Source organism: Setaria viridis, chromosome 1 (assembly GCF_005286985.2).
Source record: "Setaria viridis chromosome 1, Setaria_viridis_v4.0, whole genome shotgun sequence".
NCBI classification, from domain to species: domain Eukaryota; kingdom Viridiplantae; phylum Streptophyta; class Magnoliopsida; order Poales; family Poaceae; genus Setaria; species Setaria viridis.
Window position 1 is genome coordinate 37,227,901 of NC_048263.2, and position 136,334 is coordinate 37,364,234.

Genomic DNA, 136,334 nt, shown 5'->3' on the forward strand with positions numbered 1-136,334 from the left:
AACATTTCTGTTTGTAGGGTGTATCCTTTAGAGCGCTTATTACTTAACCATATGTGAAATTTGTCATTTCTTTTAATATTCTTTGCTATGTTACAACTAAGTTAATTCAATATAGTGAGAATTCGTGTGCTAACCCCTCTATGGAGGCTATGTTACCTACAAAATACAGGTCTATGATACTTAGGTTTTTTGAAAAAGTCAATGATGAAGGTCATGACAGAATCACGTCTATATTAACCTATTTTAAAGGTCTAGGTTTTCTGAAAGGATCAGGACGATCAAAGGGCTCAACCTCGGCATCATCCGCTACATCGGCTCGAGGAGCTCCACCTCGGCATCACCCTCGACTTTGCCTTTGCTACATCGGCTCGAGGGGCTCATCCTTGGCATCGCCGTCACCTTCGGCATCACCATCTACCTCGCCATCACTACGTTGCCTCGAGGGGCTCGCCATCAACTTCAACGTCATCACCGACTACGCGTACGATTCGACATCGGCCACCGCTATTATATCTACTACATCGACTACTTCGACTACTTCCATCACATGCGGAGCTTCTCTCACGAACACCAGCCAATAGGGGCTGGGGGTGTACTGGAGGACTAGTCCATCCTAGTTGCCTAGTACTCGTGAGAGAAGCCTTGAAGATGTTGGAGCTACCTTCGCCTACGACTACATCATCTCTTGAAGCGAGGCTCGCTGATTGAGGCTTAGGAGTAAAGCCGCATGTAGATTGAAGATTGAAGCTCATCGTTCCAGGCACTTGGAGGCGTAGTGTCTAGAGTTGGCACAGGTAAACCTAAGAGTGTGCATGCTCTTTTCTCCATGCCCTTTTTTTCCATTGGGTTTTTGGATGGAGTTTTTAGCGAGGTGCACACGGGTAAGTTGCAAGGGGCATTCCTTGCAACCGGAGTCTGAGTCGTTGGCCTCTTTTAACAGGAGCAACTATTAGGTCTTGTTGTGCCGGCCAAGACCAAATAGTTGAGAGGCTACTGTTGGGGGTGCGCCTTAGGAAGCCTAAGGCTAGGGACCTACCTTAGGAAGCCTAAGGCTAGGCATCCCATTGTGTGTAAAAGAGGTTTGAAATGGGGTCTAAGGGTTTGTTTGTGAGGGTTAAGGACTCAGTTGTAATATCCAGGGTTCTCTTTGTAAAGTCTAGAGACCTATCTGTAATATTCGACCCCACCAATAAAATTAATATAAACAGCCACCTCCTCCTCCCTATAAATAGAGCCCTAGGTTTTGGAGGAGAGGACTTTTGGCCATTTGTTCATTTGATTCACTTGGTTTGTTCTCTCCATTCTCCTTCTCTCTATAACCTGTGGGATTCCTAATCCCAACAAAGACTATCATCTTAAGAATACAAACAACAAAGCTGTTGTGATAAGAATATTTCAATAAGGTCGTATCGTCTCATAGTGATATTACAGAAACGAAAAAGGGATTTGTTTCTGGTGATCTATCTGAACATTATATATGATGATGAGCTTGACAAACTGTTTGAATTTGAAGGTCATGGATTGAAACTATGGCCTTAGCAGATCGGTGAAACTCCACTAAAATGTACCATGGATAATGAGAAGCAATCAGTTTGCTCATACTTTAGAACCAAATAATAGTACATGGAAATATTTTTCTCTATGATGCATATGTGTATCATATAATGATATGAGAAAGAGTGACCTCTCTGAACAAAGCATTGGCTTCCAGCACTTGGCAGATTTCCATATTAAAAGCGGTTTCAGTGATTCAGGATTTCAATCTGCAGGCAAAGCGTTGGCAAGTTTCCATATGAAAATGGGAGGAATCCAAACGATGAAAAGAAGTACATAATCAAGTCTCGGTTTCAGTGATTCAGGATCTAATAAAATATTTAATTAAATCAGACAAAACCAGATTTTATCAGATAAGACCAGAGTATTTAAGTTTTAGTCCTGGTGTGCCAAACATTAGTACGACTCGTAGTCGTACACCCCTGCTCTTATCCTCCGAAAGGTTCTCTCGACTCTAGTATAATGAGAACCGTCGGTTGCTGATAGCTAGCGCGTGATAGCAGCAAGGAGTACCGAGTACATAACAGTACGTACTGCTTTTAGCTTAGCTGTGACGGAGGACACTGATAGTGTAGTGTTCAGTGCTGAAAGTGACCGGTAGGTGGATGCTGCTTTTGTGGGCTTGTGGCTCTATACTGCCCATTCTTGTCGAGATGTTCTGGCACCATCACTCGTGAGAATTCTTGCCTTGGCATGCATGCTTGCAGAGGTCGGTAGGATGTGATCGATGAGCCCAGGAATCACCGAATCTGCACCCAGAAATTAAATCTCGTAGCCCAGTGATCATTGTCAAATGCAGCTAGCTTTTGCGTGAATCCTATCCCAGGCTTTAGGAACATTACACGTAAAGAATGAAGTAGCTAGAGCTAACAATTGCGAACAACTTATCCGAAGAACCTGCAGCCTACGGTCGACAGGGCTGCACGTTGCCATCCGGCCCGGTCGCGCCGTCTTCCAGCCCGCGCCCGAACTCCGCCGTGCGGCCGCGGACTCGGAATAGTGATCGGGCGCGTGAGAGAGACGGCGCGCGCACCGGAGCTTGGAGCAGCTAGCGGCGAGCGAGAGCGCGAGAGGAGGGTGGACGCACGGTCGCCGTCATGGATGGTAGCATTAGCACCTCTCGACCGGCAGACAGCAAGTCGATCAAGATGTGTTCTTGAACCGGGGGATTCAATGCACCGCATAGATAGCTCATAGCTCTATCTTCTCCGGGATTGAAGGGCACACATGGGGGGAGGAGGGCTGTTTATGATTTGATTTGCTTGCATTTTCGGTCGATTGGCAGAGATCGATTTTGTTTATTAAAAAAGGGTTTGGTCTATCTGTCTATGATGCTCGCGTCGTGGCCTTACTGGTATAGCTCATGCTTGTAACTGTGAGTCTGTGAGTGCGAGTGCTGTGGACTTTGCTGTGGGGGCAGAACCTGATAGTGTTCGTAACCTAAAAAGGGTAACATGCATTGCCCAAAAACAACGGAGTGGCAGCATCCCTTGTTATGGCCTCTGTACCGTCCTACGCAAGCCATATTTGCAATCTAAGGTTCACGTATGACTTGTACTGATTCTATTTTTAGAAGAAAGCAGGGACACTTCTCAATCGTGTACTCCCTCCATTACAAATTATAAGTCATTCCAAGAATCTTGAAGAGTCAAAGCATCTCAAGTTTGACTAAAATTATAGAGAAAATTATAAAGATTTAGAAAATTATAAAGCATCTTATAATTTGGGATGAGTAGAATTTTAGAAGATCTGTATTACAAATTAATGATCAAAGGAAACTCAGGTGTGAAAGCTACCGCGTAACACAGCTTCATAAATAGAAAGAAATAGACAAAAGATCGAAACATTGTGTTTTGTGCTTATTCTCCCACGAAAAATCTCTCACGCACACCAACCTTAAGGTACTCCGTACAAAAGAAGTGAATTTTTTTTTTGAAAAGACACGCGAACCACGAAGAGAAAGCGACCGATCGAACAAAATGATTTCACATGCCGCCCGCTGAAGCCAAAGCCTTTTCCGTCGCTCTCTATTCAGCCTTCATCAGGGCTGCACCCTCGCCTCTCCCGGAGAGCCACTCGTCCTCAGCTCCCCGCCACACCAGCAAAGGCGCCAAAAATAAACGCCACGCCATATCGCCCGCTTCCTAGCTTCCTCGCGACGACGATGGAGGTTGCCGAGGCGGCCGCGCCGGCGCCCGACGAGGGCGGGCTGGACGAGCGCGGCGCGGCGCTGCACCTCCCCAGGCTGCTGGCCGGCGTCGTCTCCGGCGCCCTCACCGGCCTCTTCGCTCTCGGTACGTAGTACGTACTCGCGCTTGCACCACCTGCCTCATTCATTCTCTCTCGCGCTCGGCGCTCTGTTAGTTGCCCTGTCCTGTCCTGAGGTCGGTGTGCCCTTTTCTTTCCTGCGCGCGGCGCGGCGTGTGAAGCTGGAGCCTTGACCGGAGCCGTCACGGGCGCGGTGGCGGGGAGAGCTTCGGACAGCGGCGTCCTGCGGGGAGCAGGACTGGGAGCGTTCGCCGGAGCTGTCCTCTCCATTGAGGTTCTTGAGGCTTCCCGAGCTTACTGGTGCTCGGACCGGCTGGGCTCGCACGGTGCATCCTCCATGGTCAGTAACAGTAAAACACTAAAATTTCTTACACGCCCCCTGTCGGTGTCTAACATTCTTTTTTTTTTCGGTTAGCTTCTGATGATGCATCTGCTCAGACTTTCAGCTTGGATAATATTTTTCCTAATAACACGCATCACACTTATTCGTCAACTGAAAACTACTCTATTTAAATTATGATGCTTGCTTGCGCATCAGGTGTGAATGATGTCTGCGTTAGCAGTGAACATATCATCTATCTGCTAGAGAAAGCGAATAAGCGATGTCTCCGTCTCCGTTCCTGTGAGACGGTGACATCGCTTGCACCTGTGCAAAATTGCAAATTGCAACCCCGAAAATATCTCACTTACAATACTGCTAGTTCGTATGAGGTTTAGATCCCAAATGTGATTTTACAACGGTAACGGTTTGGTAATTCTTCTAGATGTGCTCTATCATGAAAATTCATGGTTTGGTGTGCAGGCCGATTTCATTGAGCAGCTCATTCAGGCTCGTTTTGCGCAAGAGCAATATACATCTTCAGGATATACATCTTCCCGCTGGCAGGTCAGTACTAAGTAGAACTAAATTTTGATTTTGATACAGCAAAAAACTAAGAAAATACGGTAATATGAATTCTCATAGTTATGTTTGACGCAGAATGGAGGTCTAAATTTTGATTTTGATACAGCACAAAACTAAGAAAATACGGCAATATGAATTGTCATAGTTATGTTTGACGCGGAATGGAGAGATCATAGTGTTCTAGTGACCTTTTTGCCGATTCTTCCTTTGAGTCAGTATATCTGTGTGGTGTTGTTATAGAAATCGAGTGCTAAACTGCTAATGCTGCAAAATTGAGAGACAGTTAGTTGGTTGGCTGTGTGTTTCTACTTTCTACTAAGTTTTAGACATTTTTCTTTTTTTTTTCATTAACAGGTCAGCATATCAGATTTTGGCCATGATGACCTATATGACATCTTTGGAGACATTTCATCTAAAGGGCTCTCACTAGAGTCATTGAAGAAACTACCACATTATGTGGTCACTGACCAAATGCGGGACTCCTTTGGGGAAATCCTGTCTTGCCCTATCTGTCTACAGGTATAATTTATGGAGCACAATAATTGTCTAAGAAAACTTCTTGTACAATATGCTCTTTGTTCTTGTTAAAAGTAGGATTTGGAAAGGAGGCCAACCATTGTGATCATTAATGTTTTGGAACTTGATATGCCCTCTCTTTTTTTCTGTAGGGCGGATTAGGATTTGGAAAAAAACCATATTTATAAATTTTGGCTAACAATTAGTCAAATTATATGCATACCTAGTGTATAAATAGACTCTTATTTCATAAATATTCTAATACAAATATTGAATTTGTAGCAATTGATGATATAATGTAAAGAAAAGATCAATGGTCAAAGTATACTTAGAAAGACTTTCTGAAATCCTAAAACGCCTTAAAAAAGACAGGGGATACTGGGATACTCATTATTAGGTGGTTGCTACATGCTTCTAGCCTGTTATTAGTAGCGTGATTTGTTTACCAGCGGATGTTAATTTTTTTCCTGATGATTTTATTCTTATCTTCTTCAAAGAATATTACGGAGTTTATATTGTTTCTTGCACAATATAAGACTTTGACCGCAATCATTCAATACAAGTTAGCACATAGACCACCAATAATTTATCCTGGGAACAACAACTCACTGCTAACCAATGATTTTCCATACCATTTTATTCGAAATAATTTCTGAGCATTATATTGTTCAACCAGAAACTTGGGCTCATCCTGATCCTGATAATGAGCTCATGAATGCGATAATCAGATAGTTGAATGCACGGTGCGAATGATACACTGATAGGAAATGTAGTGGGATGCAACAACCTCAATGGGGCAACTGATGCAATTAGCAATTTTCATACCAAGATTTGTTTGCTACTAAATGCAATGTGGTTGGCATCTGCTCTGCGCAGTTCTTCTCATCAACGCCGACCTGATAGCGTCCTTGTTGCAGGACCTTGTAGCCGGTGAGACAGCGAGGAGGTTACCAAATTGCTCTCACACTTTCCACCAGCCTTGCGTGGACAAATGGCTCGTCGACCATGGCTCATGCCCCGTGTGCAGGCAACAGGTGTAAGATAGGTAACCGGCTTAAATTAGATGAAGAAATTAGTTGGGTGAAGTGAAGTGTTTGCTCCCACACTTCGTATAGAGATACTCCGTCCTGCTGCATACGGTGATGTAAATTACTAGTAGAATCTGCCTGTTTTACTACCAGCGAAAGCGCCTCTGTAGAATCTGACTTTGTTTCTTGCACCCGGTGCCAATTTGAAATGAAATAAGATTGCTGCTGTCGCAGCAGTTTCTATTCCTGTAGTGTGTCTGTTTCGCGTTCTGCACTACCGCTGCGTACTAGAATTTTTTTTTTTTTTTTGAGAAGCCTCTGCGTACTAGAAAGCTCCAGCCGTGTCAGCGTGCAATATGCTCGCTGCCCTCGATCTTGCATATGCAGATCCTGTGTTAGGCATCGTCGTTGCACATCATGTGGTGTCTATCTGCATCTGCCTGCCGGGTTTGATAGAACATCAGCATCCCGATAGAGTAGACTAGATGACAGTTTCCCTGCTACCCTGCTGTGCTGGATGCCTGGATCGTGATCAATCGTTGCTCGACATTTTGCTGTCTGACAGAATCTGTAGTCAGAGTCAGCCAGTCAGGGTTGTGCCCATCAGCAAATTTGCCGCTCGTGCTCCTCCGCGCCTAGGATCCGGAGCACCAGTCCTGAGTCCTGACCAAGACAAACTTTGCTGCTGGCTCGGCTGGGCAGCCCGTTTCGCCCATGCGACGGCCTAGTAATGCTGCCATCTCGAGACACTTATGGCAACCCTTGGCCAACAGCAGAGATGAAACCTCGCGGCTCCCGCGCTTGATCTGGGTGCGTCGTGCGTGGGGATGATCGATGATGTGCTCGCGACGGCCGTGGTGGCTTTGTGGTACGGACATTAGCAGCGGCAAGTTGACCATGGTCAACCCAAAGGCGGATTTGCTCCACGGGCTGACCGTGTTCAGAAACATCTGCACATGCCCCCTTGTTTGAATTTCTACTAGCAATTGCAATCTAAATATTTATATAAAACGCCCTTCCGCGTGGGGGGTCTTGGACGCGAGGAGGAATGGAGCATAGCTGCATAGGGCATCAGCAGCAGCGACCGCGGACCTCGGCTAAGTGTAGCAAGGCGAATAAAAAAAGCAAATAGAAGTGATAGCTCACAACTGTCACATGACAAAATAAGACTCTTTCCAGTAATTAGAACACTATTGATTTTAATCGTCAATAGTGGCAGCCTATATACCTGAAGCTAGTAGCACCTTCTGATCGATCTCGTTTAGGAGTGAAACCAGCCTAAAAACTTAATGGTGGCATAGCACGCGCACATCAGAGTAAAAAAAACCACTGTAAAGGTCGACATCCTTCTGCAGACGGCGCACACTTATCGCTAGTTCCGATCGCATCGCAGCCTCTTCCAGCATGTTCTTCGCCGCGGTGCCTTGCAAGAAGGCATGGTGAGAGCTTGCGCTGCCGGAGGGGTCGCAACCGGTGACGTTCCACGATCGAGGTGGCATCGTCTGCCCTGCACGACAACAACAACAGCGGGGGATCCGGGGCTGGGAGGCTGCCTGAGCCTGATTAACACGTTAAGTTGTGAACCGCAAACATATGGATTATCGTAGCTTTTTTCTTAGAGTATTTCATCCAAGGTTTATCAATCCGTAGATCGGCAGCGAACTGATTAGGGTTCTCTATCTAGCTAAACGGATCTAATCCTATCATCAAACATGAATTGTATATAAAGGTAAACCCAATCGAGAGATAAGTATTATAGATAAGTTAAACAGATCACGTATAAAGTAGCACAACCAAAGATAGCATGAGCGTCTTCTTTGTTGTAGTTCCAGCTAAAGTGGTAACCAATCTATGTAGCACCTTGATAAAGAGTTATCTCTCAGAAAAGCGGCTCGCAAGCGGCCTACTTTCTTATGGTCGCCACTGCAAGGTGCGTGTTATTGCCTCCGATTTCCCAAATCTTTACCATAAACGACTCCCACAATACTCGCCATCGATCCTACTCAACATTACGCAATCGTTCGGTCTTTTTCCTCCCACATGCTGTCACCACGCAAGGGTAATCACACTGACTTCCTACGCACTACTAAGATGTATCCGCAAGATATAGACTAATCACCACGATTACATCTATTCACACTAAGAACATATGCTAGCTAAACATATGAGAAAAAGCATGCATCATAGTATATCAAAGTAAGCACAAGATTAGATTGATATCACCATCATGTGTACATAAGCCTTGATGATCACAAGGCTCGGCTCCAGAACTCCACCATGGCTTCGCTGCGCGAGGACGATGAAAGGATCTTGATGTCACCTAGAGGGGGGTGAATAGGTGAGTTGACAACTTCTAATTTCAACCCACTCAAATAGTACTGCCAGGGCTGACCCGTCAGATCGGTCTACCAGATCGGTCAAACCGGTCAAGTGCTGTGTGGCACACCAAATGCTGTTAGAGTCCCTCTTCAACTTCTAGCACCAACCAAACTTGGAGGGTAACTTCTGTAGATAATTTCCGGCAGGACAAAGCAATACCTACACACAAGAAAGGCACACCCAAGTAGATCGAAGCGGAAAGCACAAATATTATGCTAGAAATTAATGAATGAGGCAAACAAAAAAGAGACACGAGGATTTGTTTCTTCAAAGTTTAGATTCACCCCTGTAAATCCTACATCTCCGTTGAGGACCTTATTAGAATACGAGTCTATTTCAACTCCTTTCCAACAAGTCGGATCTCTTTCTACCACTTTCCTCGTTTCCACTAGTTAATTTTTTTCCTTGCGGAGGCAAGATCACAGCCCTCACAAACTTGCTGCTGCTCACCACACCTTGGGAGCTAACAGGCGACGGCTAGCCGTCCAGGAGGCACACCTCCAAGAGTAATAAATGCTTCAATGCTTTCTTTACGTCAACCACAAGTGCTCAAAGCTATGGATTGCTCTTCTTAGCTCACAATTGCTCTCAATTGGCTTCTCTCTACCACCCAACTCACAAGATCTATCAAGGATCACACAACTTCACAAAGAAGGGTTGGGGAGAGCTTTTTCATGGCTTAGAATGGGCAAGAAACACTTTAGGAACTTCCAGAACAACAACCTCCAGCTGAGGAGGTCGTGGGGTATAAATACCCCACTGCTCAAAAACTAGCCGTTAGGAACACTAGCTAGACCGGTCAGACCGGTTGCTCAGACAGGTCAGACCGGTCTAGTTTGAAAAACTAGCCGTTGGGTCAAGGTTCTGGAATTTTTCGCAATTTTCTTTGGAAAATTTCGCAACTTCCGGAATATTCTGAAAAATCTTCCGGAATAATCCAGAGCCCTTAAGTTAGCACCACCCAAAACACCCTGACCGGTCAGACAAGTCTGGCTGAGTCAATCCCAAATCTCTCAAAACTCACATAGGTCAACTAAGAGCACTTTCGGATATTGTCAATTACCTAATGTTACATCCCTCTTGATAGTACGGCATACCTATTGTTGGCGCTAGAAATCGGTCAACCGAATCCCAACGTCCGACACACGACCCGGGAGAATCTGCTTAACTCCTGTTCGGGTAATTGCCCTGGTGCGGTTCGCGCGGCATGCCAGCCAATCTGACCTGTTGATTGGCAAGGAAGAATACGTGTCAGGTCCAGAAAGCATGATCGGCTAAGTTTCCGATCTCGAGAGAGCTTATCAGCGAATCGGCCGATTTGCCGTAATAAAGAAATCGGCTATAAGGCAGCCGATCACTGTAGCCTTGTAGACAGAAAACTACTAGAGTAATCGATACAACGCTATGATAACAACACTAGGAATAGATCTAATCGGTAATAGATGAATTTAAAAGCAGAACGTGAAGAAAACCGAAACTACCGATTCCTAGCTGGATAACTGGTGATAGAACTAGAAAGACAGGTAAAACCTATAAATCTAGCAAATATCGATAACTAGTGAATAAATCTAAACGAAACAACAGCGATACGCCTGAAGTTAAAGCTTAGATATTACTCGATAAGCGGAACTTACAGAATCGGCCGGAGATCAAACTGATGCAGCCCTGCCAACCCGCACGAACTCGTGAAAAAGAGAAAAGTAATGACGAAGTCGTCTGCTTGAAAGTAAGTACGAGGAAAAAGTAGTATGTTGTATTGATTTGTTGATGATTACAGATTTACAAAGGTAGCTATTTATAGCCCCGTACAGATGACTTCTTAACCGACTAGAATTCTATCCCTAATTCAAACAGAAAACGAATATTTACAAGCACGATTCGTGCTAGGTTGGTTACTCCATGCTTCATGGGCTGATCTCCCCCTTATCCTTTTATGCCTTTCCAAGCCCATACAGGCCCAATTAAACCAACCTCCAAATCGGCCGATTCCTTATCGGCAAAAGGCAACCGATTGGGACCCCGGCACGTTCAGCCCGAAGCGAGACAAAAGTCATCAGCCGATCTCGCACTATAGCACCATTCGACCGATTCCCAACTGTGCTTCTCCGATTCCCTCTCTTCTTGGCGCCGATTTTACTAGTGACGAAATCTGGCGTCAACACATGCCCCCCAGTTTTGGAGTAAAACATAGTCTTTTACTTCGAAATTCTTTATAACCTCCCCTCCGAAACAGCCGCAATGAAAATATCCTTCCGTTTCGCGGTCTTCCAGCTGATGATTACAATCTTTTCGAAACGGGCACCCACGACAACCACTACTCCCGAAAAACTCGAAATGCCGGCGTGGTAAAAATTCCATTTTTATCCTCCTTCAGGCACCCTTTAAATAGCGGTTCATCCCGCACTTCATCTTCAAGCTCACGTCTCTCTTTCTCAGCGCGCGCGCCCTCTTCTTTCCTTAGCACCTTTCCCTTGCCGCCGAAGCTTTCTAGCGCCAACCTCCCGTTACTTTTCCCCTTCTCCTCCAATGGAGGCTCCTTCCGGCAGCTCTCCAGCGCACGACGTTCCAGAGGTAGCACCTCCGGCGGTAGTGGCAACGGCCGTTGCTCCATCCACAGAAGAAGGAGCTTCATCGGAGATCCCAATGGCGATCCCCATCGCGGCCTCATCGTCCGCATCTGCACCGGCGACTGCGCCGACTACACGGACCTTCATCCCAGAGGTAATTTACCGAATCCTTCTTCTATCGGCAATGTATTTACCTTAGATCTGTTTCTTACCTTTTTACACCCCCCTTTCCTTTTTTAGGCGGTTAGGCATCGCATTACCATCCATCTCACAGGAAATCCCGACCTTATTTGTCTCGGACCTATGGGGAACCCAGATCCAATAGAGCTTATCAATTTAGAAACCCACAGGATACCCTTCAAACTGTCCGACATGGACTTAGATCAGTGGTTGGGCACTTTTTAGGTCCTGGCCGAATGAAACCCCAGGTTGGAGGGAGTGGTACCAACGGGTGGCCGCGTCGAAGAGCGTCTCATGGGAGGAGCTCAAAATCGGCCAGTGCATCAACCTATCTTTGTCCCAGATGGAGAAAAATGAGCCGTTGGTAATGGCGGCTTCTTACTTTTGGTCTGATGCACTCAATGCTTTCTTATTTGGGCACGGACCTATGACCCCAACACTGGCCGATGTGGTCCTGCTGACCGGCCTTGACATTTCTTCCCCGGACACACCTTTCCACCTTTTAGCCGCAACATCGCATCGGCTGGACACAAGGGGAATCGGCGGGTGGAAGGGTTTCATCAGAAGTAATAAAAGAACCGGGTCTGTTGAGAATAGGGAGCATACGGCCTTTTTAATGATGTGGTTAGAAAAACACTTCTTTTGTGGAAGGGCCGCCGGTCCATCAACCAACACTCAGGCCTTAGCAGAAGCACTGTCCAGAGGAAACCGTGTCCCCCTTGGGAAACACTTGCTAGGGGCGGCGTATCACATGCTCCACCAAATCGGCATCAGATTATCCAAAGGAGAGCCGATCGGAAACCCAGGCGGGCCCTGGTGGTTCATCAACCTATGGCTGAACCTTTATATGAGCGAAATCACTCAGCAGAGGGTGGACCGTATGATGTTCCCCAACATTGAATCGGCAGAAGATCCTACCGAACGTCGCCGATGCATGTCTTTCGGTGAAGCGGCATCGGCCTTTCCAGGTTGCACATATTCTGCTACAAAGGTAGCCGAGTACTTCCGATGCTTCTATAACGGCTTTAATGAAGACGCAACCGTTTGGTTTCCTTATCAGCGGGATGACCCAATCTTTGAACTCCCCACCTGCTTTGATTCAATCACTGGCCGATTCAACGAAGAGCTCAATGACGAGTTAATCAAGCCAGGAATCTTGCCAGCCAACTTCTTCTCGGGGAAAGATGCCCCCACGTATGAGTTCTACAACCCTTCCGTTGCAGCACGTCAGTTCGGCATGGGTCAGCTGCCGATTCAAGTGTATTTTGCTGGCCGAGTCAAGTTCAGAGATGAGCTCACATCCGGCCTGGATTACAGTCGGGTACGTGACCGGATTCCGGACTCCAGCACCATTGACCTGAACAACTAGATAGTAGCTCCCTTTGCTGTCCAGCCGTTCAAACTCTGGTAGGCCGATTGGAAGCAATTTCTCTTCTGTAATTCAGCATCGGCATACTGCAACCTCCTAGATCCAACCAACATTGACCCGAACGCCGAGGTATTTTCTTTAGCCGATTTTTATTCCTCTTAACGTGATTGAGCACTAATGGCTTTACTTATTTCTTCAGGCCGAGAATCGTACGCCTCCAACACACAGCCGGAGTGGTCGGATAATAGAGAGTCATCATCCATACATCACTTATCCTCTCATCGGCTATGATGCTCCGTCTGTAGACGTGATTACTGGCCGATCGAAACAAGTTCAGAAGAGGATCACCAAGAAGACCAGTCGCCGAGTCCGAGCTCGTATAGAATCGGCGGATCCTCCTATGCTCGTATCAGTAGAGACTCCGGCCGCACCACCCTCTCAGGCCATCAAAGATGCCGACACCCAAGCTGTCGCACAAGCTGGGGCAGCCGCTCCTCAACCACCAGTCTTTTCTCAGGGAGTTGGTCCAAGCACCGCACCGATCGTTGTGGAGTCTTCCTCTTCTGACGAACCAATGGCGCAAGCCCCTGAGCAAGGCGTGACGGCTTCCCAAATGCAACATGAAGAGATTCGCTTCAAAGTGGTAAGTTATATTCCGTTTTTACTCAGCCGATTTGCTTTTACTCCCAGCTGACTCATTTTTCCTTTTTATTATCTTCAGGAACAAGACACCCCCGACAACAGCCTCTTCTCTTTTGCGGTTGCCCTCTCCGATGATGAAGAAGTCGCTTCCCGCCAAGTCGCCTTGAGCTCCATTCCTGACGACGTCCGAGCCAAACTTGCTAGTATCCGATCCCTTCTCCAAGGGGACATCGGCCGATTAGTAGAAGATGCTTCACCGATTCGGCAGCTCTTCGGCGACGTCAGCGGACGAGTACCAGAAGAGACGGAGGAAGCCTTGGTGCCGGCGGCATTCATCGAGTCTATGAGGATCCCGGTCTTCAGAGCCCTTCGTCACATGGCCGATCGCGCCAAGCTGGCCAAGACTCGTGAAGAGGAGGACGCGTTCAAGCGTCAAGCTCAAGAGGCGCACCGGCGTATCCATTTTCTGGAGGACTCCCGCCCGGGGATCATCGGTGAGATAGACCGCCTCAAACGTCGAAGGGCAGAGCTCGCCAAGGAGATGGAGCAAGTGACCAAGGCAATCAGTGCCGAAGAGAAAAGGCTCCAGGAACTCCCTTCTGTCATTGCCGATTTGACACGGGAGAGGCAGCGCTTTGCCCACGAGGCCCTAAAACTCCACCGCAGTGCATCAGAAGTCCCCGGATCGGCGGATGAAGACCAACGGGTCCTGAACTCTGCCGATCAGATCCGGCGTCGGGCAATCGCGGCTATCGATACCCTTCTGGGTAATCTGTAAAACACTGACTATTTTGTACGAACATTTACTATCTGCTTTAACCGTCCTTCGCGACGCCCTTCCTATTTATTGCCTTTCTTATTTCCGATGGGACGTATCCTTACCAAATTTCCACGCCTCTTTTTCTTATAAGTACCGGCCTAGGCACTTCCTTCCGAAAGTACCAGTTTGGCTTTCAGTCTTATTCTCTTACTCCTCTCGTCGGCGCGGCTTCCCGTCATGTCTTCGTCGGCTTCCTCCTCCTCTGTCAACCAGGTGAAACCTTGGCCTTGACTCCCCTTTCTCCTTTTAGATCTTAGGAAGAGGATGCCCCTTTTTAATCCTTCTTTGTTTCAGCCCCAACGTCTTAGCCCTAAGCTCGTACGCGCCATTGAGCTCATACACTCTGAGGACCCATTGTCGTCAGAGGATATGGAGCTGATCAAGGCTCATCATGACGAACTTCGAGACCACGTCACCGCGGAGGCCCGTGTGGTCTTGGATTTTGTGGAGAGCAATGGTAGCCGGCGATCTCCAACCGACAGGAGCCATCCGCTTCCTCCGCGAGTCGTTCTTGAAGACGCGGCGGCAGGAACGTCGCGCCCGGCCATGGATCGGAGCCATCCTCTCCCTCGTCAAGTTGAAGCGGAGACTTCAATGAAAGAAATAGAAGAAGAATACCTCCGTCTCATGAACGAGTTGGATCGGACTGAGAGGACGCGCAAGAAGAAGAATAATTAGTTATTTGTATTTTTTGTTCTAAGGGCAACTCGTGTTTTGTCGGCCGTGTAACCCATCGCCCGTACCGAATGAATACATCGGCCGTTTTGGACGACTATGTGCTTGAACCGTTTTGTATCGGCTGTGTGTGAACGGTTAATCCCTCATGCTCCGACCCATATACTGGGGTAGTATCTTTTTAAGTACCTTCCGTTCAAAGCTCTAGTAAATTCTTCTCCCTCTATTGTTTCCAAAATGTAAGCATTCCCTGGAGCACATCTGCCGATTTTATACGGCCCTTCCCATGTAGGGGACCATTTTCCGAATTTAGGATCTTTCGACCCAATCGGCAATACTAACTTCCATACTAAGTCCCCAGGGGAGAATTGTTTGACTTTGACCTTCTTATCGTACCACCTGGCTACTTTCTTTTTGTTTTCTTCAATGCTTATCAGAGCCCTCAATCGTTGGCCAGCCAAATCATCAAGTTCCCTTTTCATAAGTGACGAGTAGTCATCGGCCGTTAACTGGTCCTGGAGCGAGATGCGCCTCGATCCCGCCCTTGATTCCCACGGTAACACTGCATCGTGACCGTACACCAACTGATAGGGAGATAGCTTGGTGGCCCCATGACAAGCCATCCTGTACGCCCATAAGGCTTCAGTCAAACATAGATGCCACTTCTTTGGTTGTTCTTCGATTTTCCTTTTGATTAACTTGATTATCCCTTTGTTGGAGGATTCGGCCTGACCATTGGCTTGGGCGTAATACGGAGAAGAATTCAACAATTTGATCCCCATATCGGTTGTAAATTCCTCGAATTCCCCTGATGTGAACATTGTTCCTTGATCGGTCGTTATAGTCTGAGGAATGCCGAATCGGTAGACGATGTGATCCCTTACGAAGTCGGCCATGATAACCGATGTCACGGCTCTTAATGGAATTGCCTCCACCCACTTAGTAAAGTAATCGGTAGCTACCAGAATAAACTTGTGCCCTTTACTTGATGGAGGGTAAATTTGGCCGATAAGGTCTATTCCCCATCCCCTGAACGGCCATGGCTTGATGATAGGATTCATGGCCGATGCGGGTGCACGTTGGACATTTCCGAACTTTTGGCAATCCTGACAACCCTTATAATATTTGAAACAGTCTTCAAGGATCGTTGGCCAGTAGTACCCATTATTCCTGATCATCCATTTCATCTTATGGGCCGATTGGTGTGCTCCACATACCCCTTCATGTATTTCTCCCATTAGAGTCTTGGCCTCCTCTGTCCCAAGGCATTTGAGTAGAACACCGTCGATCGTTCGGTAGAATAGGTCGTCTTCGAGCAGTACGTATTTAGTAGCATGAAAACGTACTCGTCGTTCCACCTTTTTAGACGGATCTTTCAGGTAGTCGGCAATTTCTTTTCGCCAGTCATCGGCCGCGAGTTCTAGAGCCATAGCGCCTAGAATTGGCCGATATCCAGATGCGTGCTGGGCGAGTTTGTTGGCACCCTCGTTGTGGTCCCTTGGGATGTGCTCGATTACTGCCGATCTAAATTCTTTTAAGAGCTGTAGGCAATCTTCGTAATAAATTCTTAATACGTCGTCTTTGCATTCGGACCTTCCGGTCAGTTGATCCACAATGAGCATGGAATCTCCGAAGATTTCAACAGAATCGGCCTTGACTTCCCTTAAAAGTTGTAGGCCCTTCAACACAGCTCAGTACTCCGCTTGATTGTTAGTAGCGGCGGCTTCTATCGGTAGAGAAAAATCATAGCTTGCCCCCCGAGGCGATATGAGCACGATGCCGATTCCTGATCCGACCCCACATGATGACCCATCAAAATATAATGTCCAAGGTGTTGGCTCTACGAGGGCGATCTCCGGTCCGCAGTGGTGAGCGACGAAATCGGCCCTGACCTGACCCTTGACAGCTTTTGCCGATTCATACCGCAGGTCGAACTCTGACAGTGCTAAGATCCATTTGCCGATTCGTCCCTTCAGGATCGGCAGCGATAGCATGTATTTTACTACGTCGTCTTTGCATACGACCACGCATTCTGCCGATAGTAGATAGTGCCTGAGTTTGGTGCATGAGTAGTAAAGACATAGGCACAAACGCTCCACCGGAGGGTATCTTGTTTCAGCGTCCAGAAGTCTTCTACTGACATAATAAATTACTCGTTCCTTGCCTTCGAACTCCTGGACTAGAGCCGACCCAATAGCTTTTTCATCAACTGATAAGTATAGCTTAAAAGGCTTACCAGTTTGAGGAGGAACCAACACTGGTGGTGAGACCAAATATTGCTTGATATCTTCCAGTGCTTTGCGCTGCTCCTCTCCCCATATAAATTCCTGGTCAGGCTTTAACTTCAACAGTGGTGTGAACGTCTGAATCCGCCCAGATAGATTAGATATGAATCTTCTGATGAAATTCACCTTGCCGATTAAAGACTGCAGTTCGGTTTTGTTCTGCGGGGCCACGACTTTGTTGATGGCCGCTATGGTCTTCCGATTGATCTCTATCCCTCGTTCGTGTACCATGAATCCTAAGAACTGTCCGGCGGATACGCCGAAAGCACATTTATTGGGATTCATCTTAAGACCGTGTTTTTTGGTACACTCTAGCACTCTTCGTAAATCGGCCAGATGCTCTTCGTGACCTTTGGACTTGACTACGACATCATCGATGTAGATCTCTACCAGAATGCCAATGAGTTTGTGAAATATGTAATTCATGGCTCTCTGATATGTAGCGCCAGCGTTCTTCAAGCCAAAAGTCATTACCACCCACTCGAACAAGCCAAGGTGACCTGGGCATCTGAAGGCCGTTTTGGATATGTCTTCTTCGGCCATAAGTATTTGATTGTATCCAGCGTTTCCGTCCATGAAGCTAATAATCTTGTGCCCCGCGGCAGCGTCGATCAGTACATCGGCCGTCGACATGGGGTAACCATCCATTGGTGTGGCCTGATTAAGATTCCTGAAATCAACGCAAACGCGTAGCTTTCCATTCTTTTTGTACACTGGTACAATGTTAGAGATCCACTCGGCATAACGGCATTGTCGAATAAATTTGGCTTCGATTAGCCGAGTTATTTCAGCTTTTATATCTGGTAGAATCTTAGGATTGCAGCGCCGTGCAGGCTGTTGGTACGGCCGATACCCTGGTTTTATGGGTAGCCGATGTTCAACAATAGATCGATCTAAACCGGGCATCTCATGATACTCCCAAGCAAAACAATCCGTAAACTCTTTTAACAAATTTGTCAATTTACACTTGTATTCTGGGTCTAAATTTGCACTAATATAAGTCGGCCTTGGTTTGGTACCATCGCCTAAGTCTATCATCTCTAATGAATCGGCCGACGTGAACCCGTGCCCTAGCTTCCCATCTTCTCGGGCGAACTGATCCATCTATTCTGAGTCTTCGGAGCCGACTGCTCGGATCGGCTGTAGGCCAAAATCGGTGACCTTCAGGAAATCGGTCTCCCATACTCTGCCGGATATGCACCTGACAGTTTCGCAGCTCCACTGCTGCGTGTCGGCTGCCGCGATGCTGTATGCGGAATCGGCGTTGACTACCTCGATGTTGTCGCCGACCCATTGTACGAGACATTGATGCATTGTTGACGGGATACAGCAATTTGCGTGTATCCAGTCCCGGCCGAGTAGCATGTTGTAGGATCCCTTGCCATTAATAATAAAGAAGGTGGTAGGAAGGGTTTTACTGTCGATGGTGAGGTCGACGCAGAGAGCGCCGCGAGCGTTTGACACGTTACCCTCGAAGTCCTTGAGCATCATGTCCGTCTTGATCAAATCATCATCGCTTTTTCCAAGCTTCCGGAGCACGGCGTATGGCATGATGTTGACTGCAGCTCCTCCGTCTACCATCAGTCTAGTGAGGGGGCGGCCGTCAACATGCCCTTTAAGGAACAGCGCCTTCATGTGTTGTCGTTCGCTATCTTCGGGCTTCTCGAATGTGGCCATCATTGGCTCCAAAGCCAACTGTGCCGTCTGGTCTTCAATCGCCGATATATCCTGTTGATCGGTGGGAGTCATGAATTCTATCGGCAGTATGAAAACCATGCCGATCTCGGCTGCCGATTCGTCACCCGCCGATTCGTCATCTCCTTTATCGTTTCTTTTGGGGCGCCACACCCGAGGCCTTCCTTCCTTCTTGTCCGTCGTGCTCTGTTGTTCCTCTTCTTGCCGTTCCCATTGGCGGAGACGTTGGATTCTTCGTTTCTGAGACTTGGTCAATCCATCGGGACACCACCTGAGGTTTATTGGTCTTCCTCCTGTCTTGGCGCGTTCTCACTCCGGTTCGCGTCCTAACGGGTTTTCGTCTGTCACCCGAGCATCGGCCATCTCTTCGAGCCGGCTGTGAACGTTGGCTTTGTTTTCTGACCGGTCATGCCGATCAGTCATGCCCCCCTGCCTGTCATGGCGTCTATCTTCCGACCGATCATATCGGTCACTTCTGCCCCCCAGCCGATCACGCACGGGAGGGCGCTGGTCATCTTGGTTGCGCCAATTCCTGCTGATCGGTTCTAGCCTTCCGTCTCTAGAGCGAGACCTGTTGAACGGCCGATTGCCACGATATGGACCGTTGCATTCTGGGCAATTATCGGCCGAAGGTAGCCTGAGGTTGTTTTCCTAACAGTGGATGAAGAACGGGCACCTCCAGTGATCTTCGTGCCGTCGCATTGCTTCTTCCCGGGACCTTGAACGTTCATGCTGACGTTGGTACTTCTGGAGCAGGAACTGGGAAGTAATGCGTGGCTCTTCTGATTCGCCATCGTCATCCTCCATCCGCCGCTTCCCTTTGACATCTTCAGGCGTAGCTTGATTTCTGGGGTCGATGGTGCCACTCTTTTTAGCCGATTCGGACGTCAGCACTTTTGTTTGGAGTGAATTCTTTCCCGTATCAACCATGTTGGTGGGGAAGGGATGCTGGTCGATCTTCATTGGCTTGGCCGATTTTGTCGGCACTTCGAATTTAAGTCTGCCCTGCTCAATGGCCGACTGTATCTGCTGCCTGAAGATTTTGCACTCATTAGTATCATGGGATGTGGCGTTGTGCCACTTGCAGTACTTCATCTTTTTTAGTTGTTCGGCAGAAGGTATTGTATGATATGGCGAGAGTTTAATCTGTCCTTCTTGGAGGAGAAGGTCGAAGATTTTATCGGCCTTAGTCGTGTCAAAACCGAACACCTCCGGCTCCTTTTTGCCGAATGGGCATGAAATCGGTTTCTTCCCCTTGATCCACTCCGCAAGTCCGACTTCAACATCTTCCTCGTCCTCTAACTCTTCCAGGAACGCCACTTTCTTCTGGAAATTCCTCCGTGGATCGAAGGAACGTACCTCCTGTCCAGACAATCGGTGGACAATCTGGCTCAAACTCTCGAACTCCTGTGAGGCGTATCTTTCTTTGATGTGGGGCAGAAGGCCTTGAAAAGCTATATCGGCCAACTGCGCGTCGTTTAGAGCCAGGGAGTAGCACTTGTTCCTGATTTCCCGAAACCTCTGTATATACGAGGATATCGGCTCGTCACTCCTTTGCCTGAGGCTGGTCAAATCGGACAGCTTCATCTCATGCACCCCGGCGTAGAAGTATTTGTGGAACTGTCTTTCTAAATCGGCCCATGTGATAATTGAGTTTGGCGGCAATGTCGTGAACCATTGAAAGGCCGAACCAGACAAAGATGATGAGAACAACCGTACCCGTAGGGCATCCTGCGTGACTGCCTCTCCGCATTGGATGATGAATCTGTTCACGTGCTCTACGGTCGAAGTGTCATCCATCCCCGAAAATTTAGTGAAGTCAGGAACTTTATACCGATGGGGGAACGGCAATAGGTCATATGTAGACGGGTATGGTGTTCTGTAGGTATAAGTTTGTACTTTCGGCTTCAAGCCGAATTGTTCTTGCATCACTTCCGCAATACGTGCAGACCAATCTAGCTGTTGCTGGTGAACCGTTGGCTAAGGTATGGGCACGTGCTGGTAAACCGGAGGCGGAATAAACGGAGGCTGAGTGAAAGCAGGTGGCATCTGAGTGAAAGCCAGCTGCGTAGTAAAGGTCGGCTGTTTGAATGAGCCACTCGTTTCATCATATAGCATGAGCTCTGCTGTCTTGTTAACCTCCGGAGCGACGGGCTGGTATGGCGGCACGGTCGGCCGAGTGGCCGCCTAGAAAGATGCCTGGAATGGCAGGCTACCTTGACTGGCCGATTGATTCTGACCGGCCGTGGCTGAAGGTGCCCCCCAGGGTGATGGGCTAACTGGAGGGAACGGTGCAGAAGACAGTTGGATGGAGTTATACCCCATAGGAGCTGACGATGAGGAAGCACCTGAACCCCCAACAGAAAATTGGATCGGCTGTGAAACCGAATTTGAATAATTCTGGTTTGGTGGAATCGGCTGAAAATATGCCGGTCCCCTGTATCCTTGAGGTATCCCACCAGCGAAGGAGTTGACAACAGCGTTGTGCACCATATTTGAAAGTACCGGGGACTGATCAACGAAAGCGTGATAAATAGACTGTTGAATCATATCGGACATTTTGTCCGAATCCTCAGAAATTGTGATCTGGCGGGGAGCAGGGAACGGAGTCTTGTTGATAGTCTCCCCGCTTCTGGAGCGACTGAAAGACTTTAGGCAAGCTTTCCGGAACTGTGCCGTATACTTATCCAGTTCTTCCTTCTGGTCGTCCTTCAGATCTGCTTCCGTCACCTCGATGACGTTTTCTTCGGAGACTTCAGCAGCTTTCGACATGGTGGTTGTACTTGTCCCACCGGGCGTGCCAAAAGTGTGTTGGCGCTAGAAATCGGTCAACCGAATCCCAACGTCCGACACACGACCCGGGAGAATCTGCTTAACTCCTGTTCGGGTAATTGCCCTGGTGCGGTTCGCGCGGCGTGCCAGCCAATCTGACCTGTTGATTGGCAAGGAAGAATACGTGTCAGGTCCAGAAAGCACGATCGGCTAAGTTTCCGATCTCGAGAGAGCTTATCAGCGAATCGGCCGATTTGCCGTAATAAAGAAATCGGCTATAAGGCAGCCGATCACTGTAGCCTTGTAGACAGAAAACTACTAGAGTAATCGATACAACGCTATGATAACAACACTAGGAATAGATCTAATCGGCAATAGATGAATTTAAAAGCAGAACGTGAAGAAAACCGAAACTACCGATTCCTACCTGGATAACTGGTGATAGAACTAGAAAGACAGGTAAAACCTATAAATCTAGCAAATATCGATAACTAGTGAATAAATCTAAACGAAACAACAGCGATACGCCGGAAGTTAAAGCTTAGATATTACTCGATAAGCGGAACTTACAGAATCGGCCGGAGATCAAACTGATGCAACCCTGCCAACCCGTACGAACTCGTGAAAAAGAGAAAAGTAATGACGAAGTCGTCTGCTTGAAAGTAAGTACGAGGAAAAAGTAGTATGTTGTATTGATTTGTTGATGATTACAGATTTACAAAGGTAGCTATTTATAGCCCCGTACAGATGACTTCTTAACCGACTAGAATTCTATCCCTAATTCAAACAGAAAACGAATATTTACAAGCACGATTCGTGCTAGGTTGGTTACTCCACGCTTCATGGGCTGATCTCCCCCTTATCCTTTTATGCCTTTCCAAGCCCATACAGGCCCAATTAAACCAACCTCCAAATCGGCCGATTCCTTATCGGCAAAAGGCAACCGATTGGGACCCCGGCACGTTCAGCCCGAAGCGAGACAAAAGTCATCGGCCGATCTCGCACTGTAGCACCATTCGACCGATTCCCAACTGTGCTTCTCCGATTCCCTCTCTTCTTGGCACCGATTTTACTAGTGACGAAATCTGGCGTCAACACCTATACTCAAGAATAAATATAAACACTATATCATCCACTTGAGCTTGTAAATCTTCATTCACACCGTACTTTAATCAATAGTCACTTGAGGGCTTCAACATAGCTATCCTTTTAAGCACATCCATCTTGAGCTAGTGACTTAGGATTTTCCCTTATTTATGATAAGATGTACTTAAATCCTTAAGCCACTCCATTTTACCAATCACAATAGATTAGATGCATTGCATTACTTCTCTCAGTAAGACTTGACTTGATACCTCGAAATCCTCAAAAGATGGCCACTTCACCTTAGCAAAGTTCATGGCTCAAGTCACCACTTTAGCAAATCTTGCTTAGTACCTCGTTGCAAATCTCTTGCTTGATTTATTCATCCATTCATACCATTTTGAGTTTAGCTTTGCTTTTGACATCAACAATGATATCCCATTTGAATTCCTCTTCAAATTCTTGTTCTTGATTGATAAAGAATCTCTTATAAGTTGTAATTTTCCAACAACAAGATCAATAAGTAATCCAAAGGCTCATGTCCTTTTATTATATGCACATGAAGTCTTGCAACTATCCATTTATGAATATTACTATTCTTTTCTTGATGATCCCTTTACTTTGTCGAACGAGCTATCATATGATTTGGAGATTTATAGATCAACCATAATAGACCATATTCCCAAGTTTCACTTTACCCTTACTTGTCATTGATTTTTTATTTATATCATGAGATCACACACTTGCTTGTTATCTTCATTGTGAGCCATATGATACTCATTCACCACATGAGTCAATATCACAACATTAGTATAAGAGTAGAACCCTACTCACAATCTTAGGCAAACAAGTTAGTACTTTAATCATTTTATCATTCAACTCACCAAAATCCACTTAGGGGCCTAGATGCACTTTCAGATGACCATAGCGGCTGCGGTCTAGCCCAAGCCATCTTCTAGACAACCTCGAAGACCTGCAGCGGCCCTCAGCTCCTTCTGGTGTGTGTTCCTCTATTCGTCGACTTCTGGTGGATAGATCTTCGTGCTTGATGAAATATCAGAGTATTTATAGTCTGGAGAGCGCGTGGCAGAAATTGGAAGGCAAGAGGAGCAAGGAAAGCCCAAAGCCGATCGGCCTACGGGGTCCAGGCCGATCGGCCTGACCCTTCTTTTTATCCCCTCGTATCCAACTTCGTCGCCAAGTCTCCTCTGATGTTCTGGAAGCTTATTTTTTATGCATGTGGGCCTGGCACGTCGATAGCTTTGGGATGAGATTGATTTTTGATAACTTTCCAAATCTCCGCTTGATCTTCTTTGATCCCGAAGTGATACTTACTATATCTTCACAATCTTAGCCCTTAATTAATTTTGGAGGAGTGCTTGCCAAAAATAAGTGTTGGAGGGGGCCAAAAGATCCTTGTCCGATTGGCTTGGGCTTCACCAGGCCGATCAGCCTGGGCTCTTTCTGAGCCCGCTGGCCTTCATCTTCAATAGGTTCATTGTTTGTTCATGGCTTTATCCAAAAATATACTTTTAGATTCAATTTCCTGAAAAACAAAATGTCCTCCAAAATACAATGCATATGCAAAAATGAGGCTATTTCAGGTGTCAAGTAGTGGGTTAGTATAAGAATATGTATGAAAACACCACTTAAATGATACTAAAAGTATGTCAATAACGAACGTCAACAGATAGGATTGACTAGAGCTGCATCCATGGGCATTTTGTGCCCGTACCACCACCGGATCCATGCCCACCCCAACGTGTCGAGACTGGCGGGCGCTTCTGCCTTGTTGCACCACTTGATGAGCCAGCCGCAGCAACCTGGATCAAGACATCTCGATCAAAATCGATATGATGCCAGAGTGAATTGTGCCAGGATCTTGCGGCATGGGACTTTTCTTTTGAGCAAAAATTGCAGTTTGGGAATTAGGATCCATACGCAGGCGTGTGTATATATATATATATATATATATATATATATATATATATATATATATATATATGGAGAGAAGAAGTTGAGATCGATCGATGACTTGGACTAGTGAGAACTAGGAATCATGTCGTTTCCGTTTAAAAGACGGCAGCCCAAGCCCAATTGCGCAGGCACAACCCACCAAAACCGGAAAGAAATTCGGTGAGGCCCACACGTGAAACTTCGGCTCCCAAGTTCCAACTTATATCTCACGCTCAGCTATGACTACGTAGTGTTGGCCGTGCATGACAACTCTATACATTTCTGTAGGAGCATTTGTTTGTGATTTCTGTTTCGCTAACAATCTTTGGTTCAACAAGTTGTGTGTTTGGTTTTCTGCTCTTGAGCTCTAAGCTTGCTTCTATTTCTATTTCGTATAGATGACTTGCGAAATTATGTATGTGTACTTTATCTGGTGCCCATGGGTAGTTACTACTTTCTAGCTAGCTAGGAGTAGCAGTGTATTACCCAGGCTCTGCTAGAGAACTTTTCAATCTAGGCATAGCTGCAGGAGCGTGCCCAGGATTTTCAAGTGGTAAAAAGAAATTTCTCCTTTTTATAGTCTAAGCCTAGATTTTGACATGCATAATTGATTATGATATCACATAGTACTAATTGTATAACAAATTAGAGTATATAACTGAGCATTGTATCCTTAAATTCGTAGATTTGAGATCAAAACTTGAAAGTGTTCAACACATTCGTAGATTTGAGATCAAAACTTGAAAGTGTTCAACACATAGACAAGTGCTAATTAATTGTTTAGCAACAATAATGGGTATTGAATTGAATTCAAGTAGGCGCCCCCTGCGCAGCTGATGATTTGGCAGCCAAGGGGTTTATGTAATGACAAATCATGTGGTTGCTGGCTCATCCTTAGCATCTTTTGGTTCCTTTATGTATGAGAAATGAAATGAGAGATAAGCTGATGATGTGACCTCCATTCTAGGATTAAAAATCTAGTTACAGGAAGGTTCCTTTTTCTAGAAAAAATCTAGTCACAGGAAGGTCCCTTTTTCTAGAAAAAAGTCATGTCCCAGAATAATGCAAGACCAGAGAGTCAGAGACGCAGGTTTTGATATCCCAGTTAGTTTGGCCGGGTTGTACGTAACGTGAGTGTATATCTCTTTCACGATTCAAAACTTACGATTGGCAGAGGCCCAAACCAAAGCTTCGAGTTGTACAGGTACAGCGTATTCCTGTAAGCGTTGCTGCCGACACCAGCGGACGCTAAATCTGCGCAGCGATGTGCCGGCGGAATCATCGAATCCGGCGTGTGCTGTTCGGCTACTCCAGTCTGCTGCTCACCTGCCTGATCGTGCATTCGTGCAGATCGAGTACTCTACTGGGAAATTCGCCCCTCACCCACATCCAGCCGCATGTGCCGGCCGGGATGCCGTCCACTGGTAGATCACCAATTCACCATCACCTCCTCCGTCCCTTGAGCACTACCACCGCACGGCGGGTATCATGATCGCGACGCTGTTCCGATCCGTCGGTGCCAGCGAGCTGCCGTCGCACGCAGCGAGCGCGCTAAGGTCGGCACCGTGCACCCCGCGCAATCAGCAACCCAAAACTAATTTGTTTTCATCTAGTGCTCAACTGGTCTGGATTTCTGCGAGTAGGAGCATTCCTGCACGTAGCATCACACACACGGTGGCTTCACGCGTTCATGGGTTCCATCACTGGGGCAGTCCTGGCATTGTCCTGTTGACTGTTCAAAACCACTTCTTCAACCAAGCGTTAACGGTAAAAGTGACCAGAAAAACAATGCACAGACACTCGCAGGAACCACACGCCATGTTGCTGTGACGACTGCACTCGGACATCTCACAAAACAGACAAGATCACAAAGCCCCACACGTATCCTCTATCCTGTGCACGCAGCCGGCAGGGAAAGCACACCGCGCCGGTTGCCCCGTCACAAGTGACAAGTTCATCAATCCGGCATTCCGGCCATCTAGCGGCGCGCCAGCGCGGCGGCGGAGAGGACGATGAGCAGCACGAGCAGGGCCATGGCGGCGAAGGAACCGATGAGGGAGCCGGAGATGCGCTCGCAGAAGGCGTCGAACTGCTGGCAGATGGCGAACCAGTTCGCCCTCGCGTTACCCTTGTGCGCCAGGTACACGATCGCCGCGGCCGCCGACGCCGCCGACGTCACCAGCGCCAGCATAGCCTTTTTTTTTACCAGGAGTGCAAAATTCAGTAGTGAATGCGCATTCAGTTGTACTAGTGTGCTGTGCAGAGAGAAGAGCCTGTCTTACCGCGTCAAAGAAGACCAAGACCAGCCTGCTGTACTTTGCCCTGCTTCTGATGGTGTGCACGATGGACAGAGGAATCGACAGGACCAAGTACGCGGCAACGATCGAATTCGCCACCACGAAGAACCTGACGATTGAGACGTACGTGACAGCGGGGATCAGAGCACGGGTTGAATAAGTGAACGAAATCATCAAGTTGTTGAACGGTTGAAGGATCGGCGCACGTACGTTAGTGTCGGGAGATCGTCGTACTGCGCCTTGAACCGGAGGAACTGCGTGAAGAAGGGCAGCGTCTGGTTGGTGGTGCCCATGGCGATGGCGCTCCCGACGGTGGCGATCACCGCCACGAAGCGGAGGATGAGGTCGAGCACGGCCAGCCCGCGGCTCGCCGCCCTGCTGCCCCCGCCGCTGGCCACCTCGAGCGCGGCGGCCTTGGACTTGGACGTCTCCTCGTGCTCCGACACCGGGGCTTTGCCGGTCTCCATCGTTAGCGGCGCAGTTCGGCTAGCTGTGTGAAGTTTTAACTGCTTCGAGTGTTGTTGGATGCTGCGCGCACGTGTGTGTATATATGTGCGTGCACGAGGGGCTCCGTGAAGTGCGCGTGTGGATTAGGTGATTCTGATGTGAGCACGTGATGCGCGCGTACGTGCCGGAAGGAATGCAGTTTGGTTGGCACCACCACCAACTCTCACTTGCTCCATTCAGGAGGGGAGGCTAACGACATCAGTGAACTTTATGTCAGTGGAGGGCAGCGTCTGCGACGACACGCTCCATGCCTGATGAGCTTCTAGTAATCCTACTTTTCTGCTTTTATGGAAACTTGGCAGATTAATCATTTTACTAAAACATGTCGATGACCACCAGACAGGCAGACACCAGTAGAGTGCAGAGTTTCAGCTCCTCTTTTGCCTTCTGAAATAGGCATGGCCCGAATAACCAATTTGTAGGTGGTTCCGCTTACAAGGCTGTAATGGGCCTCGAACTGGCTGGCTCGTTTAACGGCCTGTTGGGCCAGACAAGGCATAGTTTGATTTCTTAGATGGGCTGCATTACCCCAGGTCAGATCTCAGACACAAAAACCAGCCCCAAAGCTTTCAGGCCCAAAGCTTTTTGTTGTTTCGTCTGCCCACGGCCACCCATTACCCATCTTATCCACTGAAAAGTTCCCGTCCTACAAGCTTTTCTCCAGAGCCGAACATGAGCCCGCCCAGAGTCGTCACTTCCGAAGCCACCGGAGCAGCTGAACCACCATGGCCTCGCCGTCGCTCAAGTCCCACTCTCCCGTCGCCGCCGCTCTGCACTCCGCAAGAAGAGCCGACCTCCATGGCCGCGGCCCGGTGACCGTACACGTACCATCCTCTTTCACTTCCATGTTCCAACATTTTTTTCAGTTTTCTTGCCGTTTGTTCACGTGTAGCGGTGCTGTTTCTCTGCAGCTCGGCAGGTTCCATGACCGCGGCTTCAGGTCCAGCAATTCTAAGGTACCTTATCCTAAAAAATGAGAATTTTCATGTTCATGTAAATTTGAGGCAAATCAGCATGCGTGCTTCCTACCGGTGACTAGTGCTTCAGTAACGTTCAGATCGATGCATCCTGTTTCTGATTTGCAGAGGTCGGCGAAGGTGAGCGCGTTCCCGTCGCTGGACATGGTGCCGCTGATGGCGACGATGGTGGACCACGTGAACATGTCCCGGGACTACGTGGTGACCAAGTCCATCTGGCACCTAAGCGACACCGCCCTCAAGAGCGTCTGTGAGTCACGCCGCTGATGCACGTCTTATCCTGAACTAGCATCCAGCGCAAACTTTCTCTGAATCAATCTGTCATTTTTTTCCCCCTTTCTCGCGCACAGACACCTTCTACGCCATGTTCACGGTCTGGGGCGTCTGCTTCTTCGCGTCCATGAAGGTAACTCATCGGCACTGATCACCACACTCAGTAGAAATCATTATACTGAAAAATCTCTTGAGTTAATCTTGACATGGTGCTTGCGGTCTGAATGAACGCAGGATCCCTTCTACGACAGCGACACCTACAGGAGCCAGGGGGGCGATGGAACCGTGCACTGGTACTACGACAAGGTAAAGCATGCAGGGAGAATTAAATTAAGCCTAGAGTAGCCTCACGGACACTAGCATGATAATTCGCTGAATTCTCTCGTGCACTGTCGACGAGCAGCAAGAGGACCTGGAGGCGTCTGCGAGGAACGATCTGCTGAGGGAGGAGCTGCTCGAGGAGATCGAGCAGAGGGTTGGAGGGCTCAGGGAGCTGGAGGAAGCAGGCAGGGAGGAGCAACTCACCCAGTGATAAGAGATAGGCGGATGATGGGCATGAGTTACAAACTAGCTATCTGAACATTGCATGAAAAAATAAGTCCAGACTCTTTTTACCAGCTGTGTGCTGCTTCGCGTTTGTATATGCTGAAAGCCTGAAACGCCCTGAATTACAGTGTGATACCAAGATATGTATAGTTGGCTGGTATTACTGTTACTGCATTGGTGCCAACATGCAACTCGTTGCATAGCGTCCTCGGGGGGGGGGGGGGGGGGGGGGGGGGGGGGGGGGTTGGGAGAGACGAGTTCTGCTGTTCTGGTCTCGCTACAGCACAGCAGGACTCCGTGTATACAGTACATGGCGAACTAGAACTGTAGTGTACAGCATCGATCGCCGCTCGGCATGCACTGTCCGGCGTCTGCAGTCTGCAGCCTGCAGGCCTCGCCGGGCAGCTACGCGTACGCTGTACGCACGCAAGCAGCGGAGAGCCGTGCGCCGAAGTAACAGCCGAAGAATGCAGCGGCGGGGCCGGGCCCGGAGGAAAAAGGCGTATGGCCTCGCCGCGCGCACGCTGCCGCTGCAGCCAAGGAAGCTGAGCTGCCGGCTGCGTACTGGCTCCTGCATGCTCCTCCCTGACGAGTCGCCAGCGATCAACGACCGGACCCCTACCGGTTTTACGGCTTCCGAGGGTCACGACCGAGGGGGCACGGCAGCGGCCGGCGGCGTCTCCGATGTACGGCGGGGGAATCAGTGACCAATCGTTCAGTGGCATGGAAATCTGAGCTATCAGGTACGCGATTGCTGTGCACTTGTAATCCATCAGTCCATCCACCAAGAAGAAAACGCCAACTTAATTTGTATAGCCCGCAATGAGCATAATAACATTCTCACAGAGGTAACAAACGGAGAAAATATCGATATATTTTCTTACTAACAGAAAAAATATCATCTGTACTCTCTAGTCTCTAGTCATGAACATGAAACTAACGAAATAGGTATGCAAAGTCTTCAGAATGCATGTTGATTCAGGGATCCTAATTACTAGTTTACCACCACGTCCCAAGCTGCTCAGGATCTTCATTCGGCTATTAGCTACTATTCTTTCTCATCTTGGGCGGTGGGCGCCTTGCAGTTGCAATCTCGCACAACGCAAAGAACAAGAAGAAGACAAAGGAGGGTCCGTACGCGTTTCAGAGAACAGAAACTACTCCACGTCAATCATCTGAATCCAGTAGGATAAATCTGCAGCTCCCTCCAAGATGCATGTACGATAAATCTGGCTACCTGTTGTCACAGAAGCTTAAAGAAATTCACAGGAACAAGCGCACCGTCAAGAACGAGGGTGATTGGTGATTCAGAAACGGGAAAGCACAGACCGTACCATAACCAAACTGAAGAACAGAGTAGAGAACTAGCCGGATCACACCATCTGAGGGTCCTGCACGAGAAAACGAGGCCATCTCAATTCTCATGTAGCCAAATCGAAGAACCTGCCAGTCACATAGCCTGGCTACCTGTCACAGAAGCTTGAAGAAATTCAAAGGAGCAAGCGCATCGTCAAGAACACAAGTGATTCGCGATTCAGAAACGGGAAAGCACACACATACCGATGTACCATCAACTTTACTGAAGAATTAACAAACAATAATGCATGAACTGGCCGGATCACACCATCTGAGATCCTGCATGAGAAAACGAGGCTATCATGTAGCCAGCGAGAAGAACCTGCCGGTCGGTGTCTCACGGTTAACGTTTCACGGCGAGAGACAGTGGCCGGCAAGTCATCCTTGGCTACACAACAAAACACAACCTCCTCCCCACATGCAAGTCCTCAGATGATCATACATTGCCACAAGCTGAAGATGCCTAGAAAATGGTGAAACGGTTGTGTAGAAAGAGGAGGGGCAGCATCAGGGAGGAGGAAGAAGAAAGAGAGAACTGCGAAGCTCCCGCTGGGTAACATGTGAAGTGAAGCTGCTTCGATCAGCTAGCGATAGACGCTTGCAAACAAAGCTGGCTGTATATATACATGTGGAGTTAGTCTGAAGGAGTAGATCAATCTCTGGGTTTACATTGAGTTCGCATGGGGGGTGGGGGGGTTGAGGAAGGTTGGTGATCGCCTATAAAGAAAGTGCGTGTAAAGCGAGGTGTGGCGCTGACGAGATGTGTAAGAGTGTTGGCCTGTTGGGTGCATGCGGCGCCTGCCCGGCCTGCATGGATTTGACGCTGCGGCACTGACGGGTCTACCACGAGCCCTAGGCTGCCCCTTCATTGCATTTCCCTTTCTTGTCTCTGTGAGAGATCGATGCACCGTTCCCTGCTTCTACAACAACGAGGGTCGAGGGGGACGACGTCTCTGTTGTCTAGGCCTCCTTTTTATTTCAGGTTCATGCATGTGAAGCTGTCTCGTTCCGCTGCCGCCTCGTCACAATCAGATTAAGAGTCGAGACGTCGAAATTCAGCTAACGAAGAATATGCACATAAGTTTGCTATCCTAATTTCTGCCATTTAGAGAGTGTTTGCCAGCTGAACATTTTAAGACCGGCCGAAATGGAGCAGAGATCATTCTTATGTACGTGCTAGTACGGTGAATAAAAAATGTTATAGCTGTAAAAAAGATGAACTGGTGAGTGATGAAGTGAATGCAGAGCGTTTTGGTACTTGTCCTGCGCAAGAATCATCTCGGATCCATCCAAGCAACTTTTCACCCCACAGGTACGCGAGTACAAGCCCAAGTTTCACATCGCCAGGACGCCCAGCGGCACAAAGGACTCGCGAGGCAGTAACCCTGTAAAATCCGAGGGCACGGACACGACGAACGAAATGAGGGCCCATCCAATTGAAGCTCGAAAGGCCAGCGTGAACAGTGCGGCAGTCCTGCTTGCCAAGCCGACACGTGTCACGTCATGTTCGGCAACAGACAGGCTACGATCGGCACCGTGGATCAGTAGCTCTCTGCAGGGCACTGTGCCGGCCCTGTCGCCGCGGACGCCTTTTGCTTTTTTCCCCTGTCAGGTTTTGATGAAACAGTACGAGAAATATGGCACTGCGCCAGCAGTGTGTAAGGCCAAAGCTCCAGCACAAGCCAATTGTTGCAGGATTAATGCACCTGCAGTACAGTACGCACTTCGACATAGTAGTAGCTTGCAAGGTTCATGTGCAGGCAAAGCTAAAGGTTTAACTGCATTTATATTACTCCCTTTCTCTAAACATGAAGAGATATACCAATGAAATTCAGCAAAAAGATGTGATTTCTTTGCTACAAAAATTGCTAATGCACTGCAGAACCACCACGCATCTCATCAGCAAAGCTTCACTGTACTGCAGGTGAACTGCGGATAGTCAATTAGTATGATTTCAGACTTGACAATGTATAGAACAGTTAGCAACGTACAGTAGACAGTAGGGTCTTTTTTCTCTGAATTAGTCATGTCATAGCAGACAGGAGTACAACGCTAGGGCATGGCGCCATGAGCTAGCAAATAGAAAACGGCGCGGCCGCGCTCAGGGATCAGGATATCCTTGTGAAATGCACAAAGAAAGAACAGGCACACACGGCTTTGGCAACCTGCAAAAGCTTTCAGACACTGCTACCAGAGCTCCGGAACTGAAAACTGTCACTCGCGTACGCTCCACACAGGCATAGAGCAGGGATTAAAGCTGTCATGCGTCAAGACTCAAGACACCGTCATAACAAGTGATTTGGTGGCATTGTTCTGCAAAATGTTGCTGCTTGTCAAGACTACCGGCTCCAATCATGCAACGATCCACGCATTTTAATGCAGCGAAAATGAGAAGCGACTGAATACGCGGCTGTGATAGTTCAGAGGCCCAACCGATGAGTAGGTAGTCAAGTGGATCCGGCCTGCCTGATTCCTAAGCCGTAGACTAATGGGCCGGGCCTACTGGAACATGTTTCGACTTGTGGGCCCATTGGCCTTCATTCTGGCCTTCTTGGAACAGCATGCCATCGAAGTGAACGAAAATACGCTTTCGGATAAGCTTTACGCATTTGCTCGCGCTCCGGATTAGCCACGGAAGCGGAAGCGGAAGCGGAAGCGAGCGCGAGACGCCGACATGCCGTGCCTTGTCGCACCCCCGCCGATGGCCCGGCCCGGCCGGCGGCGGCCTTCGACTTCAGTACATCGCCGCGGCCGCACTCTCGCCGCCCTCCCTTACCGCTGCCGCTGCGGCCGGCGGCACCTCATCGGTGCCTCCTCTGCTGCCGCCCTCCTCCCTCTCGTCGCCCCTCCCTCCCCGGCCGCGCCGCCCATCGACCCCGAAGTGAGCTCCTTCGGTGCTCCTCGTTTACGTTGTCCTGTAAGTGTACTCGATCTGATTGCTCACTATCGTTTCCTTGGTTTGTTGGGCAGGTGATGCTCGAGAGAGTGCACCCGTCGAGGCCGGACTGGTACGAGGAGTTCTATGCCACGGCCATGGACCAGGGCATGAAGTCATACGAATCAGAGGTATACAGTTTTGGCTCTAACAATCTAATTACTAGTATAATTCGAATTCTCCACTTACCTACCGAATCATGGGCTTTTCGCAAATAAAATAAAAAAAATCCTGAAAAAATGAATCATGTGCTCAAACCTGAACAATTCCTTTTTCTGTAAAAAAATGTGCTCAAACCTGAAGGCCAAGCTGTTAGCCTTGTGACGATTAAGAACAGGTGTTCATCCATACCACCCTATCTAGTCTCGGTAGAACAGAATTTGCAATCATAAGCTTCACCGGATTCAGTGCTGGCAACACATAATTCGACTGTTAATCTGCCATATGTGACATCTCTGTGGCCAACTACCCATTTCCTCTAATTATTTCTGTAGCTGGGTTTCAGTCTGGTACACATAACAACTTAGCATGGGAGTAACTCTCTTGCCAATGCTTCTTAATGCCCATGATTAATTATTCTTCGTTTGCTGCTTCATAGAATAAAAATTCATGAGTACTGGAATAACAGTCTCATATTTATGATCTGTTAAATAGAATATATGAGATTGTGTTTGCTTTTTCAAAAAAATAAAAATTGCATCAGTGCTGAAATAACGATGCCATAATCATGATCCTGCTAAACGTTTCACTTGGTGAAGATTGCAGATCGCAGGATATAAAGCAAAGCTCTTTTCTCAATTGTCGGCTACAGGAAAGAACATTCTGGAGCTTGGTGTCGGAACGGGCCCTAACTTCAAATATTATGCAAGCGACGATGGGGTTAACGTAATTGGGGTGGATCCTAACAAGCACATGGAGGATTATGCCAGAACAGCAGCAGTATCTGCAGGACTTCCCCCATCAAGCTTCACTTTCAAAAGAGGGGTATGCTGCTGTCTGTTTGCATCATTTACCGTGTTTTCCTGTTTGTATAAGAACTGCGCTTGATGCACAGCTCTATTTAGGTTGCTGAAGCTTTGCCAGCAGAGAACAGTTCCATGGATGTGGTGATCGGCACACTGGTATTGTGTTCTGTAAATAACATTGACATGGCACTGAGAGGTAATACTTGTTCTTCTTTAGCCTTTACAATAAGGGCTATTTTCTTCCAGATGACCATAGATTAGAGACATGCCAGCATGTTGAAGTGAACAGCTGGTTAAATCTCATGACATGCTAAATTCCGTACATGTCAAATTGGCTACAAATAGTACTAGCAAAGCAATTCTTAGTTTCGTACCAGATTTAGAATATTGTCGCACTAAAAAATTTCTACATCCTCAGACTACACAATGCAACTAGGCAGAGACTATAAGTAGGTCACTTAAATTTCTACATCCTCTATTCTTGTCTTACTTTGATTTCAGCGATGTGGAAATGAACATAAAATGAATTGATCCCTAGTAGAGGCTTCTGCTTACAACATTGACTCTTGTTTCGTAGCTGATTCTTCCTAGCACCTTGAGTCAGCCCTTGTATTTCTGTCTGCATTCTCCAGTTTCATTTCACCATCTGTTTTGTGCAGAAATATATAGAGTCTTGAAGCCTGGCGGTCTGTATCTGTTCGTTGAGCATGTTGCTGCACCAGGTACTCCAGGTTCCACAAGGGGCATCAATGTTACCGCTAACTCAACACTAATGATCTTAAACTTTTAATGCTTTAGTAAGTCACTGATTGCCCTGCTCTTTCTGCATTGCAGATGGTTCCTTGCTCCGATTTGTACAAGGTGCCTTCGATCCGTTGCAGCAATTCGTTGCTGACGGATGCCATCTCACCAGGAAAACTGGAGAAAACATCAGAGATGTGGGGTTCTCAAGCCTGAGCCTAGACAGTGTCCGACTCTCAAATGCATACATCATTAGCCCTCACGTTTATGGCGTAGCCTCCAAGTGAAGTGTCCTGCTGTCTTTGATATAACTGTAAATGATGCATCTTCCATCTGTAAAGCTGCCTGTGATAATGCAAGGCGAGTGGCGCTGCCCGCTGCACTGATTTTGTTGTCCTGTTGGTATTGCCCTTGCTGGGCATTGATTGAACTGGACCTGGAATGGGCTGGGCTTCTTTTGACGAAAGAGTGGAAGAGCTCATGGGCTCATCAATCGAATTTTTTTGGATGTAATGTGGGCCATGCAAGTCCATAATTCGCAAAGTTGGGGCTTGTTTAGTTGGTCAAATTTGGAGGTGCCAAATTACTGTGCTGGCACATTGTAACGTTTTATTTGTATTTGTGAATTATTGTCCAAACATTGACTAATTAGGCTCAAAAGATTCGTCTCGCAAAGTACAACAAAACTGTGCAATTAGTTTTTAATTTCATCTACATTTAGTACTTCATACATGTACCGCAAGTTTGATGTGATGGGGAATTTTCTTTTTGCATAGTGCTAAAGTTGGGAATTAGGGGTGAAGTAAACAAGGGTTTGGTCTCCTGCCCGTTTGGGTCTCCTCCCTTGCTGCGTTTGCAGCAGGTGTCGGGGTTTTAAATGGCGTTAAATGCAGAGAAAGGGGGGCAAGTCAGTACTGTCTTCGTGCGTGACCCAGCATTCACTCCCTCGACGGGAGCCGGTGGCCGGCGACGGTGAGGGGGCCCTCCCTCCCTGCAAGGCTGCATACGTCCTTTGCTCACCGTCAGACGCCGCAGGGCAGGACACTTGCACGTTTCGCTGCGTCGCGGATGCGACACGTCTCGCATCCCGTCGGCTTGGCGGCACTCCATGTGCCTCGGATACAGGCCTTGGACCGCGCCCGTGGAGCGTTCGTTGGGACGTGGCCTCGCGCCACGGGCTCCATTCAATACGCTTTTGCTTTGCTTGGGCAGGAGGGGTGCTGGTCACGGGTCCCCCTCCGGTTCCTGCAAAAGCCCGCAACAGCCTCTACTTCCGTATTTTTCTTTCAAGAACAGAACTTGGCAACGCATGAATCTACCTTGAAAACGATTTGCATGCGGAGATTTTAACTGTTTTACACGTTCTAAAGTCCAAACCCTAGGAATCTGCTCCAATTTTGTGGGCGGGTGCTGTTCGTCCGTGTGTTTTCGGCAGCAGAATCTGGAGGAGAGGAGGCATCTGCGTGCTTTGGACAAACTATTTTCTGGAATTCTGGGAAGAGGGAAGCATGTGGGTCGTGTTCATTGCTGGCCTGCTGCTTCTGGCAGACCCCACTCGACAGACTGCGCAAGCCTGCAACAGTTCAACTCCTGTGTGTTGGGGTAGGCGCCGTAGAAGCAACTGAGTAAACTGTGTAGACAACCACTGTGTAGACGAGAAAAGGTTAAGCCAGCGACAGAGTACTGAAACACAGTACCGAAAAAAGATCAGCAACAACCAAATATTTAAATGAAACAGAAAAAAAACTACAGCAAGTTTTAAATAATGTTATTTTTTTCCGATCAAGTTGAGTCAGGATTGGCAATGCCACCAGAATTTATATCGCTTCTCTCAATACCACTGAAATTCTTAGGTTCACTTCATTGCCACTCGATAAAATTTCACTTCCCTCCTATGCCATTTCCATTAGCCGTCCGTTAGAATAGGGTTAAGTGACGAGTGAAATGACAATTTTACCCTTATAATAGTTGCTGCTACGGTAGGTGGCGCGTCGCTCTTCCTTAACTGCTCGCCCACCTCCCTTCTTCCTCCCTTCCTCCATATCACACACCACCTCGCTTCTTCATCCCTTCCTCCATATCACACACACAAACAACAGTTTGAGTTAGCTACTGCTCCGACATCCGACTCCCTATCCTCTTTGTCTGCTTGACCGCGCCAAGGCACAGTACTAGCAGCAGCATGCGCTCCATCCTGCTCCACCTGTCGCCGCACGGTGCTCGAATGTCAGTTCCTGCAACGCGACTACGCAAGTTCTTCTTCGATTCGAGCCAGCTGGTGCTGATGATGCATGTGTGGCTGTACGATTCTCTCACCAACAGGACCGGGTAAAAGTGCATCTAGGTCCCTAAGTGGGTTTTGGTGAATTGGATGACAAAACGATTAAAGGACTAACTTGTTTGTCTAAGTTTGTGAGCAGGAGTTTATCCTTATACTCATATTGCAACATTAACTTATCAAGTGAATGAGTATCATACGGCACATAATGAAGGTAGCAAGCAAGTATGTGATCCCTTAAAGACAAATTAAAGAACAACAACAAGCAAGAGTTGAATGATGCTTGGGGATGAGTTTTTATAGTTTGATCTATAACTTACCAAGCAAATTGTTAGCTTGTGTTACCAAAAGAAAAGGGGTTATCAAGAAAAGTTCGAAATATTCATAGAAGGAAATTTCAAGATTTCATAAGGACATGCTAAAAGACATAAGCCTATGATTTACATATTGGTCTTATTAAGTAGAAGATTGCAATTCATGGAAGTTTCTTTATCAACCTAGATCAAGTATTTGAAGAAGACTTCAAATGGGGTTTAACTATTGGTGTCAAAGCAAATCTAAACTCAATGTGGCAAGAATGGGTGAAGAAATCAAACGAGGTACTAGAGACGAGGGACTAAGCAAGCTTTGGATAAGCGACGGCTTGTGCCATGGGCATATTGCTAGGGTGAAATAGCTAGTATCCGAGGGGTTTTGAGGTATCATTTCTAGGCCTTAACGAGGGAAGCAATGCAATGCATCTAGTCTATGATAGTTGGTAAAATGGAGTGACTAAAGACTTCAAGTATACTTTATTATTGACGAAAGGAAGCCTTAAGTCACTAGCTCAAGTTGGATGTGCTCAAGTTGAAGATTATGTTGGAAGCCCTCAAGTATCCAATAATCAAAGTATGGCAAGAATGAAGACTTACAAACTCAAGAGGATGATATAGCTTTTATATTTCATCTTGAGTATAGGTATGTTGTACTATCAAAAGGGATGCAACATTAGCTTATTGACAACACCAAAAGTGCTCATAGTTGACCCATATGAGTTTCACCCTGAGAGATACCCTTGAGTGATTTAAAAGATTACAAAACACATAACAAGGGTTGGCTTAACATTTAGGTCAACAAGAGTGAGTGTTAGGAGCATTGTGGCTGGCTCAGCCAGACAAGTCCAGTCTAGTAGATCGGTCTGACCGGTCTAAGTACCAACGGCTAGTTTTCGAGTTAGACCGATCTGACCGGTCTTCCCAGTATTCCAACGGCTAGTTTTTGCTCTTTAGGGTATTTATACCCCACGACCTCCACTCTTGGAGGTTGCTGCTCCTGAGGCAAAAACAGTGATCCTAGACTATTCTAAGTCAGGCCAAAGCCAAGAAAAGCTCTCCCAATCCCTCTTTGTGAGGTTGTGTGAATTAAGTGAAATCTTGTGAGTTGGGTGGAAGAGAGAAGTGAATTGAGAGCAATTGTGAGCTGAGAAGAGCCATCCATAGGTTGAGCACTTGTGGTTTGTGTTGAGAAAGTCTTGAAGCATTTGTTACTCTTGGAGGTTTGCCTCCTAGATGGCTAGGTGTCGCCGGCTAGCTCCCAACGTGTGGTGAGCAGCGGTAAGTTTGTGAGGGTTGCGATCTTGCCTTCGCAAGGAAAACGATCAACTAGTGGAGATGAGGAAAGTGGTTGAAAGAGACACGGCTTGTTGGGAGGGAGTTGAAAAAGACTCGTATCTCAATAGGCTCCTCAACGGATACGTAGGATTCATTGGTTGAATCTGAACTTCGGATAAACAAATCCTCGTATCCTCTTTACAGTTTGCATTACTTGTTGTATTCTACCATTTACTTGTGCTTCCGCTCCGATCTACTTGGGTGTCTCATTACTGTGTGCATGGACAAGTTATTCTGTCAAATATCATCTACAAGTGACACTCTTCAGGATTGTTGGTGCTAAAAGTCGAATAGGGGATCAAGCATCAATTTGGTGTGCCTCACTGCCTCAGACCAGTCTGACCGGTCTATCCACAAGGCTCAAGGTGTTTGAATTTAGATTAAAGTTTGTCAATTCGCCTATTCACCCCCCTCTAGGCGACATCAAGATCCTTTCACCCGGTCGGGCGACGAGCTGGCCGAGTGGCTCTGGGACAACAGGTCGGTGCTGAGGGGGCGCCGCTGTCGCTCCAACCATTCACCTGCAGCACTGCCGGCACCTTCAAGACCCACGAGCTCAAGTGCCACGCCACCGCCGCCGATGGCCATGCCACTCGAGACGCACGATGCCAGCCTCCCCATCCCCACCGCTACCGCCACCACCGTGATGTGGCTACATTGCCCCGTCGTCGCCGACAGCGATGGTGACACGACGCCACTGCCCGCGGAGTACTGTGTCGGCCTGCTGTCCGAGTACCTGGGGCTCCCCGCCAACGCGTCGCCCACCTCCTCCCACCACAGCGTGGCCGTCACAGCCTCCCGAGCCGTGCCGCCAGAGGCCGCGACCAAGCAGGCCTCGCCGAGCGCCGGTGAGGAGGTCATGAACTTCACCTTCTTTTCGCATGCAGCAGCGGCTGTGAGGATGACGGTGGTGACCACCTCGTCGGTCTGCTCTGGCAACGGTGACCAGAGCCAGCCCAAGAGGAGCAACCACCACCAACTCCCAGACTGCTCCATATTTTCATTGGACAAGGGGCAAGGTTGGTATTGTGCAGCAGAACGGAAGTGGCTGTTTCGAGTGTGGGCCTATGTAGTCAGTGAGGAAAACTTAACAGCAATGGACGGAAATGGCAATAAGGGGAAGGGAAATTTGAAACAATGGAGTGAGGGGAAGTTAAAAATTTCAATGGCATCGAGGGAAGCGCTATAAATTGTAGTACCATTAAGGGAATTTACTCTATTTTAAAAGGAAGCAAAATGGCGGGTACATGAGTGCTTTGACACTACTTGCAAATGGGAAATGGCAATGCTAGCTGTCGAGTTGTAGCGCATCGTGACAGAGGAAATTAAAGGCCGCACCAACTGATGTGTACGCGCGAGCAAGTTGCAAAAGGTAAGTGTAGAGCCTAGTACACACATTAACTAATCTCTTCACACCTGCCAATACTTAGACCCTGTTTGGCATGGCTCCAACTCTGGGTGGAGCTACTCCACTGCAGAACTTTAGGTGGAGCCAGCTCTGGGTGGAGTTGGAGTTATCTGATTGATGTGTTTGACTGGGAGGGTGTCCCAGCTCCAGAAAAAGAGGAGTTTGAAGGTGAATTGTCATTCTTGCCCCCAACTCATCGTCCTACATGTCATCCTCTTATTCCCATCTTCTTCCTCAGGTAGCCAAGTAGCTCACGCATGATAGGCACGGTTGGGGTGGCAGCGCGGCAAGATAGGCACGACGCCGTGGTGGGATGCAGCGGGGCTGCATGGTGGAACTGTTATGTTGCTTTCATACACCACAGGCACAGCTGTGAACATGTTGCTGCAAGATCCATTGAGCATTTCATCGAACACCTATAAGGCATCTTAGCTTGCATAAGCTGTGGCAGGTGATGAGCGGCGGAAGCCACCTCTGCACCTCCCATGCGCAATTGCGCTCATCTTCTGCAGTGGATGGGCCACACCTCGAGCAGCAGTGGATGGGCTAGGAGCATCTCCTTGGGAAGTGCCTCGCAGAAGATGCTGATGACCTCACCGGCGCCGATGAATTTTGGCGGTGCCACGCGACTCGCGCCTCCACCGTACTCAGCAAGATGCCACCAGCTGGGTGAGAGGCGTTGCACACCGCTCAGACTGCAACGGGGGAGAGGCGGCGGCAAGCTGGCGACCTCGGTGCTTGCGGGGCGAAGGGACGGGCCGCGAAGCTTCAGGCAAGTTCGGAAAGATGGTCAGGGAACGGTTCGCTCCAGAGATGGTTGGTGGCCAGCCTACTAGAGCTTCTCCCTCCAGCTCCAACGCCGTCCCGGACCCGATGCGGCCGTGGCCGTGGACACCGCCGTGTAGGATGGGGACCGGTCGGGACAGCGGCACGCCCAACGGGGCCACAGCGGCGCTGCAGGATGGGGTAGGCGGCCGCGCAGGATGGGGGCAGCGGCCGGCCAGCAGCACGCCCGATGGGGCCACGGTGGCCATGTGGGCGAATGCGGTCGGGAGGGGTAGCAGGAGGGGCCGGTCGGCGGTGCGTTGATGGGAGGGTCGGGTGGACGACAACGGGCAGTGGCGGGGGAGTAACAGGCGGGCGCAAGGCAAGGAACAGGCGCGCGGGAGGGAGTCTCGGTGTTGGGTGGCTCGGGAGAAAAGAAGTGAACCGTTTTTTGTGTAACCAGTGGTATTGGCGGGTAATTACCTAGCAACTCCACGAGGAGGTTCAATTGAGTGGTTTTGGAGCTCCAAAACTCCACCCCCATTTGCACTACAGCCCTATGTAGTTGGCAGCTTCATGAAGTTTTGGAGCTAGAATATTTAGCTGAAAAATTAGCTGGAGTTGCTAAAGTTCAGCTCTAGAGCCATGCGAAATACACCCTTGATGATATGGGTCCGCTACTCCACTACTGGAGGAAGAGGAAGGGAGGCGAGAGTGGAGGTGGCGGGACCCAGCAGCGAGAAAGGGTTCTTGGAGCGCGTGTTCAACCGGTCGATGGGTCCAGCGACAAGCCCACTCTTCCCTCTCGTCCACCTCCGTCGCCCGTTAGGTGGTGTTTGGATCACTAGTTCATGAGCTAAACTTTAGCCCCTAAAATTTAGCCCCTAAAATTTAGTTCTGCTGGGGTGTTTGGATCCATGAGCTAAATTTTAGTCTCTCGTCAAACAATGACTGATTTGCCCTTATTAATGACTCCTCTCCGCCGGCAGCCGTGGGCCCCAGATCCGGCGATGCAGCCGCCGTCCGCATGCTCCTGGCCGACACCGAGGCCTCGGGCACCTCCCTGGCCGCGCTCTACGTCGCCGTGGAGGCCGGGAGCGAGGAGGTCGTCCGCCTCCTCCTCCTGCTCTACGACAGCTGGCGGCCGCGGCCCTCTCCTCCCCGCCGGCAGCCGGCAGCATCGAGGCTGGCGGTGGCGGGGTCGAGGCGGAGACGGAGGAAGAGGTGGCGGCGGGGGCGAGGCAGAGGCGGAGGAGGAGGTGGCCGCTGGCGGGGGGCGAGATGGAGGCGGAGGAAGAGGTGGCCGGAGCCGCGGGGTCGAGTGGAGACGATGGGACCGGCGAGGCAGAGGTGGCGGGGCTGTTGAGGCGAGGCGAGGCGGAGGTGGCGAGGCGGAGGCAGCGGCGGCGGCGGGCGAAGGAGGCGGGGTCGAGCGGAGCGTGCGAGAGAGAGAGTGCGGTGCGGGGGCAAGGGGAGGAAAGTGGACCACTTTCAGTCCCTTTTTGCCCCTTTTAGGACCTCTTAGGGAGCTAATTTTTTGCCCAAAGTTTAACTATTTGTCACTTTTTGCCTCCCTTGACTCCCTTGGCTCAGCGCAGCCTTTCTTGGTCCTTAACCATCAGGCCTGACCATGCACATGGGGTGTTCTTCGGGATCCTCAGCGTGTACAGAGTGCAGACGAGCATTCCTCACTGTTCACACGCTTCAACCGCGTCTTAGGTCCCGTTTTCTTCCACTGACTTATTTTTAGCACCCGTCACATCGAATGTTTAGATACTAATTAGGAGTATTAAACGTAGACTATTTACAAAACCCATTACATAAGTCGAGGCTAAATGGGGAGACGAATCTATTGAGCCTAATTAGTCCATGATATGACAATGTGTTGCTACAGTAAACATTTGCTAATGATGAATTAATTAGGCGTAATTAGGCTTAATAGATTCGTCTCGCCGTTTAGCCTCCACTTATGTAATGAGTTTTGTAAATAGTCTATGTTTAATACTCCTAATTAGTATCTAAACATTCGATGTGACACGTGCTAAAAATAAGTCACCGGAAGAAAACGTCCCCTTAGAGTTTGGTGTAGCTAGTTGCTTTCGTGATTCCTAATTTAAGTGTCAGGACGTATCGAAGGACGTATCTAAGGTTTAGATATTGTATAAACGAAAGCTAATTCATGATACAAATCTATTAAATCTAATTAGTTTATAATTTAATCAGGTGATGCTACCGTAAATATGTGCTAATTATGGATTAATTAGACTTAATAGATTTGTCTCACGAATTAATCACGGCTTATGCAATTAGTTTTTATAATTAGTTCACGTTTGGTCCTTCTAATTGGTATCAAACATCCGATGTGACTTGAACTACAAATTAGGGGTGTTTGGTTCCCTTTGCTTATTTTTAGTCCGTGTCACATCAAATATTTAGATACTAATTAGGAATATTAAACATAGGTTAATTACAAAACCCATTGTACAGATGGAGACTAATTCGTGAGACGAATCTATTACGCCTAATTAGTCCATGATTTGAAAATGTGCTGCTGCAGTAACCATTTGCTAGTGATGGAGTAAATAGGCTTAATAGATTTGTCTCACGAATTAGTCTCCATCTGTGCAATTAGTTTATAATTAACTCATATTTAGTATTTCTAATTAGCCTCCGAAAATTTCGATGTGGCACGGACTAAACTTTAGCTCAAGTATCCAAATACCTTCTTAATCCGTGAATCAAACACCCCTAGAGCGGTTCAACGAACGCCTAAATATCTCTGGTGATTGTACCTGTAGTAGTAGTATAACAAGTAGGTGAAGTAGGAAAAGCACACACTAATTTTAATTGAAATGCCATTGGCCAAAGTTGTATTCTAAACTGCAAAAGTCCTCCAACCAGATATGTGCGTGGCCCATTGGATATGGTGGCCCATCAGGCCATGAATAATGTGGGCTCGTACTGCCAGCCCGGTTTAACATTGAATGCAGTACCCTAGGGTGCATTAAATACGACTATTACGGGCTGACGGCAACTACCCTGTCCCACTGCGAGCCCTTGTTTACGTTCAAATCTGCCATCACCTGCCCTGGCGGGAGTAGAATTTGGACTTTGGAGGACTAAACGCATTGGTTAGATCCGCCAACTGGTCAAATACTCAGATTATCATACCTGCGCTCCTGGAGGCTGCATCTGACAAAGTTCGTTAGAGGTTAGAACTAGGTCACATGCCTGTGTTCCCACTGAGCACGAACTTTTGCTGCCTAGTTATCGTACGGTACATGGGGTATTGGGGTCTACGCAACCACTGACCACCAGCGCTGAGTGTAGGAGCCGCACACCAGCGTACACGACTCTGTGTCTGAGAGCCAGCAATAGTCTCCAATCAAAGAGGTTTTTTCTATTTTTAGAGTCATAAAAATATTTTCAACTCCAGCAAATCAGCAATAGCCCCTATATACCTCGGGAACGAAGGGTGGATGGGAGAATTTGGAAGACTCAAAAATATGTTTGAGCTAAGTAGAGGACCCGCTCAAGTTACTCTGATTCACCGTTATCGACGCTAAACCGCGTATCACGCCGGCGGTGACCCAGGGCCGGACGGGTGGACCACCGCCAGGCGTCGCGTCACCAGCCGCGCGGCGCGCCCCACGTTCAACTCGCAAAGCCGCCGCCCTCCACCGTCACCGCGAGTCCGCAACGGCCTCGCCTCCTCCGCCCGCTTTACTGCTGGGCGCCCACTTTTCCGCCGGGCTCTCGTCCGTCCGTTCGCCCCCGGCCACGCCTCCCGAGGGCGTCCGCCAGAAAACCCGTGTCCCTACGCGGCAGCCCCAGCGACTTTTGCAGGGCATGGCGTGCCCCACCAACACCCGCAGGCCCGCCGCGCGCCCCACACCCGCAACCACCGTCCCCGTCTCGCCCACGCCCTGCGCGCCCCCGCCACCACGCGCACCGCGCGCCGGTGTTTGAAACCCTGTGCCGCCGCCTCCCATCTATTTATCCCACCACAAGCCCCACCTCGCTTCACTCCACTCCACTCCACTCCAGCCGCCCCGTCCGTTCCCCTCGTGCTCGCCGCCGCCGCCGCCGCCCCCCTCCGTCTCCGGACCCCGAGTCCCCAGCGCAATGGCGCCTCCCCAAGCCGTCCTGGTTCTCCTGGCCTCGCTGCTTCCGCTGGCGCTCTCGCGTGGGCTGGGGCTCGGGCACCGGCATGTGCCGCAGCACGGGCACGGGATGGGGCTAGGCCACCGTCACGCCCAGCCGCACCCGCAGCCGCACGGGCACGCGCCGCTCGCGGGTGGGGCGTGGTCCTCGGCCCACGCCACCTTCTACGGCGGCGGCGACGCGTCCGGCACCATGGGTACGTCCGCTTTGCTAATCCAAGATTTTCCGCATTTCCCAGTCCTAGATTGCACCCCTTGCTTTGCTCGTCTATGGTACTGAAATTCTCTATCCCGATTCGTCTTTGCAGGAGGGGCGTGCGGGTACGGGAACCTGTACAGCCAGGGGTACGGCACCAACACGGCGGCGCTGAGCACGGCGCTCTTCAACAACGGCCTCAGCTGTGGCGCCTGCTTCGAGGTGCGGTGCGACGCGGCGGGGGGCGGCGGACACTCGTGCCTGCCGGGCTCCGTCGTCGTCACGGCCACTAACTTTTGCCCGCCCAACAACGCGCTGCCCTCCGACGACGGCGGGTGGTGCAACCCGCCGCGCGCGCACTTCGACATGTCGCAGCCCGTGTTCCAGCGCATCGCGCTCTACAGGGCCGGCATTGTCCCCGTCTCCTACCGCAGGTCCGTAGTGAAACTACTTTCCTTTTCTTTTTGCAAGCGTTTCATGTTCCTTCTCGGAGCAAAACGAGAACTTACCGGGCAGATCTGACCATGTGTCTCCTTTTTGATTGCTACGTATTGCAGGGTCGCGTGCAACAAGAAGGGCGGCATCCGGTTCACCATCAACGGTCACTCCTACTTCAACCTGGTCCTGGTCACCAACGTGGGCGGCGCCGGCGACGTGCACTCCGTGGCCGTGAAGGGCGACCGCTCCGCCGGGTGGCAAGCCATGTCCCGCAACTGGGGACAGAACTGGCAGAGCAACACGCTCCTCGATGGCCAGGCCCTCTCCTTCCGCGTCACCACCAGCGACGGCCGCTCCGTGGTCTCCAACAACGCCGCTCCCCGCGGCTGGTCCTTCGGCCAGACCTTCAGCGGGGCCCAGTTCAACTGAACACCTCTCCGTTTCCGCAGCAGCGTCAACAACGCAGTTGCACTAGTAGTACTAGTCGATGGTCTTAGTAGTTGTCCGTCCTCCCCAATTGGAGCTTGCTGAGAAGCGCCATGGTTTTATGAGTGGTGCATCTAGCATTGGTTCTTGGGAATTACCGGTAGTTTAGGCCTAGTAAGCATGGGTTTTTTTCGTGCTGGTGTGAGCCTAGAGTGAGTGGTTCCTTGGTTGTTTTGGCTAGGGAATTGGAAGTGGTGGTAAAGGCTGGCTTGGAGATTAATGGCGGCCGCCTTGTATCACCCGCCAATCAGCGTTTTGGGCCTCATGGTGATGGCCAACCTCTTTAGATGAGATGAGATGTTTTGTATTGTGTGGGTGAAAGTCTGCTGGTTGTAATGAACCTTATCAAGTTAATCCTTCCGAACGGCTTAATTTGTGCTTGTGCTCGATTGCAAGTTCTGAACTCTGTTAAGTCTGCATCACTAGTGCCATTTCCAGTATTTTGTCACGGCTTGGTCCTGGTGGTTGGTAGTCCTACATTGTAATCCTGTGAGAATTCTAGCTCGGTCTCTTGCACCAACCGTTCAAAAATTGCGAAGGTCGCACTGTGTTGGACCTCGTTTCCCTGTCATTCGACATGAACTGGGCCGGTTGGTGCTTGATCAATCAGGCTGCGTCACTACGAGCAAAGGGTCAATGAAGTGGGGGTCCGGGCCCGCACGTCAGCGACCAGCAACAATGTCAGGGGCCTCGTCCGTTTGAGGAAATCCCACGAGATTTTGAGTCTTTTTTAAGTTAAACTATTTGTTTGGCCAAATCTATTGGAAAAAAATAATATATACATATGATACTCCATTGGTATAAACTACAGTGAAATAGATTTTTGTAACTTACTTATAGTATTAATACCCTCCATAGAACTTGATCAAATTTAAACTTTCCTTTCTTATCCACCTTAAAAAAATTAAACAGTTTTATACATAATTAAAAGGTAATTATTAGTGATTTTTCATTGTTTTTGGTACTTGCTTCTCACCAAATTGCTATTTTTCTTTAGGTATTTCGTTTATTTTCACCGTTCGATTTCATCGGATGGACGGGTCTTATATTTTTTAAGTACTCTAAAATTTCTCCATTTAAAATAGTTTTGTCAAATTTATAATTAAAGAATTTTGTCAAATTTATAATTAGATCAGGGCATCCTATGCTGACTGAGCAGAGCATCTTTTTTAGCAAGGAGTAAAGATGAGCTGAGGAAAGTGGGACGCTAGGAATTACATAACTCTAATACAGGGATCTTAAATTTGTGCGACATATTTCTCTCCCTTTTGTGCAGTGAGTTGTCCTGTGTTCTACGTGAAAGTCCTACATCCCAGCAGTTTATTGGCCTCACAACAGAATTTGCTTTCAGAAAGTTAAATTCCTATTTTCTCCTAATTCTATTTTCCAAGCGTAGATTTTGTACCGAATCCGTGATAAAGTACGTGCTGTGCATGGCCAACACAGTTTGATTTTGCTGTACCCTGGGCTCCTAGCATAGAGATTCCCTGGGTACGAGCATAGAGATTCTTGCTACCCGTACACCAAACGCTCCCCTGAAGTTACCGTGCTCCGTGCATTACAGGCGAGGACCGAACTGGTGCCTGGTGCTGCTGACCCACCACCACCATGCGTATAGCTGCGCTGCTCGAGAAGTGAGGCGCCAAAAGTGGGGGGTCGTAGTCCTAAAATAAAGCCATGGTCAGCAATCAGGTTCTGTTGGGTTTTGGATTTCTAGAACAGTCATTCCCATCTCTGACCGCTAATTTTGAACGGAGACCATCCGGTCATGCAGGCCATCTTCTAACCATTGGATTCTTCTGATGGTGTCCGACAAGCATCCGAGTTTCATTCCTGAGCCTCCCAAAACGGCTCACCGGTGAAGCTAAAGTCGGAGAAGTCAAACATAGTAGTTTCATCCGGTTTATAGGTTATTTTAACCTCGATTTACAAAACAAAACAGTACCGCGTTTTGTTCGATGTAGGGTGGAGCCGAAGTTAAAATAAGTTACGGTAAACGGGGAGTACGGGGAGTGTGCTAGCTCCTTGCTACGACGAGAATATCATGGAGATGATTGGGAGCCATGCACTGCTACACTGGATTTCCAGTAGTATTTTTGGTCCAAATTTGACCGCTGTTTCTGCTCGGCGAGCACGAATTCGTTTGCTCTTTGATTGATTCTCTGCAAGAACTCGGCAAGAGAGTTAACAAATGAAAAACAGCAGCAGGAGCTCAGCCTGATTGGACGTAGCATCGCAGAGCATCAACAAACAACTACCATGCCCTGCGCCGCGAAGAGGGTTTGCGATTGCCATCACCTTGTGCCATGTGCGGCAGAAGCGCAGGCAATTTCACTCGGATAACCGACAGCATCCCCTCGCATGGGAAAAAGCTATCGCCGTGTCCTCCGGCATGCGAGCGAAGGGGAGCAAGGGGTCGGCCATGGCCATCGATGCGCATGCGCTTCCCCTGCTAGGGCAGACATGGCGCAAAAGGCTACACACCTCACGGACGTGGAGACGGTGGGTGCAAGCAACGTGCGAGTGTCAGTGGCCGCAGTGCAGCAATGGCCGCAGAGCGGCAGAGATACGCATGGCGGGGGCGCACATGAAACTTCGTACATTGCTTTGAATCTTTGTGATATCTTCTTTGCAGTTGCAGGCTCGCAGCGTCCTGTGGTCATGGAATGGACGGCTGGGAGGGTTCTCTCTTTTTTTCTTCTTCACTTTTTACTTGCTTTGCTTTACCTTTATGCGTTTTTCTAGATGGTTCTTGGCGGGTAAAAGCTTTGTGTGTTCTGGTTCGAGCGGCAACGCTTTCAAGTAGCAGAAGTTCAGGTTCCAAATTCGAACAGAATGTAATAAACATAAAAGAGGCACATCTTTGAGACTTTGACTTGAGAATGAATTGCAACGGCATTTTTGAAACGGTGTCTCATTATCTTTTCACACTATAAAAGAACATATCGCTCGTGTATTAAACTAGTACAAACAGTACCCTGATAAAGCATGCAGCCATGCGGATCGACTGGGGTCCATGGACATGGGAGCAACATGTTTTTAAAAAAATTCATGGTGGCTTTGGATTTTTAAAACTACTCGGCAGCTAGTGCAGGTGCAGCAAGCAGGGGCCAGGGGGTACTTCCAGATGCTTGGGCAAGAGGGTACTATTGGCAAAAAAGATTTCGATTTAACAACGAGGGGAACTTAACGCAAAGTGTTTTTGCAGTAGCACATGTATTCAAGGGTAGGAGATGAGGAAATGGGACAGAGCCGAAGGGAACTCCGGACGGAAGCGTACGTTGCCCTCGCGTATTTCAGGGGAGTAGACGCCGTGGCACGGAGCCCAGTGCGAAGTGGAGGACTCCGGAGACTCGTGTCGTCTGTGTCGTCCGTCTGCCGCGGCCTCGAGCGGCGCGGCGCGGCGACCGGCGAGGCCACGCCCCGTCCCGCACCATCCGACCTGACGGATGCGTGCTGTCGCTACCTTGCCCGCTTGGATCGTTTCGTTCAACGCCATGCATCCCTGGACGCGCGACTTTCTTTTCTCCGCCGAACAGCGTGCCGTGCCGTGTGGTTCCTCGGGCTCGCCGACGACCGAACACTCTACTGCCCGGCGTTTTCATCATGCCAGGCGACGGACCAAAGGCCCCCAACTCAAACATCGCCGAATGAGCACTTTTTGGGCTTGGGCCATATTTGTGCAGCCGCAGCTTGGTAGGTGAGGAGTAGCTTGGGCCTGGCGGGCCTTTCCCAGGCAAAGTCTTGTGGTCGGCAACCCAGACAATCCAATTCAAATCATGCATGTTCACTTGTTCAGAGATCCGACTCAGAATCAATTCAATGCGTTTACAGCAATTCATGTAGCGACCTCATAGAGTATGAATTCAGGGCGCAAAATACATGTCGCTGTCTGCGTGTGGCTGCAGATATTGGAATTATTTCCTTTTTTTCAACCAAACCAAGAGGTACTCCTAAGTTTTTGGTGAAAATAGGCAAATTGACAGTGTAAGTTTAATATTAGTAGATTCAGATATAAATGTAGTTTCGTATCATTTTAGATGTTCTATTTTCAGAAAAAAATACTAGTCGAAATTCAATTTTTTGAAATCTATCGATTTACCAAATGGGTTATACTTGTGAAATGTTGCATCATGTCCAATAATCAGGACCCAAACAAAATCTGGAATGTTTAAAATCTTCACTGCATTTCGAAGTGCCACCAAGATGTGATCATGTGAACACAACTCTTCTCTAAATACATCGGTTGTGTTTCAGATACATCGACAGGTTTTTAGATGCATTTTGCTGCACCAATGGGATTAATAGATGGTACATTAGTCTCTTAATCACTACTATAACTCATCTCGACCCCTCATGTGCTTATCGTATCTTGAAGTACTACTATAGTATGTGAGATCTCTACTTCATTGCACAACACAGGAGCTGCCAAGCTGTCCTTGGAGATCAACCCCCAAGACCTCAATTTTGAACAGAGCCATATCATGCAACCAATTTCTTCGATTCCGTCCTGAATTGGTCAGTCTTCGGAGACACTGAGACCAATGAACTGAAAACCGATTGCAAAATACATGATGGATTGAGGAAGAACGAAGAGGTATAAATAGTCATCTCTGTATATGTAGTCAAAGCAAGCAGACACCAGAAGGAACAGTCCGATAAATATCTCAAGACAATGGAACCTGACAAGAAGCAGGATAGCAAATTAGCCCCAAGGTCCAAGGCTATGATACAACGAAGCGTACCTAATGAATATATTCTTCTCTAAGAATTACCTGTCTTTGAAACGACCGTTCCCTGTAACACTGGCAATGGACTTTAGCTTCTGCAAATTCCCCAGCTTCTGTGTGACAATCCATTCATTGGCCCTGTCAGCTTCGAAAAATCCTATCAAAATGGCTTTAAATCGATGCAATGCCATTGCATTCTCAAATAGGACCCACAGTAAAATCAGATGGATAGATCTGCAACACAATAGGAATTCAGCTTGTGCAATATTCACACATAGCAATATAGCATCATGTACTGCCTCCATTCAAGTACGCTTGATGTTTCATACAGGGAAAGATAAAAAGGTTGTTTTCAACTTGTGTTTTCATGGCTGAAACGTCAAGCAAATTTGACTGGAGGTAGTACTAGCTATGAAACTCAGTCAAGAAAACTGATCTAACCTCGGAGTCCCAACTGAATTAAGGAGAATGATAGCTGTGGGGATATAGATCAACTCCCACACAGGGATCTGCGCTTCAGGGAATAGAATGATCAGCGGAATCAGAATGCTGAAAAAGAATAAGGTGAAGAATGTGCCGACGATCCTCCGGGCAATGAAGAAGTCATAGATCATGTACAACTTCTTCCAAACCGACACTTTCTAAACGAGGAAAGAAAAACTGATATTATAAACATGTTGATAAGAAAGAACACTGAACAAAAATGGGGCACCAGAATATTCATATGACAAAATTTTTATGTTACTGTATGCTGCCGTGTGACTAACCTTGGCAGAAAGAATTTCCCAAAACATTTTCTTGAACAGCAGCGCAGGGCCGCATGACCAGCGATGCTGCTGGGACCGGTATGCCTTCAGAGTGCTGGGCAGCTCACTCTTAACCTGAAAGCAAATTCCAACGCCAAACCTTGGATCACTTCGGCAAATCTATGTGTCTGACATAATAGTATCACGGATCGGTTTGTTAAAGGCTTAAAGCTTTGAACCTTTATGCTGCCATCGTAAACGAATTCCCAACCCAAGAGGCCTGCTCGAAGTGCCAAGTCCATGTCCTCAGCAGTAGTTCGTTCCTCCCAACCACCGGATTCGACAATCGCTTGTGTTCTCCACACTCCAGCGGTTCCTGAGTGCATGAATAAATTGAGTTCTCATTTCGTTTATTGAGCACAACTGAAAATGACAGCATGCCATGAAGAATTGAGGCGGCACAGCGGAGAAGAGAGGGCAGCAGCGGGTACCGTTGTAGCCAAAGAAGTTGCAGAGTGAAGAGCCAGCTTCCTGCTCCACCTTGAAATGGTAGTCCATGGACATCTCTTGCATTCTTGTCAGCAAGCAGTCATTGGCATTTACTACAGGGCAGCTTAAACAAAAAAATTGTCAGCATTTGGAATTACAATTAGATCGCAAAGCATGACTTTAGCTGAAACTGAACTGACTAATGAACACATATGAATCTTCAGAGTTCAGAAGCTGAGATATTGATCCTGTTCGGCTGTTCTCTCCAGGTCTGGATCACGCTCATCCGATGATCCGAAACTCTGAACCATACGCTATTGCGCTGGTTCAGTCTTCAGTCCAGAGGCAGAACGAGGACAGAGGCAAGCATGGGCCCAAGAGGAGCAATATTAGTATTTGGTGGGCTGTTCTGTTTATACTTTACAGACACATCGGAGCAAGTTGTATACTTGTATGAAGGTTAATAGTTGGGCCTTAGTCTGAGAAAACTAATGGGCCTTATGTAACTAAGCTCATAAACAGCCCAACCTGGTAATGGGCTACAGATCCTACCCAAACTTGGGGGGTTGCCGGGGGGCTCTGTGTTAATGAGCCGTTCTAAATACTAGTGGGCCTGCTTGAAGCACAAGCAGACCCATACAATCAGCGCTATAAATATCAAGTCCTCAATAGCATAAAATAAAACAAATAAAAAAAATAAAAAAGTATAACAGTGGAGGCCTTTGTCGGCTACCAGCACGAGCGGGACTCACCGAACTTCCAGCGCGTCTGCACGAGCGCGACGCTGGGGTTGTGGACGAGGAACGGGACGGTCTTGACGAGGAAGTCCGGCGCCGGCTGGAAGTCGGCGTCGAACATGGCGACGAACTCGCAGCCCCGGACGTAGGCGTGGCGCATCCCCTCCTTGAGGTTCCCGGCCTTGTACCCGGCCCTGTCCTTGCGCGTCTCGTACTTGATGTTGATCCCCTCCGCCGCCCACCGCTCGCACTCGCTCTTCACAAGCTCCTGCCGCCGATCCAGATCACAAAGATGAAAGCTAGTTAGGATCTGTTCCTCAACTGCTCTCCATCGTCGTGCGAATCAAATGCAGTGAGCAAACGGCCGAACATGTTGCCATGGGTTAGAAATGGCAGGTTTACGTTTCAACAGAAGGTGAAAAGAATGGCAAGATTTCTGTGTGGGCTCCAGGACCATGCATTCCTGCCGGCACCCGGGTCTCGTGCTGCATGTTCCCCAGCCAAATGGCAGGGCATTCAAGCTGAGCAGCAGGTGAAAACGAAGGCCGATCTCACCTTGATGACGGCGTCCGTGGAGTCGTCCAGGACCTGCACTATTAATCGATCCACCGGCCATGTGAGCCTACATGCTGCCCCTATTGATAGCTGGTACACCTGCGTGTTCCAAAAAAATCCTGTCAGATATGTGGCGCTGCTCTGTAATTTCAGGACAAACACCCCCTGTTCTGCATTCTAATCCACTTCTGCCGGTAATCTAGAATTATAACTAGTGCAGCAGAGTAGTAATCCAATGCAAAAGACTTCTAACAAGGGTCAGATGCTGGACTTAATACGCATGAGGTGATGAGGACCAGCAGTTCAGCAATTAGCTCGCTCTGAACAACTGTCAGAGTTCACCAAGAACACTTGATCCTGCCTGCGAAGTGCGAAGTAGCAGAGTCCGGAGACACAGAGGCGCCAGCGCCGTACCTCCTTCTCGTTGTACATGGGGATCTGGACGAGCACCATGGGATATGCCTCGGAGCCAGCATCCTCCTCGTCGGGGCGCGCGATGGGGTCGCACCTGTACATCCGCCACGGCCGGCGCCGCAGCAGCTTCATCACGGAGCTGACCGTCCCCAGGAACACCTTCTCCGCCAGCACGATCACCGACATGACCATGCACATCACCACCGTGGCCCTAAGCAGCGGCACGAGGAGCTCCGCCCTGACCTTCCCCCACGCCTGGACGCACCACTCGACGACGGCGGCGGCGATCACCGGGGAGATGGAGAGCTGATCATCGGAGGCGCGGAAGAAGACGTCGCCGGCGGCGCGCAGCGCGTGGCCACCTGCATGCATTATCGGGAACCGGTGCACGAGTGGCGGGAGCGGGATTAAAGACTAGCCCATTGAGCAGAGAAGGAATTACTCCTAGCGAGAACAGGGGTGAATTGAAGTGTACCTTCCATGGCTGCTAGCTGCGTCGAGTGGCGTTGCACTTCAGGCGCTGCTCGTCTGAGGAGGAAGGAAATGGTTGTGGTGGTGGTTGTGGCATGGGAGACCACTACAAGGGGGAGGAGAATGTGCAGACTGATCACAGCCTCGATTGTCTGATTGACTAAATAGGCCGCGTCTCAGATCTGTAGCAATTATAGAGGAATCTGGTCTCTCACGTTCGGCTCACCGCAGTTGTTAGCGCTCCAGTGTACAATAGCGAGCAACTTTACTTTACAGCAGATGGGACTGTTTTTATTGTGAGATCGATCGAGCAAGAACGCAGCATAAAGTGGACATCTCAGCTTGTCAGGATCTGTGTGATGGAGAACCTATGGAGTACTATATTTGATGGATCCCTAATTCCCTACTTTGTTCCATGCGCAAGGGAAAAGGAATGAGATGGTATAAAGTTTTCTCGTCACACGTTGCCATGTGAGCCCTGCAGGATAGAGTAAACAGTGTAGGGTTTTGGACGTTCTAGCTAGGCCAAAGGCTGCATCCAATGGACAGGACAGTGCGGTTGGTTGGCCGACTTGTGTCGACGGAGGCCCGGCCCCATGCATTTGCTACGAGACCTAGCTTGACAGGATCTACTTGCATACGGAGTACGTAGTAGTAGTTGCATTGCATGTGACAGCCTGTGGGATGGCTACGGCTACGCGCAATTTAAGGGACATTCGCGTCAATGTGTTTGGTGCATGAAAGACGTCAAAGTTAATTGCAGCGATGCTTGGTCGTAGCAGCAGCCAGTGACTCAGCAGTGAGAGGTGAGTCTGGTCTGCATCGTACTCCTTTTATGCGCACCTTAAGCGTGCCAATTATTGGAGCACGTTCTTTGATTTTGTCGTGGCAAATCTATGCCGTCAACGGCACCGACGCCGGGGTTGTGGCCTGATTCTTGTATGAAAATTACTGGATGTGAGAGGTACTTTGGAGTGCGATAGGAAGATTAGCCAGGAGAGGAATATACGCTACTCCTTCCGTTTACAAAGTACAAGATGTTTTAGTTTTGTAAGTTGAACTTCTCTGACTTGACTTCGGAACGATAGGAGTAACAACAAAAAATGGCGATACAAGAGTAATTTTCGGCGGAATGCACGCGCCACACCTCCAAAACCTCGATAATTTTACATTACCCCCAACCAGACCAAAGTGATTCAGACCGTCGCTGTCTCGCTGCCCCCCGCCCGGTGGCATCATCAGCACGCGCGCGCCCGCCCACACTCCCCCGGCCACGCCAACCACCATTGCCGGCGCAAATGCGCCGCACAGACCGCCTGGAAGAAGCACGCCCGCGCGCCCAGGGTCCCGCGACGGGGGGTCGCGTCGGCGTCGCCCAATCAGCTTCGCAGCTCACCACTGGTACTTGGCCTTGACGAGCACGTCCTCATACAGCTCCGCGGCGTGGTCCCAGCTGAGGTCCTGCGCCATGCCGCGCGCCTGCAGGCTCCGCCAGCTCTCCTTGTAGTTCCGGTACGTGTTGAGGCAGTGCCCGAGCGCGTCGATCATCCGGTTGGCCTCCGCGCGGTCGAACGTCCACCCGAGCCCGGCGTCCGCGAACGGGTCGAACGGCGCCACCGTGTCCCGGAGCCCGCCCACGGCGTGCACCACGGGCACCGTCCCGTACGCCATCGCGTACAGCTGGTTCAGCCCGCACGGCTCGAACCGCGACGGCATCAGCAGGACGTCCGCGCCCGCCGTGATGCGGTGCGCCATGGGCACCGAGAACCCCACCCACGCGCGCACCTTGTCACCGTGCTCCGCCTCGCACCGCCGCAGCATCTCCTCCAGGTCCGGCCGACCCGTGCCCAGCATCACCAGCTGCACGTCCTGCCCCGCGATCCAGTGGATGGCGTCCGCGATGATGTCCACGCCCTTCTGGTGGTCCAGCCGCCCGATGAACCCGATCAGCGGCACGTCGTCGCGGACCTGGAGACCCAGCTGCCGCTGCAGGGCGGCCTTGCACTGCCGCTTGCCCGTGTCCAGCGTCTCGAACGTGTAGTTGGTGTAGTCGTCCGAGTGCAGGTGCACGTCCACCGCCGGGTTCCACTCGCTCATGTCGATGCCGTTCACGATGCCGTCCAGCTTCCAGTCGTTCTGGTTTATGATGTCGTGGAGCCCCCACCCGCCTTCAGACGTCTTCAGCTCCCACAGGTAGCCGCGGCTGACGGTGACCACCCGGTCTGCCATCTTCAGCCCGGCAGCGAAAACGTTGCTGTGATCGCCACCGACGGGATCGTACAGTTTGAAGTGGTCGATATAGTGTTCAGGCAAGTCGAAATTGAAGAAGTCGTCTACAGGGCCACGGCCCTGCAAGGGGAACAGAATGAGCATAACCGCATCAGCAATTTTGGTGTTGGGTGCCAAGTAGCAAAAGCTAGCTGAAAGACATTAGCCTAAACAATTATTTATGTCTGAACTACTACATCAATCTCCATCATGTTTCATGAACTAAGCACTAATTCACGCATGCAAGTTACAAAGAACCATATTGATGCCTGAAAGTAACTAATGTTTTGCAGATCCAGCAAAACTATTCCTATCGAGCAAAATCATATGTTTATAAGTATGGGTAACATTCCCGTCCGAGAGGAAAAAGAAACTGAGCACTTTACTAATATGCGACCACATTCTGTTCTTTCACTGAACTTTGTAGTTTCATTTCATCTGAATATCAAATCACTAATCAGTTGGAGGAAACTACTATGAACATAACAGGCTTTTCAGATTTACCAAGTTGTGAATAATTCATATCATTAGTAAAATCTGAAAAATCTGCATGAGAAAAACGTAGAGAGATAGATATGAACAACATAAGTAAAGGTGATTCAGAAGGAAGTACACTACTGGGTCAAATATTCATAGAGAAAAGAGATGCAAACTGAGAGTAAGGTGTAGAACCTGATGAGCAATGTTGTGTATCACAAGAACAGAGCGAGCATACTGCATCAAACCATTGTCTCGGTAGTAGGCCTTCAGATAGACAGGCAAAAGTGCAGTATGCCAATCATTAGCAATGAAAACTAAATTGCCATCACCGTAGACGGTACCACCACATGGAGCATACCACGGAACCTGCAAATGTTCTGAATTATAATTTCAAAACGAACATAATGGCATATTGATTTACCTATAATAAACTGGAACAGATATGAGCTGCCATTGTTATGCAAAATTATTCAATGAGGCGCACAGACAGCCTGTTGCAAGAAATTCAAAGGCAATTGACAGATTTCGGCAGAATAATATTATCCAGCTGGAAAGATAGAAAAAATGTATAATGGTTAACCAGCACAGAGTATATATTGTCAAGTTTGGGGGACCAGGACACAGTTGCACCATCAAATACGACCTAATGAATTATCTTCTTATTGATCAGCAATCAATTAGATACTAAAATGGTTCAAATTAGTTCTTATTATGAATTGCTTAGAAATCTATAGCAGCTAACAGTACTATAGGGGAAAGTACCTCAACAGCAGCCTTGCAGAACAAAATCATGCGCTTCAACACATCCTGCCATCAGATAACAAAATGTATAACAATAGTTAAGAAGAATGTGGTAGGCATTCAATTAATTTTCTACTGTTAATAGAAGCACTAGAAAATTGGGCTCTACCGATCTTTCTCCTCCATAAATATCATTATGCCTGTGCCTGAAGGGAGGGGCTTCTATAAATACAAAATCAACTCCATCAATGTAAGAATGAAAATAAGTCACTTCTGAATCCTGCAAATCACCGGATGGACAAAATCAGTTCTTTTATCTTTTTCTTTCATTCAGCACACTGCAGACTCTTTGTTTCCATTTTTCCCATACCTGTCCAGCTACCCTGTAACGTCTCCGTACACCTAAATCCCGGGCTTCTGCGTACTCTCCATACCTTGGTATCACGACCTGATATGGAACACATATTTTCATTACTTTCCTTCTCACATATGCATTCTAATATTGCTCCTTTTTTTGTGGAACTGTACTGTATGAGGTTGTTTTTCTATGTTGCACAGAGAACAAGAGTTCAGAACTGTCCACAATTAGGTGCATAACAGCTCAAGCAGCATCTGTTATCTCATTTCATCACATCTCCTTAGCAAAGTAAGAACAAGAACTACTCTTTTGCAAGGGACGACAGGAAAGTTAAATGAGTGTGTACCATAACACGATGTCCTCTCCTCGCCAAAGCCTTGGGCAAAGCACCCACAACATCTCCGAGACCACCTATGAGACAGCAATCGTCAGAGCAAATTTTGAAACTACTAACTTAAACCAGTACTACATCGTAAATGCAAATGCTTAGTTTGGATTCAGTAGCACAGCTGTAATGCGATCAACCTGTTTTGCAGAAAGGAGCACATTCAGAAGCCACCACGACGACATTCATCACATTCGGACCAGCCAAAGGGCCAGGTTCCTTGTCCTCACTGCCATCGGCAGCACTCGTCGCTGCATCCGCAGCCACAGCGGCACCAGCCTTAGCTTCCACCGGTTCAGCGATGCCAACGCTTTCCTTAGCATCATCCAATGCGGTGAGCTTCGGTTCTTCAACCTTCGCGCTGGCATCTGTTTCTGTCTCGGTCCTCTCGGAGACAGGCGCTGTCGACTCGGCTATGGGTTCGGACGCTGGCGCGCCAGGTTTGCTCGCACTGCTGCTCCCAAGCGCCCCATTTTGCTTTGCAGCGCTGTGACGTTGCTTCGGCGCGGATGTCACAGGTTTGGGAGGTGGAGCAGAACCTGCAGCCTGAATGCACAATGGATTCGGTCAGAAATTCAGCATCAGTGAAGCGGAGCAAAATAACTAGTACAAAATTCAGCGATTCAGCAGCTTGAACATGTACTCTGAAGCGCGTCACATGTTGTGATACAGCAAGGAAAAATAAACGCATGGCTAAAACTACACGTGAAGCTGCATTCCGACAGAAACGGGGACTGGCTGAGCAATTTGAACTAAATAATCCTCCCTTCTGACAAGCAAACTGTGCACAAATCCCCAATGACTTTATACTCCAAAATGAAAATGGCTTTGTTCCAAGTGTCAATTAAGCAGCACTATTTTATGCGAGTCGAAAGGAAATTGATATGTTCCAAGTGTCAACTGTATAGAGAATTAACCTTGGCCTTGCTGCCCTGCACGGTGACCCCCTTGGGCGTGGAGCTCTCTCCTGCCGCCGCGGCCTCCTCACCCTCGCCCCCAGCCGGCTCCGCGGCGGCGCGCACCACCGCCGCTCCATTCCGCAACAGGCCCCGCCGAGTCCAATGCAACCGCAGCTCCGCGCCGCCGTAGCTGTACCTGTACGATCGCAGGGCAGCGCCCACCCTGCTCCGCCTCCGCCGCGGCGAGGAGGAGGCGACGAGGAGGAGGAAAGCCGAGGACGAGGAAGCGATTGCCCCCGACATCGGATCCCAAAGCACGGCGGTTGCTGCTGCTACTGCTGCGAATTATCCAGCCACTACCAGAAGGACTCGAGAGTCGCTAGAGCGAGGAGGCGAGGCGAGGATGGCGAGCGGCGCGGCGCACGAGGGAATTAAGCGCTGAAAGATCTGCGCGAGGTTGTGAGGCCGGCGATGAGGTTGAGCCGGGGCCGGTGGGCCTTGCAGGGGTCAGGGGGTCCGAGGTGGGGACTTTGAGTTGGAGGCCAGGAGGGAGCCGATCGAGTGGCTTGGGTGGAGCGAGAGCGAGAGCGCGTACGGGGAGGACGAAGACGACAAAGGCGAGGGAGGGAACGGCCTCGGTCACTCCCCTGTTTTTGCATTTTGAGTGGGAGATATTTTTTTCGCTAATGTTTATCGGTTTTATTTTGACTCGCAGCGTGGCTGACCTGTGGGCCAGGGTTGGCTATCGTGTGCACCACGTGGAGTAATGGGTGTATGCTATTGGTCAGTACAGAAACGGGTCCCAGCGATGTCGTGCAGCGTACTACGTGGGACGTCGAGAGATTCTGCTCGGCCGTTTCTGACTGACATGTGGGCACGTGAACATGGCGCGTGTCCGTCGTAGTACCGTAATGCTATCCAGAGTTAGCTGATTGATTTGATGCCAATTTTTTTAAAAAAATATTAGGCAAAAAACTTGCTAAAGTTTTAGTGGGATAAATGGGAGATATGGGTAAAATTTGGTGGTCAAAACTTTGACATGCCAACATATTGGCATCAAACCAATTAGGTCCTTAGTTTTGCCAACATTTCGTGAAAACTTTCATACGTCATAAAAAACTACTCCCTCCGTTTCAAATTACTGTTCATTTTAGCTTTTCTGGATACAAAATCTTTTATATGGATTCCGTTCCAAATTACTATTCATTTTAGCTTTTCTAGATACATAACTTTTACTACGTATCTAGACATATACATCTAGATCCATATAAAAGGTTTTGTATCCAGAAAAGCTAAAATGAACAGTAATTTGGAACGGAAGGAGTAATTTATCATTGAAGCTAAAGTTAAAATTACTCTGGAAGGAGTCGGAGCTCTACCAACCCTAAGCAATGAAATTAACTATGCTTGTACGTGGGGAAGGAGAGGTACATGACTCGCTAGGAACGAGAGGAGCTACCACACCAAGTACATAGTGAGTGCTTGCACATATATCCTCGCTTTTATCTCTACTGTGTGTTGCAACGTGAGTGATTGTAAAGAGTTTTTCTGCAAAGTAAGCGTTTTTCCTTTAGCAGAATTTGGATGGAGACAAGCGAGAGGAGCATGAGAGGAAGAAGGTGGTGGTAGGCTGGTAGCATGAATTTGAGGCTTTTGGCTCATGGAGGGAAGAATGAGTCAAAGGCTAGAAATAAGATATGAGCACAGAGTCCCTAGACCACTAAAATAGCACGGAGTCTTAGGATAAATCTCTTTTAAGTTTGCTTATTAGTTTGTGTTGGCGCTAGAAATCGGTCAAACGAATCCCAGCGACCAACACACGACCCGGGAGAATCTGCTTAGCTCCTGTTCGGGTGAATGCCCTGGTGCGGTTCACGCGGCGTGCCAGCCAATCTGACCTGTTGATTGGCAAGGAAGAATACGTGTCAGGTTCAGAATTCTCGATCGGCTATGTTCCGATTTTGAGAGAATTTATCAGCGAATCGGCCGATTTACTGTAATACTGAAATCGGCTATGAGGCAGCCTGATCTCTGTAGCTTTGTAGACAGGAAACTGCTAAAGTAATCGGTACAAAACTTATGATAACAACACTAGGAACAGATCTAATCGGCAATAAATGGATCTAACGATAGAAGATGAAAAAAACCGATACTACCGATTCCTAGCTGGATAACTGGTGATAAAGACTAGAAAAACAGGTAAAAACCTATGAATCTAGCAAATATCGATAACTAGTGAATAAATCTAAACGAAACAACAGCGATACGCCCGAAGTTAAAGCTTAGATGTTACTCGATAAGCGGAACTTACAGAATCGGCTGGAGATCAAGATGATGCAGCCCCGCCAATCCGCACGAACTCGTGAGAAGAGAAAAATAATGGCGAAGTCGCCTGCTTGAAAATAAGTACAAAGAAAAAGTAGCTTGTTGTATTGATTGGTTGATGATTACAGATTTACAAAGGTAGCTATTTATAGCCCCGTACAGATAACTTCTTAACCGACTAGAATCCTATCTCTAATTCAAACAGAAAACGAATATCTACAAGCACAATTCGTGCTAGGTTAGTTACTCCACGCTTTGTGGGCTGACCTCCACCTTATCCTTCCATCCCTTTCCGAGCCCATACAGGCCCAATTAGTCCACCCTCCTGATCGGCCAATCTCTCATCGGCAAAAGATTACCGATTGGGACTCTGGTGCATTCGTCCTGAAGCGAGACAAAAGTCGCCAGCCGATTCCGCACTATAGCACCATTTGGCCGATTCCCAACTGTGCTTCTCCGATTTCCTTTCCTCTTGGCGCCGATTCTACTGGTGACGAAATCTGGCGTCAACACATGCCCCCCAGTTTCGGAGTAAAACACAGTCTTTTACTTCGAAATTCTTTATAATCTCCCCTCCGAAACGGCCGCAGTGAAAATATCCTTCCGTTTCGCGGTCTCCCAACTGATCATTGCAATTTTTGAAACGGGCGCCCACGACAGCCACTACCCCCGAAAAACTCGAAGCGCCGGCGCGGTGAAAATCCCAACTTTACCCCCTCTTCAGGCATCCTATAAATAGCGCTTCACCGCACCTCATCTTCAAGCCCACGTCTCTTTTCCCGACGCGCGCGCATCCTTCTTCTTTCAACACTTTCCCTTGCCACCGAAGCTTTCTAGCTCCACCTCCTGTTACTTCTTCCCTCTTCCTTCAATGGCGGCTCCTTCCGGCAGCTCCCCCGCACGCGATGCTCCAAAGATAGCGCCTCCGGTGGTGGTGGCGACGACCGTCACTCCATCCACAGATGAAAGAGCTTCATCAGAAATCCCAATGGCGATCCCCGTCGCGGCCCCGTCATCCACATTCGCATCGGCGACCACACCGATTACTCAGAACTTTATCCCAGAGGTAAGTACCGAATCCTTCCCCTATCGGCAATCGTATTTATCTTAGATCCGTTTCTTACATTTCCATACTCCTTTTCCTTTTTTAGGTGGTTAGGCATAGAATCACTATTCACCTCACGGGAAGTCCTGGCCTTGTTTGCCTCGGTCCTATGGGAGACCCAGATCCGATAGATCTCATAAATTTGGAAACCGACCGGATACCCTTCAAACGGTCCGACATGAACCTAGATCACTGAGTGGGTACTTTTAGATCCTGGCCGAATGAAACCCCAGGTTGGAGGGAGTGGTATCAACGGATGGCTGCATCAAGGAGCGTCTCATGGGAAGAGCTCAAAATCGGCCAGTGCATCAACCTCTCCTTATCTCAGATGGAGAAAAATGAGCCGTTAGTGATGGCGGCTTCTTATTTTTGGTCTGATGCCCTTAATGCATTCTTATTTGGGCACGGTCCTATGACCCCCACACTGGCCGATGTAGTCCTGTTGACCGGCCTTGACATATCCTCCCCAGATACACCCTTCCACCTTTTAGCCACAACGTCACATCGGCTGGATACAAGGGGAATCGGCGGGTGGAAGGGCTTCATCAGAAGTAACAAGAGAACCGGGACCGTTGAGAACAGGGAGCACACGGCTTTCCTGATGATGTGGCTCGAAAAACACTTCTTTTGCGGAAGAGCTGCCGGTCCAACGACCAACACCCAAGCTTTAGCTGAAGCACTGTCCAAAGGAAGCCATATCCCCCTCGGGAAACATCTGTTAGGGGCTGTATACCATATGCTCCATCAAATCGGCACAAGACTATCCAAGGGAGAGCCGATCGGTAATCAAGGCGGGCCTTGGTGGTTCGTCAATCTGTGGTTGAACCTTTACATGAGCAAAATCACCCAGCAGCCGGTGGACCAGATGACGTTTCCTAATATCGAATCGGCAGAGGACCCTACCGAACGTCGCCGATGCATGTCCTTCGGCGAAGCGGCGTCAGCTTTTCCAGGTTGCACGTATTCTGCTACAAAGGTAGCCGAGTACTTTCGATACTTCTACAATGGATTTAATGAAGACGCAACCATTTGGTTTCCGTATCAGCGAGACGACCCGATCTTTGAACTCCCTGCTTGCTTCAATTCGGCTTCTGGCCGATTTGATGAAGATCTCTATGAAGGGTTGATCAAGCCAGGGCTCCTACCGGCCAACTTCTTCTCAGGGAAGGATGCCCCTACATACGAATTCTACAACCCTTCCGCTGCAGCACGACAATTCGGCATGGGTCAGTTGCCGATTCAGGTGTACTTTGCTGGCAAAATCAAGTTTAGAGATGAGCTCACATCTGGCCTGGATTACGATCGGTTGCGAGACCGAATTCCAGACTCCAGTACAATTAACTTGAACGACTGGCTAGTAGCCCCATTTGCTGTTCAGCCGTTCAAACTTTGGTGGGCCGATTGGAAGCAATTCCTCTTCTGCAACTCAGCATCAGCATACTGCAATCTTCTGGACCCGACCAACATTGACCCAAACGCCGAGGTACTTCACATAGCCGATTTTTATTCCTTTTTATTCCTCTTAACATGATCGAGTACTAATGATTTTATTATTTTAGGCCGAGAATCGGACCCCTCCAACACACAGCCGCAGCGGACGGCTGATAGAAAGTTATCCATACACTACTTATCCCCTTATCGGCTATGACGCCCCGTCTGTTGACGTGATTGCTGGCCGATCGAAACAAGTTCATAAGAGGACCACTAAGAAGACCAGTCGCCGAGTCCGGGCTCGTACGGGATCGGCGGATCCTCCTGAGCGCGTATCGGCAGAAACTTCGACCGCACCACCTTCTCAGGTCATTCAAGGTGCCGATACCCAAACCATGACGCAAGCTGGGGCGGCCGCCGCGTCGTTGTTGTTGGAGGCCATACAGGTAAACCTGAGTTGTACTGCCTCCGATTATTATTTTGATATTAACTTTTCTTTAACCTTAAACTGCACAGAGCATCCCTACGGAAATACCACAATCGGCAGCAGCCCTTCCAGCCATTGACGCGCCCCCACCTCCTTCCGTTGAGGTATAGAACTTTTCTTACCGATTTCCTTTGGGTATTTACGTAATGTATTTATTCAAACCTCTAACACAGGCCATCGGCACATCAATCGCTCTTCGACCGCCGATTTCTTTTCAGGGGGCTGGTCCAAGCACTGCGCCGATTATCGTGGAGTCTTCTTCATCTGATGAACCCGTGGCGCAGACCCCCGAGCAAGGCATGACGGCTTCACAAGTGCAACATGAGGAAATTCGCTTCAAAATGGTAAGTTTCTGTTTCGGCTTCTATCTTAGCCGATTTGCTCTTACTTACAGCTGATTTATTTCTTTTCTTTATTATCTCCAGGAACAGGACACCCCCGACAACAGCCTCTTTTCTTTTGCGGTCGCCCTCTCTGACGACGAAGAGGTTGCTTCTCGCCAAGTCGCCTTGAGTTCCGTTCCTGATGACGTCCGAGCCAAACTTTCCAGCATCCGATCCCTCCTTCAAGGGGACATCGGCCGACTAGTAGAAGACGCTTCACCGATTCGGGAGCTTTTCAATGACGTCAGCGGACGAGTACCAGAAGAGGCGGAGGAGGCCCTGGCGCCGGCGGCCTTCATCGAGTCCATGAGGATCCCAGTCTTCAGAGCCCTTCGTCACATGGCCGATCGCGCCAAGCTGACCAAGGCTCGCGAAGAGGAAGACGCTTTCAAGCGTCAGGCTCAAGAGGCGCATCGGCGTATCCATGTTCTAGAAGATTCCCGCCCGGCGATCATAGGTGAGATAGACCGCCTCAAGCGTCGGAGGGCGGAACTTGCCAAGGAAATGGAGCAAGTGACCAAGGCAATCAGTGCCGAAGAGAACAAACTCCAAGAGCTACCCTCTGTTATTGCCGATTTAACACGGGAGAGGCAACGCTTTGCTCATGAGGCACTGAGACTCCATCGCAGCGCATCGGAGGTCCCTGGATCGGCGGAAGAAGATCAACGGGTTCTTGACTCTGCCGATCAGATCCGGCGTCGGGCCATCACGGCTATTGATACCCTTCTGGGTAATCTGTAAAACACTGACCGTTTTGTACGAACATTTACTATCTTCTTTGACCGCCCCTCGCGACGCCCTTTCTATTTATTGCCTTCTTATTACCGATGGGACGTGGCTTTACCAGATTTCCACGCATTTTTTCATAAATACCGACCTCGGTGCTTACTCTCGATAGCACCAACTTGGCTCTCTGTTTAACTTCTCTGCCCCTTCTCATCGGCGCAACTTCTTTGCCATGGCCTCGTCGTCTTCTTCTTCCTCTGTTAACCAGGTGAAGTCTTTGACCTCTACCTTCCCTTCTTTTTTAGACCCTAAGGAAGAGAATGTCCCTCCTCATTTCTTCTTTGTTTCAGCCTCAACGTCTTAGCCCCGAGCTCGTGCGCGCCATTGAGTGCATTCATTCCGAAGACCCATTGACGTCGGAGGACAAGGTGCTGATCGTGGCTCACCGAGAGGAACTCCAGGACCACATTACTGCGGAGGCTCGCGTAGTCTTGGATTCCGTGGTGAGTGAAAGTAACCGTCAATCTCCACCCGTCAGGAGCCATCATTGTGACGATCTCGAAGACGATGTCGCCACGGCGGCCCGAACGATCCTGGACTTCGTGGAGAGGAACGGCAGCCGGCGACCTCCCATCGACAGGAGTTATCCACTCCCTCGGCAAGTCGTTCTCGAAGACGCGGGGGCAGGGACTTCGCACCCTCCCGTGGATCGGAGTCATTTTCTCCCTCGTCAAGTTGAAGCGGAGATTTCAATGAAGGCCATAGAAGAAGAATACCTCCGTCTCATGATAGAGTTAGGTCGGGCTAAGAGGGAGCGCAAGAAAAAGAATAATTAGTTATTGTATTTTTTGTTCTAAGGGCGACTAAATGTTTTGTCGGCCATGTGACCCATCGCCCGTACCGAATGAATGTAATCGGCCGACCCGGTCGACAATGTGTTTGAACCGATCTGTATCGGCTATGTATTTGAACCGATTTGTTTCGGCTATGTGTGATTGTGTTACGGTCAATTTCTCACGTACCGACCCATATACTAGGGTAGTATCTTTTTAAGTATCTTCCATTTAGAGCTCTAGTAAATTCTTCTCCTTCTATGGTTTCCAAAATATAAGCATTTCCTGGAGCGCATCTGCCGATTTTGTACGATCCTTCCCAGGTAGGGGACCATTTTCCGAATTTAGGATCTTTCGACCCGATCGGCAGTACTAACTTCCATACCAAGTCTCCAGGGGAGAACTGCTTGACTTTGACCTTCTTATCGTACCACCTGGCTACTCTCTTTTTATTCTCTTCGATACTTATCAGAGCCCTCAGTCGTTGGCTAGCCAAATCATCGAGTTCCCCTTTCATCAGTGATGAGTAATCGTCGGCTGATAACTGGTCCTGAAGTGAAATGCGCCTTGATCCTGCCCTCGATTCCCATGGTAGTACTGCATCGTGACCGTACACCAGCTGATAGGGAGACAACTTGATAGCCCCGTGACAAGCCATTCTGTACGCCCACAGGGCCTCAGTCAAGCATAGGTGCCACTTTTTCGGATATTCTTCGATTTTCCTTTTGATCAACTTGATTATCCCTTTGTTGGAGGATTCTGCTTGACCATTGGCTTGGGCGTAATACGGAGAAGAGTTTAACAGTTTGATTCCCATGTCGGTCGTAAACTCCTCAAATTCCCCCGATGTGAACATTGTTCCTTGATCGGTTGTTATAGTCTGAGGGATGCCGAATCGGTAGACGATGTGGTCTCTTACGAAGTCGGCCATGATAGCCGATGTCACGGCTCTCAACGGGATTGCCTCCACCCATTTGGTGAAGTAATCAGTAGCCACCAGAATAAACTTGTGCCCCTTGCTTGACGGTGGGTAAATTTGGCCGATAAGGTCTATTCCCCACCCCCTGAACGGCCATGGCTTGATGATGGGATTCATGGCCGATGCGGGTGCACGTTGGACATTTCCAAACTTTTGACACTCCTGACAACCTTTATAATATTTGAAACAATCTTCAAGGATTGTAGGCCAATAGTACCCGTTGTTCCTGATCATCCACTTCATCTTATGTGCCGATTGGTGTGCTCCACATACCCCTTCATGGATTTCTCCCATTAGAGTCTTGGCTTCCTCTGTCCCAAGGCATTTAAGAAGGACTCCGTCGATAGTTCGGTAGAACAGATCTTCTTCGAGCAGTACGTATTTGGTGGCATGAAAGCGTACTCGTCGCTCCACCTTTTTAGACGGATCCTTCAGGTAATCGGCAATTTCTTTGCGCCAGTCGTCGGCTGCAAGTTCTAAGGCCATAGCGCCCAGGATCGGCCGATACCCAGATGCGTGCTGGGCGAGTTTGTTTGCTTCTTCGTTACAGTCCCTTGGAACATGCTCGTTTACTGCCGATCTGAATTCTTTTAAAAGCTGTAAGCAATCTTCGTGATAAATTCTTAATACGTCATCTTTGCACTCAGCCCTTCCGGTTAGTTGATCCACAATAAGCATAGAATCTCCGAAGATCTCAACAGAATCGGCCTTGACTTCTCTCAATAGTTGTAAGCCTTTTAATACAGCTCTGTACTTCGCTTGATTGTTAGTAGTGGCGGTTTCTATCGGCAGAGAAAAATCATAGCTTGCCCCCCGAGGTGATATGAGAACGATGCCAATTCCTGATCCGACCCTGCATGACGACCCATCAAAAAATAATCGCCAAGGCGCCAGCTCCACGAGGGCGATCTCCGGTCCACAGTGCTGGGCGACGAAATCGGCCATGATTTGACCCTTGACGGCTTTTGCCGATTCATACCGCAGGTCAAATTCTGATAAAGCTAAGATCCATTTACCGATTCGTCCTTTCAATATCGGCAGTGATAGCATGTATTTTACTACGTCATCTTTGCATACGACTACACATTCTGCCGACAGTAGATAGTGCCTGAGTTTGGTGCATGAGAAGTAAAGACACAAGCACAAACGCTCTACCGGAGGATATCTTGTTTCGGCATCCAGGAGTCTTCTACTAACGTAATAAATTACCCGCTCTTTGCCTTCAAACTCTTGGACTAGAGCCGACCCAATAGCTTTTTCATCGGCTGATAAATACAGTTTAAACGGCTTATCAGTTTGAGGGGGAACCAAGACTGGCGGTGAGACCAAGTATCGCTTGATATCTTCTAACGCCTTGCGCTGTTCTTCTCCCCATATAAATTCCTGGTCTGGCTTCAACTTCAGAAGTGGCGTGAATGCTTGAATCCGTCCAGATAGATTAGATATAAATCTTCTGATGAAGTTTACCTTGCCGATTAGAGACTGCAGTTCGGTTTTGTTCTGTGGGGCCACGACTTTGTTGATGGCCGCTATGGTCTTCCGATTGACCTCTATGCCTCGTTCGTGCACCATGAATCCTAAGAACTGTCCGGCAGATACACCGAAAGCACATTTGTTGGGATTCATCTTAAGACCGTGCTTTTTGGTACACTCTAGCACCTTTCGCAAATCGGCCAGATGTTCCTCGTGACTTTTGGACTTGACCACAACATCATCGATGTAGATTTCTACCAGGAGGCCAATGAGTTTGTGAAAGATGTAGTTCATAGCTCTCTGATATGTAGCGCCAGCATTCTTCAAGCCGAAAGTCATTACTACCCATTCGAATAAACCAAGATGGCCTGGACATCTGAAGGCCGTTTTGGGTATGTCCTCTTCGGCCATAAGTATTTGATTGTATCCGGCGTTTCCGTCCATGAAGCTAATAATTTTATGTCCCGCGGCGGCGTCGATCAGTACATCGGCCGTAGGCATGGGGTAACCATCCATCGGTGTGGCCTGATTAAGATTCCTGAAATCAACGCACACGCGTAACTTCCCGTTTTTCTTGTATACTGGCACGATATTGGAAATCCACTCGGCATAACGACATTGCCGAATAAATTTTGCTTCGATTAGCCGAGTTATTTCAGCTTTTATGTCTGGTAAACTTTTAGGATTGCAACGCCGTGCGGGTTGTTGGTACGGCCGATACCCTGGCTTTATGGGTAGCCGATGTTCAACAATAGATCGATCTAAACCGGGCATCTCGTGATACTCCCAAGCAAAACAATCCTTGAATTCTCTTAATAAATTTGTCAATTTACATTTGTACTCTGGATCCAAATTTGCACTAATAAAAGTCGGCCTTGGTTTGGTTCCATCACCTAGGTCTATCATTTCTAATGAATCGGCCGACGTGAATCCGTGTCCCAGCTTCCCATCTTCTCGGGCGAACTGATCCATCTATTCTGCGTCTTCGGAGCCGACTGCTCGGATCGGCTGTAGGCCAAAATCGGTGACCTTCAGGAAATCGGTCTCCCACACCCTTCCTGATATGCACCTGACGGTTTCGCAGCTCCACTGCTGCGTGTCGGCTGCTGCAATGCTGTACGCGGAGTCGGCTTTGACTACCTCAATGTTATCACCGACCCATTGTACGAGGCACTGATGCATAGTTGACGGGATGCAGCAGTTTGCGTGTATCCAGTCTCGGCCAAGAAGCATATTGTAGGATCCCTTGCCATTAATAACGAAAAAAGTGGTAGGAAGGGTCTTACTGCCGATGGTGAGGTCGACGCAGAGAGCACCGCGAGCGTTTGACACCTTGCCTTCGAAGTCCTTGAGCATCATGTCCGTCCTGGTCAGGTCGTCATCGCTTTTCCCCAGCTTTCGGAGTACGGCGTACGGCATAATGTTGACAGCAGCTCCTCCGTCGACCATCAATCTAGTAAGGGGGCGACCGTCAACATGCCCTTTAAGGAACAATGCCTTCATATGTTGTCGTTCGTCATCTTCGGGCTTTTCGAACGTGGCCACCATTGGCTCCAAAGCCAACTGCGTTGTCTGTTCTTCTATCGCCGATACGTCCTGTTGATCGGCGGGAGTCATGAACTCCAATGGCAGTATGAAAACCATGCCGATCTTGGCTGCCGATTCGTCGCCCGCCGATTCATCGTCTCTTTTACCGTTCCTTTTGGGGTGCCATATCTGAGGCCTTCCTTCCTTCTTGTCTGCCGTGCTCTGTTGCTCTTCCTCTTGTTGCTCCCATTGGCGGAGACGCTGGATTCTCCGTTTTTGTGACTTGGTTATTGGTCTCCCCCCCTGTCTTGGCGCGTTCCCACTCCGGTTCGCGCCCTAACGGGTTTTCATCTGTCACCCGAGCATCGGCCGTTTCTTCAAGCCGGCTGTGGACATTGGTTTTGTTTTCTGACCGGTCATGCCGATCAGTCCTGCCCCCTGCCTATCATGGCGTCTATCTTCCGATCGATCATATCGGTCACTTCTGCCCCCAAGCCGATCACGCACGGGAGGGCGCTGGTCATCTTGGTTGCGCCAGTTCCCGCTGATCGGTTCTGGCCTTCCGTCTCTGGAGCGAGACCTGTTGAACGGCCGATTGCCTCGATATGGACCGGTGCATTCCGGGCAAGTATCGGCCGAAGGTAGCCTGAGGTTGTTTTCCCAATAGTGAATGAAGAACGGGCATCTCCAGTGCTCCTCGTGCCGACGCATTGCTTCTTCTCGGGACCTTGAGCGTTCATGTTGGCGTTGGTACTTTTGGAGCAGGCACTGGGAAGTAATACGTGGTCCATCTGACTCACCATCATTGTCCTCCATTCGCCGTTTCCCTTTGACATCTTCAGGCGTAGCTTGATTTCTGGGATCGACAGAGCCACTCTTTTTGGCCGATTCGGACGTCAGCACTTTTGTTTGGAGAGAATTCTTCCCCGTATCAACCATGTTGGTAGGAAAGGGGTGCTGGTCGATTTTCATTGGTTTGGCCGATTTTGCCGGCACTTCAAATTTGAGTCTGACTTGTTCAATGGCCGACTGTATCTGCTGCCTGAAGATCTTGCACTCGTTGGTATCATGTGATGTGGCATTGTGCCACTTGCAATACTTCATCTTTTTTAATTGTTCGGCAGAAGGTATTGTATGGTATGGCGAGAGTTTAATCTGCCCTTCCTGGAGGAGAAGGTCGAAGATTTTATCGGCCTTAGTTGTATCAAAGCCGAATGCTTCTGGCTCCTTTTTGCCGAATGTGCATGATATCGGCTTCTTCCCCTTGATCCATTCCGCAAGTCCGATTTCAACATCTTCTTCATCCTCTAATTCTTCCAGGAACGCCACTTTCTTCTGGAAATTCCTCCGTGGATCGAATGGACGCACATCCTGTCCGGACAATCGGTGAACGATCTGGCTCAGGCTTTCGAACTCCTGTGAAGCATATTTCTCTTTAATGTGTGGCAGAAGGCCTTGGAAAGCTATATCGGCCAACTGCGCATCGGTTAGAACCAGGGAGTAGCACTTGTTTCTGATTTCCCGAAATCTCTGTATATACGAGGGTATCGGCTCATCACTCCTTTGCCGGAGGCTAGTCAAATCGTATAGTTTCATTTCATGGACCCCAGCATAGAAGTACTTGTGGAACTGTCTTTCTAAATCGGCCCATGTGATAATCGAGTTTGGTGGCAAAGTCGTGAACCATTGGAAGGCCGATCCGGACAGAGATGACGAGAATAACCGTACCCGTAGGGCATCTTGCGTAGCTGCTTCTCCGCATTGGATGATGAATCTATTCACGTGCTCCACGGTCGAAGTATCGTCCATCCCCAAAAATTTGGTAAAATCAGGAACTTTGTACCGATGGGGGAACGGCAACAAGTCATATGTAGATGGGTATGGTGTTCTATAGGTATAAGTTTGCATTTTCGGCTTCAAGCCGAATTGTTCTTGCATCACCTCCGCAATTTGCGCCGACCAATCTGGTTGTTGCTGGGGAATAGTTGGCTGCGGTATCGGCACGTGCTGATAAATCGGAGGCTGAATAAAAGGAGACTGATGAAAAGGTGGTATCTGAGTATAAGCTGGCGGTGTAGTAAAGGTTGGCCGTTTGAATGAACCACTCGTTTCATCATATAGCATGAGCTCTGCTGTCTTGTTGACCTCCGGAGCGACAGGCTGGTATGGTGGTATGGTCGGCCGGATGGCCGCTTGGGAGGGTGCCTGGAACGGAGGGTTTCCTTGACTGGCCGATTGATTCAGACCGGCCGTGTTTAAAGGTGCCCCCCAGGGTGAAGGGCTGACTGGAGGGAATGGTGCAGAGGACAGTTGGATGGAGCCATATCCCAAAGGAGTTGATGACGTAGAAGCACCGGATCCTCCAACAGAAGATTGGATCGGCTGCGAAGCCGGATAAGCCTGATTTGGTGGAATCGGCTGAAAATACGTCGGTCCCCTGTATCCTTGAGGTATGCCTCCGGCGAAGGAGTTGACAACGGCATTGTGCACCATGTTTGAAATCACCGGGGATTGATCGATGAAGGCGTGATGAATAGATTGTTGAATCATATCGGATATTTTATCCGAATCCTCAGAAATTGTGATCTGACGGGGAGTAGGGAAGGGAGTCTTCTTAACAGTCTCCCCGCTCCTGGAACGACTGAAAGATTTCAAGCAAGTCTTTCGGACTTGTTCCATATATTTGTTCAGATCTTCCTTTTGGTCGTCCTTTAGATCTGCTTCCGTCACCTCGATGACGTTATCTTCAGAGACTTCAGCAGCTTTCGACATGACAGCGGTTGTATCGATGGAGGGAAGAATGAGTCAAAGGCTAGAAATAAGATATGAGCACAGAGTCCCTAGACCACTAAAATAGCACGGAGTCTTAGGATAAATCTCTTTTAAGTTTGCTTATTAGTTTGTGTTGGCGCTAGAAATCGGTCAAACGAATCCCAGCGACCAACACACGACCCGGGAGAATCTGCTTAGCTCCTGTTCGGGTGAATGCCCTGGTGCGGTTCACGCGGCGTGCCAGCCAATCTGACCTGTTGATTGGCAAGGAAGAATACGTGTCAGGTTCAGAATTCTCGATCGGCTATGTTCCGATTTCGAGAGAATTTATCAGCGAATCGGCCGATTTACTGTAATACTGAAATCGGCTATGAGGCAGCCTGATCTCTGTAGCTTTGTAGACAGGAAACTGCTAAAGTAATCGGTACAAAACTTATGATAACAACACTAGGAACAGATCTAATCGGCAATAAATGGATCTAACGATAGAAGATGAAAAAAACCGATACTACCGATTCCTAGCTGGATAACTGGTGATAAAGACTAGAAAAACAGGTAAAAACCTATGAATCTAGCAAATATCGATAACTAGTGAATAAATCTAAACGAAACAACAGCGATACGCCCGAAGTTAAAGCTTAGATGTTACTCGATAAGCGGAACTTACAGAATCGACTGGAGATCAAGATGATGCAGCCCCACCAATCCGCACGAACTCGTGAGAAGAGAAAAATAATGGCGAAGTCGCCTGCTTGAAAATAAGTACAAAGAAAAAGTAGCTTGTTGTATTGATTGGTTGATGATTACAGATTTACAAAGGTAGCTATTTATAGCCCCGTACAGATAACTTCTTAACCGACTAGAATCCTATCTCTAATTCAAACAGAAAACGAATATCTACAAGCACAATTCGTGCTAGGTTAGTTACTCCACGCTTTGTGGGCTGACCTCCACCTTATCCTTCCATCCCTTTCCGAGCCCATACAGGCCCAATTAGTCCACCCTCCTGATCGGCCAATCTCTCATCGGCAAAAGATTACCGATTGGGACTCTGGTGCATTCGTCCTGAAGCGAGACAAAAGTCGCCAGCCGATTCCGCACTATAGCACCATTTGGCCGATTCCCAACTGTGCTTCTCCGATTTCCTTTCCTCTTGGCGCCGATTCTACTGGTGACGAAATCTGGCGTCAACACATGCCCCCCAGTTTCGGAGTAAAACACAGTCTTTTACTTCGAAATTCTTTATAATCTCCCCTCCGAAACGGCCGCAGTGAAAATATATAGCATCGAAAGTCACTAGTACATATATAGCATCGAAAGTCACTAGTACATACCACAATTCTCTATTTGCAATATGTATTAAATTTAAAATTAAAAACCTAGAAAGCAATACATCATAAAACAAGTGATTATTGTAAATTCAAACCTCGGATGTTACGACTCCTTAGAAGTCTTGACGCAACAAGACGGTCAACACAGGAGTCATCAACCAAGAGAACGTGAGGAGTGGCCATGATACTCCTTTCCTTAACCTTTCAACCTTTGATACAGGATGGCCAGTGTCAAGTTGTAGTTGTAGGAGTAAAGCCACAATGGACCTTTTTATATAGTAATGTCTAGCTGTACTATTGCATCCTCAAGACAGATAGTTGCCGCCATACTATCTTGAAGATAGAAAGTTAGTAACTTGACATATTACGATATCTTTAGGCTAAGAACCAACAACTAAAGGCTGTACTAATATATCGCTAGCATAGAATAATGTGCCTATGGAAACAATATTCTAAAGATATAGAAATAATAAATAATATCAGGACTAATGGATGGGCCCAGTGTGGTTGGTCTGCTAAGGCACTCTGTTTTGTGCACCCACAACATGTATGTGAGGCTTCAGGTCACCAGTTCTCTGCATCGGGTTCATGAAGAGGGAGAGGTAAGGTGCTGGCGTGTTGCAGTGGTGTTGGTTGTGGGAGGCTGATAGATGGGGTCCGAGTGGAAACTAAACCAAGTGTTCGACTGGCAGGACCGGGGGTCATGGTGCCGTGCTTTGGACTCATGGTGTCATGGATCGGTGGACCAGCTCGGGTGGTGCTGTCAGCCTACTGGATTGAGAGTAGGGAGGAGATTAGATGCAATGACGACGCTAGGGGATAAAACAAAGCAGGCGGCCAGGCTTGCCTGCCATTTCCGGTCATTGGTGGCGATGAGATCAAGCAGATGGGAGAGAGGACGGTGCGACTATACCTGAGCATTTTTTGCCAAGCCCGGTCGGCCCATGAGCCCAGCCTAAGCCCATTGGGATTTGGCCCGCCCATTCTTGCTATGGGACTGGATGCGGTCAGCGAAAACTAAGCTCGAAAAAATTCAGGCCGGCCTGTGCCTGCCGAGAATATTAATCTGCATTATTTTTCAACTAAAAAGAACGGCTCGGGCCTGACCTGAAAAATCGACTTGACAACACCCATGGGACGATCGTGGGCACGAATTTTTAGCCCTAAATGAACCGGGCTTTTTTTCCAACCCGACCCGACCCGAAAAATGCTTAGGTCTAGGTGCAGCGGAATTGCCTAGGATGTTTTTATCGATGGTGAAAGCTTGCAGGATGGGGTGAAAATGAAGCCTTGATGTTAAGGATTTTTGGTCGGGTTTCTGTGCAAGGAAAAGGTGCAGCAGGGTGTTGAGGACCTTTACAAGGTCCATTTGGAGGTAGCGGCTCGCCAGCGGCGGATCTCTGCGATTCAATCAGTCTCAAGGTCAAGATGAAACAGGGGTGGCTTGGTTGGGTGAGGGTTCAGGGGATTCGATGCTTGGGGAGGAGGACGGCTGGGTACTCAAGGTATCATGCTTGGGCGCAGCTCAGCCAGGATCTTGCCAGTGGCAGTTGCTTATAGTAATCCTAAGGGCTAAGTCGACGTGGGTTCGGAGGTGTAACACCCTGATTTTTAGGAATTTCTAAATTTTACTAAATTTTGACACTTTTTTCATTTAAAAAACTATTTATTTTCTTTATTAGCTAGCTAGGTTAGTTAAAAAAAATTCTAAAACAAAATCTTGCATTTAAAACCTCATTTTTGTTGCATGGTTTGCACGTGACCCTAACATCCTAGAACCTTTATCCAATTCAAACTTGAATTAGGTGCAAGTTTGAAATGAATCAAACATTTCAACGAAATAACATACCCCTTTAAACCTCCCATCGGCACAAAAAACAAAAGGCCCATAGGCTCCTTCACATCCTTCTCCCCTTCCTCTCTCATTTTCGGATCAGCCCACCTCAACCACCAGGCCACCTCTTCTTACTTCGCTAATAGCAAGCGTGTTCTTGATGTCGGCTATGGCAACCTTCTGATTCTACAAGTATACAATATCGGATGTAGGTTTTTTCTCTCAGATTATCACAAGATTTATATCGAATATATAGAAACCAAGACTACAGATTGTTTCCAGGGGAATATGACATGACTTCTTGACTATGGCGCCAGAAAAAGCCTTCGTAAAAACGGAATAGAGACGCAGTGAAAAGAATGGTTGCAAATGACGGAAAAACTGGCTGTCACCGGGCGGCGCCTATCACACGCCGAGCGGCGTTACAAGGGAAAAAATGCCAGGGGATAGCTAGCTAGGTCTTACTGGTAAACTAAGATCGTAGCCTAATCTAATGCACAACTCTGGCACCGATATACTACTGTTCTTGTCCTCTTCCCAAGCTTCTTTAAATCCGTTCCCTCCTCTATGGCATCACCCGAATTTCAACTTTCACAGCAACAAAACTTGTCACGGCCCCGGATCAAGTCTCACGACGCTTACTATGTTCTTATGCTTTGGTAAATTTCTAAAAAAAGTTCTGTTCCGATCACAAATCCTAGCTTATGCTACTCGCACAATCGGATAGAAGCAACGTCCACTTCAGTTATATGACTTTCAGCTAGTAGTCATCACGATTAGGGTCTACCACACGATGTCTAGTTCTAGCAAACTAGGCGGCGTTTGGATGCCAGGGACTAAACTTTAGCCCTGTCACATCGGACGTTCGGATACTAATTAGGAGGACTAAATATAAGCTAATTACAAAACTAATTGTAGAACCCCTAGGCTAAATCGCGAGATGAATCTATTAAGCCTAATTAATCCATCATTAGCGAATGGTTATTGTAGCACCACATTGTCAAATCATGAACTGATTAGGCTTAATAGATTCGTCTCGCGATTTAACCTAAAGGTTGTGTAATTAGTTTTGTAATTAGTCTAGGTTTAATACTTCTAATTAGTGTCAAACATTCGATGTGACGGGGACTAAAATTTAGTCCCCTCCTCCCAAACAGGTAGGTGACCCACCAAAATTTAATTCCCTCCCACGGGAAGTCGAATCCGGATCTGCCGGATACTACTGAGGTACTCTAACTACTAGACTAGAGATATTGTATTTATTTGATATTATAGATATTAACTGTGTAAACTTAGTCAAGGTTAGATAAATTTAATTTAGAGCACTACATTTATATTCAGGTATCTTTGATTTTACGAAATATCTAAGTTGTAATTACTCCATCCGTTCAAAAATGTAGATCGTTTTGATTTTTTAATTCTAGATATAGTATATAGAGTGTATATCTAGCTGAGTAGCAATACCTATAAATTTTTAAAAATTAAAACGATCTAAATTATGGTCGGAACGGAAGGAGTAGCAAAATCTCCTGAGCATGGAAGTGTAGAAATACATACGCCACAAAGAAGGTTGTGCATGAACGTGTTAACGTATATCGATTCACGTGGATGAAGGATAACAGCAACAAAGACGTAACCGAGCTCGGTGTTGATCTAGCTGTTCATTTTTTTTTCTGAAACTTATCTTCTCTCCGAACAACATGACATGACCAGGTGCAAAGATCTGCAATGAATATGACGTGGCAACGCACCACCCACGTACTCTGCAGAAGGGTCCAAGAGTTCACCGCTCGTGTGACTTGGCACACAGCTCAACCACTCGCCCGGATCGAACAACTGAAAAGCGAAAACAAACAAAACGTAATCCTTACCCTATCCCAACCGTCGGATCGCCGGATCCAACGGCTAGAACCTCCCGCAATCTCCCCTCATCCTATCCATCCACTCCCACTTCAGCCTTACTCCACTGTGCTCGCAGCTCACATTCGAGCACGTCGAGCTCAATCGAAAGATCCTCCTCCCCGAGGCGAGGCCGAGCCCAAGAATCCCCGCAACAATGACTTCCCTTTCCTCCGCCGTGGCATTGCCGTCGTCATGCCGGGCCCGTCCGGCGGGTGGCAGCCGGAGGGCGCGGCTGCTGGTGACGCGCGCCGCGGCGTCGAGCCCCAAGCTGCCGAACGGGCGGCGGCTGCGGGTGGCGGTGGTTGGGGGTGGCCCCGCGGGCGGCGCCGCGGCGGAGGCGCTGGCGAAGGGCGGCGTTGAGACGGTGCTCATCGAGCGGAAGATGGACAACTGCAAGCCCTGCGGCGGGGCCATCCCGCTGTGCATGGTGTCGGAGTTCGACCTGCCGCTGGACCTCGTGGACCGGAAGGTGAGGAAGATGAAGATGATCTCGCCGTCCAACGTCGCCGTCGACATCGGCCGCACGCTCGCGCCGCACGAGTACATCGGGATGGTCAGGCGCGAGGTGCTCGACGCCTACCTCCGCTCACGGGCCCAGTCCGCCGGCGCGGAGGTCGTCAATGGCCTCTTCCTAAGGTACGGTACATCGAAAACCAAACGGCAAGATTTGCCTATGTGAGCTGAACTGAGTCATATTCATGCACTGATACTGGCAGTATTTAAACTGCATCAAAACTGCCAGGATGTACGCTACTTGGTACCAACAAGTTGGTTTTACTTTCTCAGGGAGCATAGATTTGGTCTTGATTTGTGCATGCATGTCATTTTAGGGAGTTAATTTGTGCATTTGTGTTGAGAGCTGATACCCTCAACTACTACTAGTAGTCTAGTACTATCACAAATTATAGGTAATTTGATTCAAATTGAATGAATCAAAAGTAAACATGGAAAATGGATCTGCATGCAGCAGATCAAATTTGAGCTAGAAATCCAACTCTAAAATCTCCGAATGTCAGTTCCTGTTTGAAAGTGGCACGCATATCCCAACGAGCAGGATCTGTGATTGATCAATGCCTGTTCTATCTGCTCAGGTACGAGGCGCCCAAGGAACCGAACGGCTCGTACGTGGTGCACTACAACCAGTACGACAGCAGCAACGGCAAGGTTGGCGGTGAGAAGAAGTCGTTGGAGGTGGACGCGATCGTGGGCGCGGACGGCGCCAATTCCCGCGTGGCCAAGGACATGGGCGCCGGCGACTACGAGTACGCCATCGCGTTCCAGGAACGCGTCAAGATCCCCGACGACAAGATGGTGTACTACGAGGAGCGCGCCGAGATGTACGTCGGCGACGACGTCTCCCCCGACTTCTACGGCTGGGTGTTCCCCAAGTGCGACCACGTCGCCGTCGGCACCGGCACCGTCACCCACAAGGCCGACATCAAGAAGTTCCAGGCCGCCACCCGCCTCCGCGCCAAGGACAAGATCGAGGGCGGCAAGATCATCCGCGTCGAGGCGCACCCCATCCCCGAGCACCCGAGGCCGAAGAGGGTGTCCGGGCGCGTGACGCTGGTGGGCGACGCGGCCGGGTACGTGACCAAGTGCTCCGGCGAGGGCATCTACTTCGCGGCGAAGAGCGGGCGGATGGCGGCGGAGGCGATCGTGGCCGGGTCGGCGAACGGGACGCGGATGGTGGAGGAGAGCGACCTGCGCAAGTACCTGGCGGAGTTCGACCGCCTCTACTGGCCGACCTACAAGGTGCTCGACATCCTGCAGAAGGTGTTCTACCGCTCCAACGCGGCGCGCGAGGCCTTCGTGGAGATGTGCGCCGACGACTACGTCCAGAAAATGACCTTCGACAGCTACCTCTACAAGCGCGTCGTGCCGGGCAACCCGCTCGACGACATCAAGCTCGCCGTCAACACCATCGGCAGCCTCGTCAGGGCCACCGCGCTGCGCAGGGAGATGGAGAAGGTCACCTTGTGAGCCGCCGGCTGCGACGTCGTCGAGCTGCCGTTCACTTCAGGTGTTCGAGTCGCAGCTCATCGATCGGTGTATTAGTAGAGGTTCGCGGCTGATCATGCAAGCGAGTTAATTGAGGCCAGCGTGCGTAGGCACGGAGAGTTAAAGGACAGAGGTGGTGCAGGTGGAGGAAGTCGATCAAAAGTGCTGTCTGTTTCTGACTTTTGATCGGTCCTGCCCCGTTCATGTAAAACATGGCATCTGGTGATGCTCAGAACTCGGAGGGGTTCGATTCGATTACTGAAAGCGGCAAACTTCGACGTGAATGAATGTATCATACATAAAGCTAAAAGTCCTGTGTGTTTCGTTCCTGTATGCCTGCATCCTTAGATTTTCAATTCTGACGAGCAAGCAAATGTATCGAAACTGTTGAGCTGTTGTTCTAGCAGAAACGAAGTTCATGACAGAGCAATTCTGAAATTCGGAGGAGGAGGATCGAGGACGGCAGCAAAGAGACACAAATAGCAAAATGATTCTTGCGCTGCTCCTGATTAACCTACTACTAAATGACAAGCCTAACCTTAAAATTAACAAGCTACTGCTAGTTACAACTAGGGATGGTAAAGGAGCCCTCCTCCAAAAAAAGTCTAGTAAATTTAAGGATTGGACTCAATAAGAGCCGGATCATAATATTATATGATTTTAAACTAAAAATAAATAAGGTTAATTTAAATTGTGAAGGAGGCACGTCATGAACCACGGCCACCGACGCTGCGCATCAAGATCGGACCTCAAACCTGCACCTGCAAAACGTCCAGAGACAAGTATCAGCAAGCAGAGTCATTTATTTTGAGTTCTTTCTTTGTTTAGATGGAAATCGGTCCATCACGACGCGCGGTGTTGACCTGGCCTTGAGCCTCTCTTCCTCTTCCAGTTCTCCTTGTAACACGCCTGACTCAGCTGCTTCGTCTTCTCATCCAACGGCACCTCAGGCCTCTCCTCGATCAGCTTCTTCGTCTGCTGCAGCCTCTCCACCACGATCCTGGTCAGATGGCCATCCACCTCTTCGGTCTCCTTCCCAAGCTCCTGCAGGAGACGCGCAGATTATTGTCAGTTCGTGCAGAGAAATTTTACAATCCGACACGAATTGGTGGCAGTGTTACAGCGGGACGAACAAAGACCTGGACATTGTCGATGAGCGTCTGCAGGCTCTTCACCTTGCGGTGCGGCCACCGCGGGATGCCGAGCTCCCTGCACCGCTTCTTCAGGCCGGTGACCCCCACGTTGAGCTCCCGCGCCGCCTGCTCGATCGGCATGGAGAAATGCTGCGACACGAGCTCGAACGTCAATGCCTTCGCCTCTGATCCACCGCCGGCCGGACGCCCCTGCACTTGTGTGGCTTGCTCCACACTGTCGTAGTCAAGCTTGCGTGATTTCTCCCTCGCAGTATCCAAACTACTCATTGTGACAGTACGCCAGGACCTCTTGAAGTAGTAGTAGTGGGCTGTTTCTTCTTCTCTTACTTCCTGGATGCCTTGTATTTGATGACGGAGGGAGTAATCGGGAAAGACAACTCCGCATGCATTTGTGGCAGCATAATTTATCCCACCTGTTTATTTCTCTCATTTGATATTTCTTGAATTTCTCATCTATCCAATAATTCTCTTACATACCATTGATTCATCTTAACGTTAATGTCAAGATGAATGGTCCTGATATTTTGAGTCAAGATGAATGGTCCAGATTTTGCAGTGGAATGAGCAACAAAATGATGAAGATCCGTTTGCAAAAGTGAAAATTTTCCTCTGTTCATCCTTCGCTAGATGTCTGTACATCACGATCCAGCAGATTTAGATCAACCCCTGAGGGATGAAGGAGAGAAGAGGTTGTGCAAGTCAATGAAGATTCTATCTGTTGTTCCATCCTGTTTATATAAATTTTTAGCAATGTTCAGAACCTGGATTTGTGAAATCCAGGATTAAGTCAAACTTTTATAAAAAATAAATTTAGGAACTGGAGAGGTGCGATGGTGAATGAATGCATCATATGTAGAAGTCCCATGTTTCATTGCTGTATGTCTATGTACTTAGTTTTTGACAATGAGGCAAACAAAATGAAGCTGTTGAATTGCTTGTAGCAGAAAATAAGTTTGGTAACGAAATTCTTTATAGAACTATTTTGAACTTCAAAATGGGAGGTTGGAAAGAGAATGGCAGTGTGCTGCGCGTCTCCCAAATGCAGAGATAAGGCCGCTAGTATAAGGCATGAACCACTCTCCAGTCTCCACAGATGGTCACAACCATTAGAATGGACAGTCAAAAGAAATGCTACTCAGGCGCTACTAAACAGAACAAATCAAATAATTACCAGTAACAACAAAACGCCTATTGAGGAGCGCAGCTACTCGCCAATGGAGTACTACTTAGCTACGAACCCAGGCTCTGCACAAGTAAATATGAACACATCGATTGGCTAACTACGAAGATGGCAGAGCAAAGGAAATGAAATGAAATGAAACCGTTAAATTGCTTCTAACAGAAAATAAGCTTGGTAACGAAATTCTTTATAGACAAATCCGGAGCTTCAAAATGGGAGGTTAGCAAGGGCCAAAGGAGCCAAGGACAGTTACATACAGTAAAATGGCTCTTGCCCTGCTGTTCAGGTTAACTTACTGCTAATGACAAGCCTAGCCACTAGCCAGTAGCCACTACTACTAATTATGGGCTAACACCACTACTAATTAAGCTTCGACACGGCTGACGCTTGTCCATCAGACAAAATTCCTATGATCAAACCTGCAGCTGAACAAAATCCAGAGACCAGAATCTGCAAGCAGAGTCATCTTTCACCAGGTGCCATGCCCCATGATGAGCTGCTGCCTTCTCTTGAACTTCTCCTTGAAGCACATCTGCCTGAGCTCCTTCGTCCTCTCATCCAGCATCACCTCGGGCCTCTCCTCGATCAGCTTCTTCTCCTGCTGCAGGCTTTCCACCTTGCTCTTCGTCAGATTCCCGTCCTCTTGCTCAGTCAGCTTCCCGAGCTCCTGCAGGACACGCACTCCATGTTCGTCAGTTCTTCCAGAGAAATCTTATTCTAGTAGAAAATCGAAACGAATTTCACGACAATGCTCGAACGAGAGAAGCAGAGACCTGGATGTTGTCGATGAGCGTCTGCAGGCTCTTCACCTTGCGGTGCGGCCACCGCGGGATGCCGAGCTCCCTGCACCGCTTCTTCAGCACCGTGACCCCGACGTTGAGCTCCTGCGCCGCCTGCTTGATCGGCATGCAGAAGTGCCGTGACACCAGCTCGAACGTCAGTGCCTTCTTCCCTAGTACACTTCTCCGATGTCCTTGCATCTCCGCGCACTTCTGCACGCTGCCACTGCCAGGCTCCAGCTTGATGAGTGCCTTCTCGCAGTCGCCTTCCTTGCTCTTGCGGCGTGCGTCGTCCTCCTCCACCTGAGCCCAGAAACTCGCGAAGTCGACCTCAGAGAGGCAGCCAAGCTCGTCTACATTTGAAAGTAAGAATACGAATTCTAGAAATTTTTGTACCAGTGAAAGATTGTTTCATGCATCCTTTGTACAAAGGTTCATGGTACCTTGAGAGGAGCTTCTTTGTGAACAAGAAATGGCACGAAAATGCTGATCTGAGAACAATGTTTTCTCTCCGAGCTGGTAGTCAGCGCTAGAGTGTGAAAGAAATAGTAGTAGCTTCGATCAAAATTTCTAGCATACTCGCAAGTCACGTGAGAACCGATAGCACCATCAGAAGTGCTTACCTAAGATCCTGGAACTGAAAGTAGCTCTCGTCCTCGTGGAGCTTAAGCCCCTGGTAGTGGTAGTTGTCCCCTTCCTCATAGAATTGGAGCTCTTCCATAATAGTTGTAACTAGAGTAGTCTGGTAGTGGAACGTAGTAAATGGTCGTAACTAGAGTAGTTTGGGTAGTGGAACGTAGTAAAATCGTAGTGGTAGTGGAACATAGCATGAGAACACTGTAGTCTGGAGGAACTAAGAGTAGTGGCAATCTGACAACACAATGTCAGGAGACGTGAACTACTACTACTTAAGTAGTAACTAGAAAACGCTGCTTCAACTTCCAAGAAATAACATCAAGTAGAAGTATGAACAATATACTGCAAAATCGAAGCTTCATAGATCATTACAACATGGACTCATGCCTTATAACCGTAAATAAATAATATGATAAAATCTGAGTTACTAGCCTACCAAGGACCAACGACATCTTACCACCGATAGGCGCTATACGTGGGCAACTCCGATGACGTCGGCGCTGGGTAGCAACAGAGGGCGTGGCCGGCGCTGGCGTTCCTCGTCGCCTTCTCCCTGATCGCGTTCTCGTTCACGCTGCTGTTGCACTTCGCCACTTTGCACCCGCCGGCAGCGCACTTGACGGAGTCGCCGCCGCCAAGGTGCAGGACGAAGGGTGCTAGGTCTAGGCGTCTAGCAGATAGCAGTTCAATAGGAGAGACGCAAAGATACTTTGTGCAGTGGGAAGTGGCGGAGCCAGCGACTTCGATGAGCCTGGGCGTCTCCACTCTCCAGGTATACAACTAGTGCTAACCAACAGTGGGAAATTAGCTAATGGTTTTGGCAGGTGATGAGCCCGGGCAGATGCCCAGGGTGGCCATGGCTCCGCTAGTGGTGGGACACTGGCTGGAGTGTACTTGCGGTGGGCCGGAGGTGACCAATCGTTTCATTTGGCAATGTCATTATTAGAAAATTCTCGGTTCCCAACACATAACCATGAAGCTTCGTCTCTTTTCTCTCACCTATGGCGTCAGCTAGGTGCCCGCGTGCATCTACTGTGAACGCCAAACAAAAAAAAATGCAAGTGTTCACGCACTGATGCACAAATGAGCAGCCACGAGAATCCTCTGGATCGGACGCTTCTCTCATTTCTCTGTTTTTTCCCCTTGTAAGAACTTTTTATGATATAATCCAGTCAACACTACCAGGTTAAAAATGCACAAGGTCGCTTTGTACCATCGTATGTTTGTTCTCCAGCAATTTATTTAGCACGTTAAATTCGCTAGAGTGAAGCTGCATACATAGGTGCCAAAAGAACATATCATGTGTTACCGCCTCTAGATGTTACCATATTAACAAATACGGTAGCACGGAAACTGGTGCATAAGAAATTCCTCTGGAAATACGAACGGTAGAGCATACAAATATATACCATCTGAATTTAAGATTGAACAAAAACTTGTGCTTTGGCCTGTTCGCTTCAGCTTATTCAGCCGGCTTATCAGCCACCAAACAGTATTTTCCTCTCACAATAAATCAGCCGTTTCGGCTTTTCAGCCGGCTTATAAGCTGAAGCGAACAGGCCAAAGTACAAGTTTTTATTCAACTTCAAACTTTGTGTGATGATATATGTTCGCATGTTCTATCAATTCATATTTTTTGAATGAAGTTTTGATACACCAGCTTACATGCTACTATGTTTGGAAAGATAGGATGTGTTCTACGGAAGAAAGAACATAAAACCTTGGAAAATAGCGCATACGTGTACAGTGTACATAACAGTCACAACTCGAGGTAAGGAGCATCACTTCGAAAGAATAGACATGTCTCTTCACAATTTTGCAAGGAAACACCCTTCCATCCCTGTATGCAGTGCTGATCTCTCTGATAACAAAAGAAATAAGCCTCATACCCAAATTATATTGATACGCACTAATTGTAGTCATATATTCATAATGCGTAGCAAACTTGTTATAGAAGTACTTAACCTAAAAAACAACCGGGACCATCGAAAGAGCTTGTAATCGGACCACGATTCTTCTTAACGTAAAAATACACAGCTCTCCTACGTGTTCACGAAGAAAATATTACAAAAGGTACTTTTTAAGACTTCTATTTCCCAAATACCATCTTATAGAATATGTTTACCCAATACCATCTTATAGAAATATGAGCATAGAATACTGTAATATTTAAAAAAAAGACAATACTCTTTCTATAATCACAAGTAGGGTCCGATCCAGCGTAGGGTATACCGAGCATTTTTGATCCGGCCAAGCTCCCTGGGATTTGACCTGCTCATGCTTGCTATGGGATCAGCGAAAATCAAGCCTAAAAAAAATTTGAGCGGCTCGAGTCCATCCAGACAATTTATTTGATTTATTTTTCAATTAAAAAAGAGCAAGAAGCCCGAACCTGGCTCAAACCGAGCCCAAAAAACCAGCCCAACAATGCCCATGGGACGATCTTGAGTACAAATTTTCGACACAAAATAAATCGGACTTGTTTGTTTGCCCGGCCTAACCTGAAAAATGTCCATGAGACAGAGGTTGAAGAAAGCTATTTGAGCCACGTGTGCGTGATGGACCACAAGTGCAAGCAAATTGGGATGCAAGTTCAGCCCCATTTTTACTCTCTTCTACATCCGCCCTTTGCAGTGAGTACTTCCTCGTGTCAAAAAGATAAGAAAATGAACATTTGTGATGGAATAACAGTAGAAGACCAAGTACGAATGGGGCAACACGTACCCCTAACATTTAATGCACGTGTGTATGTCATTCTTCTTATTCATGATTGCGCACCGGTCTGATCTAATCCTATGGCAGCCTGAAGCCGACGGCCTGTTCGCTTCAGCTTATTCAACCGGCTTATCAGCCACCAAATAGTGTTTTCCTCTCACAACAAATCAGCCGGCTTATAAGCTAAAGCGAATCTTTGCAGTACCGACAAGACGCAATGACAAGACGCAAGACGTATGCTTCCAAAGTTTTGCACAACACTCCGTGCTCGAAACAGCTTCCAAAATCGCAACCAGAGAATTCGACGCTCGATCCCTTGGTTATCCTCATTGGTGAGAAATCTGTATCAGATTGCTATGCTATGCGAGATTTCTCTCAGATTGAACTGTGCATGGACGAAATCTCTTAGGTCTGCTCGGCTGTGCTACATCCGGTTACCTGCCTAAATATCTCCATCAGCCTGCCTAAATATCTCCATCTCCTGTCTAATCTTGTGTACACCCGGTTCACAGCTGCTGCAGGAAATTGGATGCTGGCTGCTGCAGCTACAGCTGCAGTGCTGCGCAGCCAGCACTTCCGAGCACAGAGCTGGCAGTGCTGCCAAAACCGGCAGAAATGCTTTTCGCACGAGGCGGCGGCTTGCACGAGGAGCGGCGGCGCGCGGATGCATGCTGCGAGAATCCAAGACCCGCAGCTAGCCCACCACCCCAGTAGCTCAACTGCAGGCCTCCCCCTGCAGCGTGGGCGTCCTCCCCCTTGTCCGTACCATGTGGCTCAACTGCAGGCTCCCCTGCAGCGCGGGCGTCTTGTCAGCACCCTTGCTTGTGTTAAATGTAGCCAGAATTATCGTGCCAATACCCAGAATTACCGTGCCAATAGAGCAATAGCAAGCATTGCTCAGATGGTGACCCGGCTGGCCTGCTATACACATCAGCGATCCCAAATCCTCAAGGCTCTATGCAAAGAAACCGAGGTTAAGGATCCCGAACAATTGCAGCAGGAAAAGGAGGGGAGAAAACTCACCTCTTGTATAAAATTTACATGATTCATATAGAGGAACAATATGTATCACTATCTACGGGATAAAGAAGCTACGCATCTCAGCTCAGTTGACATGATCTGGAAATAAATCCAATCCAGCCTCACTGCTAAATGTATCATACGCTAGTGCAGCAATTCCCTCCAGTTGGAGGCCATTTACTCAGATTTAAAGTATTGGCGTATGCTACCAGCATCCTAACTGTGAAGAACTGCCCAACTGCCCAAGCTGATAGCTGGCTCAACTGCTAAGTGTCCATACTTTGCGAAGCAGCTTGACTGGGCAGCAGCTCTCAACGGGCTAACAGTCAAATTGAGCTATTAAGCACCCTCAAGTGACTATACTTTCCTTACAGAAGCTACTTCCACACAATATCACCCAAAAACTTGAGAGCCGGAACACCTCTGATCTCCATGTCCACAAGCGGTGCTTGGATAATGTTCAAACCCATCAATTCTGGATCGCTCCTTATCATGTCCAAGGCACGTGTTTGATCCTGCATGAAAGAAAATGTGTAAATGTCCCTGCAGTTTGGTGGTTTTTACAACTAGTTACTAGTCAAAATCTAAGCTCTTGGAATGGTATCATTTGTACCTTTCTTTTTATAGCACAAAATTTACAGTCTGATGTTGAAGGTGGTAGAACTTGGTTCACAATGAGTCTTCTTACAGGTACACTTTCCTTTTGTAATGAAGAATGTAGTCTTGATGACTCACTGATTGCCATCACCTGAAAAATGCCAAACCAAACGAAAAGGGGAGAGTATAAGAAAACATAAGCATATGCAAGGGGGCTGGGGAGTTATGAGCACAATTGTTACCGTTGGGATTGTCACAATTATAAACTCCGTTGATTCCGTGTCACGAAAAAGCTCTCGCACTTTCACCATCCTTTCTCTCAGTTGCTCCAATTTGTTGGCCTTTAGTAGGAGGAATATGAGTTAAAGGTTTGAAACACCCATGAATAAAAATAAACTATTCCACAGGAACTGGGCAGGACACTTACTGCATCCTGCTGTTGAACCTCTTGTCCAAATACTGATTTAATAGCTGATGTCGCAGAAGCAATCTTGCTCCTCAGCTGGGGAAAAATGAAGCACCATTACACAAGTGCCCTTTCAAGTTGTAATATACCACCAAAAAAAAAAACTAATCTGATCACACATAAGCCAAGAGTTCCAGAGAATGGCTTCACATAAAATTCTAGTTGAGTTGCAGGGACGCTAGTTGGGGTGGACAAAGAACTGTACACAAGCAGTCTCTGTATCTGGTCATATCAAGCAGTTGATGGAAAGGTATCTGAGGTCAAAACATTGTTCGAGACCACCGATACTGAGCTGAACAAATTATAACCATGTGTTGAGCAAATGAATATACAAACAGGATATACAGATTTCCAATTTCACAAGTTAAATGAGGTAACAGAAAACGACATAATTTGAAAATTGCATGAATAGCGACAAATAAATAATGCCATACAATCACTTTTAAATTGTTTAGCCATCAAAGTAAAACAAGATGATTCTGAAAAGCAATACAAGTCAACTGTTCTTCATCCGGCAATCAGTATATAGCAAGCATCATATAATCTTAGCATGATAGCTAAAAGCACAGAAGAAGCTAACAATACCTTCAGGATCTTTCCAATGGATGCATCCAGGAAGTCTGGCAATGATAGTAACCGAAGTGTATGTCCCTGTCCACAAGGAAAGCAAATAACAGATGATATTGTGATCAGGTATCTGGAGTCAACTCTGGATACAAAATGATACATGGTAATTACCGTAGGGGCAGTATCAAATACAATGCGGCTAAACATGCTGTACTCCTGTGCTTCAAGAAATTGCATAACCTAAATGACACGACAGCAGCAAATTACAAACTACAAAAGGAAGAAAAAGTAGGGATACCGTAAGCACACAAACATGTTCTCACCTTTGAAATTGCTATTGCTTCATCCAATCCTGGTGGTGGCGTGTCCAAAAGCTCACCCAATTTTAACTCCCCAAGCTGTACTGGATAAGATCACAGTTAGCCAACTACAGAAAGGAACCAATATCAAGCAAGATAGTAAGATGTCACAGCTCTGAAACATAAACACACAGAAATATGACCATGCACCTGCTCAACAAGCACTCCAAGGCCCATGCTGTCCATGAAATCTTTTACCCCAGTTCCTCCATTCTTTTGACTTGCTGTCCGAAACTCTTCTCGAGCCTTCTCAGGATTTATCTGCATTCAGCGTGCCACACTAAAAAACAATCCACACCATTCAAGAATACACCACATGTTGTTAGTCCAGCCTTCACTGCCTATTGTACAATAGAACAATAGCCCTTGTGATTTCTAAACATTTGTTTCATTTAACAGTTATCAGGATTTTTCTGCATTAGAATTCCCAGCGTGACTGAGAACTATCCACATCAATCAAGGTTAAGTCATACGTACATCCTTAGTCCAGCCTTTACTACCTATTGTACCATCAAACATTAACACTTGTGATTTGTAAACAGATTATCAGATTTAAAATTTCAGTATTTTCAAAATATCAAACATCAAACACTTGCATTGGCCTTCCTGTTACCATTTCATAAAAAATGCAAAAGGTATCATAGTGTGCAACTTGTGTGGGAGAAACAAGTAATGTGACTAATTGTCTACGTATTTTCATCTTGCACAGGTTAAAGCTGATGGAAATCAGTTTACATGCATGCTTATATTATCGAAACCAAAACTCTAGCTACTGTACTACTACTCTGCTGTCCGCGTCTCACAACTTCTTCTCACCGTTCAGATTCAAATGTTACTAACCTCGAGCGCAAACAGGGGCGCATCAGGACCCTCTACCTGCACGAGCGACCCGCCAGTCAAATCCTGAAACGCCGAGAAATAAAATGAATTAGTTAAGAACAATAATCTAGAGAGTCAAACACATCTCAAAGCAGAGGTGTTCGCCGGGGCTAGCGACCTGCGCGAAGGAGTCGCTCAGCGAGTGCGCGGGGTCGGTGGAGACGACGAGGGTCGGGTGGCCGTCGTTGGCGAAGCGCACGGCCAGCGACGCCGCGCAGCTCGTCTTCCCGACCCCACCCTTTCCCCCGAGCATGTAGTACCGCCGCCGCGTCCCGGACGTCATCTCCTGGAATCCCAGCTCCTCCGCCCCATCCTTCGCGGGCGGGGCGGCCTCCGCCGCAGCCGCCGACGCCACCGCGCGCAGAGAGGCGGAACGTCCCGGGCGGCGTTGTGGGAGGCGTACGACGCAGCGGACCTGCGCCGCGGCGGCGGGCGCCGCCAGCGTGAGGCGGCGCACGGCGGCGTGGAGGCCCGGCGTGGCGGTCGCGAGCATCGTGGCGAGCGGGGGATGAGGCGGATTGCTGGGGTTTCTCTTCTCTTCTCTTCGCTTCTAGCGACGAGGCTCTTCTGCGCTCTCGGTCTCGCACCACCGCGAAGCACCGGCGCAGCCACGAGCTGCCACGCCGGGCCGGATGCCGCAAGGCGGGGGCTCCTATCTAATCTAAACTTCCAGCCCACCGACGCTTATCTCAACCTTACCTTCCTCTTTCTCACCTTCTTCCCCAACCTATTTGATGATGGGTCACTGTAAAAAAAAATATTGAATAAAAAGTATTATCTAACATTTTAAAAAAAAGTTGGACCATCATTTTTTTCAAAAAGTTGAACCAACATTTTTTTAAAAAAGTTGAACCAACATTTATTAATTGAGCCATGATTTTTTAGAAAAAGTTGAATTCAACATTGTTCAAAAAAAAAGTTGCACCAACATTTTTTCCAACCTTCTTCTCCGGCTTCGGTGGCGGCGTGCAGCAGGACAGCCACCTGGCCGATGGCGGCGGGGAGGGAGGGGTGGGCTGGCAGTGGCGGCGGGACGGTCATGGGGCGGCGGCGTGCGTAGGGGAGGAAGGGGAGGGCGGCGGCAACGGGGCCGCGTAGGGACAGTGGCGCAGGCAAGGGAGGGAGGGGAGGGAGTTAGGGTATAGGTTTGTTGTGGATCTGATGGACAATTGCACGAATCTCAAATACCGGGAAGGTTCGATGCCCAAGGCAGCCCAACCAAGCAAGCCCACGTAATGTGAACGGTCCGTAGGCCGTGGCAAGCCCAGATTGTGTTGCGGCCCGCTCATCTTGTGTGGGCTGGATTGCTGCACAAAGCAAAGGAACCACCCACGACATGAGCTGATCTTAAAACCCAAGCACAACAGCAATTCAGCCCATAGAGCCACGCCTAGGCAGGCCCCCATACCAAACCCATCAGTAACTTGATCCTGCGTTGTCAGCGTGTTTTCTTCGATAAGGTATTGTCAATGTGTACCCAATCTTCTCCTTCTCCCTTGCAAAACTCTCTCAAAAAGTAACAAAAACAAGCACAAAAAAACCCTCATGCTGTCTAGTCATTTGTTCAGGCATGTTGACTTCATGCTCAAGCCAATGGGAAAGGTAAACGGCCAAACAGGACGCATCAGGAGAAATCTGACTACCGCACGCGACGAGAGGAAGAAACCTTCTGCACGGATGAATCTACGATCACTAGCTTCAGAGCTGCACAGTAACCCTACACACTGTGGCTACAGCTCGGAATGCTCCTTAACCACCTGATCAAATCAAACCAAACAAACGCCATTCTTCAACCTGTAGCTAGTCAAACACAGCGCCTTATCACATCCATCACCGGGCGTGACGCCATTCCGTATGATCCGAGCCCATCGACCTGTCCGCAGCTAATTGTTTACAAAGCTTCCGTTAACCACCCTCGCTTTGCCAGCGTGCGTCCGCTCTCCTTTCCTAATCACGCGATCCGCATTCTTAAACCACCGCGAACGCGAGGAATAGAGAAATAATGGCAATGGACAGGTTGAGTCCAGACGACCACTTGATCCACTGGGCGCTCGTCCTGACAGAGGAAACAACAGACGCTGTCGCCAGATTAATCGGGGATTCCATCGCCTCACTGACGGGATTGGTGACATGTGAAGGATTCCCTGTCGTGTAAATGTCGATTCCTTCTGGAGTCGAGGCCGAAAATTGAAGCCGGTTTAGTCAACTGACAGGTTCTTATTACAAGATGGCTTCCTGTCATGTTCACGAGCGACCTGGAGTGGCTTCTGGCTGCTCGTGATTGGATAATAACTACACGCAAGCATGATGCCATCTTGAATAATTTATCACGATCTTTCCAAAAAATAATTTATCATGCACAAGAATTGCATGGGGAACACATGAAGTCCATACTAACTGGATACTTTCTTAGTTAAGACTTATTTTTCAGGAAAAAAGCCAATCCGATTGCTACGTCTGTTTAAGCTGGTTGGATCTTGAGAATTCAGGTACTCAATAAAATGTAGAGTACGTCAGTACGATGCAAGTGGTCTGTAACTAACCACGGCCACAGCCCACAGGTGCTTCGATCAGGAGGTACAACTGCTATGATTACAGAACAATGCAGTCACACGAGCAGCTGCAGACAGAGTGACCCGACTTAGGGGGCCTCTGGATCCTTAAGCTAAAGTATAGTCCATGTTACATCGAATATTTGGAGACTAATTAGGAGGACTAAACATGAGCTAATTATAAAACTAATTACACAGATGGAGGTTAATTCGCGAGACGAATCTATTAAGCCTAATTAATCCATCATTAGCACATGTTTATTGTAGCATCACATTGTCAAATCATGAACTAACTAGTCTTAATAGATTCATCTCGCAAATTAGTCTCCATCTGTGCAATTAATTTTATAATTAATCTATATTTAATACTCCTATTTAGTATCTAAACATTCGATGTAATAAAAATTTTAGGAGGAACTAAATAACCAAACGGGCATTTAGGCGAAGTCTCCTTCGCGTTCCTATCCTAAAAGGCATGCACTTCTTGATGATTTCTTCACTAGTTACCCAGGCCATTACCCACTAGGACGAAAGCTAGCGAGAGCAGCCAATGCCAACCCGAGCTGCTAGCTCCAGAGAAATCATTGGCCGCGATGATGAAGTCATGAAGCAATCAGTGTGACCGTCCCTCCACGGGCGCGGTCGAGAACGGCGTCAGGGTCAGGCAGGTTCTCCGGCTTTCAGGTGTCCCCCTCTCCAGTCCCCGCCGGCCGCGAAGGCTCCCCCTTTCCATCCGTAATTCGGTGCAGCCGCCGATGAACCGACGCATTCACAGCCTGATAGATAGGGCGTAGGCTAGCGTTTAGGTCAAAAACCAGCAAGGTTCTCCGCAATCAGGCCTTCACTACCCATCACATGTCAACCTCTCCTCTCATGTCGACATTGCTCATAACCCTCTCGCGGTGCACCGAATCATATACGCCTACACGGCTATGGCGACGGCACGGGCGAGCAGTGGCCAACATGTACCAATGCTTCTACTGCTGTAATCTAATCTAGGGAGGATGCTAACAGGCACGGTGATGGGACCGATCACTTGCTTGCTCGAGTAGTAGAGGGTGCCATGCAGCACCATACCTGACCGGGCCCGAACCCGGACGCCGCCTCTTCTTAAGCAAAATTTCAGAGAAGAAGGATTGAAGGACCCCTCCAATTAACTAGCATGAGTGCACAATAGCCCGATTTTTAACCCTGAACTATTAAACCAGACATCGGGCAGCATCCAACTGTTGAAATCAAATTCCTTTAGCAGGTTTCGAATGTGTTTTTTTATTTTCCAAAAATAAAAAGGTTTAATCTAAAATTACAACTACATAATTTGAATCAGAAAAATCAGCACCATTTTTTTAAAAAATGCAATATATATGTTGGAATAGTTTGGATCTCTTGTTCATGTTCATAGTGTTTTATGATTGTAGCCATGCCTGTTATGCCATTTTGCGTTCAACTTTATGTTTTTTAAACCGAAGTTAGCAGGAAAAACTCCTACCTATTTTTCTTATAATTTTTTATTCTAGACTCGTTTGATTCGCTCCCACGGGAGTCGAACCCATACCTGTTGGTGCTATTCAGGTGCTCTAACCACTAGGTTAGAAGCCCTTTTGTCGTTCAACTTTCTGTTGATCATATGATTAGTTGATTGCATGATGTTTGAACCTCTTGTTTGAAACCTGCTCCCTCCGTTTTATAGGTCGTTTTGACTTTTATAAGTTTATAGTTTTTATTATGTATTTAGACAAAATGACATATAATTTGGGACGAAGAGAGTATTACCTAATTAACACGAGCCATAGTGCCATACAATGCCTAAAATATAATCTATATGCGGTGGAGCATGGCATATGTGAGTTTGGTGTATCTTCTAGATCTTATGTGTACTTGTAGTCCATTGGATCCTCTTGCTCGATCTTCCGGTCTTATAGAATGCAAAACAATAATTTAAATAAATAATGGCATACTATGAGCAATAAAACAATAGGCACAAGAATAAAATTAAAAGGTACCAAATAACTCAAAATAGATCACCAACACATAGATTATATTTTTAGAAAAAAAGGACAAGTTTCATCTTTTTCAAATTTAAAATGAATTAGTCATGAACTTCCATATATTAAATCAGATTTTTATTATTTCTAATACATAAAAAAGTGAGACCAGCTAGACAACCAAATTTCTCGAATTTCAACAGTTGGATGGTGCTCTATGTCTAGTTTTGTACTCCAGGGTTGAAATCGAACTATCATGCAAGTTGGACGCGTAAATTGGACTTTTGAGAAATAGATACGGTGATCCCCTTGATCTACCACAGTGGTGGATTGCCCTAGAAGAGTGACCCTACGTGTCTGAAATCTGAACACTAGCACAGTATGCTAAGACGCTTAACGCCACGATTTTGGGTGATTTGACTGGCAGACGGATATGGTTCTTGTTTGGTGGGATCAAGTTCTGGGGTCAAGCGTGAGCGAGTACAGCTGCAAGAACCTGCCTACTAATTGGACCTGGGTAAAGCAGGTAAACTATGGATGGTGATTCTGCAGCTAATGATGCTTCTTCAGAATCAGACGCCACGTGAGGAGCTGATGACCGGAGTGCAGGGCGCTACTGTGACCAAAGCAGATATTGGATGGCACGCCGTGACAGATGACACAGGTGTCGTGCCTGGAATGGAACTTGAACTCAGAACAGTGTAGCGTGGAACATGAACTGCATTTGGCTCTAAAATTTGGGCTGATATGGATAGCTGTAGATCGACTGATTACAGGAGCATGAATGGACAGGAGTGACGATATCTGAATTTCTGATGCATGTGCAGTGCAGACAAAGCAAAGCAAAGCAATGATCAGCGGAGATATCAATATTACTAGTGTGCGTCCTGTTCGGATGCATTTGCGACTGATCTGATCGATCTATCGTCAGCTATCATGATTCAGTTTCTGTCGACAGGGTGCGAGAGAATCAGGGAATCATGGTTTGGTATTCCCTCTTGTGGCTTCATGCTAACGCATTTGTTAGATTCAGTTCAGCGGAGCCGTCTGTTTCGCCTGTAACAAATCAAAGACGTATGCACACGCATACACATTCTAAACGTGTATGGATACCTGAAAGTGTTTCCTGTCTGCATTCTCTTTATACAGTCTCTTTGCACATGCTCACAGCAAGTTCAGAAATACAGTATCTGTACTTTGCAATCTCCTTCCTGATCGAGATATTCAGTAAGTGGGCGGTCGGCCTGCAAAGCCAGGCTGACGGGGATCTAGAGGCTTCGGATTTTCCCGAGTTGAGTGGCTGACTTGCAACGAGTTGTAGCGATCACAAAAGTCGTCTCCTTTTCTCGTTTCAAAAAAATTTATCTTTCGTTTCAAAAAAAAAAGTCGTCTCCTTTTCAAAAGCACAGTGCCACGGCATGGAAGACCTTGCGACTCGCGAGGCATCACGCATCACAATCCAATGCCGGAGTGCAGGTGCCTACCATCTACTTCCCCATCAAAGGAGCTTTGCAATTGCAATTGCCCACCGAGGGAAGTGGCATACACTCGTGATGCGGGTGTACTTCAACTGTTGACACATCATAGGTGGTCCATAATCCATAATTCCATATGGGCCTACCTCCAACAAATTAGGCCTGAAATGTCAGGTTCCAAAATCTTGAACCTAAGTTCCATGAGTTTATGGGTTACAAGGCTCTGTTGGCATACTGATACGACACGGTGGTAACATTAGTATCTAAGAAAACAACAGTGGGGTGCAATAGAGAAATGCTGAACTTAAGCTTGGTACGTCGATTTGTACTTTTGTTGCATTGCTCAAACTTTGTAATGTTGAGGATAGACATGCCCTAAAAAATGATGAAATTCAGACACTGCGAATTTTGTGAGCTCTGAATCTCTGAAGCCTGAACCTGAAGACAATTGTCCGTACATGAAGTCCTACTGTCCCAGTACGCATCCGAAATACGAATAGACAAAACTGAAGGAGAGAAATATCAGTTGAGACTACGTAGGACTGGGAATTGCTGAAGTAACGAACATGATATTTTTCAAAAGTGGCAGGTTGTTCTTTTCGTTTTTGAAACCAGTGGCAGTTCAGTTTTGACAGTGACCATCCTAGTAGCAAGCATGGGGCCTGAGCTCACTCGAGACACATCCGCAGAGGCGCAGAGCTACTAGCCGGAGCAATACGCGTGCTGAAGCGCAGGGTGGTTAGGATAACTCTTAATGTAATGCACTCTTAGCAAATTTACAACTGCTCATCATTTGAATTGGCGATCCCCGCAATTGAAAAATGCTTCACTTGCCGCAGCTCCATCGTTGATATGGCAATGGCGGCAAGGCCATGACAGCGACGATGCCCCTCGACCAATGGTAACTTTTGGTACGGTTTGTCCTGGCAGCTGCATCGCTCACGCTGCCTGTATTGGACGAGCAGAATATGCGAGATGTCAAGTTATACAAGTCCGGCGTGAGGACGTCGACGCCAAAATCAAAATATCCGACCCTACACTAGCATTTCTCCCTTGGGATCGAGCGCCCTGCCCCTCCCTATTTTAGAATTTGTTCGTCACCCCCCGTATCAGCGTCATGACCTCGACGTCGCGATTTATCCTGCAGCATATTATACATACTTGCGAATTTAGAACCGCAATTATTTTACCTGCAGACAGAAATAGCATTGTTTTTATTCGCAATCACGGGCACGGGGATGACGCGAATTTCTGTCCTGAGTAAGAGCAAATTTTAAACATGTGAGTTCATACATCTCGACCAATGCCCATCCGACAACGTGTTCGAAAGAGGATTATACTACCGGAAACGCCATGGGAAAACTATTAGAGGAGGCGATGATCCGTTGATCCTTGACTGATTGGAGAGCTAAACAAGACTGCACCCCTCTGGTGATCCGACAAGTAGGCCTAAGAAAAAGGCAGAGTGTACCTGCCATCTCTAGCTCACTCCTTACAGACTTGGCTCTCCCTATAAATACCTCCCTGCTCATTGCTTCCGAGAGCAAGCAAAGCAAGAGAGCTGTGAGCTTCTTCTTCCTCCTCCTGCTCCTCCTCTTCCCAGTAGGAACTCACGTGTGCTCACGCACGCACGTAGCTCGGTCGCCGGAAATGTCGACCAACTCGAGATCCAACTCCAGGGCCAACTTCAACAACGAGATCCATGACATCTCCACGGTGCAGAACTCCACCATGCCCCCCATGTACTACAGCGACCGGTCGCTGGCGGATTTCTTCCCTCCCCACCTCCTCAAGAAGGTAAGAGAGCTAGCTGCATCGTCTGGTTGATTCTGTTCTTGCTTTTGTCCATGGCTGCCTGAGAGCTTTGGGCTAATGCGTACGTGCTTCCATGGCGGCGCGCTTGCTGCTCCTGTGCAGGTCGTCTCGGAGGTGGTGTCCACGTTCCTGCTGGTGTTCGTGACGTGCGGGGCGGCGGCGATCAGCGCCAGTGACCTGAACCGCATATCGCAGCTGGGGCAGTCGGTCGCCGGCGGGCTCATCGTCACGGTGATGATCTACGCCGTCGGCCACATCTCCGGCGCGCACATGAACCCCGCCGTCACGCTCGCGTTCGCCGTGTTCCGCCATTTCCCATGGATTCAGGTACGCACACGCGCAGCACGAACAACGACAGCTGCGTATGTACTTCTTGTAGCAGAATTGAGCCATAGTTGGCCATACGATTCATTCAGAGGACAGGCATGCACTTGAGAGTTGACATACAACTCGTCACTGACATAATTAACAACAAACCCACAATTCCTTTCGCTTTGTTGAACTCTTCTTCTTTTGACATTCTTATTTCGATAGTTTTTCTAATGTAGTATATATAGTTAGAACATTTCAATCTATTACATATTTTTGTCATAGAGAAGATAGATGTTGGCAAGCATATGTACAACTACTTTGAATGCCAATAGGGTATGATTTAAATAGGAGTACCAGCACAAAATGGCCTGTTCTGACCAACAAGCCGTCCAACATGGATAGTTGGTTATCTGTCACCTGGTTTTCTTGTCACAGCTAAAACTATTTTAGGGCTCTTTTCAGAATTGAACAAACCAAAATCACGGCATAATTAAATACATGGCTTAACTTGAGTCGCACAGACTTATCAGGATGTGGTCATGGGCCCAGATTATTCACTTTTGTTTAATTTAACGCGTAGATGCCAAATTCTGCAGTTTAGCTTGTGCTCTGAGCTAAAAGAAAGTCAAAACCCAAAAGCAATTGGTCAGTATATGTTCATGTAACTTGCTGTCCCGGGCCAACCAATCGTATATCTTTCATATTCATCAGCCAAATAATGCCCACGAGGAATTAAGAATCTTGCAGCAGCGACCTTAGCTTAGCTTGTTCTCCTGATCTCCTCACACGTCCCTTTCCTTGTCCAATTTGATTGCTGCCTGGCTGAAACCCGGAGCCCCAGCACAATTAGCAGCAGCGTTAGCAACACACAAATAATGCAGAGTATACTATACTATATGTAGGCAGGCAATACGTTGGGCACAGCATGTGAAGGGACGACCGGGCCCAGCTGACGACATCACACGAAACCAAGCACGAAAACCGCCGGCCTAATGATCGAGCGATCGAGCTGCAGCAGTAGCAGTTCGTTCTAAAGTTTCGAACAGACAAGGACATGCCAGTTACTGCTGTGACTATGTGAGTCTTGAGCCTGTGACAGTTTGAGCAGTACTTGAGCTAGTGGCCAGAAGGCGTATGCATCACCATCCACAGGCCATGCACCAACCGCGGCCGGCTTGGCGTCGGCTACGTCGCTTTCGGGGTTCGGGGCACGATCCCCGCGTTCCCACGGCCGGAGACAAGTGCTCCCGGCCTTTTTGGGAGCCCACCGCGGCTGGAGCAGAAGCTGCAGGGGGCAGGGCAACTGCGAGGGTTTGGTTAGCCGTTGGGTCGCCGGGGTGGGCATGCCACGCGTGCGGCCGCGGGCGAGAGGTGCCGTGCGGGGGGAGTGACCACAGCGCACACGCCGGGGCATGTCGCATGTGCACATATATTCGGCGCTGGGGATCGGTCTGCCGGAGACGGCAGCGCGGCCGGCCTCTGGTTCGGGCACCCTATTCCGGCAGCTGGCTGGCCCAGTTGCCCGCTGCGCTGCCATATCCACGGCGACGGGTGAGGCTGACCCGAACCGATTCGATGTGCCGCGAGCACCGCAGCTACCTAGCCCGTGTCCGCAGACCGCAGGTGGAAGATCACGTGCGGAGCAGTGTGCTAGCTGCTCGATCTGGGACACCGGACACAGCCAGGGTCCAAGAATAACTAAAGATCGATCGATCTGATTTTTATATATATGTATCTTTGGGACGCGATGCTGTTTCCTCTTTCTGACGCTGTTCCGGGTGCTGACGACGAGTATGGCATGGCATGGCAGGTCCCGTTCTACTGGGCGGCGCAGTTCACCGGCGCCATCTGCGCGTCGTTCGTGCTCAAGGCGGTGCTGCACCCCATCACGGTGATCGGCACCACCACGCCGACGGGACCGCACTGGCACGCGCTCGTCATCGAGGTCATCGTGACCTTCAACATGATGTTCGTCACCCTCGCCGTCGCCACGGACACGAGAGCGGTAAGTTCAGTTTGTCATCAGGAGCTCTCACAGGTCGTGGAGGCACAGCGAGCTGTTAAGGTTTTTTTTTTTCTCGTTGTGAACCCAACCTGACGTGTTCTCCTTGTGCTGTCGTGGATGCAGGTGGGTGAGTTGGCCGGGTTGGCTGTTGGTTCCGCGGTTTGCATTACGTCCATCTTCGCAGGGTAAATACATATATACGCGCGCTTAGAAGCTGACAATTCGTTAAATTCAACGTTGAAAATAGATGAGAGGTCCACGTCAATCATCTGATTACTAAACTACCACTTGCCCCTTACAACTAGTAAACAACAGAAAAATCCAAGACACGATTAGGCGACAATGACGATTCTTTAATTCAGCATGCAAAGCGTAGCACTAGTACGCCAGCCCTGACCTGGTTCCTACGCAAATTTGACCCTGTCCTGTCCTATCGTGTGCGCCGGCCGGCTGCTGAACGATCAGATCGATCGAGCACAACACGTCACACACTGACATAGCAACAGTAGATGCTAGATGGTAGTAGCAAGTAGTAGCATGGACGAAATGAATGAACTGGACACTGAGACGCGAGGGAAACCCCGAGTGGTGATTGCAGGGCGGTGTCGGGCGGATCGATGAACCCGGCGAGGACGCTGGGGCCGGCGCTGGCGAGCAACCTCTACACCGGGCTGTGGATCTACTTCCTGGGCCCCGTCCTCGGCACGCTCTCCGGGGCCTGGACCTACACCTACATCCGCTTCGAGGAAGCGCCCAGCAACAAGGACGCGCCGCAGAAGCTCTCCTCCTTCAAGCTCCGCCGCCTGCAGAGCCAGTCCGTCGCGGCGGACGACGACGAGCTCGACCACATCCAGGTCTGATCGGTGCAGCTAGGATATGCGTGTCCGGAGGAGCATATCGAGATAGTACACACGCAAGTAATCACTTACTCTCACTCCTCGGTCACTCTACCTGTGCTGTATCGTCAGTACTAAGATAGTAGCTTAATGTCTCTGTGTGTGTCGTCGTCGCCTCTCTTGTACCGATTGATCGATACGCACTGGCACGTGTCTGGTGATGGTGTGTGGCACGGTAGATTATGGCTCGCTCTGTTAATGTGCCAGAGAGCTGGAGCTTAATTTTGGGACGAACACTGTGTGCGTGCCAATGCAAAGTGTATCTCTCCTGATGTCGCTTGTTCCAAAAGTTGGTGGTGCCTACTGCTATATAAACAGTGTCTTCTGCCCGATCTTCATTGTTGCCTGCAGCTGAGCTGCATGCATTTTGTTGCCATTCCTGAATGAATGAGTGAGTGACAGAATATTTCACCAATCATCGGCGCTTTTGCAGAAATATATAGATGAAATGAACCACATTATTCGGTCCTCAGGTGTAGCTTTCTCTCCATGTCGATGATTCGATTCAAACCGGCACCAATTGAAACACTTTGCTACCTCATCATGTTCATTATCTCTCTTTTTTTTAAAAGCTCTGCGACATCATGTTCTTATCTAACCCAAGCTGGTTTAAAGCTACATGCTCATTCCCATATACTACCAGGCATATACTACTCTCTTCTTTATGGCTCGCCTTTTGTCATCTTCTTTTTGGATTTGCGTAAATTTTGGTTCCCCAGTCCAAGGGAGTAGCTTGGTCTAGGTGATCATGATCGATTTTGTTACCCAGCCGTCACTGTCCTTGCATGATACTTAATGATGCAAACCTTGTTGAGAAAGGCGGATCGATCACTAGATTTTTTCTTCAAAAGAAGCATAAAGAAAATTTAAATAAGAAAACTGGATTTGGAATCAACAACTAGCGGCTTAAAGTAAGCCATCTGTAGTTGGAGCCTGATGATATTTGGGACGGATGCTAGACCATCATTACCTCTTTCTAACAAAGCTAGAGGCTCACAATTTCAGACAGGTGGGCTCTACATGCATCTTTCCGTGAGATGAGACAGGATTACACAATCATGGTGATGTAACCATTGCAACACGCACATTAAGAAGTGGTGTGCCGCGTGCGTCTAACAAAAGTCTTCATCAGGCGTTTAAGTGGTCCGTTCCCCCAAGTGCCCGTCATACTCTTCTTTGGGAATGAAAAAATAAGAATGCAGATGAAGAACAGTGTTAGTTCCAAAATCTGTCATCTCAGTGCAGGAGGACGTGTCATACACACAATGAAACGCTGCTGCACAAATGCCGCTACACGGTTCGACTCTGGAATAAAATCTTCGACTGGACGGCCACACACACCACCCAGGCAGGATTGGTCCGCCTTTTCATCCGTCAATGAATGGTGGACGTAATTAGGATTTATACCTGGCACGCTCCGGAAGGATTTCAGATCCCTCAGCATTCTTGTATCATGGGAGTTTTGGAAGGAACGCAACGAAAGAGTTTTCCAACGAAAGCTCAAAAGCTTGGACCAGCTACTGCGCAAAATTAAGGAGGAAACACGATGTTGGATTCTAGCGGGTGCAAGACACCTGGGCGATATCTGTCCGCTTGAGGAGTGACTTCATTTTTTTTAACATTGCTGTATAGTTTGCTTCTTTAATTTTTTCGGCCTAGGCCTGTAACTCTCTTCTCTATTAATTAATACAAGCCCGGTAATCTCTACCGGATCCGCAATTTCAAAAAAAAAGTGCAGGAGGATGGAACTTAGCTCATTAGAGATGCACAATTCACTGCTCGTTTTATGGACATGGGATCCGAGAAAAAGATAGCCACACAAACAAGCCGGCACTCTTGATTCTTCGGCACACTCCCAAGGGTTCGCACAGTCGCACCCACTTGAGACAAAGAATACTATGATGCCTGTCACTTAATGCCCCAAAACTGTCTTCCCTGTCATGGCCTCACGCCGCAGAAACGCAGAATCCAATCACGCATTGATCGGACACAATCGAGCGAGTCGTTATATGCTCGGCGTTCGCCATTGTTCCAGGGCCCCCAAGCATCTCAAAGCAGTCGCTGAATGGCTTCGCTGCTGTTCCGGTTGCTGTCGTGGATGGCCTCCTAGCCTAGGTTTGGGGCCGTCGCTAATCGATCTTGCAGCCGGGAACCGGTCGCCATGGCTGGCCTACCATCTGTCCGTCCGTCGGCGTCGCCACTGAATTCATGGCACTGTTTGAGAGAAAGGAGCATCATGGCGTGCTCGAAGAATCTAGACATCATTTGATCTGTGACCACACTTTTTTACTCATAAGAAAGAGGATCATGCTTTACACATGATATAACAGTGTTCCGTACACCACTCCAACAACCTATCTTCTGCACGACTATAATCTTAGGAGCCATAATCTCTACAGTAAAAAAAGCAAATCGCCTTTCGATACGTCGGTCCGCCATCGATCGCATACTGTCCCTCCATTGCCTCGCGATGCAGCCGCGCTCCTCACGTACGCCGTTGATCCGATCGATCCCCTCTAAGATATCCCTCACCTCCTACGACGACCGCGCCTCCCTCTCTGGCCCTCCGATCCAACCCTAGGCGCCCTCCCTCGTCACGTTCGACACACATTCACCGCCGCCTCGCCTCGACCCCACGCCGCTGTCTCCTCTCCTCCAACACCCGGTGCCATCGTCTCCTACGACCCGGCTCCACCATCTCTGCCAACTTGCCGTAACAACCGCGAAGGCAACACCGTCTACATCGCACTATGCCTCCGCAAGGCGACAATCCAACCCGGCGAGTGGTGTTACGCCGTAGCCCACGTGAAGAGGAGGGCCCTCCCTTTTTGCCTCCGCCGCTTCACTGCGCTCTCCCTTCTTACCTCCACCGCTCCTTGCCCCGCTGCCGCTCCTCGCCACATGTAAGAGGTGAGGGGCGAGGGGGGGGGGGGAGAGGAGAGGGGTGGCGATGGCAGGGGTGACAAGGGGATCAATCTGTGTAGGGGAGAGAGGCGCGGGTGAGAGATCGGATGAGGGGATGAGCGGATAAGTACGTGTGGGGAGGGGGGTGAGCGTGGGGTGAGAGAGAAGGAGGGCTGACACGTGAGGGGAGGTACCCGCTTCACCCGGTACTAAAGGGGTCACGGGGGCTCCTCGGGGACTAGCCGTTAGGTCCGGTATTAAGGATCACATTAGTACCGGGCCAAAATGCAACCGGTACTGAGCCTCGGGATGAATGCTAAGTTTTCCAATAGTGCTAGATACCATGACTTATTCACTTGAATACCATTGCTTGGATACTTGAATACCATGATTTAGATATCAAGAATACCATAGCTTGAATACTTAAATACCATGATTTGGACCTTATCATAGTTTGGTTTGCATTCTTAGGACCTAGAAAACCTACAAGATACATGCTAGACAAACTGTTAGTCCCAATAACTATGTTGTCACTCAATCACTAAAATCACAAACTATGGTTTAATGGGATCATGTTCGCTACAAAATATATACTTATGGCTCATGCATGTATGCATACTTGGTTTGTATGGTGGCACATAACATTTCTATATTTACTCTGACTCTCCGAGTGCTACTGCTGTCAAAGACCTACACGTCCACCGCTACAATCGCTACCAGTAGGCTACTGAAACCAAACAAAGAAGTTTCAGTTTGCACACGGGCCCAGCGCATTGAGAAAAAGTGTAGATAGATCATAGATGCATCGCACGCATCGCGCATCATTGGCCACTGGTTAATAGCGAGGTGACGGTAACGACAGTATAGTACGACACTGAGGTGAGCTACAGCTACTCATTTGCGTGCGACTACTACGCCACGTACCTTTCCTTTGGAGGTCCAAGCTGCCGCCATGGAGTAGGACGACGACCCCCTAGCGAATGGGGCAAGGTCGTCGATGGCTTGGATGATGGGTTGGAAGTTGGAACCATGCAAGTCAACTTAGCAGGCCGGCTTTGTGGATAATAGAGAGGAGTTGCTGTTGCCTCATTGCCTGTAGTCAAATGATTAAGATCGCAGACTACCAAGTTGCGAACTTGCCTATCTGCGATGAATAATGTAGTAGGATAGGAATAGGATGGTCTCTCCTGGGGAAAAAGCGCCGCGCAAATAATCTGGGTCGAGGACGACAGTCACGACGAAGGGCACGAAGGAGAGGTCGATCATGGAACACTCTGCTAACGACGCTATCCTGATAGACACCAGACGGTCAGACTCTGATCCGGCCATACTCCGGCTCCAATTTGGTGGGTTCGTCGTCGATCTGGTCTCTGATGAGACCAGCGCACACTCACAGATCATCATCAGTTCCTGAACATCCTAGACCTGATCTCGTAACGCAGTCGTATGTGCACCACGAGTCACAGTGCTGATCTGAGACTGAAAGACCGGCGTCGCTTTACTGCAATGCAATGGCCACCGGGGCTAGCAAAAGCAAGCAGCATTGGCTCCTGAATCTCGCCGCGTGCACGTACGGGCAGCATAGTCATGTCAATTATTCGTCGATAGATGTCACGTAAGTCGATCTGACAGCGAAAAACTACCGTCCCGCGTGGTCAGTATCGAGTGACTCGAGGACCGGCCGGGACGTGGAAAAGCACGCTTTTCCGTTGCCCAAGTGAAGTGCTCTGCTTACCCTGACCAGCAACGATGTGCTTTCAACCGGCCGTTCCATCCGCGCGGGCGATCGACCGGCCACCCGGCGGCACCTCACCGGCGCCGACATCTGACGACCCGGCCCTCCTCGCCACTACGCACGCCGAAAGACGCCTCACCCCCAGTCCCCACCGCTAGTGCACCGGGGTCGCCGTCACCTCGACCGCGCGACGCCCCCGAAAGAAAACCCACGCGGCGACGTGAACCATCCAAATCCATCACACACACGGCCGCGACCGGGCGGCCGGCCTCCACGCGCGGGCGAGGCCGGAAGCGTACGTCGCGACAAGCTCTCCGCGTCGCGTACGCGGACGGGGCGAAATCCCCCGAGCCCCGGTACGGCGAGGCAGCGCCACGCCGCGCGCGCACTAGCGACTAGAGCCAGCCGCCCCCGTGACTTCTCCCGTTCCCTCCTCAGGTGCGCGTCCCCATCGCGGGGCGCGTGCGGTTAAACTCGTGCCCGCACCACCGCCGCCGCTTTTCCGGTCGAGGTAACGAGCGCTGGACTCGCTCGCCGTATGATTGATCGGTCACTTGGTCTGCTGGTCACCAGGGCGCCTTTTTTGATCGGCCGCGGTAGCGGCAGGATCTTTTCCGTCACCAGCTTTTTGACGGATCTCTGGAGAAAGGCGACGCGGCTGTGCGCGATCACTGGCGCACTGGTGCACTACCAGCAGATCCATCCATCCATGATGCATCTACAATGCACAGCCACAGCTCGGCCGCTCCCGTGTCCTGTCCGTGCGGGTACAATGCTTGTTTATGCTGGCACGTATCCGGCGTCGCTTTACGGGATGCCACAAACGCAAAAATAATCGAGGCCTTTTGCTCCGCGCCAGAGCTGGAGGACGATCAGTGGTGGCTGGGATCCGGGTTTATCTTACGGGTCTGCTAATGCAATCTCTTTTTTTTGGAAATATCAGAGGATCACTTTACTAATCTAATCTAGATTGATTCAAAAGCAGGGGGACAGTGGCGCTGGCGCACTCGTCACACGGTTTCATTCGCTTTACGACTGGTCAGGTGCACAGCAAGAGGATTCAAATTCACCTTGAACGACGCTAGAAGAGACGGGGTATCAGATTGTCACGTGCGGCCGGTCCTTTGTTTATGAAAATTAGTGGACGCATCAAGCAGATTACTCCACCTGGCACCTGGCGCATTCATCAAAGTGCCGGTAGATCCATAGTTGCGTGATTCCTCAGCGCAAAAATTGCTTTTTGCATCTGCAATTGCATCTCGTCCATCTGGAACAATAACGAAGCTAGCAACAATGCGATTATGCAACCCCACCATTAGCTGCTTTTGATGCTCGATGTGGCATCTATCATGCGCCCTTTTTTTAGAAGTTGGAATGGCCATGCGTTTTGGGTGGTCGTTCTTTGATGTTCTTTTATCTCCAACCAAGATATATGTGCGCGCGCATGATTGGGATGGGACTGATCAGAGCTTACTGCGAGCTGAAGGAACTGGAGTGCATCCATATCGTCCTTGCCGCGACAAATTTGTCATGCGATAAAGGGATTAGATTCAGATGATCATGTCACCTTTTTTGTTGGACATAAAGTACCTGTTACTTGCATCATCCGCTTTTTAGGCTCCAAAAGCTCTTAGATACAGACAAGAATGTAGGCACCCTTGTTCCTAATAACACCACTTATCAAAAAAAGTTGCTCAGCGCAGTATATTGTTGCAGCCTTCCTGCTGGCAAATTGTGTTTGCTTGACTGCTCATTGCAACCCACCAACATTGGTGGGCTGCAGTTGGGTAAGGCCCATTAGTCTTCACAGCAGAAGCCTTCCTTCTGTGAGCCCAACAAAAAAAAACATCGTCTTCCCAAAGAAATTCAATATGATTTAAAAATTAAAATGAAACAAAGAAGTACAACCCAAAAAAGTACGTTGTTTCTAAGGTGTTGTCTGCATCAAGAAACCTTTCTATTGTACTGCAATAGCATTAAACTTTTTGTTGTCCCTTAGAATGAACGGCTCATCTCTGTTTTGCATTTTCGGTAGGACAAATGTTTTGAATTTTCTGCCAAGAACCATGCTTAACCTCGAGCAATAGTAATAATACTACTATAGTACTGGGTTTAATGGGCTTGAGAAGGAGTAAGAGATGTCTGAGTCTGACCAAGAGAGGAGCCGAGTGATATGGAGATTTGGCTGCATGAAACCTTGCAAAACGTACCACTATCGAATAATGGACCTCTCGTCCAGTGCATTAGTACCGGTTGGAATTGAACCCGATACTAATATGAGCATTAGTACACGGCTAGTTCTCTAGGATCGCCCCGTGACCCTCCTTTAATAGCGGTTAGGGGTACCAACCAATACTAAAGGGTGCACATTAGTACCAGTTGGTGCCTTTAGTACTGGGTGGAGCCTCCATCTTATCTTCTCACCTGGCCCTCTCCCTCGGTCCCTCCACCCTCTCTCTCTTCTCTCCATCTTATCTTCTCACCCGCCCGGCCCTCTCCTCTCCGCCCTCTCCCTCCCTCTCTCCCTCTCCCGCCGGACCTCCCACTCTCGCTGCCCCTCCCCTCCCCCATTTGCTCACCCCTCACTTGTGGCAATGAGGAGCGGCGGCAGCGCACGGGGATGCGGCTTCCCACGCATGTGGATGCGGCTGCCCACGCATGTGGATGCGGTGGCGATAGTGAGCTCCCCTCACTCTCCCTTTCTCTTTCTCTTTCTATGATCCAAGAGCGAATCCAGCCGGTGCGGCGGCACGAAGCTGGCGCATGGCAGGGATGGCGGCGCGCGGGGCACGTCTCCGGCGAGGGGCCCAAGGGTGGCGGGACGGCGCGGCGGGCGGCGGCGGGAGGGCTCGGGCAGGGTGATTTCATTTTTTTATTTTTAATACTCTTTAGTACTGGTTATTTCAACCGATACTAAAGGTCCCTCTTTAGTACCGAACTAGCAATACCAGTTGCGCAACCGGTACTAAAGGGAGTTCCCAACCGGTATTGATGGAGCTTAACAACACCTAGAAGTACTGCAAAAGTCATGCACTTACATGGGTGGCTCGTAGAAACGCGACCTTTCAATCAGGAGCACTTGCTTTACACCCAAGCAACGCATGAAGCCTCAGTCAGCGTTCCCAGTGCATCGTACACGCATGGTGAAAACAGGGTGAGGCTGGCACGCTATCTTTGTGTCGTTCCGTGCTCAGCATTCTTTTTCCTCGCTCGCCTCGTTCCCAGCCGACGCGAATCGGTTCCCGGCCTCCGTGTTTCCATGGAGCTGTTCTTGGTAACAAGTGTGGAGTGCGGACTACTCATCGCCCCTCTTTGGTTTTCCCCAGTTTGGGAATCGGTGAGTGTAGCGTGGCTTCGTTCACAGATGTACTAATTCTGGCTATAAGTCTTGGAGTACAGTCAAGATGACGCGGAAACAAGCGACAAAATTCGATGCACTAGTTGAGTAGGACTGTAGGAGCATCTTGAAGCTTGAGATGCCAAGATTTCCATGATCCAGCAGAGTCAATCTGTCCTGAAACTTATTTTCTCTCTCTAGCTTTTCAGTAAGTGCAGTGAACGAAGGTTATAATTGACAATATTCAGCATAGAAAGCATGTGGAAGCCTGAAATGTTGCCTGCACTCTGATCTACAGCAAACATGTTTAACTACAGCCTACCCTGCTTGGGACTAAAAGGTTTTGTTCTCGCTTTTGTCATCGCCAACGGAAACTATAACTGTTCAGATGCTTAAGCCTAACACGAGCCTGAAACACTAGTTGCAGGTTTGAACTGATGCTGAAACGCCAAGCATGTTTATTGGGCCCCAGGAGCCACTGTCCCATGCCACACGTGCACGGGCGCAATGCCGATGTGCGAGGCTCGGCGCACAATGCAGGTGGCAGCGTGTGTACACGCACAAACACAGCTTGAGCACATCGATTAGCCGCGGAAAAGAGTGCAGGGGGATTAAATTGGGAGTCTGTACCCTGGAAACATGGGATCCTGGATGCTAACAAACTTATTACCGCAGGGGGGAGGGGACGCGCGTGCCGAGGCCGCATGAGAAGAAGAAAACTTGAAACGGAAGGGTTTGACCCACCCGATCGAGTAGGGGCGTAGCAGAGGCCGCACGAGCGGGTGGTGTGGACGTACGTGTGGTGTGGCACAACAGCTCGATCGAGGTCAAGCAAACAAGAGACAAACAACATACCTTCCGAGGTGAGGGAGAAACGGCAGCTGCATTTGGCCCACCCGTCAGTGTCTCCAACTGGCATCACCATTTCCCGCCTTTCAGGTTTCGGACACCGTTAATGTGCGAGCATTGAGGTCAAGAGATTAACTGGCAAGTGCAACTTAGGCGACTGAAAGTCTGCAGAACAAGAGCATCAGCAAGAAAAATTAATCTGAAAGATTTTGGTAGCAGTACTACTGACAATGGGGCCCATGATTAAAGAAACACTGGTAGTACAAGAATAAGTATAAACTCTCAATAGAAAATTGCGTCGGTTACCACAAACCGACCACTGGCCTACGTGCTCAGAGATTTGACCCTAGAACCCTCTATAAACCCCTGTTAGTGACCTCTGGTTTCATTAATCATAAGCTTCTTACACTGTTGGGTGCTTGGAGGACAGGGTTTGGAAAACATGGCCCATGGGATTTTGGGTTCCATATTTTTTTTTGCCCTTGCTTTGTTATTTCTGGTTGCAAGGGAGGAATGAGAAGGTAGCACTTGGATCCATGCAGGTTTTTCGCATCAATGTCTGTGGAAGTTCTGCTGACGAGCCCAATGCAGCACCGTGTGCACGAATGGGCAAGTCTGAAGGTTTTGGTTAAAGAATTGATGGCATGTGACTATGATGGTGACCTAGTGATCAGTGAGGTACCTTGGATTTTGCTCATACATTTTTTGGTAACCCAGTCAGCCTGTTTCATCTCATCCCTGACACCATGGTGCACTGCACACATCAAGCTGTGAAATTAATCCAATGACCGAACAGTTTCTTCAGAAGAACAAAAGCTTTAATGGCTAGATTATACTTAAACCAAAACATATAAAGGTTGTCAAGTAAGCAATCCTTGTTGGAAGCATGTATTGGCTGCCAATAGTCAAGAAAGGTGTGCATCCCAGTTCATAAAGGTTGTTGTCCATCAAGGACAGGCAAATCCAGAAATTTCAGAGTAGCGACAACCAAATGGAGCAAAAATCATCTCTAAACGACAAAGGTAGTTAATAGGTTATGTTTGCAACCCCGCAATGGCGGCACATTCGACAGCAGGGATATAGAAATTGATAATCTAGGGATGAGCATCATCTTAAGTTCTTGACAAAGCCCCTTTGGCCGTAATACCTTATCAGCAGCGAATATGTCACTATCTACACAGTAAAATAATGATCGAAGGATTGAGGTTACATTTCACAAGAGTTTGACTAATCACAACATTACAAAAGCCAGAGACAATGGCATTGTTCCATCAATGAATGATAAAGAACTTTTGCAAGACATGACTCCGGATTTTAGCTCTATCCGTGGGATGTGAAAAGCACACTTCCATCAGCTTAGCTAAGTTCCATTTGATTAGATGGCAAGGGGAGCAGAATGCCAGTTCGGCACTTTCATAGCTCTATCCGGATTCATAATTAGGTGGCATGCATAAGCTTTTTTACAAGCAGTTTCATAGATTGATTTATTTTTCCCATATCTGATTCGACAATCTATATTATTCAAATAAAAAAGAAAAAAATCCTTCTTTGGAAAAGAACAGACTATGCCATGCGCCCACATGCTACAGAATATCAGAGATCCGCTATATGGTACTCAAAACTGAGGAAACGACATGTACATTTTTCTTGGAAACTTTTTTCAAATCCTTTTTGTTTTGTGTTCAGAAACCTCTCCTCCAAATTTAATTATAAAGGTGAAAGAAGAAAACGATATGAAAGAAGGGGAAGCGTGTGGACCAAAAATGATTTTGGGATCATGAGAGAATGAAAGGTATATATGCACATACCAATGCAAATATATATATTGTCAGACGGAATTAGACTCCAAGAATATGCACAGTTACTGTTCTAATATAATATTGTAAGTACTTGGAATATGCAAGTCTCTTAATGCCTTGGGAATTGTTCTTATCTATCACTGATAGAAAATTCCAGGGAACACAATTTTAAATAATAAGGTAGCCGTCTAACGAGCTAGATTATTCTGTAAGCTGGCCTAATTATAAGCAACAAGACATAAATTAGATACAAAGTACTTGGTGTTCAATTAGTTTATTAATTAGGTGAGTATTAAATCCAAAGATTGCTAATCCCAATCTTACTGCAGAAGTCGAACATCTCATTGAGATGCTCATCATGAAAGGTCTAATGAGACCTTACGTGAGTCACAGTAGGTAGGGTTTCAAAAGTTCTGCTATAAGTAACTGTTCTTTAGTGCACGCAAGGGTGCAAAAGATTAGCCAACTAGTAGGAAGGTAAACCCTACAAAGTGAGAAACCAAGAGAGCTAAGACTGCAAGTCTGGCTTCCCTTTTCTCTTTGAGTATCTGCATGCCATAGTTCTCTCAGAGCTTTTGTGCTAGCTTTGCTCCAAATTCAGCTCCTTGTTGACAAGAGCACAAGAAGTTCTTAGAAAGCCACCTTGTTAGGTCTGTAGAAGTCAGTGTCATATGGTGGCCTTTCATTAAGTGGAAGAAAGTCCAGCAATCAGTAGAAAGAAAAATCTTTGGCAACTGCCTACCGAGTGAAGTTTAACCATATTAGAGTTTGTAGCTGGTAACTTCTTGTAAGTTGTAACTAGAAGGAGGTGAGCACTGAGCACCACCTAAGACACACAGCGTCCAGCCAGTGGTTTGTTTTACTGTGGTAAACATATGGATGAGATCAGAAGTGATGACATGGAGAAGCAAGACGAAGTTATGTTACCTGGCTTCAGGTTTCATCCAACAGATGAAGAGCTCGTCAGGTTCTACCTTAAAAGAAAAATCCAGCAGAAGTCTCTCCCAATTGAGCTCATCAGGCAGTTGGATATCTACAAGTATGATCCATGGGATCTCCCAAGTAAGCATCAATGCATCTTTTCTCCTTGTTAACTACGTTATGTTTCTCTGTACAAATCATTAAAGAATGTTTTAAGATAAGGCTGTTTTGCTACATGATGCTTATGAGAAGCGTGGGTCATGCATGTTTATCTTGCACTCTTGCTTATACTATGCATCTTAGTATATCTTCAGAAACTTCTACATGCATATGTTGCTTCGTCTGTATCATTTGAGGTTTTACCTACTTGAAGATGCTGTAGAACGTTCATGTTTATGAGGTAAAATAAAACTGGTTCTTGCATTCAACTAAATCTCATTAACACGGATACTAAGGTTTGCACAAACCCAACAAACAACAAATTACTTTCCTGATGTATTTACCATGTCTAGCCTGCATGTTTAAGCTTTATGTGATCACATGATTACAGCTCTGAGCTATGATCCTGTAAGTTCTTGCCGAGCTTATGCTTTCAGCTGTATGATGCTGTGCTTTATAACTGACTCAAGATTAGGCTATCCAAGTTTAAAGAGCATGCAGGCAGTACACACCTTATATTACGCATGCATGAATGCCTATCACATCTTATCTGTTGAACCTCCAAGTTTCAATGATGAAAACTAAGTTTAACTAGATCTTTGGTTCTAAATGGTATAATGAAAAGACACCATGAATCTAACATACAGTTACTTATGGAATCTTCTTCCTTTTTCCATAAAGAACTAGCGAGTACTGGAGAGAAGGAATGGTATTTCTACTGTCCAAGGGATAGGAAGTACCGGAACAGCACAAGGCCGAACAGGGTAACTGGAGCAGGTTTCTGGAAGGCCACTGGAACTGATAGGCCAATCTACTCTTCCGATGGAAGCAAGTGCATAGGCTTGAAGAAATCTCTTGTCTTCTACAAAGGTAGAGCAGCCAAAGGGGTCAAAACTGACTGGATGATGCATGAATTTCGGCTGCCTTCACTCACTGAACCGTCACTGCCACCGAAGAAGCCACTTGAGAAGACCATTCCACCAAATGTAAGCACCTTACATGCTGCAACATTTGATAGAGAAATAGCACGGAACTATTTGACCCTAGAAAGGTATAAGTGTAGCTTTTGTGGTATGCACTATAAACCATTCATAGCATCACCGAACAATACAGGTCTCCAGAGATTACACTGAGATAACTTGCAGTAAGAGCTGAAAAAGGCCTAGTGTTTATAGCATTATTTAAATGGTTAAAACATAACACATTTTAGCACAATTGCTGCAGTTTATTTGTATCTTCCCCTGTATACATTGTTGAAATAGAAGATATAAATTATCTTGAATTGAAAACCAATAACAAATTTAATTTCCTTTTCATAAGCAGGATTCCTGGGCGATCTGCAGGATTTTCAAAAAGACCAATTTAACAGCACAGAGAGCCCTCTCACACTCATGGGTATCGCCTCCATTATCCAGCACAAATGAAAACTACATTCGTCCTTCCTCGCAGGCTACACATAGAAGTCAGCACAGCTCAGAGAACACATCATCTACAATGACCAACATCATCTCCTCCACCATCAAGTTCAATGGCAGCAGTTACATGCCTTCAATAGTTTCCTCTAGCCGCAACCCTTTGAGCATCATTGATAGCAGCAGCAGCAGGCCAGCTGCATCCCTTGTGCTTCCCCCATCAGGTGCAGAGCATCAGACCATGAGTGTCCTCTCAGCAATTCCGCTTGATCTTCCAGCAGGGATGGACAACACATCAATGGTCCTCAATGCATCGCACAATACACTCCAGAACCTAGACAGGATCCCCACAAACATCGAGTTTGGCCAACCACACCATCCCAACAACAGCATTATCATGGCCAACAGATGCACGCTTGATTTGCCTGACATTGGCAACAGTGCCAACAGCGCTCCACGGTCGATCAACTTCCCATTCAACCTGCAAGGAGCACTGCCTGATGACTGGAGGATGACACTGCCCTGGGATTCTCTCCCTTGCACAACTGAGGTCTCAATAAACTACCAATCGACCAAATGCTATACTTAGTTTGTACTCTGTCTGTACTAATGTGGTCTTGGTTTTACAGTGCAGCAGTGTAGTGCCTAATTCACCCTTTGGAGCTTCTACCTCCATCTGCTAGTCTTGCTGTTAGTGTTAGCATGGAGAAGTATTAGAATTTCGTTCTGCTAACAGTGAAGCTAGCAGAGTCATTAGGATGTTTTATTCATGACTTAGTACCTTTTGTGCAATGTAGGGGCAGTTGCAACCTTCGCACTTCATGTGCAACTCTGTAAGACTGCAAGTCTAACTTAGCTTCAGTTTTGTTCATAGCTCCATGCACTCAAAAATCTCAAATTGCGTCCAGTGAAGTAGATCCTCTGACCCCACCAGTTCTCTTCAGTATCCTTGTTTTCAAAAATGGGGAATTATCAGTGCACGTAATTCAAAGATGGACGACTATCACGAATCAAACTCTTGTATGGTAGTAACAACTCAAGGAAGCTTACTTGCAACCTAACTGCGAGGACCATGTGTGCCGTAGCAAGCAGGGCCTGGACTCTGAATCGGGTTGGACTACGTACGGGGACGGTTGGGCTTTAAGGCTTCCGCCGTCCGGCGCCCCGGTTCGCGCGCGCGATGCAGCACCGCGGTGGCGAGCCCGAGCCTTCGCCGTTGCGAGAGGAGGTTTTATGTGGGGCATTTCGCCGGACGGGTGGCGCGCATGCCCAGGCCGCCGACTCGGCATCATGCTCCAACGGCAGGGCCGTCGATTGCTTGGCGCAAGGGGCCTCCTAATCAGCAATTAGTAACACACTTGATTGCAAATAAACCTAGGAAAACAATACTTAATTAGTCCGTTACTCCTATCTGCTATTGGTTAATCTCTTTTCATACGTCAGCAACCGACATAGTTATACAATGGAATCTAAATATATTTTAAGTTTATTTGTATTTTTTAAAATAGAATTTCATTTTATATTTCGCACCGGGGCCTCAAAAATCTTTGGTACGGGCCTGTCCAACGGTTGAGGTTAATTAGCACTTAGCACCGGTCATCGCCGGCAAGCCGGCCGCCGCAGCGCCTCGCTAAATCGCTGGTGTCGAAACGCGATCTCGACGGCGCAAACAGAGTCTTAAGCGGCGGATGCCTATATGAGATGATGATATAGAATCATAGAAGGGCAGTTGGCGGCGCCGCTCTGGACTCCCCCGCTGCCGCGTTTGCTTAGAACTCTGCTTCAACCGGCAATTGGACCTCCTTCCATGAAAGATTAGTTTCGGGCAAAGCCCATAACCGCGCAGTAGAATCATGGAGAAATTCCCCATGGGCCAAGCCCATAGCTGTAACTGTAGTAAGTTGCCTATTCTCAATTCTTCTTTAAATCGTATTATCCTCACCATATGTTCACCTAAAATGTTACTCCTACGTACCAAATTAATGGCGTCACTTAAAAACGTCATTAACACCTTTCATCTCCTCTCCCGGTTATTAACATTAACGGTTACGGGCACTTAATTGGGGTTTACGCTCTCTATATGAATGGACTCCAGGTGAACTAATGGTCGTTGCTGACACGTCCAACCCCAGAAAGTACATAGCAGAGTCGACCAAGCAAACCAAGAGACAGTTCCAGCATGAAGCGTGGTGGCGGCCTCCTGACCATCCTGTTGCTCGTGGTGTTTGGAAGCGTCGCATCGCCAGCACACTGTAAGCATCACACATTTCACAAGTCCTTACGAGTCTCCTCCTTTTTCCAACGCTTTTTACACGCGCAGTACACTCTCAAATCAATTAACATTTTTCTATCAGGCCGTACACATCTTCGTGATGCCAGAAATGCAAATGCTGCATCAAGCAACTCCACGTCGTCAATTGATGAAGAACAAGGTCCACCTGGTATTTTGCGTCACCATTCCATGCCCGGAACGGGGTAATTTTGGCACTAATACGACCGATACTAAGTATCACGTAATCCCTCCGTGCCACTGCTGCCAACAAGCGCAGCAAGTGTGTTACAAGACGGAGGAGGAGTGCAAGGCCAAATGCGCGCCCTACGACCCCCAGTGTCCGCAAAGACCATGACCTGATGGGTCATGTTTCATCATAAGTAAAGTGATCCCGCGTCATCGATCATCAAAAACGAGTAAAAAAATAGTGTAAAAATGCACGTGGTATTGAGTTGAGTGGAATAATAAAAGATCAAGCTCGTATGGTTTATTTGGGAGCAAAATAGACATTGGTCCAGTTCTTGTGTTTAAGTAGCTAAATCCCGACCTTAATTTTCTTAGCCACCGCCGAGGCGCCTATACACGGCTACCGCAAGTCCGCAAGCCAGTGGTCTAGTGCCGCTAGAGATACAAGTGGTAATGGTATTTTTCGGCCAGCTATTAATTAATTAATTACATCACACGTTATTCTAGTTTATTTTCTTTCCTAAATTAATTACGTGTCGTACAATCCGTACAGCTTGTATTTATATTCACCTACACATGATCTCAGATCACTGCATATAACACCATGAACTTTCTGACCTATAATGACGTTAGATCTCATCGTAGTTAGAGGGGTGAATCCAACATTGGGGCTGTGGCTCGTAGAGCCCTCCAAAGCCCTACTACAAGTTTTAACCATATATGAAGAGGAGGAAAAAAAATGGAAAAGAGAGAAGGGAAGATGAGCCCCACTAGCCAGGGGTCTATCTAGAAGGATCTTAGATATAAACTATGAACAGCGTGATGCGACTCCGGTTACCATGGTTTTTAATTTGTTAGGCAATCCTTACACACGCCCCTCCTACCCAATCAAGTAAACATCCGAGAATCCGACCAAACCAGAACCACTATTCCGTTAATCCTTTTATTAATCCGAGAATACTTTTAACACGCAGTGGTTAATGCTGAGCCATGCAACAAGCTGACAGTCGGGCCGGACAGTGTTAGCATCACTACTGCACTAGAGCACCCAACTCGATCACTAGTGCTTCACCAAGTGCAGGCCAACCAGACATGCCGGACAAAATCCACTCCAAAAGTCCACTCACGATCGGTGACGGCGCCACTAAATCAAATGCCCCCCCTGTCAGCGACATTGTCTCCCCTCTCACGTCAAACCGTTCAAGACCCAACTATAACTGGCTTCGAGTCGCTGACAAGCGGACCCACGAAAACACAACCGAGCCTTCTAAAAAGGTCCAAACCAAACCCACCTGGTGTTGGAAAGCACTGCGCGCCATTTCCTCGCCCCGGCCCTCGATCGGACTCGCCCGACCTACGCTACGCGCCCGCGCCATGGCCGGCGGCAAGGCACCCGCACGGCGTCGCGCGGTGCTCGCGGCCGTGATCACGCTGATCCTACTCGCCTCTGTCTCGTTCCTCCTGTCCGCCACCGCCACCAGCTCCGCCGCCGCGAACTCCCCGGCCTCGCGCCTGGCCGTCGTCCAACGCCACGCCGAGGACCACGCGGCCGTCCTGGCGGCGTACACGGCCCACGCGCGCCACCTCAGCGCGCTCTCGGCCTCCCAGACGGATGCGTTCCTCGCCATCTCCTCGCGCCTCTCCGCCCTCGCCTCCCGCCTCTCCGTCTCCACCGTGGGGGCCCTGGAGAAGGAGGCCAAGGCCCAGGTCAAGCGCGCGCGCTCCCTCGCCGGCGGCGCCAAGGAGGCGTTCGACACGCAGTCCAAGATCCAGAAGCTCTCCGACACGGTCTTCGCCGTGGGGCAGCAGCTGCTCCGCGCCCGCCGCGCGGGCATCCTCAACGCCCGCATCGCCGCGTGGTCCACGCCCAAGTCGCTCCACTGCCTCGCCATGCGCCTCCTCGAGGCCCGCATCGCCAACGCCTCCGCCATCCCCGACGACCCGCCCGCCCCACCGCCGGAGCTCGCCGACCCGTCGCTCTACCACTACGCCGTCTTCTCCGACAATGTGCTCGCCGTCTCCGTCGTGGTGGCCTCCGCGGCGCGCGCGGCCGCCGAGCCCTCGCGCCACGTCTTCCACGTGGTCACCGCGCCCATGTACCTCCCGGCGTTCCGCGTCTGGTTCGCACGCCGCCCGCCGCCGCTCGGCGCGCACGTGGAGCTCCTTTCCGCCTCCGACTTCCCGTTCCTCAACGCGACCTACTCGCCGGTGCTCAGGCAGATCGAGGACGGGAACAGGGACGTGGCGCTGCTGGACTACCTCCGGTTCTACCTCCCGGAGATGTTCCCGGCGCTGCGGAGGGTGGTGCTCCTGGAGGACGACGTGGTGGTGCAGAGGGACCTGGCGGGGCTGTGGCGCGTCGACATGGGCGCCGCCGTGAACGCCGCGCTGCACACGTGCTTCGGAGGGTTCCGGCGCTACGGCAAGTACCTCAACTTCTCGGACCCCGTCGTGCAGGGGAGCTTCAGCCCCCGCGCGTGCGCCTGGTCCTACGGCGTCAACGTCTTCGACCTCCAGGCCTGGCGCCGGGAGCAATGCACCGACCGGTTCCACCGCTTCATGGAAATGGTAAGGTTTACCTTGATCTTTGGCAATTGCCAATTGGCAGGGCACAGCCGATGAACCAAAACAATTCCTGGGCTCAATTTGCTTTCCGTTCGCGTTATTTTGGTTGGCAGAATGAGAACGGGACGCTCTGGGATCCGGCGTCTGTCCTGCCGGTCGGGCTCATGACATTCTACGGCAAAACGAAGCCACTGGACAAGTCATGGCACGTGATGGGGCTCGGCTACAACCCGCACATCAGACCCGAGGACATCAGCGGAGCTGCCGTGATACACTTCAACGGGAACATGAAGCCATGGCTGGACGTCGCGTTCAACCAGTACAAGCATCTCTGGACCAAGTACGTCGACACCGAGATGGAGTTCCTGACGCTCTGCAACTTTGGCCTCTGAAAGACTGACGGAGCCACATCAAAGTTCAGACGTAGCTCCGCGTCTGAACATCTTCAGTGCTGATGACCTGCTTGATATTTGTTGTTTGCCTGCTGAGCCAAGCATGTGGCCAGCACGAGTATGCTCTGATTGTATTTATGTAGCTCTCGGGTTTTCTTCTGCAACTAAGCGGAAGTTGCAGCCTTGTTGCTAGACAGCATTTTGCCTGTAGATGCCGTAACCTACTTATTATGATTTGACCCCGTTTTTCTAATTAACTAGGTTGTGCTTGCCCATTCTGATAGGATGAGAAAATGAAAATTCGTTCAACACGGGTGCTCTTTCACAGGCGTTCGGTCGGATGGCTCTCATAGTCTCATGGAATCCGTCCACCCCGGACATGGGCAGGCCCCGTGGGCACGCGGCTCGCCAGAGCGCCACCATGTTCCCGGAGCTGCTCGCCGGATGGTGGTGCCTGGTGCGTCTTGGGAACATGGTGCCACGCCACGGTTCTACTTGAGTTAGGCTTGCATCGGACCCGGCATGGAACGGTTCCGTCTCGACTCTGTGCATATCTAATGGAGGTTAATTAGGGGCACGCCGGCAGCCGCCTTAGATGGCCTGCCCGGGCGTTCCCAACGCCGTCGATGTCGCAGCCGTTGAGGCCGTACGTCCTGGGGACGCCGATCGTGGGCACAGGCGGCGTCCTTCTCCGGCACGAGGCCGTCAACGTCGTGTTCCCAGGGTACGTTCGCAGACACTGCCGACGGAGCACTAGACTGGCAGGCGCTGGCGCGCGCGTCGCTTACGACCGCGTTCACGCCCCACCGGCACGAGTATCTGCAGACTGCAGCTGTAGGCCGTTCCATAGCGTGACCAGAGTGAGAGCTGGCCGCTCTCGAAGGAAGCAGCCGCGATACTGTCAGCGTCCTCATGCAGAGCAGTCGTCACCGTCGAGCGTCCTCATGATCCAGTCTAGCCTATCAATCATGACTATCTGCATCATTTGAGCATGGTCCAAAGGGGACGCAGGCTGCCAAACGGGTCCAGAGCTGCTCGCCGGATGGTGGTGCGCCACGCCACGTTATTCGTGGCGGGATAGCGGTGGCGCTACCGACCATCTTGCCTGTTCACCAGCATCCAAGAAGGTGTCAAAGCACGAGGCGGCAGTAAAAAATTTCGCAGCTGTAGTGATGCTGTCACCCGTGGTCGAGGTCGCCACGGTATGCGTCGGTCGGTTGCCGACGAGGGCCTTAATTGAGCGTTCCGCGAGCTCGAGCACCTGCAGGGCGCCGCGATCGCATCATCGGTCGCACGCGTGGTGCCGACTTACACAACCCAGTTGTTGACGCGTGCTCAACTGAGTAAAAAGATGTGCAAAGCTTCGCCATAATGTTGAAGACATATTTTAGCCTGAGTTAATTCCGAAAACCTACTGCTAATTTAACATAATGTTAAAGACATACTTTTACGCTATTCTTTGATACAAGTGTGCATTGCATTGAGCCTCTTGACCCTAGTGGTAGCCTTTCACTTCCCTTTCGAAAAAAAAAGGACGGGACTCCTCTGCACTGCAGCTGTGTGCTGACGTGTGGGGCAGAGAGGTACAGAGGATCCTGTAAAAAAAAACAGCCTTTCAATTCTAGTATTGCCTCTTTCATCTTCCTCGACTGTGTCACCACCCCGTATAGAGGGGTAAACTGAAAAGGCCTCGGGAAAGAATTGGATCGTCACCCAATCGGTAACGCAGCCTCCGTCCCCGCTGAGCGCTGACAAACCACCACGCGCGCCGTCATATTTACCCGTCGTCTCCCTCGCTTCGCATGTTCGTGCGGTCTCCTCACTTGTCTCGAATCCTCATCCAGGGTTTATCCCCCTCAGCCAAGCTTTCGTGGAAAAACAAATCCATCGCCTGCGATTCGATTAGATCGTACCAGAGGAAGCCCACATGGATCTAGCTTGATTTCTAGCGGTCTCAGTGCGACCAATCCGTGGTGATCCGATTCGCTCTGGTGATTTGTGGGAGTCGTCCCGATTAGCCATGGTGAGGAAGCTCAGGCGCAAGGGGGACGCCTCCGCGGCGCCGGCGCCCAAGGCCGACGCCCCGGGGTCGGCCGAGAAGAAGGCGGTGAAAAGCGATTCGGAGAAGCTGAAGGCGGCCGCCGCTGAATCCGCGGGCACCGCCGAGGCGTCTGCTTCGGCACCGAAGCGGGTCGAGGCGAGCCCGGCGTCCGCCGCAGCGGCTGGCAATGGTGGGGTCGCTCTGAGCAGAAGGGAGGACAGGAAGGCGAGTGGGAAGGAGCCGATGAGGGGGAGGGAGGAGGAGAAGGGGAAGGGGCAAGACAGGAAGACGAGCAGTAGGGATGAGGATAGCGTGAGGAGGGAAGAGAAGAGGAGGAGGACGGCGGGGGAGGAAGAGGAGGATGGTGATGAGAGGGGGTTTATATTCATGTGCAACGCGAGGACGAAACCGGAGTGCTACCGCAGCGGCGTGTTTGGCCTGCCCAGGGGGAAGATGGATGTGGTGGAAAGGATCCGGCCAGGGGCGAAGCTGTTCTTGTATGATTTTGACCTCAAGCTGATGTACGGGGTCTACAAGGCGGATACAAGTGGAGGCTTGGATCTTGTGCGACACGCATTCGAGGGGAAATTCCCCGCGCAGGTGATTCTTGTGTCTTAATGTTTCCTTTGCTTGTAGTGTAAATTTAGTTTTGCAGTTGAGCTCAGTAGTACACACTTGCAGGCTAAAAAATTTGTCGAACCGAGGTGATAAAATGGTAAAGAGATAATGTGCTATAGTTATGATTGTGGTCATCCATAGGACACAGGAGTTTCTTGGTTGGGTCACTACTCACTACTGTAGAGTTCATGATCAAGACATTCAAGAGACAATACTTAATACACTTGTATCCTTTCCTCTAGCTTTCACTGGCCTATTTTTTCTCTTGTGTATATCTACCATCCTCATCTCTAACTAATGAGCAGACTTTAATTCACATGAACCAGTAAAAATGCAGGGACCATAATGTTGGTATTTTCTTGATGAATTGCTTTTGTCCAAACTTAATGGCTGCAAAATATCATGCACATTTTGTTTTTCCAGTCATCAAATTAGAAATTTGACTGTGAGATGGATGGCAAAACAAAGTGGATTATGTTTGAATGGTGACATTTTTATTGCTTAACTAATTTGTATACTTGATGCAGGTTAAGTTTAGCGTTGACATAGATTGTCTTCCTGTTCCGGAGAGTAGTTTTAAGCACGCCATTAAGGAAAACTACAATTCAAAAGGCAGATTCACCCAAGAGCTCAGCCCTAAACAAGTGAGTCATGGGAACCTTCTGTATTGCAAAGTTGTATATGTAAAAATGTTGTGAGGTTTATTTCATCCTTTGAAGTGATGTCATTATCTTGTAGGTTCATAGGCTATTGGAGATATTTCAGCCCATTGGCCGTTCTCAACCAGCTCCACAACATATTGAAGAAACACGCCGGCCACTTCTTGTTGAAGATAGGCGAGAATCATATGACTATGAAGAAATACGATTACCAGAACATGTTGAAGAAAGAGGCATACCTATTCATGCCCGTTCATATCCTCTCGAGGATCATTACAAGATCACACATTCATTACATCCTCCACTTCTTGATGAGCCTAGGTGTATTTTGGTGCTAGATCCTTATCATATGCAAGAGCCTCAACATGTTCCTCCAAAGTACTATCACCAAGTGTCTACTAGTTCTTTAAACCATCAACCTCACATGGATATTCTGCATGAAAGGTGAGTCTTCTAACTGATATCTTTTGCATTTCTTAATTTGGGTGCTGGGGCCAGTTTTGTAAATCTTAGCCTTTTCCAAATGCCTTGAAAGCTCATTTCTATCGCCTTTGCCATGTTATGCTCCTTATTTCTGAGCTCGAAGGCCGTTTTGAAGCTTTTATAGATTTGTTGGGGGTTACACTGTTGCATGTTACAATTGTTTCAAGGGGCAGCACGTTCATTCTCATTGATGTCATCTCCACACTTGATATCCTTTTCCAGTTAGATGTTTTGGACTTCCAGATTGAGAATTGGGACTTTCAAGATTTTCGGTTTTCGAGAGAAAGATTTGAAAATTTTCAGTTCAAGATTTGAACTCTTAAATTGGAACGAAGGACTTTGAACAATAAATTTTACATTCAATTTGAAGATTTTAAACATTAAGAGTAAACTTTGAATATTTAACCGTAGGTTTCAACTTTCATCAAGGGATATCAACCTCCAACTAGTAAAACTGGTACTTTAATTTGTGGTTTCTCAACTTCAACTGTGATGAACACTAGGGGATATTGGTGGCTGTATGCACTGGTGGCGTCTGCCAGGGTGGTTGTGGTGCTTGGCGCACCACTAGTGTGTGTGGCAATGGCTCTCTGTTGGATATATTGGGCATGCATTATTTCCTGAAGATCTGCCCTTGCAAGTATGGAAGGAAAGTAGAATGGGGTGATGAGGATTTGGGAATGGCAGAAATTGACCGAAGAGCAGGTTGCAGATTATAGAAGATCATGAACTGACAATTTGAAGCATTATTATGCCTAGCTCTAACAGTTTCCCCTCTCTAGTGTTTGCATATTGCAATAGGTATATCTAAAATAGTTGTTTCATAGACTTGGAGTGTCACCCCATGGAGATTGACAGATTTGTCTTAGGTTCACTTTCAAGAAGCTTATATGCTGCGGCTAAAAGCTTGCCAAACTTTGCAGTGTGGCAACTGATTCAATTGATGTGTTGGCTGTTTGTTAGTTCAGCTTGATTCTTAACATTTGTGTTCTTACCCCTATTTTGTAGTGTAATTGTGATTTTGCCCTCGTTTTTTCAACTTTGTGATTTTGCCCTTCACGATTCACAAGTCAATGCGATTTTACCCCTAGTCAACGGTCAAAACAAGGGCAAATACGCAAAGACCAAGGGCAAAATCACATTGACTCATGAATAGTTGAGGGCAAAATCACAAAGTTAAAAAAATGAGGGTAAAAACACAATTGCACTTCAAAGTAGGGGTAAGATCACCAAAAAACCTATGTTTTATGAAAGATAGCCTTAGATATGGTGTGCATTTTAAAATCTCGATTGAAAATATGCTTAAAAGGTTTCGCTTGGTAAATAAGTATGGGAACTTCTGTGATGTTTGTAGTTTTGCACTATTAAGTGATCCTTCAAAAGGTAGTGATCCTGCAACTATTGCGACAATCCAAAATTTGTATCGTACAGGAAGCATAATTTCATGATCAGTGGCAGTTTGCTATGCAAAAGAATTTTTTATGAGGAATGGAACCTGAAAAACGTTGCACATAGGTAGTTTTGTTAGTGTGAATATTTAAATGCATGATTATTGATGAACTAAGCGTGTTTTATGTTTCATCTTTTGTATACTGTTCACCTTATTGTTTATCAGTGGCATGCTATAGTGTTTTTTTTTTGCTGTTATATTGGTTTTATTTTGTAAGTTTTGGTGGTAGCCTATAGGTGACATTTTGTTTGAATTTAATTCAATGTTTTATGGGAAGTTCCTTTTACTCACAAGTCAGAACCTGTATTTTCTTTACTGTTTTGTACATGATAAACATTGAATTCCTGAACTTCACTGTTGCTTCCAGAACTGCTGCTAAGGCAACTGTTAGGGACCCACTTCTCGCAAGAGATTATGGAGCACTGCCAGGGGAGCTTGCTGCACGCTCCGAACGTGTGGATGAGCTGTACCGTTCTTACAAACTTTCTACGCGTGCCATGGACCTCCAGCCAGGACCGTCCTACGTGTCACCTTATCAGAACTCCTCTAGTCTTTACTACGGCGAAAGTCTTCAGAGGCCTGTTGTTGCAAGGGTTAGGGGCCCTAGTGTGCCTGTGTCCAGCCGTTACTCCTTTGGTCCACCATGAAATGCACAGCTCCAGTCAGTTTTACCAGCCAATGGCTTCTTGTACACCTTTGGAAGCCAGGATGGAACTTGATGGGTAGTAGCTACTGCAGCCTATCGTGGCTTTTGATTTGTTCCGCTAGGTTACTGTATGGAATGTGGGTCTCGGTTCTCTTTTTGTGCATCGGTTGTCATTCAGAATCTTCTCTGTTAATCTGTATTCGGTGATATGTCGCCGCAGTCGTTCAGTCCATCATGGCCGCTTGGCTTAGAAACAAGGGGTGGGTCGAGTAGTTCTTGTGAAACTCGTTCTGCAGATAGAACTCTTCACAAGCAAAGCTTCAGAATTATTAGTCTTGGATGAAGTTTGTAGCAACTATTGCAGGGAATCAATTACCGCAACATTTGCCGAGTCGTGCCATTCCGAACTGGTCGTCTTAACTCCCCCCGTCTCAATTGACAGTGCAGCTGTTGTCCCTTCGACCCAAGTGAAAAGAACTGCCGCACTGCGTGATCCCTGGCTGCAGGCCGTGCAGTGCCGAGGTAGCACTGGTGTCCACGAAGAGCATCCGCCGCCGTGCAGCACCAGCTCCGGCCGGCTCCAAAGATGGGCATGAAAGCGAGCGGCTCAAAGATGGGCATGAAAGCGACGCTGATTGAGGCATCAAGCAGGAACCTGCAAACGTTAACGTCACAAGGCCTCTCCTCTCGTAGAGTTCCAAGACTTCTAGAGTCAACACATGGCTGCTTTTGCGGTTCTGAAGGCCTTGTTGGCTTCTTGTTGCCCAGGTAATAACCCAGACGGCATGTCAAACAAGCAACCGTTCGGGAAAAAAAGAAAATATCTAGTCACTGTAAGAATGGGGGAAAAAAATCATCTACTACTACTGCTGCTCATACAGCCCTGCAAAAAATAAAAAATCTAGTGATGGATTTGGACCTGAAATGCTGCGTGTATCATCGACTTGTGTTCTTAAAATGATGTGAGCCGTCCGTTGCCGCGCATCAAACGGCCAGGAGCGCAGGCCGGTCTATCTACGCTACCCCGCGGCGTCCTCACCTCGCAGGCAGCATCGTCCGGACGGGTTCGTCGGGAAGCGACCGAACCCCCTCCTCCCCGTAGCAACCAACGCCCACCCGCCCGCTCGCCCGCCCCTAACCTTCGTTCTGACCGACGGCGACCGCCGCGCCCGCCACCGCTATATACACATCTCCCCGCCCCTCGCCCCCGCCGCGGCCACCAACCTCCCCCAGGAAACCCAGCTCCGGCTCCTCCTCCCTCCCTCCCTCCCTCCTCCCCGTCGGAGAGATCCGGGTTGGCCCCGCCCCCCCGGTAATCAATCCCTCGCGTCCGTCCCGCCCGCAATTTCGCCTCCAGAAATCGGCCGCCGGGGGGCGCGGTGGGAGTGGAAGGGGGGCCCTTCTTCTCCCTGGGGCGATGGGGATTGGGGCGGTGTCGGACGAGCTGCTGGGCACATTCGTGCCGATCGCCGTGTACTGGCTCTACTCGGGGCTCTACGTCGCGCTGGACGGGGTGGGGCGGCTTGATGGGTACCGGCTGCACACCAGGGAGGAGGCCGCCACCAAGAACGTCGTCTCCAAGGCCACAGTTGTCAGGGGCGTCCTCGTCCAGCAGGCCTTCCAGGTCGCCGTCTCGCTCACCCTCTTCGCGGTAATCTTCTACTCCTCGCTGCCGCATGTCCCCTTATCTTTACCACGGATTTGTAGAGTTGTTTAGGTTTTAGATGAGCCTCATGCTCCACTTGGTTCTTCCTTTGGGCGTAATCATGCTGTGAAACGAAGCAAACTCGATAATTTTAATTGCAGAAATGATCGATTGAGACAGAAGATACTGGCTAAATATGAAGCAAAATTGCTGTTTAAGCTTCCTAGGTTGTTCTCGCATCCCGTTACTGCATAGCCCTGAACATGCTTCAGCATGCTTCTTTTTTTTCCCTTCTAGACTAGTCTCGGCACTTGAGCATCCATCCTAACCAATGAAATATGAAGAAAAACAAATCGGATCATGTTTAAAGCTAGTAGTGCTAGGAGTTTGGTCAGCAATGACTTTCGATGATCTTTGAAAACATGTCTTGTTCACATGCTTTGAAGGTTCAGAAGCTGAACATGACATTCAATATATTTGTTATTTGTCAAGTGGGTTAAAATCCTTGTCTCAGTATAGTGGGTGTTTGTCAGGTTGATCCATGTTGATTGGAATAAAACTAATTATTTGAAGCAAATATACATGAGCCCAGGGTCACAAGAAAATAAACTGATGAAGTGAATATCCAGTTCTATGATCAAAATTTTGAAACCCGCTTGCGCTTGGTACCATAATCTTTCTCTTGGGATCCTTAAAAAAAGAGTTCTTCAGTGATTTACCCAATACTAATAATCTAGATGTAAGTTCTTCAAATGCTGACATTTCCTTAAACCCACAGGTTATTGGTGATGAGAGTGGTACTGGACAGAAACAACCTCCTGCTCTTGTGATAGTGTTGCAGTTTATCACTGCAATGGTTGTTATGGACACATGGCAGTACTTCATGCACAGATACATGCACATCAACAAGTTTCTGTATAAGCACATCCATTCCAAGCACCACACTCTTGTAGTCCCTTATTCCTTTGGAGCTCTTTACAACCATCCCCTCGAGGGCCTTATTTTGGACACCATTGGTGGTGCACTCTCATTTCTCGTCTCTGGTATGACTCCACGGACATCCATATTCTTTTTCTCCTTTGCTACCATCAAAACAGTGGATGATCATTGCGGGCTGTGGCTTCCTGGTAACATCCTCCAAGCACTGTTCAGCAACAACAGTGCTTATCATGACATTCACCATCAGCTCTATGGCAACAAGTACAACTTTTCACAACCCTTTTTTGTTATGTGGGACAAGATACTCGGAACTTACATGCCCTACTCTATCGAGCAACGGAAAGGAGGAGGGGTCGAATCAAGGCCAGCTAAACTCGACTGAGCTGAGGAGATCAAGACTGATTAGTACATGCATGCATAGTTTCTGATTCTTGTTTTGACTCGTCCAATACCCATGCCTTGTGGCACTGCTGACTACGCAAATGCTGTAAAACTCGCACCCTGGTTCATAACTTCATATAGTGAGGCTGTTCTTGTTCTCTACATTCTTTTTTGTTTGTTTTCGGGTGTTCCATCTTGTAACAAGGTACAGTGAGTAAAGTATTGTAACGTACCAAAGAATACTCAGACCACTTGCTTTGGTGTCCTGTGAATTGGCATGTACCTCCATCGATTCTGTTGTTACAAAAAAAAAGTTGATATTGGCACTTCATATAGCGTTTGCTCATTCGTTTTGTCATTGTGGTGCATTTGATCGTTGGCTTTCCTTGACCTTTGTCGTGGGCTATTGGCTTGCACTAATTTAGTCTTCTGAAGTTTTTATCAGGTTATGCCACCGCCGGAGGTTTGATATACATAACCTGAATTGCTTCATATCCTGAACTGGTTCGTATTCATTGCATAGCCGAATGAAGGGCACATTCATGCCATATGTATGGTATATATTACAGGGGCATGATGGGGAGTGGCAGACAGAACCTTAGGATTGATTGGTCTGTGATGAAGCTATTTAATAGATCTTGTAATGACCTTCTTTTTCTCTTGTTTTCCTTGTTAGTGATGTTGTTACAAGGAATGTAGTGAGAGACAAACTCAACTCATTCGTTGAACTAAACTACATACAGATGACAAGCATACCAAAGCCCCGCAGGTTCACATGCCCCAGTTTGTCATCCGAAATCACTGCTTCAGTGAAGCACTAGAAGAGAAATACAGTCTCCGAATTTGGGCGGAGTAGCCAATTTTGTTCCCCCTACTTAAGAATTTGAGCCTCTGGTCGGGCCAAAGTTAAGAAATTGACCATTGCACTCCAAATTGGCCAAACATTTATGCTTTTGCGAAACAAAATGAATTGTTCTCTTTTGGACACGGTTGTGTTTATTTTGTTAGTTTTTTAAGTCAATAGTGTACCGGAAATGCTTATATAATGCTCCTATAATACTATCCAACAGGTATATAATATGATAATAGTACGTGTTTGGTACTAAATTACTATATAATACTCCCTCAAAGAAGAAAAGAAATATCGTCGTTCTTGTCACAAAACAATTTTTTCACCACTATCTCTAGTATAAAGTATATACAAAATGTAACAAAATATAAATTCAGAAATCAATTCAAGAGAAAATAGTATTGATAAAATCTTAATGCAGAATTTAAACATGTTAAATGCATATAGCCCAAAACAACACTCTTTTATGACCGGAGAGTACAACAATAATACAAGAAATTTATGCAGCAGGGCTGATCAAGAAATTTGGCATTTCCCGGTAAAGGAAAAAAAAAGAAATTTGGCATTTCAAAAGTCGGGATTAAGACACCGAAACAGTAGGGAGAAAACACAAGGGGCAAATTTTCGCCCGCTTTCTCGCGGTGCCGTCTCGCGGCGCAGGGCATGCCGGAGCGCCGCCTCCCGATAACCGCCCCGGCTGCGGCCGGATCCCGCCGCCATTCCCGGCGGCTGCGGCGCCGCTGCCGCCTAATCCTCCTCCCGGCCTTCGCCCTCGCTCTCCTCTGCCTCGCCTACCTCTCCTTTTCCTCCCACGCCAACCTCCCCTTCCACGGTAAGCGTTCCAAACAACCAGGCTAGAGATCCGTACTTTTCCCGTTGAGAACTATTATTTTGCTTTGGAATTGCAATGTTGTTGCAACTGTCAAGGTGTCACGATTGCAATCTGCTCTCTGCTTATGTGTGTGCGGGCGAGGTTGGCTGGTGGCATCCGCATACTTTTATCCATTCATTTTCTAATGATGTAATTATGATCGCGTAGAATCACCTCAGATACAGGCATGATACATTGGCATTGTCACCTTAAGTGAGAAGGGGTCTAGGTGAAATGTGTGTTTTCGGTTCGGTTCTGTTCTGTTCTGTTTTCAGTGACATGGAATGCACGTTCAGGTGGGCTCCTTGCCACCCCGTTGGTTCGTTGAGAAAAATGTTTGTTCAGGTGTTTGGTCACAAGAAATCAAATCATTTTCCTGTTATCTTGAGCACAAATGATTTACTTCGTTGATTATGTTCTCATATTTCCTCTGTATGAAATTGGACGGTATGTTTTGCAGTGATGCATAATGGCCTGCCTAGGGAGAACCTTTTGAAGCAAAAAGATTTGGGATACAGCCCATATGTTACTAATATTTCTATGTGAGTTCAAAACGATATGTATACATCCAGTTGTTTGTAGTAGCCCGTGCCTTTGTCTGTCACTAATTATCAGTCTTCGGATTTACTAATTCTTTCAGGAGTAAAGATGAGTTGGAACCTCCCAAAAGTCAAAAGAAACCACACAAGCACTGTAAGAGATTTTCTCTCTACACTCTGTACATTGTGCACTTTCAAAGATGGGCCGTTTTAGTCTAATGCAACAAACAACTTTGATCAGCGTTTTTACCGCAGATGCACTTATTTTTGTAAGAGACTTTTTTTGGTAGGTTCAGTATCTATATATTGAGTGTGTGCCTAACTGCTGCCTTCAGGTTCTGCCAAAAGAAAAGAAAATGCCTGCAGCCATCAATCCCAATCTAGTTCTCTTACTGATATTTCTATAATCTGAATCCCCCCCTTTCTGTCTAGGAACATTCCTTGACATGCCCTTTTTAGGCGACGCCCTCACTAGCTTATATTATACGTGCTGGATGAATAATGGTACAAAAGTTATATGTTAGAACTGTCTTTTGACTTACAGAATGAAACATTGCAGATGCATCGTGTGAAATTCGATTCTTGCCAACAGTTGATTATCTTGTGGAGCCTGCTCACTATGGGAATTTTACACAGTTCTCTTTGAACTATATACTGAATGAAGAAGTGCCTGGTAATGGCTTCTTTGAACCATTGTTTGGTGGACGCCAGAGCCTTCAGGACAGAGAAGAGATGTACCATGCAAAAGACCAAACTCTCCACTGTGGTTTTGTTAGAGGGCCAGATGATTACCCTAGTACCGGATTTGATTTGGATGAAAATGACAGAAGCTATATGGCTACCTGCCATGTTGCTGTGTCATCATGCATTTTTGGAAGCTCTGATTACTTGAGGAGACCAACTAAAAGCAGGGTGATTTTCTAATCTCTTTTGTATGCATGAGCTTGAGTGTCTGTGTGTGGAAAATACCTTATTTTCCCTTAGAAAATGGCCAGATATAAGGTATATACCTCTAGTTGATATTATATTCCCTCATGGTAGTACATTATTCATTGGCCTTTACTCCTTGTCAATCTTTTACTTTCATGAATATTTCTTCTTCTTTTTTGCAAGTTCCATAGTAATTGTACAATGTGCCAAAAACTCTCACAGATTGGCTCTTACACTAAGAAGAATGTGTGCTTCGTCATGTTCATGGATGAGCTAACACTGGCAACCCTTTCCTCTGAAGGACACATGCCTGATGAACATGGCTTTGTTGGCCTATGGAGAATTGTTGTAGTTAAGAACTTACCATACAAAGATATGCGAAGAGCTGGGAAGGTGCCAAAATTTCTAGCTCATCGACTCTTCCCATCTGCCATGTAAGTATTTGAGGGAGTACATGTGCGTCTTACCTAATTGCACAGCAAATTTGTTTATTCCCAACAATGTCTTTACTCTGGAAAATTAAATTATTGTAAATTCAAAAATACATGTATGTGTTGCTTACAGCCTGCCTACCAACTGGTTGGTGCATGTCATCAGACCAGCTCTGGTTGTAACTAGGGCTCTGTACTTTGCTTTTCGTTGAAGCATATTTATTTTTTTTCTATTTGAGTTACGAATGCACATTCTACTGTCATTGCAATCACACAAGAGTGTTGTTTGGGCATAGTATCTGAAATGCAACATTGACCATTAATTTCCACAGTAATATAGTTATAAAACTTTTTTTCTCGATGTCGCAGGAGATCTGGATATCTTTGTATTAATAGAAAAGAGAACAGTGTCCCTTACAAAAAAAACTGTCACATCATAAACTGAGGCTTGGTCAGGTTGCTTAACTGTCAAAATCAATCACCAGGCATACAGAAAAACAACCTGACCTGAAGTAAATGACCTAGGCTATCAACTTCACCAAGTCCTAGCTCCAGAAGCCCTCTAGCACCAGCAAGGCACCAGAGATGAGCCTCTTCTCTAAGATTGTGCTGGACATCTGAATAGAGGGGGAAGCATTATGAAGTACACATTTGTAGCAATGTTTCCAGTTACAAAACTTTCTTTAAGTAAAACTATAAAGCCCTCTAAAATTTCAATATTATGAAAGTAGTACCTTCTAAAATCTGTGCACATAACTTTATATGTTTAGTGTTATTATTCGTAGATATCAATAGCCCATCTTTTTTTTAGAAAATATGAATTCTCTAATCCTGAAATGATGTTATTTTGTCGCTAGAGAAAGTTTTTTCCCCCTTATTCTTTATTTTCTCACCTTGGTTAACAGAAGGGTATTTTGCTTTCTAGGTATTCTATATGGTTGGATAGCAAACTGCGTCTCCATGCTGATCCAATGCTTATCATTGAGTATTTCTTATGGAGAAAGAAAGCAGAATACGCCATTTCAATGCACTATGATCGCTCTTGTGTATGGGAGGAAGTGCTCCAAAATAAGCGCTTGAACAAGTATAATCATGCTGCTATTGATGAGCAATTTCACTTTTACCAGTCTGATGGTCTTGTCAAGTTTAATGACTCTGGCCGACTTCCTGTTCTTCCAAGCTGTCGGTATCCTGTCATATGGTTTAACAAATGGCTTCTGAATGTATATTTCTTGATCAATCCAGGAGTTGACCCTGTAAATGATCTTTTTGCAGATGTGCCTGAAGGATCGTTCATTGTGCGTGCCCATACGCCGATGTCTAATTTGTTTTCATGCCTTTGGTTTAATGAAGTCAACCGTTTTACCTCACGTGATCAGTTGAGTTTTACATACACTTACTTGAAGCTCAGGAGAACAAATCCAGGGAAACCTTTTCACCTCAACATGTTTAAGGTAATAACAATGCTCACTGCATTTCAGCATGCACAGAGACTAAAGTCAGTATGTCTAAAAAATAGTGAGGACATTTGACCATATGTAACTGCACTGTATGACACAGTATGACTAGTCAACGCCGTCAAATAGGGGTATAGTGTGTATGTAAGAGTTACTGATAGAGCCTTGTTTCTTTTCCTGAATTGCTTCTGGCACCATATGTTAGCAGATAATTACTGTGTGCAGCAGCCCATGCTTTTGCATATTGATTTGCTAGGACCATATATCAGTAGACAATAACTGTTTATCTTTTTGGGTCCTCCATAGGTAAACCTACAGAATCGAGTAATCACCATCACATTTGTTAATGGCTTTATATAGAATCATTAATATTGTGGATGTTTATTTATTGTTGAAGCAGGACTGTGAAAGAAGAGCTATAGCTAAACTGTTCCATCACCGAACTAACCAGACTACAGGTGCACCACCAGCTAATCTTCGAGTGGACAAGACTTCCATACAAGGCTGAGACTGCTATTTGAGAAATTAACAGCAATGCAACTTCAATTTGTTGTTCCAAATGTATCAAGCATCCAGCTCTTGCATACAGGGTACATGTTGATCTCCTTGTGGCATCCAAGTTTCTACTTTTTATTTGAACAGGCCAAGCAGGAGAGCTACTGAAAAAAGAAGTTAGCCCAGACTGGGTAGAACAGCAACCCACCTTTAGGGCCACTGATAAAACGTCCACTCGAAGACTGGTATGCAGGTCAGTCATTCGAGGCACTATAGTCTTCTGCTGTGGCCACTGACCAGACCAGAGGATCAGAATAACGCCAGTGTGCCTAACATGCTTGTAGATAAAATGAATGTAACCTTTGCACAGGCGTTGGCGGTAGAATTGAAGATTTGCCATTTGCCAGTGGTTGTTCCTCAGGAAATTCATTTTGATTTCAACTTCGTTGTAATGTTCATGCAATAAATGGAAGTGTTAGTACGAGGCCTTTTTTATGCCCATCGGCACATATATGATTTTCAAGCTTTGTACGTGCATATTCCTAGAGTAACTTTTTATGATTTTATTCATAATGGAAAGTAAGTGGCGTTGTATATCCGAATTTTAAAATCAACCGGTATTGCGTCGTTCAGCAATTAAAATTATACGCATGGCCAATGTAGACTTTATGAACTACCTATGTAATTTGATTCATTGGATGTAACTTTATATTTGTTCATCACCAACATTGTCACAAAAACGAAATACAGCTGGATATAGCTCGCAATGAAACCTTGATGTCAAAGGGATAGAAGCATATATGTGACACTTAAAAGATAAAGGTGAAATAGATTCAAAGGCAACAAGGGAATTCTCAAAGGTCAGACAATGCAACACAGGAAACAGATAGTATGGCTTTTTGCAGTCCTGTCACGGCACCA

General features: G+C 48.0%; 17 protein-coding genes across 21 annotated transcripts in view; 11 read left to right on the top strand and 6 right to left on the bottom strand.

The window, feature by feature from the left end:
- Window positions 1-3,562: 3,562 nt before the first annotated feature.
- Window positions 3,563-6,517, top strand: LOC117864665 (NEP1-interacting protein-like 2). The gene is made up of 5 exons (XM_034748809.2): window positions 3,563-3,848; window positions 3,984-4,162; window positions 4,625-4,708; window positions 5,081-5,245; window positions 6,160-6,517. Exons 1-5 carry the CDS (start codon window positions 3,719-3,721, stop codon window positions 6,280-6,282), a joined length of 681 nt encoding a protein of 226 aa, XP_034604700.1. The 5' UTR covers window positions 3,563-3,718; the 3' UTR covers window positions 6,283-6,517.
- Window positions 6,518-26,421: 19,904 nt separating this feature from the next.
- LOC117864712 (casparian strip membrane protein 3) lies at window positions 26,422-27,495 on the bottom strand. The gene is made up of 3 exons (XM_034748825.1): window positions 27,201-27,495; window positions 26,976-27,099; window positions 26,422-26,887 (listed from the first exon to the last, which is right to left on the bottom strand). The coding sequence occupies exons 1-3, from the start codon at window positions 27,455-27,457 to the stop codon at window positions 26,672-26,674; spliced, it is 597 nt and encodes a 198-aa protein (XP_034604716.1). The 5' UTR covers window positions 27,458-27,495; the 3' UTR covers window positions 26,422-26,671.
- Window positions 27,496-28,159: 664 nt separating this feature from the next.
- LOC117841699 (photosynthetic NDH subunit of subcomplex B 4, chloroplastic) lies at window positions 28,160-29,462 on the top strand. Its single transcript, XM_034722179.1, has 6 exons — window positions 28,160-28,321; window positions 28,409-28,453; window positions 28,583-28,724; window positions 28,825-28,880; window positions 28,982-29,053; window positions 29,151-29,462. The coding sequence occupies exons 1-6, from the start codon at window positions 28,223-28,225 to the stop codon at window positions 29,277-29,279; spliced, it is 543 nt and encodes a 180-aa protein (XP_034578070.1). The 5' UTR covers window positions 28,160-28,222; the 3' UTR covers window positions 29,280-29,462.
- A 3,801-nt stretch (window positions 29,463-33,263) lies between these two features.
- On the top strand, window positions 33,264-36,000 carry LOC117839580 (uncharacterized). The gene is made up of 6 exons (XM_034719991.2): window positions 33,264-33,530; window positions 33,620-33,715; window positions 34,350-34,568; window positions 34,649-34,745; window positions 35,209-35,271; window positions 35,384-36,000. The coding sequence occupies exons 1-6, from the start codon at window positions 33,324-33,326 to the stop codon at window positions 35,575-35,577; spliced, it is 876 nt and encodes a 291-aa protein (XP_034575882.1). The 5' UTR covers window positions 33,264-33,323; the 3' UTR covers window positions 35,578-36,000.
- Window positions 36,001-45,404: 9,404 nt separating this feature from the next.
- On the top strand, window positions 45,405-47,045 carry LOC117837895 (expansin-A5). Its single transcript, XM_034717707.2, has 3 exons — window positions 45,405-45,750; window positions 45,862-46,183; window positions 46,307-47,045. Exons 1-3 carry the CDS (start codon window positions 45,516-45,518, stop codon window positions 46,614-46,616), a joined length of 867 nt encoding a protein of 288 aa, XP_034573598.1. The 5' UTR covers window positions 45,405-45,515; the 3' UTR covers window positions 46,617-47,045.
- A 3,796-nt stretch (window positions 47,046-50,841) lies between these two features.
- Window positions 50,842-55,156, bottom strand: LOC117837886 (probable glucomannan 4-beta-mannosyltransferase 6). The gene is made up of 10 exons (XM_034717695.2): window positions 54,820-55,156; window positions 54,345-54,706; window positions 53,931-54,029; window positions 53,391-53,643; window positions 52,641-52,751; window positions 52,389-52,525; window positions 52,171-52,284; window positions 51,845-52,044; window positions 51,449-51,637; window positions 50,842-51,355 (listed from the first exon to the last, which is right to left on the bottom strand). The coding sequence occupies exons 1-10, from the start codon at window positions 54,824-54,826 to the stop codon at window positions 51,193-51,195; spliced, it is 1,635 nt and encodes a 544-aa protein (XP_034573586.1). The 5' UTR covers window positions 54,827-55,156; the 3' UTR covers window positions 50,842-51,192.
- A 647-nt stretch (window positions 55,157-55,803) lies between these two features.
- LOC117837881 (soluble starch synthase 2-2, chloroplastic/amyloplastic) lies at window positions 55,804-60,508 on the bottom strand. Its single transcript, XM_034717684.2, has 8 exons — window positions 59,965-60,508; window positions 59,188-59,593; window positions 59,009-59,073; window positions 58,675-58,752; window positions 58,474-58,584; window positions 58,326-58,370; window positions 57,756-57,929; window positions 55,804-57,164 (listed from the first exon to the last, which is right to left on the bottom strand). Exons 1-8 carry the CDS (start codon window positions 60,247-60,249, stop codon window positions 56,208-56,210), a joined length of 2,121 nt encoding a protein of 706 aa, XP_034573575.1. The 5' UTR covers window positions 60,250-60,508; the 3' UTR covers window positions 55,804-56,207.
- An 18,619-nt stretch (window positions 60,509-79,127) lies between these two features.
- Window positions 79,128-81,388, top strand: LOC117837921 (geranylgeranyl diphosphate reductase, chloroplastic). The gene is made up of 2 exons (XM_034717738.2): window positions 79,128-79,690; window positions 80,146-81,388. The coding sequence occupies exons 1-2, from the start codon at window positions 79,209-79,211 to the stop codon at window positions 81,035-81,037; spliced, it is 1,374 nt and encodes a 457-aa protein (XP_034573629.1). The 5' UTR covers window positions 79,128-79,208; the 3' UTR covers window positions 81,038-81,388.
- Window positions 81,389-81,898: 510 nt separating this feature from the next.
- On the bottom strand, window positions 81,899-84,889 carry LOC117841750 (uncharacterized). The gene is made up of 5 exons (XM_072291437.1): window positions 84,792-84,889; window positions 84,163-84,580; window positions 83,863-84,056; window positions 82,195-82,468; window positions 81,899-82,099 (listed from the first exon to the last, which is right to left on the bottom strand). The coding sequence occupies exons 1-5, from the start codon at window positions 84,887-84,889 to the stop codon at window positions 81,899-81,901; spliced, it is 1,185 nt and encodes a 394-aa protein (XP_072147538.1).
- A 3,621-nt stretch (window positions 84,890-88,510) lies between these two features.
- Window positions 88,511-92,059, bottom strand: LOC117837958 (ATPase GET3B). The gene is made up of 10 exons (XM_034717786.2): window positions 91,526-92,059; window positions 91,369-91,431; window positions 90,679-90,789; window positions 90,493-90,567; window positions 90,341-90,409; window positions 90,188-90,253; window positions 89,564-89,638; window positions 89,379-89,477; window positions 89,153-89,287; window positions 88,511-89,054 (listed from the first exon to the last, which is right to left on the bottom strand). The coding sequence occupies exons 1-10, from the start codon at window positions 91,898-91,900 to the stop codon at window positions 88,917-88,919; spliced, it is 1,206 nt and encodes a 401-aa protein (XP_034573677.1). The 5' UTR covers window positions 91,901-92,059; the 3' UTR covers window positions 88,511-88,916.
- A 6,889-nt stretch (window positions 92,060-98,948) lies between these two features.
- Window positions 98,949-102,779, top strand: LOC117857214 (aquaporin NIP2-1). Its single transcript, XM_034740136.2, has 5 exons — window positions 98,949-99,216; window positions 99,337-99,561; window positions 101,357-101,551; window positions 101,675-101,736; window positions 102,150-102,779. Exons 1-5 carry the CDS (start codon window positions 99,070-99,072, stop codon window positions 102,409-102,411), a joined length of 891 nt encoding a protein of 296 aa, XP_034596027.1. The 5' UTR covers window positions 98,949-99,069; the 3' UTR covers window positions 102,412-102,779.
- Window positions 102,780-113,508: 10,729 nt separating this feature from the next.
- LOC117864334 (putative NAC domain-containing protein 94) lies at window positions 113,509-116,436 on the top strand. Its single transcript, XM_072291194.1, has 3 exons — window positions 113,509-114,133; window positions 114,833-115,137; window positions 115,475-116,436. The coding sequence occupies exons 1-3, from the start codon at window positions 113,947-113,949 to the stop codon at window positions 116,150-116,152; spliced, it is 1,170 nt and encodes a 389-aa protein (XP_072147295.1). The 5' UTR covers window positions 113,509-113,946; the 3' UTR covers window positions 116,153-116,436.
- Window positions 116,437-119,278: 2,842 nt separating this feature from the next.
- Window positions 119,279-121,235, top strand: LOC117843821 (probable galacturonosyltransferase 9). The gene is made up of 2 exons (XM_034724540.2): window positions 119,279-120,589; window positions 120,700-121,235. The coding sequence occupies exons 1-2, from the start codon at window positions 119,396-119,398 to the stop codon at window positions 120,976-120,978; spliced, it is 1,473 nt and encodes a 490-aa protein (XP_034580431.1). The 5' UTR covers window positions 119,279-119,395; the 3' UTR covers window positions 120,979-121,235.
- A 1,411-nt stretch (window positions 121,236-122,646) lies between these two features.
- On the top strand, window positions 122,647-127,800 carry LOC117837983 (uncharacterized). 4 transcript variants are annotated; one of them, XM_034717842.2, is made up of 4 exons: window positions 122,647-123,619; window positions 124,165-124,281; window positions 124,376-124,740; window positions 127,318-127,800. In XM_034717842.2, the coding sequence occupies exons 1-4, from the start codon at window positions 122,999-123,001 to the stop codon at window positions 127,469-127,471; spliced, it is 1,257 nt and encodes a 418-aa protein (XP_034573733.1). In that variant the 5' UTR covers window positions 122,647-122,998; the 3' UTR covers window positions 127,472-127,800. The 4 variants fall into 4 exon arrangements, with proteins under 4 accessions (XP_034573733.1, XP_034573742.1, XP_034573749.1 ...); XM_034717851.2 differs by lacking the exon at window positions 127,318-127,800 and adding an exon at window positions 125,283-125,759 and having other exon boundaries at window positions 122,648-123,619; XM_034717858.2 differs by lacking the exon at window positions 127,318-127,800 and adding an exon at window positions 125,191-125,330 and having other exon boundaries at window positions 122,649-123,619.
- Window positions 127,801-128,033: 233 nt separating this feature from the next.
- LOC117838005 (sphinganine C4-monooxygenase 1) lies at window positions 128,034-130,171 on the top strand. Its single transcript, XM_034717870.2, has 2 exons — window positions 128,034-128,526; window positions 129,299-130,171. Exons 1-2 carry the CDS (start codon window positions 128,293-128,295, stop codon window positions 129,839-129,841), a joined length of 777 nt encoding a protein of 258 aa, XP_034573761.1. The 5' UTR covers window positions 128,034-128,292; the 3' UTR covers window positions 129,842-130,171.
- A 133-nt stretch (window positions 130,172-130,304) lies between these two features.
- On the top strand, window positions 130,305-136,009 carry LOC117837972 (probable hexosyltransferase MUCI70). Of its 2 annotated transcripts, none has more exons than XM_034717812.2 (8): window positions 130,305-131,522; window positions 132,022-132,103; window positions 132,202-132,254; window positions 132,660-133,012; window positions 133,253-133,464; window positions 134,387-134,643; window positions 134,737-134,915; window positions 135,316-136,009. In XM_034717812.2, the coding sequence occupies exons 1-8, from the start codon at window positions 131,354-131,356 to the stop codon at window positions 135,424-135,426; spliced, it is 1,416 nt and encodes a 471-aa protein (XP_034573703.1). In that variant the 5' UTR covers window positions 130,305-131,353; the 3' UTR covers window positions 135,427-136,009. The 2 variants fall into 2 exon arrangements, with proteins under 2 accessions (XP_034573703.1, XP_034573711.1); XM_034717820.2 differs by having other exon boundaries at window positions 135,319-136,009.
- A 255-nt stretch (window positions 136,010-136,264) lies between these two features.
- The window catches only part of LOC117837964 (cullin-3A), a 3,201-nt gene continuing 3,131 nt past the window's right edge, over window positions 136,265-136,334 (bottom strand). Inside the window, exon 2 of the mRNA XM_034717800.2 lies at window positions 136,265-136,334. This exon is cut by the window's right edge and continues 2,248 nt beyond it. The gene's annotated coding sequence lies outside the window, so the exon portion shown is untranslated.

Bases quoted from the DNA above. Each gene is read 5' to 3' on its own strand.
- LOC117864665 (XM_034748809.2), top strand. From the start codon at position 3,719: ATGGAGGTTGCCGAGGCGGCCGCGCCGGCGCCCGACGAGGGCGGGCTG. The intron at 3,849-3,983 runs GTACGTAGTACG...CGGCGTGTGAAG, and splicing joins CACCGGCCTCTTCGCTCTCG to CTGGAGCCTTGACCGGAGCC. The intron at 4,163-4,624 runs GTCAGTAACAGT...TTTGGTGTGCAG, and splicing joins CGCACGGTGCATCCTCCATG to GCCGATTTCATTGAGCAGCT.
- LOC117864712 (XM_034748825.1), bottom strand. From the start codon at position 27,457: ATGGAGACCGGCAAAGCCCCGGTGTCGGAGCACGAGGAGACGTCCAAG. The intron at 27,100-27,200 runs GTACGTGCGCCG...CTCAATCGTCAG, and splicing joins GACGATCTCCCGACACTAAC to GTTCTTCGTGGTGGCGAATT. The intron at 26,888-26,975 runs GTAAGACAGGCT...GTAAAAAAAAAG, and splicing joins TCTTGGTCTTCTTTGACGCG to GCTATGCTGGCGCTGGTGAC.
- LOC117841699 (XM_034722179.1), top strand. From the start codon at position 28,223: ATGGCCTCGCCGTCGCTCAAGTCCCACTCTCCCGTCGCCGCCGCTCTG. The intron at 28,454-28,582 runs GTACCTTATCCT...TCTGATTTGCAG, and splicing joins TCAGGTCCAGCAATTCTAAG to AGGTCGGCGAAGGTGAGCGC. The intron at 28,725-28,824 runs GTGAGTCACGCC...TCTCGCGCACAG, and splicing joins CACCGCCCTCAAGAGCGTCT to ACACCTTCTACGCCATGTTC.
- LOC117839580 (XM_034719991.2), top strand. From the start codon at position 33,324: ATGCCGTGCCTTGTCGCACCCCCGCCGATGGCCCGGCCCGGCCGGCGG. The intron at 33,716-34,349 runs GTATACAGTTTT...TGAAGATTGCAG, and splicing joins TGAAGTCATACGAATCAGAG to ATCGCAGGATATAAAGCAAA. The intron at 34,746-35,208 runs GTAATACTTGTT...TGTTTTGTGCAG, and splicing joins CATTGACATGGCACTGAGAG to AAATATATAGAGTCTTGAAG.
- LOC117837895 (XM_034717707.2), top strand. From the start codon at position 45,516: ATGGCGCCTCCCCAAGCCGTCCTGGTTCTCCTGGCCTCGCTGCTTCCG. The intron at 45,751-45,861 runs GTACGTCCGCTT...TCGTCTTTGCAG, and splicing joins CGACGCGTCCGGCACCATGG to GAGGGGCGTGCGGGTACGGG. The intron at 46,184-46,306 runs GTCCGTAGTGAA...TACGTATTGCAG, and splicing joins GTCCCCGTCTCCTACCGCAG to GGTCGCGTGCAACAAGAAGG.
- LOC117837886 (XM_034717695.2), bottom strand. The intron at 52,045-52,170 runs GTTAGTCACACG...TTCCTCGTTTAG, and splicing joins GGGAAATTCTTTCTGCCAAG to AAAGTGTCGGTTTGGAAGAA. The intron at 51,356-51,448 runs GTAATTCTTAGA...GCTTCTTGTCAG, and splicing joins AACGGTCGTTTCAAAGACAG to GTTCCATTGTCTTGAGATAT.
- LOC117837881 (XM_034717684.2), bottom strand. From the start codon at position 60,249: ATGTCGGGGGCAATCGCTTCCTCGTCCTCGGCTTTCCTCCTCCTCGTC. The intron at 59,594-59,964 runs GTTAATTCTCTA...TTGTGCATTCAG, and splicing joins TGCAGGGCAGCAAGGCCAAG to GCTGCAGGTTCTGCTCCACC. The intron at 57,930-58,325 runs GTACTTTCCCCT...GAACATTTGCAG, and splicing joins TCTGCAAGGCTGCTGTTGAG to GTTCCGTGGTATGCTCCATG.
- LOC117837921 (XM_034717738.2), top strand. From the start codon at position 79,209: ATGACTTCCCTTTCCTCCGCCGTGGCATTGCCGTCGTCATGCCGGGCC. The intron at 79,691-80,145 runs GTACGGTACATC...CTATCTGCTCAG, and splicing joins GTCAATGGCCTCTTCCTAAG to GTACGAGGCGCCCAAGGAAC.
- LOC117841750 (XM_072291437.1), bottom strand. From the start codon at position 84,889: ATGGAAGAGCTCCAATTCTATGAGGAAGGGGACAACTACCACTACCAG. The intron at 84,581-84,791 runs GTAAGCACTTCT...AAAGGATGCATG, and splicing joins TTTCAGTTCCAGGATCTTAG to AAACAATCTTTCACTGGTAC. The intron at 82,469-83,862 runs GTGAAAGATGAC...CACAATGAGTAG, and splicing joins ATCATGGGGCATGGCACCTG to TTTGGATACTGCGAGGGAGA.
- LOC117837958 (XM_034717786.2), bottom strand. From the start codon at position 91,900: ATGCTCGCGACCGCCACGCCGGGCCTCCACGCCGCCGTGCGCCGCCTC. The intron at 91,432-91,525 runs GTCGCTAGCCCC...TCGGCGTTTCAG, and splicing joins TGAGCGACTCCTTCGCGCAG to GATTTGACTGGCGGGTCGCT. The intron at 90,790-91,368 runs GTTAGTAACATT...CGCTGAATGCAG, and splicing joins CGCCCCTGTTTGCGCTCGAG to ATAAATCCTGAGAAGGCTCG.
- LOC117857214 (XM_034740136.2), top strand. From the start codon at position 99,070: ATGTCGACCAACTCGAGATCCAACTCCAGGGCCAACTTCAACAACGAG. The intron at 99,217-99,336 runs GTAAGAGAGCTA...GCTCCTGTGCAG, and splicing joins CTCCCCACCTCCTCAAGAAG to GTCGTCTCGGAGGTGGTGTC. The intron at 101,552-101,674 runs GTAAGTTCAGTT...TCGTGGATGCAG, and splicing joins TCGCCACGGACACGAGAGCG to GTGGGTGAGTTGGCCGGGTT.
- LOC117864334 (XM_072291194.1), top strand. From the start codon at position 113,947: ATGGATGAGATCAGAAGTGATGACATGGAGAAGCAAGACGAAGTTATG. The intron at 114,134-114,832 runs GTAAGCATCAAT...TTTTCCATAAAG, and splicing joins TGATCCATGGGATCTCCCAA to AACTAGCGAGTACTGGAGAG. The intron at 115,138-115,474 runs GTAAGCACCTTA...TTTCATAAGCAG, and splicing joins AGAAGACCATTCCACCAAAT to GATTCCTGGGCGATCTGCAG.
- LOC117843821 (XM_034724540.2), top strand. From the start codon at position 119,396: ATGGCCGGCGGCAAGGCACCCGCACGGCGTCGCGCGGTGCTCGCGGCC. The intron at 120,590-120,699 runs GTAAGGTTTACC...TTTGGTTGGCAG, and splicing joins TCCACCGCTTCATGGAAATG to AATGAGAACGGGACGCTCTG.
- LOC117837983 (XM_034717833.2), top strand. From the start codon at position 122,999: ATGGTGAGGAAGCTCAGGCGCAAGGGGGACGCCTCCGCGGCGCCGGCG. The intron at 124,282-124,375 runs GTGAGTCATGGG...ATTATCTTGTAG, and splicing joins AAGAGCTCAGCCCTAAACAA to GTTCATAGGCTATTGGAGAT. The intron at 124,741-126,596 runs GTGAGTCTTCTA...TGTTGCTTCCAG, and splicing joins ATGGATATTCTGCATGAAAG to AACTGCTGCTAAGGCAACTG.
- LOC117838005 (XM_034717870.2), top strand. From the start codon at position 128,293: ATGGGGATTGGGGCGGTGTCGGACGAGCTGCTGGGCACATTCGTGCCG. The intron at 128,527-129,298 runs GTAATCTTCTAC...TTAAACCCACAG, and splicing joins TCTCGCTCACCCTCTTCGCG to GTTATTGGTGATGAGAGTGG.
- LOC117837972 (XM_034717812.2), top strand. From the start codon at position 131,354: ATGCCGGAGCGCCGCCTCCCGATAACCGCCCCGGCTGCGGCCGGATCC. The intron at 132,255-132,659 runs GTAAGAGATTTT...GAAACATTGCAG, and splicing joins AAAGAAACCACACAAGCACT to ATGCATCGTGTGAAATTCGA. The intron at 134,644-134,736 runs GTCGGTATCCTG...ATCTTTTTGCAG, and splicing joins ACTTCCTGTTCTTCCAAGCT to ATGTGCCTGAAGGATCGTTC.